At 48.2% G+C, this 109,584-nt stretch overlaps 4 protein-coding genes and 1 long non-coding RNA gene across 10 annotated transcripts; 3 read left to right on the top strand and 2 right to left on the bottom strand.

Annotated features, from left to right (window-relative positions):
- The first annotated feature begins 32,113 nt into the window (after positions 1-32,113).
- POGLUT1 (protein O-glucosyltransferase 1) lies at positions 32,114-47,871 on the top strand. The gene is made up of 11 exons (XM_037378019.1): positions 32,114-32,211; positions 32,675-32,765; positions 35,545-35,688; positions 36,132-36,267; positions 38,769-38,890; positions 40,425-40,484; positions 41,506-41,605; positions 42,357-42,415; positions 44,528-44,695; positions 45,231-45,287; positions 45,917-47,871. Exons 1-11 carry the CDS (start codon positions 32,133-32,135, stop codon positions 46,071-46,073), a joined length of 1,173 nt encoding a protein of 390 aa, XP_037233916.1. The 5' UTR covers positions 32,114-32,132; the 3' UTR covers positions 46,074-47,871.
- Positions 47,872-48,239: 368 nt separating this feature from the next.
- Positions 48,240-55,342, top strand: TIMMDC1 (translocase of inner mitochondrial membrane domain containing 1). Its single transcript, XM_037378025.1, has 7 exons — positions 48,240-48,376; positions 48,503-48,668; positions 49,727-49,815; positions 51,670-51,737; positions 52,605-52,683; positions 53,738-53,848; positions 54,373-55,342. The coding sequence occupies exons 1-7, from the start codon at positions 48,282-48,284 to the stop codon at positions 54,470-54,472; spliced, it is 708 nt and encodes a 235-aa protein (XP_037233922.1). The 5' UTR covers positions 48,240-48,281; the 3' UTR covers positions 54,473-55,342.
- A 1,768-nt stretch (positions 55,343-57,110) lies between these two features.
- On the bottom strand, positions 57,111-87,746 carry CD80 (CD80 molecule). 5 transcript variants are annotated; one of them, XM_037378023.1, is made up of 7 exons: positions 87,603-87,746; positions 83,185-83,279; positions 70,083-70,418; positions 66,817-67,098; positions 64,686-64,811; positions 61,589-61,712; positions 57,111-59,685 (listed from the first exon to the last, which is right to left on the bottom strand). In XM_037378023.1, the coding sequence occupies exons 2-6, from the start codon at positions 83,264-83,266 to the stop codon at positions 61,606-61,608; spliced, it is 933 nt and encodes a 310-aa protein (XP_037233920.1). In that variant the 5' UTR covers positions 83,267-83,279; positions 87,603-87,746; the 3' UTR covers positions 57,111-59,685; positions 61,589-61,605. The 5 variants fall into 5 exon arrangements, with proteins under 5 accessions (XP_037233920.1, XP_037233921.1, XP_037233919.1 ...); XM_037378024.1 differs by lacking the exon at positions 87,603-87,746 and adding an exon at positions 83,436-83,587; XM_037378022.1 differs by lacking the exon at positions 87,603-87,746 and having other exon boundaries at positions 83,185-83,587.
- Positions 87,747-99,080: 11,334 nt separating this feature from the next.
- LOC119143611 lies at positions 99,081-99,901 on the bottom strand. Its single transcript, XR_005102753.1, has 2 exons — positions 99,826-99,901; positions 99,081-99,583 (listed from the first exon to the last, which is right to left on the bottom strand). It is a non-coding gene; the product is annotated as an uncharacterized LOC119143611 (long non-coding RNA).
- ADPRH (ADP-ribosylarginine hydrolase) lies at positions 99,084-108,565 on the top strand. 2 transcript variants are annotated; one of them, XM_037378031.1, is made up of 4 exons: positions 99,084-99,493; positions 100,292-100,638; positions 106,958-107,318; positions 108,058-108,565. In XM_037378031.1, the coding sequence occupies exons 1-4, from the start codon at positions 99,426-99,428 to the stop codon at positions 108,443-108,445; spliced, it is 1,164 nt and encodes a 387-aa protein (XP_037233928.1). In that variant the 5' UTR covers positions 99,084-99,425; the 3' UTR covers positions 108,446-108,565. The 2 variants fall into 2 exon arrangements, with proteins under 2 accessions (XP_037233928.1, XP_037233929.1); XM_037378032.1 differs by lacking the exon at positions 99,084-99,493 and adding an exon at positions 99,852-99,934.
- Positions 108,566-109,584: the final 1,019 nt, after the last annotated feature.

A 109,584-nucleotide genomic window follows, 5' to 3' on the forward strand; every position in this document is an offset into this window, starting at 1 on the left:
GGGCTTGCAGAAATTCGGAGAAAGTTTTGTGGGTGGCTTCAGCTGAGAGGGTTCCCCGGACATTGGGGTTTGTACACCCTCCATCCAACAAAAGCTAAACCAAAACACAGCCGGCGTGAATCGTTAAACCCTGTGCTGCCTTACGTACGGGTTCAGCACGGTTCAGGCGGCCCAGAAAGCAAACCACGTGACCGACTGTCATACGTTTCATAACGAAACCACAAAACTCAATCTCAGAAAACACAGCCCTGTCCAGGGACAACAACAGTTTTTTTCTGTGAGTCTCAGCAGAAAAGGTCTGCGGAGCCCAGAAGAGTGTTGCACAAGCATCGGCTGGTTTCATTTAATAAAAATAATTATAATAATCATAATAATCACCACTTGGATGGCTCTTTTTTTGTCCAATGATCTCAAAGACACTTTACTAACCCAAGCAAGTATTTTTATCTAAATTTAACAAGAGGTAAAACAGACTCGGGCTGATGAAGTCACCTACCCAAGGTCATCTCCTGATCCTGCAGCAGAAGGGAGAACGCACGTTTTTGAACTCGAGCGCTGAAGAGAAAAGCCACTTCCCAAAACCAGAGCTCCTACAACCTCCCCAAAACTCAAAAGTTTTACACGAGTCAGGGCTTCACTGTGAGAAATTTTAACCAGGTCTAATTTGTAGCTTGGATACTAGGACAGATGCAAATGAGGTGCTTCCCAGGAAAGAGAAATAGAGGTCAAGCGGGGAAGGAAGACTGTGACCAAGAATGACTGGGGAGAAAGGAGAAGTGGAGGAGCAAAGCCAGGAGAGAAGGCTGGAAAATCAGAGACGCTCTTACAAATTTCCCAGCTGGAAGACCAGGGCTAGCGCCAAGAGATCTGGGTGAAACGACTGAAGGCAACGTGGAGAACATGGAAAAGGTGGAAGAACCTACAGTCTAGAATTTGACAGGCAGGAAAATTAAATCAAACCGTCTGCGGTCAGGCACTTGGGAGTTGGCAGAGCACGCTCTCACCAAAGCCTTGGGCAAAGGTGTCAGTCACTCCCCCTTGAGCAGGCTGCCCGAGTGCTCCCCTCAGCAGGACTCTCACCTGGGTGAGTGCTGGGAGCTGGCACTTGCAGGCCCTCAGAAGAGGATGGCTGCCACACTCGACCTGTTGGAAGCAAAGCCAGATTATGTGCAGGGTGGTCGTCGTGTCCGGCTTCATCTGCAGTTGCTGCAACGGGACACAGGGCAGCAGCTGTGCCTACTGGTGCACAGGGTTCTGCAGTAAGGCTCTGACCCCTCTCCTGAGCCTATCTATCATCCAGCTCAAGGTTTCTGAGACTTCTAAGAGAGAGGAAAAGCCTCTCTGTATTGTCACAGGTTGAAGCCTGATTGTTTCAAGTACCCACATTCTGCTAATGGAGAAAAACAACCCTGGGCTAAACTTACCTTCTCTGGGCACAGCTGTGCCCGATAACTAGCCTTTCTCTACTGCTCCAAGTATCACTCTTTCAGGTTGTTTTTGAACCTTGATGGAGATGACTTGGTCTTCTTTTCCAGTCCCTGGACTTCCTAATGCCTAATCAGCCCTGGGTGAGGCTGTATCTCCTTGCAACTGATGAGAGCTGCTGCTCTTGGCAGGGTAGATTTTCCCTCTTCCTTCATTTCCATAACGTTTCTCTTCTGTTTACTTTCCCATTGCTCTCCTCATGGCCCCAGTTCAGGACGGCATGTAAGCACATGTTTAATCTCATTGATCTCATGGCACTCCATGTACGAAGGAAAACATGGGTCCCTTTGCCCAGTGACTGTTTATGAATTTTATGTTGAAGGCACATGAGGTAAAAGTCAGAAGTGGTCACTCGAGAGTGGACTGGAGCGTGGGCTTCCCCCTCCTCTCTGCCAAAACTCCAAATAGCCAGGCTGGTGATTCCTGCAGATGCTTCCTCTCCGGGGTGTGTGTGTGCCCAGGGAAGCCACAACTCTTTAAGAAAATCATTAACGCCTTTGGCAGAAGAGGTGAGCATGCCCTCTCTCTCCAAAACAGCCTTCGGGAGCTGGAGCGCATCCATGGGAGATGCAGACAGGAAAGCCCTGGGGCAGAGGAGGCAGTGCAGGCTGGGTCTTCCATATCCTCCTTGGGTGCTTTAACCCCTTTGGACACTGCGCCTTAAAAAGAAGCGTCATCCTCTCTGGGGGCTTGCACAGAGCCCATCCTGGAGGTATGCTCCTTCAGGCAAGGAGGTGTTTCATGTCCAGCTTCTGCTGCTGCTGCTGTTGTGCTTAACCTTGTCAAGTGGGAGGCTTTCTCAGATCAGTGGGGAGCAGAGCTGCTGAAGCCATGGGGCCTTGCTGTCAAAGATGCTGGACCTGAGGGCTCTGGGCATCCCCAGCACCAGGCATGAGCTCAGCAAGGGGTTGCAGGATCATAATTTGCTTTCAGACATCTAAAATTCACCTGTCTCCTGCTTTAGGAGACTAAGAGCTTCCTTTTGTTTGGCTCATCATCTGTCAAGTAGGAATTACAATGCCTTTTTCTTGCACTTCTATTTATTTAGATTATATGGTGAGGGATTTTGGGGAGGAGCAGGGAAATAACACCTTTTCAATATGTGCATGTACAATGTCTTGTATCATAGGACCCCAACCCACAGTTACATTGTTTAGGTGGCTGCTGTAGAACAAGGAGCATGTAACAGGGTAGTCTAGCCTCCGTACATATGAATATACCTAAGTTTCCTTCTCTACTGCACTGAAGCATTCACCTGTTCCCTCCTCTATAAATACATGAAGAACGTGTAAAAAAAACCCTTATGTTTGTCCTGTTTCCCAAGCAGGAATGCATATACCTGCACCATATAGATATTCTGTGCATGCAGGGTAGACCAGACACCTTTAGAGTGCGCTGGGCATACTGTACATATGCAGATCACCTGCACAGCATATGCACAGCAGGTCTGACAATTTTTGGATTCGTTAGACACGGTGCATGCATGCATGCTATACAGTTCACCTCTCCAGTGTACATTCGACCTATCCTGAATTTCTGGATGTTCAGCAGCCCAGCTATCTGAAAGGCCTCATGGGCATGTGGAAATTCTGGATAAATGTGTGCAGGAAGTGAGATTTCTTCCCAGCAAAGTTCCCAGGTGGAGAAAGACAAGATGTCCAGGGAAATATGCACACGTGGAAGCTCACGATGCTGAAGAAGAGGGGGTGGTTCATCTGTACCTGTGCAGCAACCATCCATATCTCTTCTGATCTATGCTGCTCTGCCTTGCCTAGTACTTATTCTTCTCAGTTGAGTGCCCAGGCTGTTCTGAAAGCTGGGAGTTTCGTGTCTACTCTGCTACTCAGGATTCGCGTGGCTCTCTGTGGTTGCTCGTACACATGTATCCTGTCTCATAATGCATAAGCTGGCTGTGATTGCTGCCTGTCCCCCTGTCCCTTGCAGTAGATGCTCTGAAATGCTGTGCTTGGTCACATTTTGCAGCACTTCGGAGAATCTTCCACTCAGCCCCATTAGTTTTTCCCATTGTCAGTACAGCCCATCTAATTCCACTGCCATAGATGCTTCATTCCCGGTCAGACCTCAGATAAAACATCCTTAAGAAAATCTCAGGAATCCCATTATTGCCAATTTTCAAGCCATCTGTTACTTTTGTTGAAGTCCCTGATCTTGGATTCATGGGCTTATGCAAGAATTTCAGCCTTTGCTAAAAAAGGAAAAGTAACTTCCTTAGCTCATGCGGGGCTCCGACACTGGAATAGGAGACAAGGACCAACGAAGTGATCATGCATGTATTTTCATGCCAGGTTTCTGAGCTCATGCCCTGATTTGCAGGTCCTGCCTCTCAGTGTTGCTTTCTGGGGGTGACAGGGCATCGTTTGGCTGGTTTTAGACCTTCCTGCTGGAGGCAGAGGATGCGCCATGGTGTGTGGTGAGAGGAGATGGAGAGCTCTGGAGTGGTGCACTGGAGAGGTATCCTGAAGTCTTCTCAGCTGGAGGGGGGACTGTTCCTCTTGCAGTTGCCTTGGTTTATGGTGGGGTCACGCAATGAGGTGGTGCCGGCTGTGGTTGTAACCAGCAGGCGGAGCTGAGCTGAATAAACAAGAGCGAGCTATTCATAGCCATAAAGAGGGCAGAGCACTCCTCTCCTAGCAACACAACCAGAAGAAGAGCAGAAGAGCTCTGCCCAACTGGTGAAGAAATGTGTGTGCAAAATGTTGATGTTCCTCCCTTCCCGAGCAGTTCCCGCTCCATCGCTGTACGATGCCTGGAGACCTCTCACCTGACCCGCTCCCTGGCTCCAAAGCCTCTGTTTGATCTCAATGATGCACTCGTACAGGTGGTGGCAATGCCTGTTTTCTGGAGGTTGATCTGTAAAAACATCCTTTTCTGGTTTAAAAGACAAGCAGATCAGCAGTGAAAGGTGGGGTGCAAACCTGGGCAGTGGGCTGCGGCGGACGGGAGTTTCTCACAAGGGCAGGAGGAGCAGGGACGCTCCTGCCCTGCTGCCCATCCCAGGGTGAGTGCCGGACCAGCCTTGGTCCTGAGTAGCCACAACCAGCTGTAGGGCTGCAGCCTCATATCATCTCTCTGCTCACCTCTCCTTATCAGAAGGCCAATTACATCAACACCTGCACGTAGGGCTTGATTTTTTTTTTTATTTTTGGAGGGTGGAAGGAAGTCCTAGTGCATAGCTCTGGAAGCTTTGGGTGCAGGTATGTGATAAAGCCCAAAGCAGGGGAATAACACCAGGTAAATGTTCCATTTTGCAAAGGAAGCTAGTACACCCAGCCGTTTGAAAAATTAGGCATGTAGTAGCAAGGTACTGACAAGTGTTCCACACACCTGTAACACCGCCAGTAAATCAAGCGAAAGCATTTGTCAGCTCATCATTAGGAGAGTAATGAGGTAAGTACAACAGAATTTAGGGCAAGCAAAGAGGCCAGCATCTGTCTGCAGTAGATACCGCCGGAGACAAAGAAGAGTCAAAGTTTAAAAGAAAACGTGTCGAGTCCAAGCAGAGGGAACCCAGTCCCTAATGAAGAGCGTCCCTTGCTCTGATCTCTGCATGGTGCAGACGTACAGTCACACCTCTGGGAAGGACCCAGTCTGCCTTTGTCCTGCTACTGCCACATAAGGATAGACACAGACTCCTCAGCCCTCAGGACCACGTGCTTTTGGTTTTACTGGTCCGTATGCGTAACTGTCCCCAAACCAGCACACAGGTATTTTGATCTTTGGCACACCACGATGAGCAGATTGTTGACAGGCATCGCAGTTTTCCAGCAAGTTTTCAATGTGCAAATTTAATATATCATTGGGAACAAAAAAGGAGGGAGGGTAATCATAGGCACAATTACAACGTCTATCTGAAAACTGCATACTAGGCTTCCAGATCTCTCGCAAAACATGCCACCACTTGAACTCCAGGAGTAATTATCTTTTATGGAGTTTGGCGAGGAGAGAGGGCCTCGACTCATAGTTTGCCATTTGGTTACAAACTATTTGCTAAACAGCAGGAGAATGATCAAACCCGGGGATCCTGGGTTCTGCTGCTAGCTGTAGGACCTAGAGGTTAAAACAGTAGAGGGGCCAACTGGGTCACATAGATTTAGCCCACCTGGATGAAAGCTGAAGGGGTAAGAGAACTGTATTCTAGTCTCAGTGAATGCCATGCTGTGCAGCTTTATTCTTTATTTTTGCGTTGCAGGAGGGTTAGGCGTGCAAGGGGGCAGAGACCAATGCCTTGGCCAGCAAATAAGGTTAGGGGAGGGCCCTGAAACGTAAGTGAAATAGCAGCAGGGGAAAGGCAGTGATGCAAGGTGTGCTTCCTCAGCGCAGACTCCCTGAGTCTGCAGGAAATTTAGCCTGGGACTTGCACTTGGTGTACCTGATTCAGCTAAAAAAGCAAAAGCCCGGTAACAGCTAAGAGTACGTGATAGAAACAGCGATAAGACAAGAGAGAGTGAAGAGAAAGGAACAATTGATTTAATGCCTTCTTCATTTGTATTTAAATAAATAAAGATGCCAATAGAAGGCTCTAGGCACCTTACCACACAATTAACACAACCAAAGAGAAACCAAGTTACGCACCACTCCCACGCAGCATGAAATGATTATCCAGAATGTGCTCTGCCACCTCCCAGAGGAAAAAAAAATACTCGCTCCAGCCCTCCCAGCCTCTCCCTCCAAAGGGTGCCATTTGCAGCGCGCTTGCCCTGCAGACTTCTGCTGGGAAAGAGGGACAGCGTGCCCGTGGGACCTGCTGCCCTGCCCGGGACCCCCCTGCACCCTCTGCCTGCCCGCAGGCTAAGGAGGCAGGCGATGCTCCTAGTGACTAGCACATGGGAAGGGGATACAACATGCTGCTCTTCTTTCTCTGGTAGCGCTTAGCGGGAAAAATGCTGGCTCGCCCAAGACCCTGTAGACACTGAAGGATATTGTTGGCCCCAGTATAACAAGCTGGAAAACTTCTGTGTCCTAATGAAAAAAAAAAAAAAAAAAAAGAAAAGGAAAAAAGAAGTTATTTCACCAGCAGTTATTTCACTAGCAGGACTGTTATAAGCTCCAGGCTCATAACGTTGTTAGTGTTTCCCCCACCACCATGCAGTTTGAATTGTTTCTGTTTCCCATTAGCATCTCTTGCCCAACGCTGCAGCTGCACAACCCCCTGCTCTCCCCGCCGATGGGGCTGGAGCTGACAGTCCTCCCACTCCCAGCCCTCAGCTCAGCGGGGACAGCCGGCCACCTTCCCCCTGCCTGTACCCAGCACCTGCAGCGGGCAGCCAGCACCGACACTGCGCCCACGCTGGGCTCCGCAGGGCAGGGCTGCACTGGGGGTTCGGGCAGGGCTGTGTGCCTTTCAGAGGTGGTGCCCGGGCACTTGCAGCGTGCAGTCTGCTCATCCCGCATGGCAGCGGTTACAGGGCGGGCAGAGGCTGTGCTTGGGTTCAGGTGGATGAACCTAGATGACAGGTGGTAACCAGAGACCAGTTTTCCAACAATCGTGCTCAAGCGCTAAGCCAGTTGCTCTCAGAGCTGAGGCAGTGTGCTCTAAAGTCACCTGTGAGTGAGGGATTTGTGCTGTGGGAGGGTCTCTCATGTCCCCTCTCGCCAGCCCCTATGATCCCCAGCCCAGCCTTTCCCCCAGGAGCCCCTGAGATGGTACAGTGCTGCAGGGTGAGCTCAGGGACATGCATCAGGCCAGGACAACAGATCAGGGACTGGGATAAGGCACATGAGTGGCATCCACCTGTGTGGCTGATGGTCCAAAGAAACCTAGCAAAGCTGGGGCATACAGCTAGGACCCAGAGTAAGAGGGCACAGAGGCTGGATGCCATGAGTGGGAACAGTAAGGGAATTAAAACTTCAAACTGCTAACTGGTGTTATATTGATGATTTTTTCCTGGCCAAATATCTGTTGTTATTATCAGGCAAATTAACAACCACAGTTGCTGGAAAAACCCTCTGCTGCAGTAATGTCTCTCTGCTGTCGTTAGCCTGAGCTACCTGCTCCAGGTTCAACGTGAGCTGCTATCCAGACCATCTAGGTGACTGCAGAGGTGCCGGGGGTCAAGCCCAGACTGGCAAAATACAATGTGCTGAGCACTGTCAGGTCAAAAGAAAGAGCCTACCTGTGTGGGTGTAGTGAGGACCAGCGCAGCAGCTGGTTCTCCAGACCTCTGGCAGATCTGGTGTGAAAAGGAGTGCAGCCTCTAAGTCACGTGTGAGCCAGGTACAGGAGACTGACATCACCTCCAGCCATGGTAGCCTGGTGGAACTTGAAAGTGCAAGTGGTCTTGAACCACAGATAGTGGTTTTGCTAAGTTAATCCTTACATCACCTCAGCTCCAGCTCTGCCCTCGTAGTTGACCTCTGACCATCTGCTCCGACAAACACATAAAGTCCTGCAGGATGAAATCACAAAGAGAAGCCTTTCAACACTCCAGTTACTTCCATCTGCCTTTGGGTTCTCTACAGGTTCACAGTCACCAACCACAGCAATAACTGGAGTGATCCTTGCGAGGCAAGGCAGGGTTGCCAAACCAGCGGCAGGTCTGAAGGTACTGGGGAATCACCGCTGGATACATCTCTACAGTGATGGGGATGACACCTGATGACGAGGCAATCCTTATGAAAGCTACACCTCACACATCTGGGTCAGCCAATGCCCTGAAGAGCTAATCTGCATGGTCCAGCAGCATTTGTCACCTCGGTGACACTGACACCTATGCAGTACAGAGAGTTAGCTCTCTACCAGAGCATACAGGCACAGCAGAGCTGGTGGGACATGAATCGGCTTGGGTCCAGCACTAGTCCTGCTTCCTCAGTTCAGCAGTGTGCTTCTGCAACAGGCCTTGCCCTTATTACTTTGTGCACAGCTTCAAAAAGATACTGTGGCTCCATGGGATCAAGGTCAGAAGTCTACAGGGCTCCATGGCACCGCATGGGCATAGCAACTTGGGTCCTCACTGGCACAGATATCCTTGCACCAGCTTTTACATCACAGCGCCAAGATGTTGGCAATATGCAGGGGGAGAAAAAGGAGGAATGAGTGACATCAGGAGATTTGTTTCTGATGGGGGGGATCCAGAAGGCTCATCCCAAAGCGATCTCAGGTACTCTTTGTCACCTGCCCCAGTGCCAGCTATGCCTCAGCACGCGCACTTACATACTCCCAGCCTGGCAGTCATTGTCGTGTGTCCCCTCAGTGAGCACTGCCTGGCTCTGAGCCTTCTCCTCGGGTTTCCATCAACTGCCAGAAGAGCTCCCGCTCTGTTGTCCCTGGTGGCCAGAGCTCACATTCAGCAAGCACAGCCCAGCAGTCCTGCAGGAAGGCACGCTTAACTCAAGGAGCTGAATTTATCTCCTCCCTCATCCAGCAATTATTTAGCTTCCTCTCCTCATTCTAGGTCCCCAGCCTGAGTGCCTCTGCCTCCTCGCACGCTGGATGCAGTCCCAGCAGTGCTCAGCCCTGTGTGTCAGCTGGGAGTGCACGCAGCCGCAACATCAGGCATGATCCCTGATCCCAAACAACACCAGCTGTCACCACCTCGAACCGCTGGGACTCGGTGGAATGGGTTTTTTCTAGTTCATGCATTCTGGCTGCCCCGAGCCTCAGAAACCCATCCGAGCTGTGCATTACTCAGCAAGCCCCAATCCTAACCACTGTCCCAGCAAGGAAAAGCCAGAGTCACTGAGTCACTGTGCTGCCTGCTCGGGGGCAGGTGGCAGGCAGAAGGAGGGGGTGGCCCTCCCGTGGGTCAGGGAAGCTCCTGGCAGCCTCTCAGCAGGGCCCTGGGCAGCGGGCTCACCCCATCCACAGGTGCCCAGGTGCCCAGCAGAGCTCCCTGGGGTGCTCCAGTGGCATGCATGGAGGGGAGAGTGAGCCAGGGCAGGTAGCACAGACATACCAAACCTCTGCGGGAGGATGCATGGAGGGAATCCTCTCCTATCAAACATCGAACCTTGAAATAGTATGGGTGACCTCGTCTGGCTCCCAGTGCGCTCTGAACGCTGGTGGGTGGATGTCAAAACTGTGCTGCTTAAGGTGGAAGAGCCTGGTCCACTCTCAATATATTTCCACAGGAATCTCTCTTCACTGGCTCCAGGGAGGACTGGGTTTGGGCCTGAGGGAAGGAGAAGAGATGGGATGCGAGGAATCAACCTGCCCTTGTCAAAGCTGTGCGGCCATTCTCCTGGAGGCAGAGAGAGCAAAGGGAGAAAATCCAGAAAGGGACAAAGTGACATCTGGAGCTATCTAGCTCCATAATTCTTTGTCTCTCCAGTATTTATTGTTTCTGCAACAGCAGCGATTAGTGCCCCCGCCAATGTCAAGGCCTCCCTGTACAAGGCACTGAATAGGCATAATGAGAAACAGCTCCTGCTCTGAGCAGCTCCACTGGAGAAGAGAGCGAGGGCACAGGGAAGGGGGACAGGGATGGGAAATGACTTGCTTACAGTGGCAGAGGCTGGGGGAAGAGCTGGGATCCCAGGCACAGGTCTCTCCGCCTCCCTCCTCTCCCTCTCCCCCAGCCCAGCGCCCTTGGCAATGAAACCACACTGACACTCCTCCTCAGCTCCATGCGGCTGCAGAGTTAATTAGTTAGGTCTGTGAATTAGTTAATTTCCAGGAGCGGTTCTCTCATTACAAACACCACACAGCAGGCATTTTACATCTACAGCTACAAGAGCAGCCTCTAAGCCCACAACCCTTTGTCAAGAGTAAAAATAGAAAACAGTTAGAGTAGATGGGAAGAGAGTCAGGAATAAGGCGAGAGCAGGGAAAGATGGAAGCACTACAAGTTCTGCAGAAGAATGGAGACTTCAAAAATACCCAGTTATCTCCAGAGCCTGACAGCATGCTTGTCATGGTTGTGAAGAGGGTGGTTCAGGGCTACACAAAGCCACCTCTAACAGTTACTTAGATTCAAGCACCTTAGACTCATTATAAGTAATTAGGGAGCCCATCCTAGCCCAGAAGTCACATCTTTCCACGTTGACTTAAGCTGAACAAGGCCCTTGGCATTTCTGTCCCACAGGGGTGCAGAGCAGCAGCAGCATGGGAGCCCTAGCAGGGCCAGGTGGAGGAAGGCAGCTGCGGGCAGGGGCATGAAGAGGGGTAGAAGCTTCAGCCCCCAAGGGCCCGTATGGATGAGCAATGCGGAATACTGGGGCGAACACATCCCTCTGTGGAGTCCTCTGGGGGATGAGAGGCTGCAGGAGGGACACTTAGAGAAGAGGGCAGGAGCAGGAGCAGGAGATGCTGGAGGACAAGCAAGTGCAGCGTTGGGCGAGCAGCCTTCCCGCTGCCTGTGCTCCTAGCCAGAGCCACGGCAGCTCACCTGCACCAGGGACGGCAGTGGGTGTGCAGCCTGGTCATGCAGGGCGTCAAGTGAACACAGGCAGGGCTGAAGTGCTGCCAAAGGCACGTCGCTGCGCGGCCGTGGCATACAACAGGCACGGAGCAACTGCGAGTTCGGTGGGAGGGTGTCTCCAGGACGGGGAGCTGGGAAGGGATGGCTAAGGCACAGGCAAGTGCTGGGCAGTGGGAAAGAGGGAGACAGAGAGGATATTGGAGAAAATAATGGAAGGGAGAGGTTAGGAATGGAGAAAAAGGAGATCAATAGGTCTCTAGAAGATAACACAGTAGGGAAGGAAGGGGCTATGGTGGCAGGTGACAGTGGAAGAACAAAGCAGAACAAGAGAGGCAGTGTGAGAAAGAGCATGAACAGAGTCAGGCTGAAATGAGAGACTAAAATAATGTCAGGGAGAGCACCCCTCAGACATCCTTCAGAAAGGAAGTGACAAAGAGAAAAAAAGGAAAAAACCCATAAAACACAAGAGGAAGAAGTGGTTATCATTTTTTTTTTTTTTTATCCTCAAGTGTAAGGTGCAGGAACCCAGTGATTGGAAACCACAGGCAGAACAGTGAAACTCCCCAACATGTGCTTGCACACCACAGACACAAATAACCAGGGGATGTAAGGACTGCGTGTTTAATTGGGGTGGTCCCCAGCAGAATGGCCCACCACCTTTCCTACCATGGTTTTGTGCTGGGCACAGAGCTCAGGCACCATCCACCCCAGGCAAGAAACCCTGTCAGTGACCCCCTGGCTCTGCAGCCTAGTGGGGGGACACTGCTGCCTTGTGACTGAGGATGCCAGGTATCCTGCCCGCGGGGACCCAGGGCGCTGAAAACATCGGGCTGCTTGGAACAGTGAAGAGCTTCATCTCCTCACCTCGGGCGCTCTGCCTTTTGCGTATGCTGAAGGCTTAAAACAGCCGCAGGGAGACAATGTGAACAGCGTTGGGGTTTCCCTGGGCTCCCCAGGGTAAGTGCGAGGCTGGCCTCAACGCGCAGAGCAATCCAAACACCACATCTGTGGTCCCTGCTCCAATGCTCCTACAAGGGTATTACAATCAGTTTTTCCCTACAACTTTCTTTTTAATATTGCTAGCTGTTTGGGCTGGAAAATGTGACTTGGGAAGAGTCTGTGGACATCTTGCTGAACAGAGAGCAGCGAACACGAGAGAACAGAAATGACATCCCTTGTCGTCCAGGCACCACCCAGGAGGACCAGCCTGCTGCTGCTCTGGAGGAGGGCTTGGGAGAGGAGGCTTTGTATGCTCTGCCACATGCAGCAGGTTTCTCCACCGAGGGGATCAAACGCATCAGTTACAGCTGTGATTATCAAAGCCAGTCTTTTGGTTTCGTTGGTCAAACTGGGGAAATCTCCCAAGTGCTTGTACTGCTAAAATAAGATCTTGTTCACTGGAGATTATGCAGAGCCATCTCTTTCCAGGCATATTTTGTTAGCAAGGGATTAACTAGGAATGTTGACATTTAAGTTGTTGTCACTGCCTATTTGAGGCTGAGTGTAGATTAATTACAGGGCAGTACGGCTCCCAGTCTCAAAGCTCCTTTTTACCAGGAGGAGTGACACAGGGCTGTGTGTGTCCCTGTGTGAGGGAGGGGTCGGACCTACAGGGCACTCCAGCGGGGATTTCAAAGGGGCAGATCAGGGGACAAGAGCAGGATAGTCTTGTGCTACAGAGGCAGCCTCAGCTAACACCGCATTAAGGTGAATGGGGCAGTGTACACGTACACCGATCGCAGCTACCGTCATTTCAGCTACCCTGCAGATGAAGGCAGGCATCACCTTTGCATAATTAAGGAATTGGGTAATTACTAGAGGTTCTTTGATTGCAGAACCATATCTATCTCCAAAGGAAAAGGAGGGGAAAAAAAAGGGGGGGGAGGGGGTGCAGGGAAGGATGATGCCACTTTAGTGACTTGGCATGTCCTCTCGGTTCCCGAATGGCAGGTGACATTCAGGGCAGTGCTCTCCTTTCCTCCTGAAAGGTCCATCCGTCAGCCTCCGGCCCGGGCATCACAGATGACTCCGAACTAAACCAGCTCAAAATATCAGTACAACCATCCATCAAATCTCATTCACGCTGGATTTCAAACCTCATTATGATCCGAAAAGGCACAGGCAGAAATTCACAGTTTTATGACTGTCCTTGTATTTCCAGCACGAATGCATTCGAAATACCGCAAGAGAAGTGGTGCCTCGGCACACAGACATATGGCAGCGGCAGAAAAAGCTGCTCCGGTGCGATTGTTCAGCTCCATTTCATGGCGAGAGCTGCGCGGAGGGAGGGCTGCGCGCCGGGAGAGGAGCGGGGAAACACGCCAGGCCACGCAGAGCTGACAGCGGCAGCGGGTGCAAATGGGGGGGCAGGGAGAGGGGGCAGTGGGAGGCGAGAGCAACTTCAGGGGAGAGGCAGCGACAACACCAACACCAACACCCCCTCCCAACAAAAATATAATGCAAAAAGGGGAAAGACGGGAAGAAAAAAAAAAGAGAAAAAAAAAGGAAAAAACGGAGAGAAAGGGAGGAAAAAAAGAGGGGGAAGGGGGAAAGCCAGGTGCGTGCATTCCGCTTTCGAGGGCCGCCCACGAGCTGGCCCCGGCCCCGGCCCCGGCCCCGGCCCCGGCCCCGGCCCCGGCCCCGGCCCCGGCCCCGGCGCGGGAGGCGGGACCGCGCCTGCCCCCTGCCGGCCCCGCCGCGCCACGACAGGGCGCCCCCTGCAGGGCCGCACGGCGCGGCCAGGCAGCACCGCCGGGCCCCCCGCCCCGTTCCGGCCCGGAGCCCCCCCCACCGGGCGGGCCCGCCCCGCCGCCGGGTTACCCAGGGAGGGGACGGAATGGACACTTGGAGCCCTGGTCACCCAGGGAGGGGACGGGATGGACACGGGAGCCCTGGTCACCCAGGGAGGGGACGGGATGGACATGGGAGCCCTGGTCGCCCAGGTTGGGCATGGGATGATGTGGGAGCCCTGGTCACCCAGGGAGGGGATGGGATGGACACGGGAGCTCTGGTCGCCCAGAGAGGAGACAGGGTGGACATGGGAACCTTGGTCGCCCAGGGAGAGGATGGGGTGGACACAGGAGCCCTGGTCACCCAGGGAGAGGACGGGATGGACATGGGAGCCGTGGTCGCCCAGGGAGGGGATGGGATGGATGCAGGAGCTCTGGCTGCCCAGGGAGGGGACGGGATGGACACGGGAGCCCTGGTTTACTCAGTAAGGGGAACTGTTTGGACAGGTAAGACCCTCCTGAAGGGCAGTGAAATGGAAAAGCAGCTTTCCTGGAGAGGCTCAGAGCTAATGTGTGCCTTTCACTGTGCGAGCAGTGTAGCACCACCGCTAGAGAGTGAGGAAGGGGTTGCCTGGCAGACACAAGTTTGCCACCCACACCAGTGGCAGACCTCAGCCTGCCCAGTATCTTTGCTCTTAGAGCATGTAATGCAAGGACAGTCCATGGGATAAGGGCCACGAAGCCTCAGCAAGGGACTCAGGCACTGTGATGGGAAAGGCAACCCAAACTGAAAAGGTCTTATTCCTACCACAGTGGAGAAGGGGCTTCTTCACTTACAGGGATGACATAAAATGGCCAAGGTGTCGTCTTGAATCATTAACCAAGGAGCGCAAGATTTGTGCATTTATTTATTTTTTCCCTCTCTGTGCAAGGGACTCCCTCCCTCCTCCTCGGTCGCGCTTGGCCAGGTGCTGGGAACCCTTGTGCTGAGCACCCGGCGCAGCAGCAGCAGCAGCAGCAGCAGCAGCAGCAGCAGCAGCGTGCCTAACTGCCCCCCCAGGCCCTCCTGCCTGGGTGCAAAGCGAAGGCAGCAACTGCCTGTTTACAGTGGGAGGGTGCAAATTAGCCTTCTGGGAGAGCCCAGCCGCTAATTTCCCTGCAGCTCGGGGTTGGGCGCGGGGGAGATCTCCAGCTGAGGAAAACAACCGGGAAGGCAAGTTATCTGCCATTTCCTAGGGGGAAAGGATTCAGAGGAGAACTGTCTGAGCCTATTAACTGATGCTGGTTCCTGTGGAGAGATGGTGGCACACCGGTTTACGTCAAATAGTCTGTTTCCATCTCTAATACCACCTTCAAGCATTCAAAGCCAGCCACGTAGAACTTCCTTCCTGCTACCTTCTACAGCGCGTCTCTTGCCAATGATTTTATTTTCATAACAGGAGACCCGAAGCAGGGTTTGCAGTAAATGAAAAGAACCGTGTCCATTTGCATGGTTGCATAATCATGTTATACAGGGATCTTTCAGACGCTGGAGAGCAGAGCGAGAGAGAAAAGTGGGACGTCACGAGCGGGAGCTAAAAGCCAGATCTCTTGATGAGATCAAGGAATAGATGTGAAGTCAGTCAGATGGAGAAATGTCTGGATAGCTCTTCCAAACAGCCAGAGTCACAAGCTTAGCTCGGAACATAAACAAAGCGAGATGTTTCGGGGGGTTGGGCTAGGTTTTGTATAAACTCTGTTTCCTCTTCCATCATTGAAACCGGATGAGAAGAACAGCCTGTAGCCGGGATCCTTTGCCTCTCTGCTGAGGGCTTACACAGGGCTCAATGCCCGGAGCGGTCAGGCCAGGACTTTTCACCATCATCATATTCACTGCAGAGTGAAATTAAAATCGCTCACATTTGTGCTGTTGAATAAGAAGCCGAAGCTGAGCATCGCTGAGGAGTGGTATTATGCATTCCAGAACACACGTTTTCCTCTTACTAAAGAGTAATTTACCAGGACTGGCAATATTCCCTTTTGGATTCCCCGCGGACCTTTGCTTAGCCCAAGCCTCAGCCTGGGGTCACCAGGACCGCAGCTCTCTGAGATGGAAAGCATCACTCAAAAGATAAACATTATTAAACTGAAATGGCAAATTTTCACAGAAATGAAATATGCTCTGAAACAAAGGAAACCAAAACCAGGCAAGTGTAGCACGTCCTTTCTAAGGATGAGAAATGCATTTTAAAACCTAACATCACCCATTTTCTTCCTTATTACCCTAAAATTCCCACCTCCCCTCCCTTACTCCATTATTTGTTCTGGTGTCAGTAGTAGGAGGGTAAGAACATCTCCACAAACATTGCATGGTCCACTTTGTGACTCAAGTACTTCCGTGAAATTTTTAAAATCTAGGACATTTACCCATCCAAACCATTTAAAATGTTTAACCATCTGAAGGATTTCTCAGCTGCTTCCTCGAGTGTGAAGTCAAACATTGCCTATCCTGCAGAAAAGGGAGAGTGGGAGGACATGTTTTTTACATGTTGTGCCTCCTCGCTTCCTTTGCACAGTCTGATTTCTTGCTCACGGAGTAGGTAATGAGTACAGTGTTTAAAGGAGATGTATCCTCTGCCAGAAAGGACAAGGGAGCAACAAGTGCCCAATCTAAATTAACTGTCTTACCCCTAGATGCAGAGCTGTCATTGCCAGCCCCGAACTCGTTACAGGATTAAAAGGCTAGCGTGAGAGGCACAAGAGAGCCTTCCTTCCCCGAGCAACCTGCAGCATATGGCAGCGGGAGCCTGCAGGATTTCCAGTGGCATGAAGCACGACTGCCAGGGGCTGCCTTCCCTTTGATGCTTGGGCCTTTGTGCAGCATTCAGGAAGAGGCAACAGGTGACAAACAAACCTGGCCCGCTGTGCTCACATGGAATTCCTCGGCATGTGGTGTTTCGTGCGAGTGGGATAGCTGTCAGACATTGCCTCTTGAGGACATGTTCCTCAGTGGGCTCGGGCTGATCAGATAATCCTGGATTCCTCCCCCAAGCCAGGCAGCTCCGGGTTACCTGTCTCTGCACCACTGTGCCATGTTCTGCCGGCTGCAACTGCACCATGAGAACGGGGGCATTTATCTGTACCTCTTGTACCTCTTGTGCTCAGCATAGGCACAGCTTAGCTAAGCGCATCTCCTTTCACATCACTGCAAATTCCCAAGGGAAACATCTAAACCTCCCAGGGACTGTGAACCAGCCCCAAGAGTGGGACTGAGAAGCAAGCTGAGAGGGGTATGTCCGCAGCGCACACTGCCGTGGGGTGGGGGGATACCCGGGCTACCTGCACATGAGCTTGTTCAGGCTCTGGAAGCAGACTGGGAGATCTGGAAGCAGACTAGGAGATACACACAGATGCTGCTTGCAGCTGCAAACCACTTGACATGAAACATGATGCATTTAGCACTAGAAAGGATGGGTAACTCTTACAGATTTTGCAGGAACTGAGATATTGCAAGTCCATTGCATGAGCCTGTGAGGGGGCCAAGGTATCTGCAACATAAAGATGAACAGGACCTTTTCATCAAATTCCCTACTAGTGTTCTAGCTGGTATCTCAAGAGGAGGAACGAGGCAGTATTTTTTCATTATGAGAATGTTCCTTTTTGGCCTGGACTGTGCCACATACACCTTATATGCTGAAACAGACATCAGGTACTAAGCAGGGGAAAGCTCCAAGCAGGACTTGGTGAGTGATCTTTTGAAGCTGCTACAAAAAGCTAACAACTTGGCAAGCTCATACCATGCCCCAGGCAAAGGGGTTAGCCTGAAGTAGCAAAGGGACAAAAGTGGGGAGGGAAGGTGACTGACTTTGCCTCTGCGATGGCTCAGAGGCTTCTGCTCTACTTGTGGCTGAGCGTGTCTTCTGGATGGCAACCATGAAACCAATACAGAAGAGCCCAAGGAATAGGCTCACTGCGATTGAAGCATGATCCACGTGGAGAGCAGCTTTTCCTGCAGATGTCTGAGCTGGAGAGACACCCCAGAAGTGCTGAGCTGTTGGGAATTGCTGATGGCTAAGGCTGACATTAGGACATCACATACCAAGGAGCACACCAAGCCACACAGACAGAGAAATCCTTCCTGCTGCAAACTAGCCATGCTGTTCATGATATACAAGTAGTGTAAACACCAGCAGACAGCTACAAAATGGTCATAAAAGCCATGACAGCCAGCAGGACAGACCCCATGCCAGGATAGGTCACAGTGCATCACAGCTGCATGATGTGGCCAGTGTAGGATATGGTTTTCATGTTTCGAAAATGTTTGCCAGTGTAGCTGGAACAAAAGTAGGCAAATAGCAAATGTCTATGAGGCAAACTACCAAGGGAATAACACTTGAGTAACACTTGGGTGTGCTGGATCAGTTCTAAAATTGAGCACTTTCCTCATCAGTGTCACTGCAAAGATGAACAAAATCATCAGAAAGAGTAACACCTAGAGGGACAGGTGGCGTGGAAAGCCTAGAAAAAACAATACCATTGTTGAAGTTTGAGTTCCTATTTATACAAAGATTTTTTTTTAATCTACTGGAAAAAAGATGCAAAAAAATAATTTGTGTGGAGACAGTGAGAGTATCCCGTGGAAAAAATCTTAGCTTTTCTAAAGAAGTTTCCAAACAATGGGCCAGATCTCCTTCAAAGTGACATTTAATCAGAAGAAAGAAATGCTGCCACTCAGATTTAGTGAGGAAGTGATCCTATTGTTCTAATGTTATTTTGTTTTACTGATGTTATGAGAAATTGGCTCCCTCTGGTCCGGATTTTTCCAGACTGGCACAGGACAGATACAACAAACAAAGAATGCCAGTAGGACTATAAATGGAATAGAACTGTAGTTTCTACACTTAGTTATGCCTGTATCTCACATACCGGAACAAAAAAAAAAAAAATAAAGGCAAGGGGGGGAGCTATCTTGACATGGACTTAGGGCTGAGAGTAGGTGTTAGTAAATTTAGGGTAAGATAGATCCCAGAGCACTGTGAACTCTCAGAGTTTAGCATTAACTTGGAAAAAAACCAAACAAAAAAGAAAAGAAACAACATAGTTCTGCAAATGCAGAGCTAAGGGCACCCAAACAAATGTGATTTTGTTGTGCAGTGCCACTGTTGACCGAAAGCATTGTTACAGTCACATCATTTTGACGTTTGAAACCAAGCACCCTCCCGTCTTCTGCCAGCCACCATGGTAATTCCCCACGCAGTGGGACTCCATCTTTGCTTTTTCAGATATCTCCATTTTTGGTTTAACCTTCAGCCTGAATTGCAAAATTTCTATTTGTAGCACATCAAATAGTTACTTCCATCCACCCACAACAGTTTTCTGTGAAGTTTACATTTCCATCTTCATCAATATATTCTCCGCATCTCTTCCATAATTTAAGCATTTGAATATACCCAAAAATGTGCGTTTCATACGAGATGAGTTCTACCACATCAAAGATCTCATGCTCACTGATTCCAACCTGTCTAAATACTCACATGGGTATTTATTTTACTTAACCTTAAAGCAAAGCAGCTCAGCTTTGTTGTGTAGACGATCCTTATATTTTCTTGGTTTTGTGAATTTGTATACAGATAAACAACATTCAGGATCTGACATTTCACTTTGATTGCAAGTTGCTGTAATTAAGAACCAAAGCTTTATGAATTTTAATCATCAGCTGTAAGTGGTACATTATCTCTAGTTCACAATGAAAGCAATCAAGTGGACAAGATATTTTTAGAGACATTACTGTGGTAATATTACATTAAGTAGTGGTTAGTACACTATTTTCACACCCAGTGATTTCACACATTAATGCGGCTATAGATCAGTGTTAATGACAAGGAAAAGTTATTTTTCAAGTAGTATGTGAGGGGTGGTTAAAAGAGCTACTGGGGATTTACAGTTGAGCAGCAGGAGGGGCACCACAGCAGGGCTGCAGCTGAAGACGCTCCAGCAGCAGGGGCCGGTTCCACTTCTGGAGCCTGAGGCAGAAGCCCTGGTTGTCCCAAATGGATATGGGTTAATGACAGGGGCAACATTTTCTCCCTGTCTCTTGGGAGGGAATGAAGAACAGGAGGGGAGAGCAAGGCACAGTACCCCCGATGCTGGCGCTTTAACCTCAGAGCTGGTAAGATAAATCACATACCACATCTTGCCCAAGGCTGCCACTTCAGCAACACAACACTTCAAGGGGGGCACAGTAAAGAACAAATCAGAAACACCCTATAGCTTAGAGGAAAAAAAGGCAGGGAGTCTGGCACATTTTAAAGTTTTGGTTTATGCTACTTCATGTGGATATGACAACACTGTCTAGATAAACCTGTAAATACAGAAATCTCTTCTTTCAAGGCAGGAGGGACTAATGCACAAAGCACACAGCCCCGAAAGGAGTGCATTTAAGGTACTATTGTCCCACTGAAGGGTATCAGTTCATCCAAAAATTGTTTGCCTGAAACCAGGGCTAATGAGAAACACTGTTCTGGGAAGGAGAAATTCTTCCTCCTTCCTGGATTCTCAGACCTGAGAAAAGAGGAGCTCCAGCAGCCTCACCCTAGACCTGAAGAACATTTTATTTTACTGCAGAGGTCCTACGAGGATGTCAGGGCTGGGATTCAGAGAGCTCAGCAGCTAGTTGTACCAGGAAGAGAGTATGCTACATTGTTTGGATGTCACCGTGGCAGACAGCTGTTGTCACAGCACCTTGGATTCTGTTGGAAAAGCCCTCACAGAAAGCCAGTTCAGCTCCACAGAAGGTGGCACTCAGAGGCTAACGCTGCTGCAGCCAGAACTTTCTGATACCAGCTTCCTGGCAGCACTTTGCAATTCCAGTTCAAACCACCTAAGCAGGCCAGTTGTTGACGGCAGGTCGTTGAGAGAATTTAGGTGGCATCCAGATGCAGTGATATAATGACATACTTTGCTACTTTCCCTCACACAGCACCAGTTACATCCCAGTAACAGGCCAGCCCTCAAATTTGGTCCAGAATTGTTGGATGCTAGTGTACAAAGATTGCACCACTACTGCTCGGTGATATAGAGAAGCAGCATGGAAATACCAATCAGACTTTATGTACATGTTAAAATGTCTCTTACAATGTTTGCCTTCTTATTTTTTGTTATAGGGTAACCCAAGCAGCTCTGTCACAGAACAACTTGAAGTCGAAGCACAAGCAGAGCTCCAGGTTCTGCACCCCAAAGTAAGAGAGGAATCCTGCATCTGAGCAATGTATAATGCTCTTTGACCTCTTCATAAACTAAAGATTTATTTATTTCTCAGAATCCTGTAGATGCCTTCAGAAAGCAGCATTTAACTACATATCAGGGACCTATTGGACAGACCATATTCGCAGAAGTGTCTCTGCAGTGCACACAGACTGTACCACTTAGCAAAACAGGATGTTGAAATAAGAAAGGGACAGAACAGGAAAAGGTCTACCTGAGAAGCTGAGAGAAATACACGCTCTTAATATACCTTACAGAAAAAACCAATACGCTGTTTGCTCATTGCCTAGATTTTGAGGGTCTGCTGGGTTGTTTCTAGGTGGAGAAGAAATCATGTGCATCAGCAAAAGCGTTTCTTGATACACCTCTGTCTTTTGTTCCAGTCCCATTTGCCTACACACTGTGGAACTGCACAAAGACAGGGGGTCTCCCCGTAGAGAAATTGGAGTCTGCCTTTGGAGCAAGTGCTGTCTCTTGTCCCTTGCCAGGCAATGCTCCCAGCTCTTCCCATGGACCTTCCTGGCGGCAGCTCCACAGCTCTCCATCCCCTTTTTCAAACAAGTCATTTGAAAGCTAATGGTACCTTGTGTCAAGGCTGTGGCTTGGGGCACGGGCTTCTAGTCCTCTCCCACTACAGGAAAGAAAGTGTAATTCCTTCATCATTAGGTCAGACTGGGGATGATTTACGTATCCATCTATGCCTGTAATTAAAAACATAATGCTAGGAAAACATTAACTATAATAATAAAGTGTGTAATGAAGTAAGAGCATTCTTAATGATGTATCCATCCCTGTACGTACAGAAAGGTCTGCGCTTAGATCACACAGGGCTTTCTTCCCTGACTCCTTTTGCCTTTCCAGAGTTAGCTATGTGTAAAATGTTAATTTGGCATCAGTTGGCACAGGTAGAGGTCTCTATGCTAAGTGTGAAAGACACAGGGAACAGACACTTTTCTCTCATTCCTGACATCAAAATGCAAATTCCTCCTTTGGACTTCCGTGCAAACCGGAACTCGAGTCAGTGCCTTGTTTGTGATGGTGCCACATAGGGATGCTTCAGAGGAACATGTTAAGAACATCCCCAAGAATCACAAAATCTTTGAGGTGGGAAGGGACCTCTGAAAATTGCCTGGTCCAACCCTGGTCAAAGCAGGATCAGCTAGAGCAGGTTGCTTAGGGCTGTATCCAGTCAGACCTTTTAATATCTTATCTTCAAGGACAGAGACCCTGCAGCCTCTCTGGACAACCTGTTCCAGTGTTCAACCCCCTGACACAGTAAAAAAAAAAATATTTTCTTATGTTCAGACAGAATTTTTTGTGTTTCATCTTGTGCCTGCTGCCTCTTTTCCTTTCACTATATGCCATGGAGAAGTGTCTTCTTTACTGCCCCCCATCAGGCATTTATACACATTGATAAGGTTCCCCTGAACCTTCCCTTCTCCAGGCTGGACAGTCCCAGCCCTCTCAGCTTTTCCCCGTATAAGAAACACTCCAAGCACTTAATTCTTTTTCTGGCCCTTTGCTGGACTTGGTCCAATAGCCTGTGTCTGTCTTGTACTGGGGAACCCAGGACTGGACACCACTCCAGGTGTGGCCTCACCAGTGCTGAGCAGAGGGGAAGGATCATCTCCCTTGACCTGTTGGTGATGCTTTTCCTAATGCAGCCCAGGAGCTGTTGGCCTTCTTTGCCACAAGGCCACACTGCTAGCTCACGTCCAGCTTGGTGTCCACCAGGACACCCACAGGTCCTTCTCTGCAAAGCTGCTTTCCAGCCTCTCAGCCCCCAGCCTGTACTGGTGGCACGGGGTTATTCTTGCCGAGGGACAGAGCTTGGCATTTCCCTTTGTTGAACTTCAGGAGACTCCTGCTGGCCCATTTCTCCAGCCTGTTGAGGTCCCTTTGAATGGTAGCACAACCATTTGGAATAATCTGCCTTATGCAGAGGGCTTTTCCTGATACCAAAAAGTTAGAGGTTGACTTAAATCTTGAAGGTACAAGGCATCATTACCTTGAAAAATTCAAGCACCCCTCTTGGTCATATGAATGTCTAAGGATTCTGAGAAGTATTTAGCTACATGCGGATCAATGTACCACCAGTATGAGATCACTGCATCACTCAAAAGTCAAAACTAGCAAATCATGAGAGCTTTTTTCAAAGAAATAAAACCTTTAAGGAATTGCCACAATTTCTCTAGAGGTAATACCTTTTCCAAAACACTTAAATCCACAAGTTTTTTTCAACAATCTGCTGAGACTGCTTCTGTAACACTCCAGCTTTAAGGCCAGGAGGTGTCCTGGCCTGGTAGCTGTCTGGTAGGGTGCCATAAATACTTAAAGAATTTCCTTGAGCAGATCATCTCTCTCTAAATGTTTATAGATTTTACAGCTAGAGCATGGATCTTCAACAGTCTATGAGTAAATTCTGCTGTTAGGCATAATCTACGCTGTCCCAGCCTTTGGAGACTTTTCTTTCTAAAAGATTTTAAAATTGGAACAATTCACAATCTGTGAAAGCAAATTGTTCTTGATCTCAGTTGGGGGAGAGGGAAATTTTATACCCAGTGAAGTTACTGCTACTTCTCCATCAAACTAGGCAGAAGCTAGATTTTTTTAGGGAACTCTCCCAGAACTTGTATTATTCAATATTTTCGTTAATGACAAGAATGAAGGAACAGAGGCTGAGCTTATTAAACTTTTAGATGGCACCTTGCTGGGAAGGGCTGCAAATACTCTGGAAAACAGACTTAATACTCAAAACAGCTGTGGTTATCTGAGAAAGTCTGGAACTAAAAAAGATGTTTTTCAAAAAAGACATGCACAATTCTACAGTTACTTAGGAAAAATCAGCTATTAAAATGTAGTATACAAGGTTAGGACAAGCTACACAGGAGCTACAATGCTAGCATTGGAAGTCAGAATTTGGACTTACCATGGAAGCAAGCCCAAAATGAGCCCAAACTTCCTACAAGTCTGCAGGCTTCATCACACAGCATGTCTTTAAGAAACGGGCAATTGTTGGTCAAGAATGACAGAGACAGCTAACCATGCTGTCGGATAGAGGAATGGACTAGAAGGCATCCCAATGCATCTTTCAGTCCTGGTTTTTGAGTTTTCAGTGATGCTGTATTTGACAAGAAGAAAAGTTTCACTGTTTGTTTCAGACAGGTGGGCGGCTCTGAGCTATGCCCTATCATCACTGACAGTCTGTCTCAGTATCCCTTTTAAGACAGATCTAGTTGTCTGACAACAGGAGGTAACAAGAAAACCAACAACTACTGCTTTTGGAAGTCTCTTCCAGACGCTCTCCTCTCAGATCAGTAAAAGCCTTTCTCAAATTTTCTACCTAAATAGAGTCAAAATCAGTCTCTACCTTTTCTCTTTTACATCTCTTTAATTAGCCCTTTCTCCCGTGCTTCCTACTTCTCTTCTAGCCTTCACAATACATTTGAGTAACCAACAATGCTATCAGGAAAAGATTTATCTTGTTTTGAGGACTGAATAAGCCAAGTGCTTTTAGCCTTGTGGGTACTCTACACAACACAGCTGCTTGCAGCACATGGTCTAAGGACCTGGATTCCTAGCCCAAGGATATTCTTTCCAGTCCTGTTACAAGAAGATGTCCCAGGTTGCTGTAGAGTAGTACAAGCCGTCTATTGAACTCCGTGCCAACTGCTTCAAATCCCTTCTGGATACATGCATCTCTTGCTCCTCAGATCTTGAACGGTGGGTAATTATTCACCCTTTATAAACTGCAGGATTTACCTGACAGGTGAAGTAGAACTATTATTTTTGTAGCACGGGCAGTAACAGGAGGAACTCTGAGGTCATGTGTTTGAGTTGCTAGCTTAGTGCCCGCTACAACTTGGTGATTAGCAAAACAAAGACAATAAGGAATGTACGTTATGGTCTGCAATGGCCTTGAAAGCTTTTGAAGTCTCTGGTGTCCCTGACGACCCTTCTGTTATTTTCTTCTCTCTTCCCAGTCTCTCTCCATTTGTTTCACCTTTTATTTTTCCAAATGTATATAGAGACTGATCGACTTTTTCTACAAGCATCCCCTTTCCTGTTGGTGATAGCTCATTCAAGCTGCCCAAGTCCCTGAACTGCTCTCTAACCATCTGCTCTATGAGAACATCAGAGTAAGATGTGATGCTCTGACGTTACAGCCAATGTACTAGTCATTTAAATAGTGTAGTGGGATGCAAAGTTGCAGTGGAAGACTCAGTCTTTAAAAAAGAAGTTCAGCTCTGATAACTGTTCCAGTCAATGGAACTGCAATAGGGATTGTTAGCCTAAAGACTTTCCTCATGGCAAATTTGTCTCAGAAAGCAGGTTGTTCTCTCTCCTTAACTTATGTAGACACAGGTACTGAAGAATCCAGCTGGTTCATAGGCCAAAAGGTGTGCCAGACTGGAAAGAAGCCTACCACAAGCAAGAGGCTTAGTAAGAGAAAGGATTTTTTAAACCCCAGAGAAGTTCTGCTTTGAATTTGCTTCTCCCTGATTTTAATACAATCTTTAGCTGAACCAGAAAGAACTTTCTAGATGCCCAGCTAAGAGGGGTGTCACTGTGAAGGGAAGATCCTGCTCCTGGGAAGACATGAGCTAGTAATGCTTTGGAGACCTTCCTATCCTATTAAATATGGAATAAGAAGTTGTCCATCTTACTGCCACTTGAGACCCAGCTCTTACAAAGTTTGAAGAAACTAAACTAATCACCATTAGAAAACAAGGGTCAGTAAGTGATAATTAAGTAGCTTGGGGATCTATTAAAAAAGCCCGTACAAATCAATGTTTACACTATGTTGTTACAAATTAGCTGCGATGGGCATTGTTAAGAAACCATTTTTATAAGGCAAACACTGAATGTGTGCGCATTAGAAGAGTTCTCCCATGATTAGAAATCATAGCACAACTCATTTTATCCTGTCCCTAAATTAGAAACTTAATGCCTCAGTGTATTAGCAGAAGGAAATTCTATTACATTCAAGCAGTGTTAAGATACAGAAAGGCACAATTTTTGTGCAGCTCTGCAAAAATAAGTGGTTGGAACAAAGCTGCTCACAATTACGGTTCAATGCTTCAATGATTTAACAACTTGAATGAATTAACATCTGTGAAGTCACAAACCTCTAGGAATTCTCCAGTGATGATGGTCCACAGGAAACAAAGTAGCTGAAGCAATGACACTGGTAGTGACAAGTGCTGGGACTTTAGGAAGAACTAGAGTCCTCTCAACACTCAGCACTTCCTACATGAACACACCATTTGTTGCCAGTGAAACTAGCACCTAAGAGCTCCCGCATTCCACGTTGTTCAGGAAGCACTTCTAACCAGGAACCCCAAAGAGCTTTGCCTTAATTGCTGTCTGAGCTCTAGCTGGTTGGTGCTGTTCAGTGTGAGCCTCTGCACAATGGCACCTCCTCTGCGAGCTTCTGAAAGGTGCAGGTCCCCAGAGCTTCCCTGGGGAGCCAGGTGCAGCTGCGCCCAACTAATGGACAACAGCAAGCACATACAAAGTGTCTGCTCCCTCTAATAAAACATCCTGTTGCCCCAGATGTCCCCTGTTGTCACCTGTGCCCTCTGGAAAACCCGTACCGTGGTTAGTTAGCAAAAAGCCCACTACTTCTAACTGCTCGCCTTTCTGGACTACAGCCACTCTAACCTGACACCACCGCCGTGAAAGGCAGCAATTTACACTCTCCCACTCCCCTCTGGAATTTGGGAAACGTGAATCTATTTCTCCACAGCATGCACAACAACTTCACATGATCACAAACTCTCCACAGAGCACACCCCATCTGTAGTTGTTGTTTCTTGCTGTTACTATGCATCTATATGACTTGTGAAACACTGCCAGTCCCAGAGTACAAAATCATACCACATTTTTGTTCCGCTTTTTCTGTTTACTTATCTCATCCAACCCACCTGTACCATGGTATGAGTTTCTGCTAGCACAGATGTGACAATCCACTGCAACTGAACAGTGCCAGAAGTGCAACAGATTGACACTGCCCCCTTTCTGGCAGCGTTTCAACCTTGCCTTCCACCGGCGTGGTAGGTTTAGGCACTGGGGATTAGCTGCAATACACGTAGGCTTGTGCTGAGCTATAGTCCATTGACAGACATTATTGTTATGTATATGAAATCCACTGTTAGCAGATGCAAGCGACCTTCTCCCTTATAATGCTGTAGTGCTTTCCAGTAAAGACTGCCCAGCGATATGAAAATGGCTGCTCAGGACTCCCACATCAAGCTGATGCAAGCCTACTTTGTTAACTCCTTCTAGAGGGTGAGTGTTTTCCACCAGCATGCGCTCCTCCATTTAACATCACTTGTATTTCTGGCTATCGAGGGAGGCAGAGATGTCTCGCACTGCCTTCAGGCTCTAAATGGCTTTCTGTATCTTTATTTTCCTGCAACACTTCAAGGATCAGTTTTCTTCATGCCTCAGAGAAGTGGTATCTAAATCGTTTTAAACTGAAACAGGGACAGAATAAGCTGTGCAAATCATTTTCTAGTAGAACCTTAATTACATCCTGCAGTGTCTCATCCTCAGCAAACCACTAGCAATAAAATTCTGCATTTCATTTGAGAACCGACAGGGCTGGGTTTTTCTGTTTTGTTTTCCCCAATTGACATATACATAATCTAGCCTGGGACTTTGTTCCACAGCATTTTTGTCAAAGGCTCTAGAGAGTATGCCTGCAACTACTAAATCTTTCTCAGGTTCGCATTCAATTTGCAAGTTATACAACTGTAGCTAAAGAAAGAGACGTTCTGTTTGCAGGAAGGTGTTTGCCAGATCCCCACTGGCAATGGCAAGAAATGATTTATGATCAGTTTTAGTTAACATGGCCTCTCAAACAGATTTTTAAAAGTCTTTGCAGCCATGGCCTAATGCCAAGGCCTTTTCTGTAGGAATGTACGCAAATTTAGCTTGTGTTGGTGCCCTGTGACTCAAATGCAAAGGCAAGTGGGTACAAATATTGAATACATCCTGTTGATGAGACAAAGGACTTTTTACTTTCTGAATCTAACAGATCCCCCATGCTCCACCATTACAAATCCATGCCTTTCCCAGTTTGCTGTTTGTGCGGGGATGTGGATGACTTTTAATTCTTCACTGCATCCTTCTGTGCAACAGTCCTGCATTTTCTTAATTCCTCCGAGAAGGGTGGATCTGCCTGTTCCCTTTTTCAGGGGGTACAAATAATAGGACTTAATAGGACTAGTCCTAGGCTTAAATACCTTCCTGGCCCCATATTCATATGTGCACTTACACGTACAGTTCACACTAAACAGGTGTCCGTTTTCTCTTCTGGGGCTACTACACTCTGTTGCCATCATGAAAATTTCTTTATAATACTGTCATCAGTGTCATGAGCACAGGCATCCCCTGGCACATACAAATTCCTCAAGGGATGAAACCACTGCAGTTTTTGCATCTTCTCTCAAGCACCAGATGTGGTTGGTTGGTGTTGCTCTCACAGCACGCACGAGTACTTAAACTTTGACCTTGGGCTCGAGCTACAGATGCCTTGCCCACTTTTTCTTGGATCCTCCATTGTTTCCGTTGCCTTCACAAACCCTCGGGCTGGGCTGAGGGCTGGCTTGCTGACTTCCTGCACTGGCAGACTTGAATGGGGATTCATCAAGACTGAACCCTGGGATCTCCTTCACTTGTTTTGCCCAGTCCAACACAGCAGTTCCGCAGGCCCCGCAGAGTCCTAGTCTGAGCCTTACTTAGTTCATGACCCCAGCCCTTACTGGGTGTCGCATATTCTGGTCCTACACTTCTCATGCAGTGCTCCAGTCGCTGTAACAGTTTCATAATTAGCCTCCTTTACATAAAATAATCGCATATTCAATACCAAACAACCCCAAGCCACATACTGCAGATATGGCCAGCTTTCCTGAATCCCAACAGCCACAGACCAACACCTCCACAGGGCTGCGTGTTACAGGACAGAGCTTGGAGCCAAAGAGAAAAGAAGCTCCACGAGGAGCTCATCAACAGGAAAAAATCTTGACTCTCTAGAAGCCGTGTGGCTTCTGACGGAGAAGACTGGGCTCAGCCCCAGAAGCCTTGGTAACGCCAACCACGGGTTTTGAACCTCAGCAGCCTGTGTAGCTTCCTTTTTCCCTCCTCCAAGCTTTGAGACTGCCTAAGCCTTTTGCAGCAGCCTAGCTCCACTGACCGTCAGGTGTGAATGCTGTAAGAAGAGCCACACATCAGCTACCTCTGAACTATTGGAAGCTTCATTTATAATGTCTGGGTATTTCCCCTTCTACTAGCACCACGTTTTCCAGCTGCTCATAAACCTTCTCCAGTTGTCTGTACTTCTGGAAAACTCCAGTGCAGGTAGGGTGGCCATTCTCCATATGAAAAATTCACCATTATTTGAGGAGTTCAGAAAACCCAAGAATTCCATTTGGCACAAGAGGATGAATTAAAGGAGAAACGCCCCCACCATAAGCACCCCTGCACAAGCAGACAGTAGCAATTAGAAAAGCCAGACCACAGCTCTGAGAAAAAAATCAAGATGTAGGAAGCACGTTTTCTTTAGCTCAGTCTCATAACCAGCTTGGAGAGCCAAACTCTTTCGCAAGCACCCTTCTTCTAACCTATGTTGAATATGTAAAGCAAGGACACCAGACTTACAGCCAAGTGATTTTCCACTCCAGGCACATGGAACACGATGAAAGTAAATTTGTGGGTGTTTGTGCTTGATTTGGCAGAGAAAAAAAATGAAGGAGGGACTGTGTTTGAGGGAGGGTATCAAAGATCAGAGCCAGATGCTCCTGCACAGAGCTCTGGATTTGCAGGAAATTAAGAAGGTAGAAAAGGTGAGGCAAAGGCTGTGTTTGAAGTGAGAGTCAAGGGGTTCTGAAGCTTACAACCATCCAAGGTGCTTGGGGGGAACTACAGCACATGCCAAAACCACACCACAGTGGCCTGGGGTGCTTTCATTATACAAAGCCTGGGAGAGCAGAGGCTGTAAATGTAGCTTCAAAAGGAGCTTCATCTTAAAGTCTTAGCTCTCAGGGCCTATTAAACATTTATGCTGACTACCACTCCTACTCTTTGCTTCAGAGAAAGCACCCGAAATAACCTTTGCTACAGAGCGAACTACTACAGCTCTACCAGCTGTGTAGGAGACTAGCAGGGAGCTGTGAGAAACAACCAGAAACAGTGTTGGAACAGCATGCTGATGTCTTTATTCAGTCAGCCGGGAAAGAAGCAGGAAAATCTGGTCTGGAACCTGAAAGGGAAGACAGAAAACTGTGCTAGAAATAATGGGTGGATTAGCCATGCAGAGATGGCTAAGACTGAGTGAGGCCAGTGGAGGCAAATACAGATTGGCAATTTTTGCTTTTCTCTTACTTAAGGTTCACACTTTTGGGGGAGTCTTCAGACAAGTCTCCAGTTTTGGATCTACGACTACTGCAGCTGTGAGAGAGACCGTAGAGGAAAAGGAAGGAAGCAGACCCTACGCAGAAATCAAAAGGAAGACAGGAACTCTAGGAGAAGATGGAAAGAAGCTGTTAATTCCCCTGATTTGCTTAAAAAATCTTCAGCTGTGCAACAGGAGTTTAGGATGAGACAGCCAGAAGTACTCAAAATTTTCATTCTAGGAAGCTGTTACTACTAATAGCAGGTAATAATACACACAACATTCATTTATTCCCTTGTAGTTCACTCATACAGTCACTCAGTTACCCAGTTGGAGCAACAGTTTGGAGGGACAACCCCAGCTGCACACTCAGTAGAGGGTTGTGCTGACACACTAGCAGCTTCCAAGCAGGTGTTCAGAAAGTCCCTCAAAGTCATTTATTTCAACGGATGCACACACAACCCTGCAGTCCGTGTCCACACGTAGGAGCCCCTGCCCTCCAGTCACACAGCCTATGGTTGATACCAGCATTCACTTGTGGCCTTGCACAGATTGAGCAGACGCTTGGTGCCTGGAGTTTAGCAGCTCCAGGACTACCAGTCCCCAGAACTGATCAGTCCTTAGCGCACCTTCATGCTTCTTCTCAGCACGTGCTTTTCCTCTTCGGTCTGTTTTCTGGCAATTATTTCTCCACCCAAACCGACAGATACCTACAGGACCAACTCAATTTCAGACAAAAGAGGCCTTTATGACAAGTTGAGTTGGCAGCTTGTGTGGCTGATCACTCAGCGTTCGCTCTATAGGTAGAAACTCAACATAAATGTGGCTCCTTTCCATTAACAAGCAGCCACAGCACCTCCTCCTGGAATCCAAAACCACCAAGCTGGGTCTGGGCTGGGAAAGATGAAGGTTTAGTGTTGACATTTGAATACACAGACCCCACAAAGAGGGGACAGGCCTTCCCACATTCACCTTAGGGAAGAAACATCCATCGACCGGTCTGGATTTGTGTTAGGGTAGTGTCTGCTTAGCTCCAGCCCCTCTGCCCTACATTAATTTGGCTGCTTATCAGCCTGGTTATTAAATCCAGCACCGGGTTAATGAGCCTGACTGCTGAAGGCTGGTCAAATACGAGCTGACCCAAACACTAGGCAGAGGGAAGCTGTGAAGACTGTATTCTTAGAAACCATTTTGCAAAGAGAAGGCCCTACACGTTACAGCGATGGCACTCAACCACCTGTTCTCAATCCTGCTGTTTCTCTTTTTTCTTACAGTCCATGTCCCTGAAGCCGTAGAGAAGTTGATACAAATCAGTCTAAACCTTTATATTGTAGCGATGAGATTCACAGCTTAATCATAAACGATCAAATGGCAACAGCAGGCGGGCGTGCCTGGAGGAGGAGCCCTTACAGGCTGAACAAACTGCTTGGTGAATTCAGGTATCCAGGGAAGTTTCCCCCACTAAAAAAATGACAAATCACAAAGGGATTGAGGGCCACCAGGTACACAAGATCTGCATAAGACTCCTGGCATCCCTGAGGCTCACGCTGGCTGGTTACTCGGAGGGATGCAGGCTCAGCCCTTCTGCGGGCAGTGGGGCAGCACAGCCCCCACCAACTCTGGGCCCCCTACACCAGTGCCTTTATTTCTGTTAAGTTACAAGAGCCGTCTGCCCTCACACACACAGGGCCCTGGAGTAAGGCAGGGTCTCGCCGCCACTGAGGCGCGGCGGGAACTACAGCTCCCATCAAGCCCGCTGGTGCCGCCATCTTTGTGCGGGGCTGGAGGCGGCCGCCGCCATCTTTGTTGGGGGCGTGGCCGCCGCCATCTTTGTTGGGGGCACGGCCGCCCGCCCGCCGGCGGGTCGCGCATGCGCAGGGCGGTGCTGGCGGCGGCGGCGGCATGAGGCGGGCGGCGCTGGCTCTGTGGGCGCTGGCTGTCGTGTGGCGGCTGGAGCCCTTCGTGGCGGGTGGTTCATCAGGTGAGGGGTGCTCGGGGCTCCTGGCGTTAGCCTGGGGGTGAGGGTGTTGCGGGGGATGGCGCTTTGAGGCCGGCGGGGAGGGTTGGTGGCCTGGGCCGGAGCCCACGCATCCTGTGAGGGCCCTGAGGGACGCTCGCCGCCTCCTCTTCCTCGCCAGCAGCTCACCCGGCGCCCTGTGGTGGTCCCCAGGGCTTCTCCCGGCTTCCCTTTCAGCCCGGGGGCCACCACAGGGTGCCCGACCCGCTGTCCCTTCCCCAGCCCCCCTCAGCTCTGTGACCCCTTTGCCCAGCCCATGATGGCCCATCTTTCCCCCCGTTGCTTTAGGCATGCTGTCGTTGGGCTGGACTGGAGCAGCACTACTGGTGCGTTGCTGTTGCCAGCTGGACCAGAAATGCTGTTCGGGTAGCTGTTGTGGTAGTTTGATGGATTAATTCCTTTGGGTTTTCCTTGCTGTGTGTTTCAGGTGCTAAATGGAAAACAATAACTGACCAAATTAAGAAAGCTGTGGAAGTTTATAAGCCATGCGTAAAAGGGAATTGCAGCTGCCACCAAAGGTGAGAGACTGGTTTCCTTCTGACTGCACAGGCCTCTGACTACATGAGGGAATGCTTTTGCCGGCACTGATGGTTGGGAATTACCTTAGAGTCCAAATATTCTCTAGCAATCATATCTGCAACTATCATAGGTCATGGTGCTTGCAAGGAGGTTATTACTGGCATCATGTGAAACAGGTTGACCTCCATAGTTCCAGCAGAAAGCGTGTCCACCTGCAAACCGATCACACTCCTTGTTGTCTTCCATGATTGAACATACGCAATGTCAGCATTTCATATGTGATCATGCAATAAACTACACGCGTAGCTGGTGACATTTCTGTCTTAACAATCCACTTCTGCCTTCTCTCTCAGTCCAGTGTTGTTGCTAACAAGTCTTTCTCATGGGCTTTTAAAAGTGGAGGGAATCAAGTATCTGCGAAATATTCTAAATAGCAGGATTAAGGAAAGATTGTTACAGAGCACAGATTCATTTGGTGTGACAGTGTCGTACTTCTTAGCACTCTTTCTAGGCAGTTTGGTTCACTGCCTGTGAGAACTGGAGGGATGGTGGATGTTTAACTTGACTTTTACGTCACCAAAGCATGATCCAAGAGGCTCATTCAGGAAGACGCAAGTCCTGTTTTATTTTTTTTATAACTGTGGAGCATTATGTATAATGCCAGCATTCTGGCTTGAAATAGTGGCCTGTAGTGAATTTAATGCAGAGAGCTAGAGGCTTATATGTGATGCAAGAACACTGTAGGCAGTACAAGTGATGGCTGATCTCTCTTGTAGATGAAGCCAAATCAAGCTTCTTTTCTGTTTGTAATGACAGAGCATGGCTGCAGTGTGGTGAACATTACAGGTGCATAGGTCGTCATTGCCATTGGGGCAGGGATTGTAGGGCTGGGGCTTTTTGATACCTTTAAGCAGTATGTTTATTTAAAGGAGAAGAGGGAATTCAGGGAAGAGTCAACACCTTCTGCCTTTAGGATTCCAAATGCAGAAACACAGATGCTCAGCTTTAAGCCTCCTATTTAAAAGTACCAGATGTGCTCACACATTTTGGGAGTGAGATTGAGTGCTATACTGGCTTTTAGTATGAGGTGAGAGTCATATTGGGCAACTGTTTGTACACTCTGTTTGGAGGTTTTGGTCTTCATTGCTCTTGAAATACTGATGAGGAAAAGTCTCTTCTAGTTTAGCCTTCTGTTTTTTTTCCTGAGTGCCAATTCAGATACAGCCTAAAGACATTAAATAGTTAAACATACACTCCACCATCTCCTGCCCACCTTTGGATAAGAACACCTTCGCAGGTGTTTACAACTTCCAAATCTGCTTCAGAACATAATAGTTGATGGTAATACGAAGTTGTGGTTGCTGTGGGTCTCGAAACTTAGTTTTTACTAAAGCAGTATTTCATTTAAGGGTTATTAAGGAGTGCTGCTGTAGTGACAGGCATTACAAATGAATCCAGGAAGATAATACAGCACATACGCAGTGTGACACTTAACTTCGTTCATTTTGAGAGCTGGTTTGAAGGTATGTAAATATGCAGCAGAATGCTGAAAGCTGGTACTTTTCTCTATGTATCAGATTCTATTTATGTCTAGTCTTCTGTGACTCAGTGGCCAAGAACTGAAGGTTTTAACTTGTTTGTCACTACCTTTCAGTTGTCACGTAGGTTACAATGACATGGATGTGCCATAAAACTGCAACTTTCTTCCTGTTCTCAAGCTCATTGCATTTGCATCTCTGCAAGACTGCTTATCCTGTGGTCGGCCCATCTGCACAGTGGCAATTCTTTTTGTAGTTTTACTGTTTCCTACCTGATTATGAAATAGCAGAATCGTGGAGGTTGGACAGGAACTCCTGAGATCATCAAGTCCAATCCCTCTGCTCAGGCAGGTTGTCCAGGACTGTGTCTGATCAGGTTTTGAGTATCTCAAAGAACAGAAGCTCTACAGCCTCTCTAGGAAACCTGTACCAGTGTTTGACCACCCTCACAGTGGGATCGCTCCAGCAGTGTTGTATTAAACTAAGCCATTGATGCAGTGTCTACCAAAAGGTGGGGAGGATGGTACCAGTCTGTCAAATTTCATTAAATGCTCCAAGCAGCTAGATCTGAAGGCCTTTAGGCTAAATTTATATAAACTGCATCCTTCTCCTGCATTTTCTTAGATTCATTAGGCTTATGTTTTCATACTGCATTCCTGGAGCTCACTGGTCATGTGCAGATGTCACAGAACATGTGCTACATAGGCCTGTCCTCCTGGGCTGGCTTTCACTGCACCCAGCGTTATTGGGCAATGCTATTCCTTGCAACTAGACTCTTACCTTCTTTTTTAATGTCTAAATAGCATGATGTTGTGTGAGGAATTTGGTCTTGGTGTGGCTCATAATTTATGGAAGGCCAGAGCACAAGCTTCACAACTCAAAGGTTAAGTGAGCTGACGGCTTTTACCCATAACCTGCCAGGGTATGTAAGGCTCTTTCTGGGAGAGCAGCTGGAGTTGTCCATGTTGATTTAGCCTCAGAGTCCTGTGCTGGGCTTTCTGTTTGGGCAAGCAGTATGTAGATAGTCAAAAGAGTGAAGCTTGGACCTTTGAGTCTCTGAGTAACAGCTCTTCCAAGTGACTTAAGTTAAATTCCTCATTATTTAGCACAGCCATGTGTAGCAGAGCTCCTGGAAGCTACATGGAGCTTGTTCTAGCTAGAAGTCTGTTCTGTATACTGCGGTAATTTAATGCAGTATCCTCCCTGTTGTACATAATAACGGATGATTGTTTTGTTTCAGTGTCTGGAAGCAGGACCTGGCTCCTTTTCGAGGTGGCATTTCCAAAGAAATAATATCCGATGTGGTGAGCAGGAAGCTCGGGACGCACTACCAAATCATTAAGAACAAACTGTACCGTGAGCAGGACTGCTTGTTCCCTGCAAGGTAAGAGCTGCGCAGAAGATCTCATCTCCCCAGCCTGGGACACAGGGGTACTTCCAACACTGCCAAGCTGGAAGTCACTGAGCACAATGATATGTCAAGAGGTCTGAATTCCTTATCAGAGCAAGAGCCTAGAAAATTATGGTTGTGGCTTTAATATAGCAAGGCAAAAGTGTAATTATTGCATTTCAGTGTACAAAGGATTGGTTGGTTGTGGGATCCAAGAGAAAACTGCAGATCTGGCCAGATTGAACAGGATGGGTTGTTTCGTTGGTGTCTATGCTGCATTGGGGCTTGGAGACTGCTGTAGGCAGTTCCCAGCCTGCATCATCATATGTCTCTGATTCACCATCTCTTCCACTCCTGCACAGAGAGAAAGGCCTGCAGGAGACTTCAGGGTTCTGCCTTCTCCTTATAGCTCTTTGCCATATGTTGTTTCTCCACAGATGCAGTGGAGTTGAGCACTTCCTTATGGAGATCATCAGCCGCCTCCCTGACATGGAAATGGTGATCAATGTGAGAGACTACCCCCAGGTCCCCAGGTGGATGAAACCCGTTATCCCAGTCTTCTCCTTCAGTAAGGTGCACACACCTTTAGAAGCTGAGTGTTTCTGAGACATGCATGTCCTTTCTTTTGAGAACGTATTTTTAAGGATTGTTCCCCACAGATTTTCTGTGTCAGAATTGCTTGCTCTTTTTCGCTTTTTATTTCCTTTTACTTCCAGTTTTGTGGTGGACGGACTTGCAGATTTATTCAACAGAACACTTTTCCCCCTCATTAGCTCCTCTTCCAGGTCAAAAAATGTACTTCTGCCACAGTGAAATGGTGCACAGCGGGATGGGATATGTGCCAGCATCACTGTCATTTGCTACAGTGCTTCTGTTAAAGTCGTAGCAGTACTTTATCAGCATTGCTAAGGATTTTTGATTATCAGTCAGCTGTCACACAGTTAATCTCATTTAACGTGAATATATTAGTCCTCTTTTTTGGTACCACAGATAAGTGTTTCTTAATTTCTTTTTTGTGATACTGCTATCTCCTGTGAACCCTTTTCCCCTGGATTTCCTCTTCCATCCACAAACATGCACACACACACATAGACATTCGTTCTCTGTTCCTGACTCAAGAGCCTTCACATATGTTTTCCTTCCTCTCCCATTGTTAAACCTGACTGTAGTGTAGCTTCTTACCCTTTCCAACAAAATATCGTTACACCTCAAGCTTCACCTAATCTTGTTTTGCCTTAGTGTACACCCGACGTGCCCAAATACTGCACCGTTGCTACCTAACCTTAATCATGTCCTTGGCTGAAGCCCAGCAGAGAGTAAAATGCAAAAAGAAGCAAGAAACCATTTGCTCTTGCTAGTTCAGGCCCTATCCTGTTTCTGCTAACTTGTAGCATCTTACTCTGAACACAGGTGTTCAGCTCATGCAGTCTGAACCATGATAGGATCCATAACTATTGCCTAGTCCCCAGCCATCCTAGAGCTCTCTCTACTCAGTACAGCACTGCAGGCACTGTCACTCAACAGCCGTGTTCACTGCCAGATGTAGTAGCAAAGCAAGCTGTCTTGCCTCTTGACCATCGCACAGCCTTAACTCTAGCCCGCAGAATCCAAAATGATGCAGAGCACGTTGTAGGAGCTTAACTTTTGCAGCCATATTCATTGTCCTGCCCCCGGTGCCTTGCAAGACCCTGTAAGAAACTGAGTTCTCTGGTCACCGTTGTCCAATATCTGAACTGTAACCTCAGCCCTATCCTTAACTGAAACCCAGTGACCCAGTCACACCTCCCATGTAACCAGCCAGTGTTAGGAAGGCTCCAGGATGCTGGTCCAGGGTGATTTCTAGGGCTGAAAGCACAGGGGAGTGAAGGATTGTCCTATTCTGCATCTCAGAAGGCTGACCCTGGGGTTGCGGTGGAGCTGTCATGTTTTTTTATCAATGCCTGTTTCTAGCAAGACTGAGAGGGAGCAGATCATAAAGGCACATGCTCATTTAAGTTGGAAGAGACCTCAGGAGGTCACCCAGTCCAACGTCTCACTTGGAGCAGGACCGACTAGATCAGGGTGCTCCAGGCTGCGCCCTGCCCAGATCCAAGCGTCCGTGAGGACAGGGTGTCCACAGACAGTGTTTGACCTCTGTCAGAATGAAAACGTGTTTCCCAGTATCTAATGGGAATTTCCCTTGTAATCAAAGCCTGTTGCCTCTCATTCTGTCCCAGCGCTTATGAAAAGAGTGTGCCTCCATCTTCTCTGAACTCTCCTGTTAGGTAGTAGGAGACAGCATTTAGATTCCCCCAGGCTTCTTCTTTCCTGTGTGTGAACAAACCCATTCCTCAGCCCCTGTTTATACGTCATGTGCGCCAACCTCCTAACTACCTTGGTGGCCTTGGACTCTCTCCAGTATCTCCAGGTGACAGATAGGTGGATAATTGTATAGGTTTATTACTAGTGCAAGGAGTGGCCTATAGTCTGGTTTTGTGAAAGGGTTTAGTCTTAAGTGCTGGCCTTCCCTCTGATTATATGGGGATTTAAGCATCCGGATGGGAGCGAGGAGCTGAAATTCTTACATGATCTGGGTATTTATTATGGTGAGTTGTTACATGATCTCTAGGAAGGCTGGAATGAACTGAAGTGTTGGAAACCTTAATGTCAAAGCATCTCTAAGTGCCTCTATCTCTGAGGAGATAATGCTGCCTCTTAACTTACCATCAGTAAAAAACACTTGTAGCTATACATAGGCACAAACCTTTAGAAAGGTGAGTGGAGCTCAGGTCTTCTTTCTGGTTATGAATTGGCTATGTTGTGGACCTCTTTTTGTCATTTTGTGACATGAAAGTCCCATGTTGTCATGCAGCAGGACACAGCCTTTTTAAAACCATTGAAACATTTCAGTAATGGGTTGTCTTCATCCGAACCCCAGCAACACCATGGTGACCACAAAGCTCTCACGGCTGCTTGTGGAGCAGTAGCAGAGAAAGCTGACAGGACTCCCAGCAGGCCTGTTCATTACTGGTGGGCTGTCAGTAAACTGGATTAGACATGACTTGATTCTTAACATTACTCTCCTTTTTCTTAAGACACCTGAATACAATGATATTATGTATCCTGCCTGGACTTTTTGGGAAGGAGGACCAGCTGTCTGGCCAATTTACCCAACAGGTTTAGGGCGCTGGGACCTCATGAGGGAGGACCTCAGAAGGTATGTTTTGGAAATGGTTATGTGTGTGTGTGTGTAGGTTTAATGGAAGACAGACTCACAGTAAAAGCTGTCCAGCACTGAGCAGCATTGGGCTATTGGTCTGTTGGCCTGTGGTCTGTCCTGCTGCCTCTCATTAGCTACATACAGCCTGACTGCTTTATAAGAATTCTCCATGGAAACCTTGGATGATGTAACTAGAAGTTATAATTAGCTTCTCTGTTTCCAGCACTTTAGTGAGGAATACAGAGGACAAAATATACACATTCTTCATGCTGTCAGGGCTAGATTACTATCATTTTTGGTGGGATAGGGCTTGTCAATAAAAGTAGCAGTTATCTTTTGCCTGCAGAAATCTCCCTTGACACATGGAAATGTTTTCCTTTGTTTCCAACTACTTCGCTAGGAGCTGTGGTTTTTTCACTGCAGGGATGATCCAGGATGTTTGTATAAGCTTCTGGAAGGGTAAAGGAAAGCCATCTTTAGATATGCTTTTACTTGAGTATTATTGTGCAATAGAGAAACCTGGAATCGTTCCCAAAATCAAGAGTTGTTACTGGGCTCAGAGTAAGACAAAAGGCTCCCAGTCAGAAATGTCGTCTTTTTGGCAGGATCTTTTGCTGTTAGCAGAATGAGGGGCTGTTTCCCATGGAGAGTGACAAAGTGTGCAGCAGCAAGTGAACATAGAAACATAACAAGAAAAAACACCTTGGTGTCAATCACTTGGCATGAGAATGCAAGGTTGAATGTTTCCCCCTTCAAAATCTGAAGTTCGATGGGACTAGTCATAGCAGAAGCCTACGGTGATATAATACAATGAAGTTCCAAAACATTTACTTACCCTTGCTTTCTCAGTGAACCCCACTTGGGTCACTGCGTTATAAGCAGATGCAAAGCTTGACCTGTGCAGATCAGTTTGGGGATCAGGACCTACATGTCCAACCAGGTGCAACAGAAAAGTGCAACAAAGGGTTCCGCAGAGGGAGGTGGGTGACTCCACTGACAGAATTAAAACATGCACCTATTTTGAAGGACTTGCTTAGATTTAAAATGGAAGTTATTTGGGAAAACGGTGAACCCCTGTGTTTTAAATGCAAAACACCAGATGGGGGGTTTTTTGTTTGTTGTTGGTTGATTGCAGTTTTTTTAATGGGAAATGAGAGTGGTTAGAAACTCTCTAATAGTCTATCCATATTCAATGAAGTACAGAAAAATAAAGCAACAATACAAAAAGCGGATTCAAATTTTAGGTAAATTTTAATACCCTTAGAGGTTTGGTGAGGGGATCATATGTAATTCATCATTTTGACTGAAAGGTATTCTGAAAAGTAGCCTGTGTCATGTTGCCTTAAACACAATATTCACAGGAAAACCTGTTTCATTAAACCTGGCTGCGAGTTTTTTCTGCTATAATGAAGAAAGTGATTTCCATCAAAAATGAAGAATAATAAAAAGAGATCATGCTGTGAAAACTGATGAGAGTGCGTTTCATGGTTATATTAAGTCATTTATTGCCATTTATAAACAATATTTTCAGATCTGCAGAAAAATGGCCATGGACGAAAAAAATCTCTAAAGGCTATTTCCGAGGATCCAGGTGAGCATATTTTCCTGTAACAGGAGATTCTACCAACGTGCTGTGATAGCTGGCTGTATGCAGAAATTTCTGTATCTCCAAGACCTAAACAAGTGTAACCCAGAATGTATTTTTTAGATCAAAGGAAAGTGAGACATACTGTACAGCAGCGTTTCACCATTAGTGATTCTCCATAAGAATTGCAATTTGCAACTGTTTTATTATAGTAAGTCTAATATTGGAAATGGATGTTGTGATGGATTTGCTGTGTTGTTTATTAATAAGTAAACCTGTCACACTAGGAACCAGCTTGTTTTGTTCTGAGAAGGGAACTGCAGGTGCATGATACAAATGTAAAGATTTGATACTGATGTGCATGCTTTTTGCCAATGTGAATACTTTATTCTTCACTATGAAAGTGCTTGACACCGAACTGGAAGTATTCTTGCTTTCAGTTACCTGAGTGGCGGGGGATAAGAAAGATTATTTTTGCCCTCTTTCCAGTGACAGTTTGAAAACAGTGTTAAACCCAATACTTTGTTCTTCCCCCACCCCCAGTAGGGAAGGATTTGGTATCTTACTAGGTGGGCTGAGGAGATGAGGAGTGAGTCTCAGGGATGTCATAACCTTGTTTATCTGTAGTGTTTTAAATTGGCGTCAGAGGGATCAGCTCTGAAGATGCTTATTAGCATCTCTTAGGTCTCTCTGACTTAGAAGGTAGTTTAAGTATTTGGCACCCATCAGGATACAGCCTGAAGGAAACAACATATCTGCTGAGTTGTCCTGAGAATTGCTTAAATAATGCTATTGAATATTTATTAAGTGAAATAAAAATGGCCTCGGATAATTTCGGTACACGTAACTCATTCTCTTCTGCTCATATACCCTTGGACAAAAATATACTGCATGGTAGGTGCTTAATAATGTTTTTGGGGCACATAGGCAGGTCAGCGTCATAAAGAGGTAGGCTCTTGAGTCCTGTAGTTTGTTAGCTGCGTTGAGTCATGTGGATTGGCAATTACTGATAGCGTTTCTTCTGCAGAACGAGCCCTGAGAGAGATCCCCTCATTCTGCTGTCCCGAGAAAACCCAGAACTTGTTGATGCTGAGTACACTAAAAACCAGGCTTGGAAATCTGAAAAGGTGTGTGGGTGTTGTCTGTCTCCTGAGTGTCAAGGCCAGAAAGTGTAGCACTGCAAGATGGCTTTGATGAATGAGAAGCATCTTGTTGGAGAGTTGTGGGGGAGGTTTGTAGTTCCCTTGATGGCTGCACCTCTCTGATGGATGAAAGGAAGGAGTCTCTAGAGCCTGGCAGGCCAAACATTTTTCTTCCATCTACACTTTTTGTTCAAGGAAACCAGCACACATAAAAAAACGAATCTATGCCAATCCCCTCCTCTTCCATTACAGCAAAATTAGCCCTGAGCTGCCTATGTGTTGTCAGTCTCTTTAAACCTTTTTCTGCCATCTCCATTTCTTGATCTTGTTGGTAACTTTCTGATAACTGTTGCTGATAGCTCTTTAGTTCCATGCTTTAGCATACAGTGCAGCTCTCTCCAGATAGTCTTGGCTAATCCGGTTACACTTGGCTTCACATAGTCCATTGTCCCAAGCTGTTTTCCACTCTGTAGCTGCCAACTAAACATTATCATTTAATGTGTTTGTGCTGGCATTTGCTTTCAGGCAGTGTGTAATTTACTGAACTTTTTTTCTTGTTTGAAGGGCTAGGAATTCTTCGTAATACTTCTAAAAGCCCGCCAGTGAAGGTTTTTCTCAGAAGTAGGAATGGAGAGTTTTGAGACTTCAGCTTTGTTTCTAATTGAGAAGGAAAACAAATGTGAAATCACCGTGTAAAGCTTACTAATTCTTTTTGTTTAATCCTCTTTTTTTTAAGGACACCTTAGGAAAGCCTCCTGCAAAGGAAATTCCACTGGTTGATCACTGCAAATACAAGTAAGAGTTTTGATTACTAAAGCAGCTAAAGGTCTGTGGGTTATTTTTTGGTGTGGTGTAAGGTCTCATTTTGTTTTAAGGTTTTAATGCCAGCAACCAGCTCCATGTAGATAAACAAGCTCATGAACAGACGTAAGGCAGCTGAAAATCTGGAAGCTTAGGATGGCATCTTTCAGTGTCTGCTTTCCCCTGTCAGGTCAGGAGAAATAAAGTGCTTTGGGGAAAGTAAAGGTCTGAGATCACTAATAAACATATAGATAGAATTTTTTTTTTAATCAAAAAGGCTTTCTATCCATTTTTCTTTATATCCCTGTACCAAGCTGTGTATTCAAAATTATTTTTTCAGTGCTACAGTGATAGCATTACTGTCTTCAAAGACATAAGGAACTAAGGAATCATGTCTTCATATGCATACTGGGGCAAGTGTTGCCACTGGATGTATATAGTATAAAAGACAACCTGAAATATGACTGAGCAGATAGAGTATTAATTCATACTTTGTATGTTGTTTGGGAGAATGTGGTTTTGATTTACAAAGGTTTTTATTTTTTAACTACTTTAGGGAGGGGTTTTTGGTGTGATATTCTTGGGGGTTTCTCTGTAAAAACAAACTCTTAGTGTGTGTGCACTTCTGTGTCTGATGTTTTGCTTTTTCTTTTGCTTTAAAATTACCTAGTTATGATTCTGCCAGCTAGAATCTGCTGCTGTAAGAACGCAGTCATTTGGCTGGCTCTGTGTTTTTGTGCAAATGTGACTGACTTGTCTCATTTTATATTTCACTAGACTGTTGCCCAGATTTTTCCCTTCTGTTACACATAGACTTCCCAACTCTGCTGCCTCCTAAGCCCCTCGCGCAGTATAGGCTGAGACGTTCTCGTACGCTTTTGTCGTAGCTCAGGGTCTGGTAGGGTCAGCATGAGCTTCTTGCTGTTCCCTTCGGTGTAGGTGCTGTAGCAGGCTGTCCGAGAGCAGCGCTCAGCGACTTGGCTGAGGACACGGATGGTGGGAGCTGTGTCTGGAATTGGGCAAGAGGCATCTCCTCCCTTGCAGACCACTGTTCTTGTTACACCTCTGCGTGTATCTGTTAAGTTCCTAATACAACGAGCTCCTCATCCCTGGTTTGAGCTCCTAAATAATACAAAGAATGTAAAATAGTTTCACATTTACTCCTTGTCACTTAGCGCTGAACTAAGTTTAGCTATAATTCCCATCTCACTCCAAATATATATAATCCCCATCTCGCCCAAAATAGCTTCATTAAAGGAAGAACTCCCTTCCCCCAGCCCAAAACGTTTGACTTCAAAGATTAGTTCTGTGTACTGAGGGGTTTTACCCACAGGAAAAACAGCTTTCCATGTAATTGGAGAAATGTGGGTTTAAAAAAGAAAGCAAGTAAACAAACAAACATCCCTCTGAGATACAGTTTGCTAAGAGAAATGCCCCCCTCCCCCCAAGTCAAGCCCACTTCACTAACTTGGCAGAAAATACTGAAAACAAAATTTTGGATTCTTTGTTATCTGCAAAGTCCATCTGTTGTGTGCTAGCCTATTTAACCTCCTAGGGTTGCATTCCCAAGTTAATATGAAACAATTAGATTCAGATTAAAGCCGAATCCCAGAGGAAAAAACAACAACAAAAAACCACTGAGATACATGTGGCAAAGCAGAACAATGAACAGAAAAGCTCACTGCAAGAAGAGGGAGAATTGGGGAAAAATTCCTTGTGGTAACAGTCTCTGAAGGGTAGGGTCGAGTCACAGGATCGGCATCCCCGTTGTGACTTCCCGTGTCTTATGGGCAGTTGTCCGTGAGGCCTCCTTTGGTTTGTCACGGACAGGTGTCTGTATCAGAGGTAAAGCCTTGTGCCTTGCATTTTCTCCCTCGGTTCTCACAGGCAGCAGAGGGTCACCCAGCACATCCTTAACCTCAGCTCACCTTTTCTGTGAGGAACTTCCAAGAAATGTCTTCTCTTTGTTTCAGTGACTGGTGTGTAGCTCAGTGTAAGGGAAATGCCCCCCGGCTGCTGCCGGGCTGACTGCTGCTTGGAGCCTGGTTTCTTAGCGCCGTTTCCTTACAAAATGCCAGGTGTAACTCTTTCCTTGCCCTTTTAAAGGTACCTGTTTAATTTCCGAGGAGTGGCTGCCAGTTTCCGGTTGAAACACCTTTTCTTATGTGGTTCACTTGTCTTTCACGTCGGAGAAGAGTGGCTGGAGTTCTTCTACCCCCAGCTGAAGCCTTGGGTCCACTACATCCCAGTCCCATCAGACCTCTCCAACGTCAGGTGTGAGACCCCGAGCGTGCTCAGCGGAGCATTGCATGCCACAGGGAAACACTGCTGTGTTTGGGAGGGCACTTTGGTTTGTGTGACACGAAGGAGTGCCTCCACTCCTAGGCGTCGGCAGAAGCTCTTGGAGGTCATGTTCTTTTCTCTTTATTACTGCCCCCAAAGAATCAGTTGCTGGTGTTACGTGGTGCAGTTTCAGTGGAGTACGTAGGGCTGTCACTCTCACTGAGATCAGCAGGCAGTAAGCACTTAAATTTGCAAGTGGGCCCTGTGGCACATATAAGGGGGAGAAGAACTGACAACTGGGCCAAAACACGTGTTAGCTCCCAGATTTCAGCATGCTGTCCGGAACTGATACAGAACAAATGAGAAGGGCAAGTTTCTTCCATGCTCTGAAATGAGGAGGACCAGTCCCTCGCTCAGGTGTGGATCCTTGATCTCATCCTCCACAATGGTTTAGCTAAGGGACAGCATTCTCCATTGAACGAGTTGTTTTAAACCTTTTTTTTTTTTTTTCTAATGTTCATTTTAGGGAGCTGTTGCAGTTTGTAAAGGAAAATGATGCCATAGCACAAGAAATTTCAGAGAGGTAAGTTGTGTTCCTTTCTGGCTATCGGGTGGTCTTCTTCCAAAGCATTTTCTTACACAGCTTTTGAAGGGGTTGCCTATCAAAGATAACCCAGTGTTAAGAGGGTGCAGTAAAACTGATCTTCTGCCATAACAGCAGGAGGGTTGGAGGACTCCTAGCAGCAGGGGGAAACTGGAGGACAAAATCACACACTTAGGTCTTTGGTTCAGACGTGACCAGGTCAGGAACCCCACCGAAAGCTATCAGAAGTTGGGAGCTTTCGTCTCTGTGTGAGGTCACTTGGCCCCTGGGAGCTGTTCCTTACATTGTAAGTGTTATGCATCCAGGCTGGCAGCGGCCAGTTTCTGAAGCAGCGTGTGTCCATGCTGCTCAGGCTCCGTCTGATCCGTGAAATCTGATATTTATTATCCCAGGTAACAAATACCATCTTGAGGATAACGAAAGCACTGCAACCGTCGGAGCTGTGAGCATGAGTGACAATGGTGAAATTAAAATAGACGGTACAGAGCAGTGCGTGTCGTTTCTCTTTTGAAACACGGAAGAGTGAAAGTTGATATACATATGAAACAAAACCAGAGCCTCTGGTAGGAACTGGAGACTGGTTTTGACTGTGCCTTATGTGTCTCTAGGGGACGCCAGTTCATCACCGAGCACTTGCAGATGGAGGATGTCTCTTGCTACTGGGAGCATCTGCTGTCTGAATATTCCCAAGCCTTGACTTACAAAGTGAAAAGGAGGAAGAGCTACAGCGAGATCACTTCTGAATGGCTGAAAACAGAACTGTAGAGACTTCTCTGTTTTTCTCTTCAGCTCAAACTGATCTCTGTGGAAATCTGAAGATCAGTGTATCTTCTTGTTCTCTCAGACTTCTTATCCTTTACATTAGAACTACAGAGGACAGCAGCAGCCAACTTTGAGATTGCTCCCAGGCAGCAGGACCCGGTTAGACTGTCGTCGTAAGAATGTTTAGTAGAATGAGGGATTATGGTTACTGATCAGGGTGGTTACGGTCATGCCTGGAAGAGGGTTGTTGACATCTACGACATAGTTACCACCGGTTTCTGACCCTAAATCCCACTCACTCAGCGAGAAGCCTTTCTATTAATTTTACTGGACTTTTTTACCAAGTCCTCTGTACTTGGGGGCAAGGTACACAGACTGTCAGCTACGCTCAGCTGGGAAATACAGGCCCCCTTTTTCGGCAGTCACTGTTTTCTCACCTGTGTGATATTGGGTGTTCTCTGTCAGAAGCAGGTACTGGGATTTGGAGTAACCTTTCTCGATGGCTTAGAGCTTATATTTATGTCAGGTTTTAGAGGTGAGGGGAAGGCTTTGGTGTGCCACTGAAAGGACAAATGATCCTTCCACAGTTCAACTACCTACCTCATTGGGGAGCAGCCTGTGATGGTGGTGATGCCGGAGTGCTGAGCCTGAGCAGGAGTCGGGCAGTTGGCAACGGAGATAAAAGCGGTTCGTGCTCCGAGAGGTGAGCTGGGTGCCCATACAGCTGTGCAGGGTGAGCCCCTGGTGACGAGCTGCCACCGGTCGGCTGACCAGACATCCTTGGACCCTTCAGGAACCAGAGAAAGTATTGGCAGAGGTGGAGGCAGCTTTTCTTTTTTTTCTTTTTTTTTTTTTTCTCCAGATGTTCACAGATTCTCTGCTCTGATCCCCTTCTGTAGTCTTTCTAGGGATGTTTCTTTAGTTTGTTTTGGGGTTCTGTTTTTTTGGGGGTTTTGTTTTGGTTTTGAGGCTGGTGACATGTCTGTTCATTTCAGTATTCACTTTTCTTTCCCCCAGCTGTTGCACTCCTCATCTCCTGCAGTCTGGTTGAGGGAATGTCTTCAGTCACACAGTGGCAGCTCCTCCTCACGTTACTCATTTGGGGTTCAGTCGCAGGTTGCTTGCGCTCGCTGTGCTTGTGCCCGCTGCAGGCTGCTCAGCCTCGGGGGAGCGCAGCTTCTGAGCTGGCTCTGTGACCCCTGAGCTGAGGGGCCCGGTGGGGACCAGCATCTTCTCTGGCATCCAGAAGGGTGCTCAGAGGAGCGTGGGCAGCAGCATGGCATCGCAGGAGGGCTGCTGCCTGCCGGCTGAGCCCCCTTGATGGCAAAGCAGCCTCAAGGCTTAGGAAGAGCAGCACAGTAGTGGAAGGGAGCAACAGCAACAGCTGATGGTCCCCTCTGCAGTCAGCTGGGGTCACGGAAGGAGAAAACATGACAAGGAGCAGTGACACCACGTGCCCTCATACACGTACCGACCTGCAGGGAGGCCTTGCAGTGCTGGAGCCCCGTGTGGGGCTGTGGCTGCCCGTCAGCCGCGGGGTGCTGGGCCCGAGGGGTGCTGGGGCACGTGCCGCTATGGTGGTTGCATTACCCCAGCCTGCTGGGGATGGCGGTCGGGGCGTGAAAGTAGCCCGGCTCTGGGGGAAGGAGCGTGCGAGGGTGGGCAGGGTTTTCTGGTGTTTGTGGGTTTAGTCGGTGGAGGGAGAGCGAGCGCTCTGCGAAACCGGTACAGCCGTGTATAGCATTTTTAAACCGTTTTTAATGAAGTGCTTTTGGAATAAAACAAACGAAAACGAAGCTTTGCTGGCAGTGTCGTTGCTTAATAAAACACGCGGCAGCTGCTCTGCCGCAGCAAGCGAAGCGTGGCGCTCGGGTGGCGTTCCCCGGGACGGTCGCGGCCTGGAGGGAGGGACGCGCGGGGCCGGGGCCGGGCGGTGCGGGGCCGCCTCGGCTGGGGCCTTTCCCTCGCACCGGCAGCGCGGCGAGGAGCGAGGGGCCCGGGGGCGCAGTGCCGTGCCCCGCCGGGGCGCAGGGGGCGCTGCCGTGCCTTGCTGTGCCGTGCCCCGCCGGGGCGCAGGGGGCGCTGCCGTGCCGTTCCGTGCCGTGCCCCGCCGGGGCGCAGGGGGCGCTGCCGTGCCGTTCCGTGCCGTGCCCCGCCGGGGCGCAGGGGGCGCTGCAGCGCCCCCCAGCGCGGCCGCCGCCGAGCAGCGCCATGGCGGAGGGGGCGGGCGCCCAGCAGAGCTACGGCCTCCCCGCGCCGCCGCCGCAGACGGGCTGGGAGCGGCTCAGGGAGCTCTGGCGGCGGGAGTGAGCAGCGGGCCGGGCCGGGGCGGGCGGACGGGCGGTGGTCGCTGGGCCCGGTGGTGCTCGCGGGGGCCCCCCGCCCCCCGTGCAGCGCCGTGCCGAGCCCTGAGCCCTGCCCTTGCCTTGCAGCGAGCTGCAGCGGTACCCGGAGGAGACGGTGAACATCCTCAAGTCGGCCCTCACGGGGGCAGTGATCGGCTGGGCGTACGGCGGGGTGCCGGCCTTCCGCCGGGCGCGGCGGGCCTTCATCGAGCGGAGCCACGGGGAGCTCTTCCAGAACCGCGCCGATGCGGTGGTACGAGCCCCGCGCCCCGGCACAGTGCGGGGGGGGACGCGGGGGCGGGCCGGGGCGCCGCCGCCACGGGAACCGCGCGGGGGTGACCCCTGGGGACAAACCGAGTTGCCAGCAGCGTGTCCCGCTGTCGGACGGCGGGGTGACGTGGCCTGCAGCCCCCTGGCTTTAACCCCGATACACCGGGCAGAGACCCCGCTCCGCAGCGTGGGGCTGGGGGCGGCCTCACGTTAATGTCAGTTTTTCTAAAGCCTTGTAGCTGACCGCCGCGCCCCGCCACAAAGAGCGCTGGTGACATTTTATTGACGTGTCTGAGCTTCTAGGGGGTTGCCGGGTGGTTAAAGCGCTGCTTACCTGCACCGTTAGGAAGAAACCCCCTCTAAAAACCCACCTGCCCTTACACCGCTCGCTGCTCAGGTTTGGCCCCGTCGGGCAGTCTGGCTCCGCTCGTCCTGCTGGACCTTCCTGTGCCCCTGCACCCGGGCCAGGCACTCACCCCACAGGCTCTGGAAAAGAGAATTTATTTTCTTTCATGGTATGAACTGGAATATTCTTAATCTTTACGGAGCTGCTGTTGGCCACACCTTTTAAAAAGCTGCTTATGGCGAGACTTTTCAGCACCAGTGCTACACTGCGGGGTTGGGTGGTCTCTTAACATTTAAAGTAGGTGGCTGTTATTTACTTATTGTGGTCATTCTTTATTAATGGTTATTATTTATTAATACTTATGAACTCATAATAATGAGCTAGTTTCTAGTTTGTCCCCCCTTTCTCCTCTGCTGCTCTCCTGTACTTGGAAAGCTCTCCCCGTCCCCCCAGATGTGTTCCAGCACCAGGATTTGGAAGACTGGTTGATGTTACAAACTGGAATTAATTTTCAGTTTTCCTGTTGCTGTCTGGGGTAAACGTGAGCTGATTTTCCTCTGGAGGCAGCCAACGATCCCTGAGGGTCAGGGTGTCATTCCCAAGTGACACCGGTCCCGTGACCCATCACGGATACCCTGGATGCAGCGGGCTGGCGGTGCCAGCTCCGTAACTAACCGCTCTCCTCTCTCCCCCAGCAATCTGCGCATCGTGCTGGGCTCAGGGGCTTCCTCCGCTATGGCTGGCGCTGGAGCTGGAGAGTCGCTGCTTTTGTGGCAATATTCAAGTAAGTGTTCCCGGACGGCGGCGGGAGAAGAGCTGGCTTATGCTTAAGCACTGGTGACAAGGAGCCCTTCGTGCCGGCAGAGCTCGCAGCTCCTTGAGAGATGACTGATGGTTCATTGAGGCTTGGAGCGTTACCAGGGAGTCTGACTGATGAGGCATCAGCATGAAGCGGATTTAACCTTTTATAATTGCCCCCGAATGCAAATCTTCTAATGAACCAACAAAAAAACGAAAACTGGAAGAGCGCTGTTCCTTATATCTGTTCATCCCTGTACCTGACGGCTTCTTTCTGCTTTGGCTTCATCTCTTTTTTTTTTTTTTTTTTTTCCCTTTTCCCCTTGTGTTTTTCTCTCGAGGGTGTTGAAGTGTGTTGGCTGTTTCTGCTTTCCATCCCACACTAATTTTTCTCCTTTTTGTTATGTTTCATTATTCCTAATTTGCATACACTAGCATTACTCACAGTTCTTTGTTCTTGTCCTCAAACGCTTGCAGATGATCACCTTGCTCTAAGTGGGCACTGAACGTCAGACCTACCAGTTGTATGTAACTCTTCAGGTCTCCAAACTTTTCCTGCACACACAACCAATGCAGATAGTGTTCCTCTCGGATGTTTCAGTGCATTTCTGACAATATAGTATCAAACTAACCATGCTCTTTCTGAGTAAAGCCCTTTTGAGCTAGGAATATCTCTTTCCCTGACGTTCAAAATGGTAAATTTATGTGTAGTCCTAAACCTGCATTGACTGTATCTGCAGGTACATTCCATTTAAATTCCCCTTCTGCTTTTAAGGTACCAGCAGTATTGACTAGCTTTTATATTTGTCCCCCTATGGCTTTTTGTACCTTTCTGAATTTCTCCCTTGATCTCTCTTGGTTTCTTTGGCTCCTTTTGGTTTAGTGTATGTTCTTAGGTTCAGTTAGAGTACTGTCTGCTTTCTCTCCTGGAGCTCCTGATTTCTTTAGATTTTCCTGGGCTTGACTTGTAACCTCGTCGTCTTCCACGAGGTGTCTCCTCTGCAGGCAGATCATCGCCCTTTCCCACTGCCCTTTTGTTGAAGGCTTTGAAAGCAGATACTTGCCACTCAGCGTTAATTATTTCTGTAAAGTCCCAGTTGAAGATTTTGTCCTATGGTTGTGTGAATTCTGAGGTTTTCAGTTTAAACCCAAATTGTTTAGCTTTACCTCGTGCAAAGGCTAGGGTGACGTTGCAGTGTTGGGAAGGAAAGGAAGATTGCCGTCGGCTTGGGGGTGGCGTGCAGGTCACTCCAGGAGGCTCGCTGGAGTGCTGGTGAGGAGGTGGCTGCTGAACTGAGGACAAGTGCTTTGGGGCTTAACTGATGTCTTTGGAGGAGATGGTGTGGTGTACCTACCCTGGGAAGAAACCTTACACCACAAGAGTAGGTGACTCTGCTGATGTCGTGAGCGTGACTTCGCTGTAGTGGTGGAGACTGTCTGTCAGGCAAGATTGTACCGGCACACGGATTTGGCTTCTGGGATAAAGGTCCTCTATCGGGACGGACTGACTGACAGGGCCTTTTCATTGCTCAGTTCCTTTTGTCCTTTGACTAGATGATGGGGAAAAAAATAATCTTTGATTAAAAACCCAAAAAGAATTGATATCCCAGATCCAGGCCAGGAATCCTGGTATTCCGTGGCCTCTGACTGTGCAGCTGCCTGCAGTAAAGTCACAGGAATCCAGGCACTTGTGGCTGGCACGTGTGTGCTCTGGACAGATGGGCAACAGGGCAGCTAGAGGCAGCCTGAGGGTTGGCTTAATGAAATCCGTATTTCAGGCTGTTTTGCTACCTGTCCTTTTCCATGTGCAACTGCTGACTTCTGTGCCTTACCTTTGCAGCACGGTGAGCACCGGTCTGTCCGTGTACCGCAGTAAAACCACCATCGGTAATTTTGCTTCGGCAGGAGGTAAGACTGCTGCAACCTGCTGTACTTCATGAGCAAGGGTCATAAGTGCAAAAGCATAAGCAGAATTCCATCTCTCTTGGATTTGAGCAGGTCCCCAGCTCCTGTGCTGGGTTTTGTTTCCTGTTCTACCAACTGCCGTTGTAACTTTGCTCCGTTGTGCGCCGTTATTTGTAACAGAGATAATCGATGCACTTCTGAAACCATTGGGGAGTTGTGTGGTTATCGTCTTCAAAATACTTGCCAGAGATTTTGGGGTGAAAAATGCTTGTGCAGGGAAAAGGCAGCACCCTGTGCATGCCCCGCTCTCATAACCACCGATTTAGCAGGGAACACATTTCTCATTTCCACTCTTTGTAACAGTTCAGTGCGCTGTTTATAAACTACCCTTTTCATGCTAAGTTTTGCATGTCCGCTTTTGGCAGCAGGGCTCCGGATAAGTGATCAGCTGGTTCGGTTTTACAAGCTGTATTGCCCTTACGGTGGGATACACGTTTTGCTGATCTTTTCTGCTTTACATGGCAGCTACTATTATTAGCCGTTGTCAATTAGGGAAAAAAAGCGGGGGAGTGGGGTCATGCTCCAGCCTGGGGGAGAGCTCGGTTTTACTTTCATAGATACTTCTATTTAGCATTTCTTGGGGAGTTTTCCTGAAGCCGAAGGAGCTTTGTGTAACATTTTAGTGCAGAAACCATGGTGACTGTAGGGTGAGGGTCCCTCCCGCTGGCTGCGGCACTTGGTTTCTGCTCTGTTAAAGGTAGATGTCAGCTCGCGGAGAGGAGAGATGCGCCAAAGCAGCCCCCTCCGTCTGTAAGCGGTGGCTGGTGGGGGGCTGTTCGTGGTTTCAGTGGGTTTGTGGGGTTTTTTTAGCCTTCACAGGAGCCGTTTTCAGAATGCACTTGGGCCTGCAGGGACTGGCAGGTGGCTTCGTGTTGGGAACAGTGTTTGGGTAAGTTGTGACTGCTGCCGGTGAGTGACGGAGACACAGCTACTCTCTAAGGGTGTTTGTTAGATGGTGGCCGCACACACCAAGCCTTGAGTCATAGGTGGGGCTACCAAAGCTTCCCTTCCTGTCTTGCCTTGAGGAATTTTCTCTATCTCTCTTGGGACCTCACGATGATGACTTTTCTTCCAGGCTTCAAGCTGTTGGTTTAAATTCTTTTTTTCTAGATTTGTACTTTGCTGCTTCCTCAGGGAAGGAGCTCAGTGCTCTCAGTGGGAGCATCTTACTTGCTGCTATTTGCTTTAGAGGAGACACTAACTACTGTTAAATAGGAAATTGTGAGGATGCCTTATAGACGTGTCTCCTGTCCCCATTCCTTGGCGCGGTCGCTGCTGAGCGCAGTGGTTGTGCGGAGAACCGTTGGATGTCTGTTTTAAGGATGTGTGTTATCTGTGGGTAAAGGCAGGAGCGTAAGACACGGTTTCTGGGCTCCCTTCTCAGCTTCATCAGCCTGCTCCTGTAGCAGCTCAGAATCCAGACAGCGCACAAGAGGTGTTGGATGTCGTGATGGCACCTTTTGAAGAAGGGGGCTCCCTGGGGACTGCCAGCCCCTAGGTTAGGAATCTGTGTAAAAGTGATTTTTTTACAAAATAGGCTCCATCAAAGCCAAAACGTGGAGCTTCAGTGAAAACACAGGTACCACCAAGAGCTGGACAGAAGCTAAGCAGGCATGTGACTGTCTCAGTTATGGGTTAGGTGATCTACAGGGGGGTCGGGGACACCTTAAATCCTTCCACCTCCTTGCCCTATGGATGCCTGTCAGTGAGTAAATTAAAAATGTGCTATCAAAGGGGTTAGAGTGAGTCACAGCTGAAGACGGGCCATGTTTGGTGGCTGGCGGTAGGAGTACCTTAGTCTGTGGTGTGATGTGAGTATTGGGGAAGGTTATGCTCCACTGATCTGGTGGCTAGCTCCCACATGCTCCTCTTGCTGATGCAGGTAAGTTCTTACTCTTGAGTGTCCCCTGGGTGACTTGTGACTTTTCTGCTTCCTCCTCTAGGATCCCTGCAGGGGCCCTCTTAATGGTGATGCAGAAGTTTGCTGGTGAGACCTTGCAGGAGAGGAGAAACCGTGAGCGCAGGGAGCTGTATGAACAGAAGTTAGTGGAGTGGTAAGGAACAGCTCTGCCTGTTCGAGTCCTGACTAGAAGTGTGTCTAGGTCTGTGTGGTTCAAACATTTAAACCATGACACACTAGGTTTTCTAAACCTTGTTTCTTCTGCTCTTGGGTTTTGATGTGTTTCACGTACCAGTCCCAGAACTGCTGACGCAGTGTTGCCCGTGTTAGATGTTGCTGCTTATTTTGTAACAAGGTCTTTTGTTCAAAATTCATGCCCCGCCCCAGCCCAGTAACTGCATCAGTTTTTCACTTTTGCGGTGGCTGAGAAGATAAGCCGAGAGGCCAGGACTCTGGCTTTTCCTTCATTGCTGCCTTCTTTCCATCCCTGTGAAAAAGGAAGAAGGACAGCTGGAGGCTTTGGGGAGAAAAGGCTGTGACGCTGGTTGCATGACTTACTAACGGGCACAAATAATGCCAGTTCTAGAAGAAAAGTTTCAGGAGCAGGGATTCTGCAGTGATGCCTTTGTCAGGAGGAGACAGGCATAAATTATTTTGCGCTCTCTCTTCTCTCATTAGGCAATCCAGGCTCAATGTGACTGAAGTCTTAGGTCAAACAGAAGGCGACACCCAGGGAGGACTGGAGACAGAGGGAGGAAGAGAATCTAGGAGCTACTGAATCTTCCCCAGATGTCTGTTGCAAGCAGCTACAAAGTATTTTGATTCTGCTCCTAAAAGTCTTCAGTCAAGGGGTGGTGGAGATCATGAGTGAATGCAGTTATGTCCTGTGCACTTGTGAAAAAGCATTTTGCTGAAAGCATTGTTTGTGGATCCATATCACTGCACAAGAGCTTGGAAGGGCCAAACCTGTTTCAGCTGAGAAGGTGGGACTGCCACCTCTGCAGACTAGGAAGTGTCATCTAGGTTTGGCAGGGTGAGGGCAGCCGCAGAGCCTTGTCTAGAGCCCATTTCACTGCTGAAAATGTCCAGACCACCAGTGATGTAGAAGTGTTCAAGGTAAAGGAGACTGAATAGTTTAGATGCTAAAAGTACCCTGACTCCAAAAGCTAATTATGCTCTGGTGAAAGCTGCTGTTGAGACAGCGCCTGAAGAACTTGCTGTCACAGCGCAGTACAGGCAGCACCAGAGCTGGTGGTTCTCCTCCCCTCGTCGTCCCCCTCCCACCTGGCCTGGCCGGGACCAGGGCTGTTTTGCCAACAGTGGTTTCTTCAGGCTTTTGGCAGAAAACCACACTTGGTTCCTAGAGTACTTGGGATATTTTGCAGTCAGTGGTGAAGGGTGGAGGAGCTGGGAATGATACGGAAATACCCTGCAAAATACATGTTTTAGGTTCCTCAGTAGAAGTATGGCTGAGGGGGCCACAGAAAGGATGAATTGTTTCTGGTGAGATGGGGGAGGAACTGGCACTGTGGACAGTTGTAACAACAATAAAAAGGCGTCTAATGTCATTTGAAGGTTGGGAATTAGGGGATTACCTTTGCGGGAAATGTGGTTCAAGATGCTCAATAAAGCCATCTAGCAGTGGTGACTGTGTCCACAAGCTCTTTATGTTAGTACGGTATTTGCATCAGAGAAACATGCTGGAGTGATACCCTGTGAGAAGAGCTTTACCTGAGATCCCACCAGCTAGCAGTAAAGTCTGGTGGCGGAGTCAGACGTTCCTCTGCCCAGGCAGTAACAGAGACAAGCGCCAGGAGAGTGCCAACTCTGTTAATTATTTTGTACCAGAGATAACTGTTAAGTCACAGCTGTTACCTGTGGGTAGGGCTGCGGTTAATGTAGTGACGGTCTGAACCATCACCATCTCCTTCAAAGCAGAAGGTCAGAATTCTTGTCCCCTTTCTTTGTTGGAGCCTTTTCTCCTATTCAAGGGAGTTACATCCAGGCAGGGGGTTCGGGTCTCCTTCCCACGGGAAGGAGTAATCAGTCTGTTCTGGTTGAGCGCTTTTCTCTTTTACAGCTGATTTCTGTTGGATGAAATACGAACAGCTGATTCCACAGAGGGTCTTCCACCCACCCAAAGCAGATTTTTAGCACAGCTCGCTTCCAAGGTGGTGTTTTGTTTTCTGACTTCTGAAATCAGCATTTTGCTTTTTAAACACCTCAGTGTAGTTTACTTTTCCATTGAATAAACACATGCATTTCAGGGTCGTCATCAGCCAGCTCTGATGTTCCTATTTTATGTGTGAGGGATCTGAATAAGCAGAGGTACGGGTATGTCCCTTCCCCTTCCTGTTTGAAGCTCTGCATGCATTGGTGACAGTAGTGTTACTGTCCTCTGCCCCCTCAAAAAACAAAATAGGAGGCCATTCTGAGTCACATTTTTGCCATTGCGGTTACACAGCAATGTTTCATCTTTTTCTTTTTTGTTTTTCTTCTTTTTTTGCTCTTACATCCTCACCCAGTACCCCACACTTTTATCTGTACAGCACTTCTGATGACGCTTAGCTGTGTCACTGCTCAATCTTTCTCTATTCTTATTTAGTGGTATTTGATGTGCTGTTGAAAGGATACTAATTTTGTCATGTCTGACCGTTGATGCAGGGATGTTCTCCCATGGCAGAGCCAAGGTGGAGCAGCTGTGTGGATTTTCTCTCCATGTAAGGAAGGACGGGCCTGCTAGGTGCCCTTATGCTGCACTTAGCAAGCGGAAGCAGAGACTTCCATCTACACTCAAAATTAGTGGCCATTTTTTGCTCTATTTCCTGCTGAATTTAGTTCCCTGCACTTACACGTTTCTTGTTTTCAAAATCACTGTCCAAACGGGAGTGATGAGTTGGTTCAGAACTTATTTTTTAAATATAAATGTAAAGGATTCTTCACCCCCCTACACCCTTTCCCCCCAACCCTTCCTCCAGCACAGCACTGAGGTTACCGGTCCTCCACTTTGAGTAGGTTACCACAGGTAGCAGGGATGCACTGAGAACATCTTACACTGGATTTTGCTTTTGCAGAGAACCTCCCTTTTGGGGATGGGGAAGGCAGACGTGTTGCAAACTGAGCGTCGAGCACCGTAGCTACACTGACATTTGTTCATCCCTGACAAACTGACAGACACAAGATACGTGGAAGTTACAAACTGGGCACCTGGGTGCCGTTTTGTCACTGCTGTTGAGCACACCGAACAGAGCTGAGCCTTCATACCAGCTGTACCTGTTACAGCTTTGTCAACCAGCTGCATCACCTGCCTTGTTGCTACGGAGTTAGCTGCTGCAAAATGGTGGCTGGGGCTTATGTGAATAATTAAAGGCTCTGCCGTTTCCCAGCACATAGAACAGACATCTTGGATTACTGAGGAAATGAAACCAAGTTTACCATTTATTTTTTAATACAATTAAAGGAGGAACCCCGGGGAAAAAACGTTATAGACAAAATACTTGTGATAAACAGAGCAGCTCACCTAGGACAAAGACCCAGATATTAAGCTGAAAAGGTCTCACAGAAACCATTTGTGTGCAATTCACTCAATACAGCCTAAGGCAATAAAACCCACGATTCATAATGTAAGTGCTTAAGGAAAAAATAAATGAAATAACCCACCCATCAAGAATATTAAAAACTGATGCTAGACATATTTGTCAGTGAAACTTTTTTGTTTCCTTTAGAAGAAGTTACTTAAAGTGTCACAGGAGTCTGTGGTGATGTAGAAAGGTTTGGCGCGGTGCAAAAGACAAAGCCTTCTCCAGGAGGCTGTGCAATTGTCAGTCAGGAGCAGAAGCAGAGCACGAGACAGTCAGAGGGAAAATAAGCTGGTGCGTCTGGCAGAGTTGTGGTGTGGTTGACGAGGTGGAAATGTGTCGTGCTTATAGCAGGGAAGGAAGCCCAGTGTTGAAAACGAGCTGAGAAAATACAGAAAGAGGGTGTCCAGCGTGCAAGAAGGTAGCAGTTTGTGCTGGAAAGAACAAGCACAGACTGAAATAAAAGGAAACATGGAAAGTATGAGACATCATTGCCCGTACACCCAAGTCCTGCAATAAGGTCAGGCTACCTTTTGGAAACACTGCTTTCAGCGTCATCTATGTTCTGCTTGCAACCAGAATGCGCAAGCGCAAAGAGTGCGCTTTCCCCGCCACCCACCTTAGCTCCCATTCTCTGTCAAACCCCCCTGCATAAGGATGTTCTGAAGTTCCCGTTTTACCTCATACAATGGGAAAGCAGTAAAAAAGCTGATGGGGCAGCATGACTGCAGGAGAGGGAGCAGTGTCTTTATTTTTTATTGGAGACATGATCCCTTAGGCTGTCATAGTCCAATCCTCTATAAACTGCTTTTGGCCCTCCTATCTCCTCCAGCAATTTCTCTCTCAATATGTACCTGCTCGAGAAAAGTGAAGTGTACGGAGTATTTCTTTGCTGTGTCCTAGCAAGATAAATGGCTCAAGCAACAGAACATCTCACAAAGGGGACGACACGGTGCTTTCAGGCTTTGGTCTGCCCTGTTAACTACACACGTGGATAGAGCAGTCAGGGAATGGGCACAGCTGGCAGTGGAACAGAGCAAAAGGGGAGAAACAAACCTGTCAAACTCAGGGCAGGGTGGAGTTAGGTTAGTATGCAGAGTTGCTTGGGAAGCTTCTTGGGGCTTGGGGCTTTTTCCTCTTTTCCCGTCAAAATGAGAAACCACTTTTTCCTACACAGTAGGCAAGAATGTCACCCAGATCAGATGAGTCCTATCCAATGTCAGCATCCTGTAGGGAACTTCCCTCAAGTCCTGGCTGGGTAGAAACAATGCTGGCAGAAAGCAGCAACATTCAACGCAAAGTAAATCTCTACGTCACTGTGAGAAGCTCCCAAGAACCTGGAGAGCCTTACCTAGGCAAATGTACAAGCAAATGCAGACCTATTTTGAGGAAGCAAGGCCCTGAGTTGCATTTCATTACAACAGATACATGTGAGAGAACCACTGAGTGTTACAGAAATGTAAATGGGGCTTTACAAGGAATGCACGTAAAAGCTCGTACATGTGTATGCGCAAAGGTGTGCACATGTGTGCAGTCACACGCACCACCCGCAGCGAGCAGGCTGTGCTGTGTCAGACGTGCTCCTGTATCTCTGAGTAATTTAACGGAGGAGCTGTATCTTGGGACCTGGGTTGGCAAGACCGTCCTTTCAGGAGAAAAAGGTTATGAGAACTTCTGCCACTGCTGTAGATAAGCAATATTAGTTAGCTGTTAGGTGTGCCTTCAGTATGTATCATTCCCTAAGAAGTCTCATAGCACTGGAAATAAGCACGAGGCATCCAGTCCCACCTCAAGGTGCTGCCTCACGAGAAGTGTATGCGTTATTGCCTCTTCAGGGGAGAAGGGACATGTATCTGTAATGGTCAAGTTAAAATCCAGAGTCTTCCAGCACAAACAACAGTATTGGTACATATCCGTGTGAGGCTGAATATAAAAGAAGTTTTAGCTGCTCCCAGTCACAACACGGAGGCAGAGCCCGACTTGTGACTGTGTGTCAGGGCCTGGGCTCTCCCCAGGGCCAGCTCTGCATTACTGAAGGGGGTAGGGGGCATGGGCTACCTGCTAGAGCTCTGCAGGCCCCCTGATTTTCACAGAGGCAGCATCAAAGCCAGAGGATCCCAAACTCTTGAGCTGGTGTGACAATGCTGACGATGCTCTTCTCCTGCCCCATTGCAGGAACACGGAGGGTCCTCCCAGGTGGAATTCCAGTGACCCCATCGTAATGTGACCGCCCCCCAGCTTCTGTGCTGTAGGTGGGGGTTTGTATTCATTCACACAAGATTATGTTGTCAGTCTTCTTGAGCAGTTTTCTCCTGCTGTCATCCCCTTTCAGAGAGCCAAAGGGTCAACGCAATAAGCATTGCTGTACAACAAACAGTGGGGACTGCAGTGCGCAATACACAGGGTAAGAAACCTGAGGGACACAAAGAAAAGATTTTAATGATTTTTTTTCCCCCTCTTCTCCTTAATCCTAAATGTCAGCCAGAAACAGGGATCACCTGCGATAGCCCTCCACGAGAGGGCTCCTATTGCAGTGAAGACAGAGCTGTTTCAGAGCCAGACAGCTCAAGACAGGCCCTACAGTGAGCGACAGACTGGCTCAAGGCTTACTGTGAAAACCTTTGGGCCATACGGAGGTGCTACCCCTCTGCGAAGTGAGGATGACGAGTGAACGCACTACCCTATTTAAGCAGCAGTAGGACGTGGCTCAGCACATCACAAAGTTCCGAGATGACGGCCACTAAGGAAGCACAGCTTCTTCCATCCCTGTCCACAGACAGCAGCCCTTCCAGGCACTGCAGCTGGGAAACACCAGCCACTTACAGAAGAAGCCTGGCAAGCTTTTTTAACAAAAGAGTAATGTGGCAGAAGGGATTTATTCGGTAGGTGAACTCCCGTCAGTCCCCTCACAACCTGCCCCCCACCAAATTCATGCCAACCAAGGCTCTCATATCTGTTCCAGAGAGGGCCTTCCCCCGAGGAAAACATGAGTGGGTGGTCAGGTTTGGAAATGAGACAAGTGTCCTGAATGATACGTTTCTCCTCTTTTCCATCTCAGAAACATTAAGCTTTTAGATTACTGCAACGCACAGTGTGACAAATTCATGACTTCTAGGACTCTGCAGCTGTTGCTCTGCTGCATTACCCTGGCAATGCAGCATGCTGAGGTGAGAGCAGGAAACGCAGTCACCTGGATAATGATGTGAATAAGAACAGAGTTAACTGCTAATCTTGCCTAAGTCTCTTGGCTTGAAAAATGTCTTCTTGGAAGACATAGCCCTAAACACAGCGGCGCTTTCAAGCCAAAACGAATATAATGCTTTGGAGTCATAAAACCCTGGTAAGCCCCAGCCTTCCCCAGCCCATCCTTCACAACACCTCATTATCAAAAGTAACTCCTTTTAAAATATGAGTGTTTCCTGGGCAAGTCTTAGAGGGAAAACTTTTCCTTCTCCATTCCTCCAGCTGCTGAAAGAAAGGGAGATATCTCAGTAGACTGGCATTGCTAATCTTACTGGGATAGCTGGAGTTCTTCTCTTCTTGTTCACCTCTCCCTCATCACCATTTGGCCAATCCTTCATTTCCATCATCAGTGATGGTCCCCTGTTTATGCATCAGATCAGGCACACGCCTCACAGGGCATCAGCCAGAAATAACCTCTAGGGGCTGAAGCCACATGTGTGACCCACAGTAGTGATGAGCTACTCACGAATGAGTCCAACTAAAAGACTGCCCAGTTCTTAGTTGGGAGGCCCATAAAATGAGCACAAGGGCAGTAGCAGGGGATGTCACTGCAGATCCTGATAGATGGATGAATGGGCTACAAACCCACCTCTCAGATATTAACGAGCTTCCTTACACAGGTTCAGAGGAGGCACTGGCAGTCAAAGTTGTCAAATGTTCCTTCTCCTTCATCTCTCTCTCTTTTCATCCCCTTTTAGTCCCTAAAAATTTATGTTAATTAAGGAAATAAACGCCACAACACCTTGCAAGTCATCCGTGCAGGGTCCACTCTGTGGAGAAAGCAGCTTAGCAGCCCAGGAAATTCAATTCTCCAACATTTTTCACTAGATTCGTTTCTAGACACTTGAGATAACTCAAAGCAAGCCATACACCACAAGCAACAGGAGCATCATTCCTCTGGTTACCTGACTGGGAAACACCATGTGTTTGAGTTGGCAACAGCACTCTAGTGCTTTTCTTTATCTTAAAGGACTGCACACACTCGTGTTAAAAGCCACATGTGGTTTTGTGAGCTAAATCTAACAGTATTTGAGAAGCTATTTTGCCAAGAGAAGAATGGTGAAGAAAACTACCTGCAAATGCAATCTGATCATACAGATGATGTTTCAGATGTCACTTTAGAGCTCATGGGTGGCTTCGTATATTCTTTCACACGCTCTTCCACTGAATCCTGAGGCTTACAACAGTGAGAACAGACTGAAAAAGAAGATCCCTCATTAGTATTTGGAGTTCCAGAAGATATGAAAGCACTGAATCCAAATGTCTTTTTCAACAAAGTATAACTGAGAATGGAAAGAAAGAATAGAAGAAATCTTTCAGGTCTGGTTACTTCTATTTTTCATTGGCAGCACTTAACCCTGCCATACATCTGAATACGGCTGGCCCATAGTCTGATCTGGTAGAAAGCTCTGTTTTATATAAATGTGACCTATATAGTGTCATATGGATAAAACAGTTCTCGTTGGCACAGGGCTAGGACCTCAGCCTGGCACAAAGACAGGTTGCTACATGCTAATATAAGGCCAGAAGGGAAATAATGGTAAAATTTACATGTCACTAGATGCAGTTTACCCAAGCAAGTGAAAGAACGCCAGTGTTAAGAACCAGCCAACAAACTCTTTCAGTGCTTTAAAAGGAGTTCAGATTAAATAGATCCCCTTAGTATCTCAGCACCTACGAATGATTGTTTTAATAATTCAAGATGACTCTCTCTGTACTATTACAACAAATTGTATTTGCACAAATTTTACAACATGGATCCTAAGCTATCCTTCAAGTGACCTCTAATCTTGGTCTAATCTTGGTACTTGCTGTTAAATTAATTGAAGAACTCCCCCCAAAAAACAATCTCAAGAGTTTCCATTCTTAAATTACTACAAAGATAGGCTATGAGGTCCTCCAAGTAGGGAGTTGTGAACCTCAACAAAGCATCTAGATGTTTTGGTCACCACCACAATTACACATCTGAGAACCCTTATTTCCGTTTTGCTCTATCTTTCTATTTTCCCCTCCCACACTTCAGCTCTTTGAAGCATGGCTTTTTGAGCTCAGAAACCACTCTTAGCATCAAGGCAGCTTCCAGCTCAGCTTTCCATATGCCAGAACAACAGAGGTACTCTCAGACCTGTTTTGAGCTCCCACAGTAGCTCTTGAAAGGTGGCAACACCAGCTGAAAGCACTCTTAGGACAGGTATTTCCCTTCCCAGACGGGTGGCAACGCACAGCAGCACTGAAATGTGACAACCGTACAAACTGGGAAGTTGGATTGAAGCTCTTATCTTCAGTTTCTTCCAACAAAGGCCTGGTCTGAAAAGTGGTTGTACAAAACAGCACCACTTGACTCGGCAAATCTACTCCCTGTGCATATTAGGAAAACGGGACTGAAAGGGAAATTCCAGTTTATGCAGCCATGTCCCGTGCTGTTGCAGGTGATCACATTCGACCACGCTGGTACGCTTTTTACATCTACTTTAAAAGCAATCTGCTTTCAATATAAAAGGCTATCTCAGAATGCTCCAGAATACTACTGATACTAATTAAGGAACCTTTTAATTTCCAGCTATATTTGTTTAGAGCCAAATCTTCCGATTCCAGTTAATTTTCTCCTATAACCAGAGGTTCATTATCCACGCAGCTAACAGCACAGGCTGTGATCAGCTGTGATTTTTCTTGGTTTCAACCTGCTTGCTGCTTTCCCATTCACACAGCCCCAGGGAACAGCAGGAGAGAACCAGCACTGGTGTCATAGGGGCACGAGTGGAAAATGAGGAGGTGCAGAGGTGTAGCCAAGAGTCACTGCCTTCCAGAAGCTTCCTTTCTTTGTGATAAAACACCAAAAAGAGAATTAGCTCAGCCTGACTCAGTGGTCACATGGGTTTTTGAAGGGATGTGGTTGCTGAGGAGGGAAAGAGAAAAATATTAATGCTACCTCCACACCTCTGACTTGGGAGTGAACTTGTCTGAAGTTGAAACGGAGGCAGCAGAGGACACAAGCACAACAAACTTACAAGCGTCCCTAAGTGAACTGAGTCCCTGCTGCTTAGCAAATAACCTCTTTCCAACCAGAGGTACCACTGCAACTGTGATGAGCTAAGATGCTCAGGCTGGTGGCTTCTGGTTTAAGTGGGCTGAACCTAGAGCACCCTCAGTGTGGGATACTTGTCTCCAGACTCGACTTCCCCAGCGACCAGAACTTGATTGGGTGATATTTATAACGTGTTGCTATCTTTCTCCAGGACTGCTTTTCAAAGCTGCTAACAGGGTGTGGATAGGGCATCTGCTGCGGTTGACTTTCAGTACTGACTGGATGCCTAACTGCCTTTATAGATCCATTAGATGTCTACCCACATTTTCAGGGGCTTTTTGGCTAGGTCAGCTTAGACATGATTAGGAGTGACAGCTAACAGATGAGATTTTTTTTTGAGCCACCAAAAAAAAGGAAAAAAAAAAAAAGAAAAAAAAAAAGAATCTACTCAGCTGCCAGCTAACCCTGAGATGCTTGAGGTCCCCTTTGCCACTGAAAAGCTCCTGGAGACATGCCTGGAGTTACAGAATACTTCATAGGTTGGGAGAGGGCACATCACCTGTGGTGGTTTTGGCCACAAAAAGATGGCAAATCCATGTCTCCCAGTTGGGGTTCTCCTAAAAGTGGGGCATTGCTATGCTTCAGTCTTTTCTGTGGCCCTAGCACTATGTATTTTTGTAACTTTGGCTCCGTGACTTTTCTGAGGGATTGTCTGAGTAGGGTGAGTAGAGAGACCCCGTTTTGAAACCGTCAGTGCTCAGTTGTGTCTATAATGATGACCAAGATTCTTGGCATTGATTCTTGGCATACATAAAAATGGACCTCTGTGAATCTCTTCAGTCCTGTATACCCCTGATTTTGGAAATATTCTGATCTGCTTTCAAAACTCCCCATCAACCCTTCACTCTTAAACCTGAACCCTAGTGCTGCCTGCACACAAAAACGTAGGAAAGTCCTGAGCTGGACTTAGATTTTGTGACAGTAGATGCTGCATTTTAATTAAAAAAAAAAAAAAAAAAAAAAAAGGGGAAATGAGAAGGTACAAAAATACCTAGTGTGTCAGTTTATTTTCTATAAATGTATATCTTACATGGAAACTCCATAAGCAGGAAAAGACACTTTCTTGAAAAAGGAGCTACACTTACCATGCCTTGGGAGGTATCTTGCTGCTAGGGTGATAGCCAAAAGGAAGATGATAATGATGATACTTGAGGCAGTAATGACATTATAAGATGGAGGCACAGTAGGGTCAATGCAGTAATTTGTTTTTTCTGAGACAGAAGAAATAAAACATAAATAAAAGACCCAACAACACATTGGCATTTTCATGTAAGAGCAGGTATGTGAATTTTGGTGGTTCTGGCAAAATACTAATTTAGATACTCAGCCTGAAAACTCACCTATTCAATAAACAAATAGATGAAGCTAGTACCTGAACTTCTTCCATTTCCCCACAATTTGCTATGTTCTGAAACTTTTAACATATCCACAGAATCTGAAATGTTGGGTCTTTGTCCAGAACAGGGTCGAGACAGGCAATACTTAAAAACATTAAATCTTTTTTTAAAGAAACTGGTTAGGCTTGGTGGAAAAGTCTGAGTCCATATCTAGAAAACTTGCACTCTCAAAGGTACTCTGCATTTTTTCTTAATGTTTTCACCCAATTTATGCCTATTTTTGTCCCCTCTGCATTCAAAAGTTATGGAGAATGATGCATTAGATTAGAATAGACTTTTTCTGCACGGCAGGAAAGTGTTGTGGCAAAGTTCAGTTTTAGTGGATCTGGAGCCTTAGCTTTTCACCACTGGAGATGACCATCCTGCCGCCTGGACATTAGAATAGATAAGAACAGGTCATTCTTGTACAGTACAGCTCTAATTCAACAGGAGGGACAGAGCTGGTGCCTGTTCACGGGTCTTCAGATCTTCATTGTCTGCATCTGGCACAACTAAGCATCATTCAACTTCTAAGGCACTAGCCTGATCCACTGTGCAACCTTCCCCCCCACAGCAGGGTTGGTCTCCTATGTTTGCCAGGGGCTATATTCTGTCTGGAACTCCATGTTCAGGAAAGATTTGATTCAAGGACCCTTTCCATCATACCAAAATGGGAGCGGTTCCACATCTTAAAAATCAACAAGTGGAGGTTTTGTGACTGCCCTTGCCACTCTTGATTGCCCCCTCCTCTGAGAATCTGTGACAACAGTGTATTACTATTATTACTTTTTTTGTTACTCTCCTTTTCTACGTAGTATGATACTCATAACCTTCTCCCATTACCATCTCTAGGGACATTGTGCACTACATCCAGCAATAACCGATATTCATAAAGCACTAGTTTCTGGCATTTGTTCTGAAGCTGAATGGCACCTCTCCTCATGAGCCCCTTTGATTTTAGTAAGATTGATGAATGAGGCACCTTGATGAATAAGATACAATTCCCCAGGAAAAATAGCACTTCTCTAGCTTCCCTTGAAGATGCCCTTATCTCTACAATGAAAGCTTCAGACCCAGAGACATTTCGGAATACTTTTTTAGTAACGACATTAAAAAAAAAAAAAAGGTCTTTTGGCTTTAAGGATTTTCTTGCAAATCCCGTTCTACTGTAAAACATCTGGACTGTAGTGTGCTGCCTTCCCTGTTTTCACTTGTACCTCAAGCTTTTCAAAGCACAGACTTATCTACTACATTATCACTTTCAAGCCACACACAGTGATGGAATTTTTCTTATGAATTAACCCTTTATTAAATATGTGCAGGAAAGCAGAATTTTTTCTTGATTCCAGCTGACAGCTTCTGAAGCGGGAACAAACATGCTTGTTAAATGAGGAAATTATTTTTCAGCGCAACACGTAGCTGTTAAGGCACACAAATTTCTCAGGCTCCTCCATTCAAATGCCAGGTCTGTGTCACGCAACTGGCTACAAGACCATGCTGGTGCAGAGGGGCACTGGGTGGTGGCAACCCCAGTCTGTGGGAGCTACTGAGGCTGACATCACCAGATCACAATGGGATCCAGCTGCCCCCTCAGCCCAGCTGTGACTTGCGGTAGAGCAGCAGGAAGACAGAGCCATCTTGGCTTGTCAGTACTGTTGTAACTCTCTTTTCCCACCCTGCTGTCTTACAGCCTTTGAAATATTTTGGTGTGCAGCTCACAGGTGCCATCATTGGGTCATCCCTGCATGAACAGATACACAAAATCTATTGCTTTCTCAGAGAGGCAACTCAGCAGATTCAACAAAATGGTTTTGTAACACAAACTATTAATAAAACCTACTCAGAATCAAACTGGTGGTCTTGGCAAGGCCACCATATTCAACAGAGCAAGTGATGTTGGTGTCCTTGGTCACGTTGAGCGACTGTTTGCCAGTGACGTTGTATGGGCTGAAGCTGGACTCAGACACCCAGATGGCATTCCACACCACAGACATGTTGTTGAGGGTTCCAGAGATTCTGGGTTTGGGGAAACCTCCGTGAGAAGAACATGTTACCACCATCTCAGTTGATTCACAAGAAGTAGCTGATACTTCTGTTGTTATGTTTGGCTCACTGAAGTCAGCTGAAGCAAGAAAGATTTAGTTACCATTCTGTCAGATTACAATGAGGGCTGCAGTCCTGATCACCCATGGTCAAAGCAAAGACTCCCCCACAGGGCATTCTTCCTCTATAATAATCTGTTTGGCCTTTCTCGTGCCTTAGCACTCTCCCCACAGCCTTGACTGGATATGGCCTAAGCCTTTGCTTCTTCTCCTTCCTGTGCTGTACACAGCCCTCCTGACCCCACCTCTCCAATGCCACCATTTCTCTCTACATACAGCAGTCTGTGGAACAACAGAAGGAATCCTAAAACAGGTAGGAAAAATACAGCATTGAATAAAAATCCATATTACAGGCAATGGCAGACCGTTTCATTTTCCCTCCCTCATTAGTCCCTTCCTAGCCGAAAGCTCACACAGGGTCCACCTCTGCTAGGAGAGGAGCTGAGTCACATGTTGGACTTTCAGCCAGGATAACCAGCAAAAGACTGAATTATATTTTCTGCATGGGAGCCCCTCCAGAAGGCCCAGCTGAGAGCAAGACCAAGTCATACATTGCAAAAATGCCTAGCAATGCACGGGTCCTCTCAGACCACATTCTCACTGGACTTTTTTCTCATTGACAAAAACAATTTTCAGAGGTTTCCCACTCACACAGCTTGTTCCATGCCTTCTCTCCTAGTCAGGTGTATTGCTGTAAGTGTTTGTGGGGCTGCATGGTGGAATGGATGAGAAGACTAACATGAGTGAAGAAGGAGAAGAAGGGTGGTGCCCTTTTTACTCTGCCCCACTTTGCCAGTCTGGTTCACCACGTTACTGTAAATTGTTGCATTGGTACAACTAAGGATGCCCACAGGTTGCAACAAACAGTCCAGGGTGAGGAGGAGGCGGCGGCAAGGGGTGGCAAAGGAGCTATTTCAGGCAACTTTCACACTGGAAAAATCCACAGGACTACATCTTTAGCAAGAGAGGCACCAGTCAGAAAAAGACTCAGCACATGGCTTCCTGGTGGGCGAAAGTCACACCAACACCACCGCTGCCAAAGGGACCACATTGTCCCTCCCACCCCTGCCAGCTGTAGGTCTGGAGCCTGCACACCCCTCAGGCGCCAGCCCCAGCCATGGCAAGGTCAGGCAGAGAGCTGCAGAAAGTTGCTCAGCTCACTGCAAAATGGCCCTTTTTGGAGCATTTAAGGTTTTGTCTGCAATCGCTCCCTGCCTGACTTGCCATTTGACCACATGACTGCTGGGATCTGCACAAGGCAGAAGGGCCTGCAGCCGTAGCGTGTCTTCCACAGCTTCTGCTGGCCACAAACCCATAGTTTAGGCTACTGAGGAACCAGTAACTAATGAAAGAAACTTGCTCAACATTGCATGGCCAAGCAGTGGCAGACAAGGAGAGACCCAGATTTCATTCCAGGCTCACTATCTCTTGATCAGTATGGCACTGACATCCAGTCTGGAAAGTCCCTTCAACCATCCCAGTCAGCTTCACCAAGCCTCCCTGGTCTGTCACCAGGGAGTAACACCTTTCTGACTCTCCCAGGTTAGCCTGATTCCAGCAGGGCTGAGGGGAGCTTTCCCTTTCCCGATCCCCACAATAACTGATCCCACTTTACCAAAGGGAGCAGAAGTCCACAATTATCACAACCGGTCTGTTAAGACAGCAAAGATACTTCTAGAAGGAAAGAAACTGGAGTATTTGCAAGGAGGAAAAGGCATCATAGTTTCACATTTTTCATGCAGTTAATTCCAGAGCCCTCATGGCTAGAGAGGGTGCTGGCAGTGCACTTCCCTTTTTTCATATCAGGTTCCAGAAAGATCACTAAATTTGTCTCCTTGCACATATGCCTACCATGCCCTCAAAAAAAAACCGGACAATGGCCAGACCTCAGGAACCTGTTGTGTTGTGGGTTTTTTGCTGATGAATCTCATTCAACATGGGGAACACTCATTCACTGACTTGTCTGAAGGATTCCTGGAACTCTCTGCTGGTAAAGGTATTCAAATGTATGTAAATATTTATATCTGTTACCAGTATCTCTGCCTTTGGTGGAAACCAACTGCCAAAATAACAGTGGTGGAAATGGAAAATAATGTCAATGGAACTTTTTGTAACCTCCAAGAAAAGATTCAGGTTCATTTTGAGCAAAGGAGCTCAGGTTGTTTCTTCAAGGTAAAAAACCTCAAATCTGCAGCTGGGTTTAGCCTTAGGCTGTGGAGCTGCAGTGCAGCTGGCGAGCTGGCCAGCCTGGGCTCCCCAGGGGTGGGCTGCAGGGCTGGGCTGCTGCCGTGGCCACAGAGGAGCAATGCCACCCTATTCCTCTTTTGGCCCGAATGCTTCCAGTGCACCAAGGACTTAGTTTCTGCTTTGGCCAAAAGATAGCAAGGGGAAGAGGTGGCCTAGGGCACCCACCAGCAGTGGTACCTGGGGATCTGTCCTGGGAAACGTCCTTTCCCAAGAGGGGGGTATCAAAGGGAGGATGGTGGGAAAGACAAATTTTCTGTACCTGGGGTAGTTTTAGAAAGGTAAGGAAGGAGGCTGCTACAATGGAAATAGGTAAAGCACCTTCCTGTCACAGCACTCCCCAAACTAGCCAGCTGCAGCAAGGTCTTCTACCATCTCATACCAGCATACTCGTCATGCCAGTCCCTCTGCTGCCTTCCTGTCTCACCTCATCCAGGGCACGTGTTCTCTCTCTGCTTCTTCCTCTCTCACCTTCTCTTCCTCGGCTGCTCTCTTTCCATTGGCTGCCCAACATCTTAACTTAACCAGCCACACCTGCACCTTATCTACATCTGCCAACCCTCCACCTCTGAAGCCAACCCACATTGTATATTATCAATGCTAATTAACCCAGCTTCATTCCACTACACCTTCCAGCATTCTTTTAGGTTTCCTGATGAACGTCTTATCTGCTGCACTATGACTAAAGCTTAGAGCAGTGTCCTTTACCCCCAGAGGCTGACACCAGAAAGCCTCAGGTGTCAGGAGGCAATCCACCTACCTGTAACAATGAGGGAGACAGCCTCATCACACACAACAACTGAGTTCTGTGAAATTCTGCGCTGAACTACACATTGGTAAGGGCCATTGTCTAGGATTTCCATGTGGGAGATCCACAGGGTGAGGTTCCTTGGGTCCATCTCTGTCCGGTTCTCGTACCGGTCATGCTTGGAGATCTTCTTTCCCTCTGCGTAGGCAAGCACTACTTCTGTAGTATTCTTCTGCCAGTAGACCCGGTAATTATGTAGGCTTTCCCAGCTGGGAATTTCATGACAACAAGGCAGGCCAACTTTTTCCCCCACTTTGCTCTTGACTACTTTCTTCTCCAGTGTGTAGCCTGTAGGTGGGGGGCAAACAAAAGTCAGTGAGGCAGTGATATAGCCTTGTGGCAGGGTCTTCTGCATAAAGCTCACCTCTTTCATCTCTGTCTGCACCCACTAATGCACCTCATCACCCACCGAGCTGTTTACAACTTCAGCTCTGCACTGAGGGGAGCTCTTCCTTGGCATTGCCTTTTACATGATGCTCCAGTCCTGCTTAGGATCCTGCGCTAGCAGGCATGCAGTGATTTCTGCATGAATTACAGAAGGCGAAGACAGGAGAACTACCTGCCTGGACAGAAATTTTTCTGCTCGCTTAAAAATCACACACCTGAGATGAAAAAATTGCCACTATTCATGTAAAGGGATAAAACCACATGTGCCAAACTACTGTCTCCTCTGCTCTCCCTTCGCAAAGATCAGTGTTTGGAAAGTCTGTGTCACCCTCTGATGGGTTCCCTGCGTGCCAAACAGAAGCACAGTGGACTATTAGTTTGGGGGTTTGGGGTTTTCTTTGGAAGGTTTTCTTCTGTAAAAGAAAAAAACCCAAAACTTTCAAGATCCCAGAAGCTAGAAGCAGCCCTACAATGATAAAACAAAGGTTACGGCTACATTGTCATCAGCAAATACATTACTAGCACATGAACATTTTTGCCTAGTCTAGCTAAAACAAATTTATATTTGTGAAGCCCCGTGTGCCTGCCTTGCAAACCAGCATAGGCATTCCTCAACTCCTGCCCAGCGACCACACATGTCAGTGCCATACCTAGTATGCAGGCATGTGCTTCCAATAAAGAGCTGAAATCCATGCAGGGGGAAATCAGGTACAACTTTGACCATGCCAACAGTAACCCCAACCCTTCGCACTACGACTTCTATGCACTCCACTCCCGTGATCAGCCCTGCTTTCCCTTTCCAGTGGGTAGGTGCTTGCAGGGGGCAGGACCTGACACACGAGGGAGCAGCCTAGCAAGTTGTTCCTGCTGTTGCTGGAAGAGCGCCCCAGCACCGATGCGCGATCCTGTGCTGCACCAAGGCCAAGGCAGATGGTTGGGCTTTTGGCTGGGTTTGTGCAGCCTTCAGGATGATGCTTATCCCTGCACACCCTGCTTTGTTAGTCCAGGAAGTCGCGCTGCAATAGGTTTGCCCTGCTTGCCTCAGCCTCACTACCTTAGCACCCATCTCCGGTAGTGGGAGATACCCATCTACTGCACTCCATTGACTGAGAGCAGAAAAACAAGGAAATAGCCAGCCTCAGGACAGACGAAATTTAAATTCCTTCTGCCATCCCTGAAGAACAGATCTCAGTAAACATGTCTGAGAAAGAAAGCAGGGATGTCCTGGCCAGGCGCAGCATCACCCATCCGTGGAGGTAAGACCCCATGTGCAAAGCCTCTGCCTGACTGCTTGAAAAAGCTGAGTCTAAGAACTGCCACCCACCCCAGAAAAGTCTGGCTGATGCTGGCTCACACATTATTGTCACAGCTAATGCCTAACCACAGCCATGCTGTCCACAGGCACAGAGTGCATCGCTCAGGGTGCGCCTGGGGCGCTGTGACATTCGGATTCAGCTGAAACATCCAAAACTGACATAAGCTTGCTGCCAGCCAGGGCTCATTTGCTTAGCAGTGACTCCCAGATCCCTGGGACACTGTCACACAGCTGACAGTGAGACCCCTGTGGCATGCTGACCTGTGCCCAGCAGCACACCCTGATGATGTGCTTTGCAATGCTCCAGCTGCTGGTGCAGGAGGGAGACAAGCAGATGCTCAGCCAGTGCCCTGGCACAGCTGGGTCTTGGGGCAGCACAGAGAGAAGCCTGCTGAAGTTAAGCCCAGACAGCAAGCCTGGGATACAATATAAAATAAGCTTTTACCTCCTTCTCCCATGGCTCGCCTACCCTGTCCTGCTTGCACGCCCCTCTCCGAGCAATTTCACAATGCTTTACGTTAGATCTGTAGGAAACACATTGAAAAATGCTGGGGAGGTCCTGGCAACACTATGGAATGTTTTAATATGAATTAAATAGAATGGAATATGTAATTAAATGAGTAACTTCTCATTTAACTGGTTTCCCTCCACTCAGTCACTTCATTGGCCTTCCAAAGGGAAAGATTCAAACACAGTTTTTTCCCCCCACCACTTGTACTTCCCCTTATCATGCACTGCAGACTCTGAGCAACCAAACTGGGGCAGACCAGGAGCCCACTCAGCCTGCTGGCTTGTGTCAGCCAGCAACTGGTAGCAAAATGGCAGAAAAAATAGTTCTTCCACGCCACACGGGATAAGAACCACCATGCCCTGCCAACCTTTGGCAGTCAGGAAGTTTGGGATTTCTTGGCATCGGCAGTTTAATCACTACTGCTAGACCTACCCTTCAGGAAGAGCTCTTGCCCCTTCAGGAATGCACATACACTTTTGGCTTCCACAACATCCTGTGATGATGAGTTGCACAGTTTGATTACATGCTGTGTGAAAAAACATTTCCTTCTGTTCCCCTTAAAGCAGCCTACTTTAGGCTGTGATTCTTGAAGTTCCTCCTCCCACATGTCTGCATGCATTTGTGTGTGTACATGTTTTTTTTCCCCTTGACCACATCACTGCTTATTCTCACAGTTCAGCTCTTACTATTGCTGGAGACACTCACAAAAGGAGCCAGTCAAACTTTGGGACTGTGGAGCCTCATAAAGACAATTTTCTATTTTCTTTTGCAGCAATAAGGGAAGAGTAGGCGTACAGTAAATGTCAGGGTGACATCGCATCATGAGTTGCATGAGGTTGTCCACGCCTTGCCCCTAAGAGTCTCCTTTGCAACCAAAAGGAGAACAAAAACCTTCTTGGCAGTACATGTGCAGGGGCTGGAAACTCCTACTGATGTCACATCTACCCTTAAAAGGCTCTGCACTTTTGAAACTGCAACCTGTATGCTGCAAACCTGAAGGAACCAAAGTCCACGAAGAGTCATTCAGGCCCACAAAAGTCCCCTTTCACTTTAAAGGTGAACTGCAAAGCAAAAATGAAAATTCAGTTCTGTCCCATTTCTGTGCTGAATACTCTCTGTAGCCAGGCTGTGGGGGAGGTATCCACCATGGAAATAATTTTTAATGACTTTTCTAGAAAAAAAGATCCCTCCTCTTCCCACCCCCTGAAGCCCAGCTGCTCCCTTGCTGTGCATGCACATCACTCTGTCACTGGAAGCTCGCAGTGCTGAACCGATGAAAGGGGCTGACTTTCTGTTCCCAGGGCAGAAAAACACGTTTTATCCAAACCATGTCTGTGCTGCAGATGCCCCATATGGAAGGGCTAATTAGAACAGAAAGGTGAGTGCAGAGAAAAACAGTCCTTTCTTTGTTCCAAGAGTCAGCAAGCAGGAAAGCTGCTGAGCCTGTATCCCTATTTCTTTCACTCCTTGCCCAAGTCCATGTTTCAGAAATTCCCCAGCTACAGAAAGCTTAGTTATCCTGACCACACATACAGTCAGGCGGTACAGGAGAGCAAATTGCTTCTGGGACAGAAGTCCTGCAGAGATGTTTGTCTGTAAGAGGCAGTAAAAGACCATGCAGTGCTTTAGAGAAGCAGCGTTGAACTGTTGGAAACCTGCAGATAATTCCCGGTGAACAGAAATTTCAAAACCATTCTCTTTTCCCTCTTTTCCCCTTTTCTCTGCCCTTCTGAACTGCTTTGCCTTTTTTTGGTCTTACCTCGTGTCACCTCACTTTGCACACAACCCAGAAAGCAACACACATGAAAAGAAAGGTCCTTCTTGGTGAGCCTGGAGTCCTTTGCCCCTGTGTAAGCAGCAGGTAAGACAGTGCAACTGCACAGTTTTTCAACCAACAGTGCTGCAAAAACCTCTGAGGCAAATTGTTGGTGGCCCTCCCAAACCAGGAGGGTCAAACCAGCCTTGCATTGCTTTTTTCCCATAGGGCTCCCTAGTTCTCTTTGCAGCGGCAGCTGGTCTCCCTACTCTTAAATTACTGGCATCACTGAACTTTGCCTAGGACCATGCACCTGGGACTCCCGCTCTGCTGGGGCGCTGACATCTTTCTTGCCCTCCACCCGTGCATGGGTTGGAAAAAGGGACTCGGGCCAGCTCTGGGAAGAGGTGCACATCACGTTGTGGTGAGTCAAGGGCATTTCTCATAACAGGGGCTGGGCCAGCTGAGGAAACCCATCTTGTGGGGCTGTGGCTTTCTCCTGGGCAGCCATCCCCTGGGGTCAGTGCGGGAATCATACCTAACAGTCCCCAGGTAATTCTGCAGCTCAGGACCCTCATTTTCTGCGAAAAGCACATTCACCCCAAGCTTGCAGGATTTACCATTTGAGGACAACACAGTATTTTACAGGGATTTCCAAGCAAGACAGATCATCAGTTGAAAAACTGAGGAATTTTGAAAAGCTGTCTTCAAAGGACCAGACACTGCCCCTCAGTCTTTTCTTTATCCCAGGTGATTTTACCAGTGAGGAATCAGATTCTCCTAAAGCTTTCCATGGAGTAAAAATTCAGCAAACATCCTGTGCTACCCTGGAATATGTGAAGAAATGCTTTGTATTTAAATCAGTGTTGTGACAGACCCTGTGAATACACTGATCACAGAAAGACCCCATCAGATGCCCAGATACCTTCTATGGGGAGATATCATTTCATAATAAATGCATAAAAACACTGCTTTGCTCTGTGTGTCACTGTAAGAACCCTGTGCCATGAGGAAGATGGGATGAAAACAGAGAAAAGCAGGTGCTGGTAGGCCCTGTTGGCTGTCTTCTTTAAGGAGTCCATGACTGCATATTAACCCGGTCATGAGTGCCTGGCAAACCTCCTAGGCTCCTTCTACCCAGACTCCGCTCCAGCAAGCAGAAGCACGCAAAGGGAGGTCTCAGCATGCAGAGAAAGGAGGAGCAGCCCTTTCCCCTTGCACAACCCCAAGCCCAACCTTGCGGTCATGAACCATGGGTCTGCTGCTGCTCTAATCTTCTCTGGCAAAGCAAAGCAACTGCAAACCTGGCTTTGCTGATGCCACATTGATCTCTTGCGAAGTCCATGTTCCCTTACTCATCCCAAATGCAGCGAGAGAGAGGAGCAGAAGAGAAGGCAGCCTGAAGAAAAGCAGCGATGCACTTCATTCGGCAGCAGCTCCACTCAGTCTCGCTTCCCCATACCCGCTCATGCTAGTCAAGCGTGTGCCTGCAGCACTTAAGTGACCGGATTAATCCTAGTTTACGATGATGTCATGGCAGGCCTGAGGTAGGGAAATGGTTTGAAAAGGGTTTTCTAAAAGTTCATCTCTGCTTGCTTCTGCACTGTAACCTCAGGGCGCCCTGCTGGAGCAGTACAGCAAGAGCACGGCACCCCTTATGGGGCTTTATGCACTTCCCATCTTCACATTGCCACACTCTCAAACAGAACAGTAACCTTGCTTTGCCCGGCTCTACACTGCTTGATTTGGCAGTGATAATAATACCGCCATGGTGTTTTGGTTTCAGCAGCCTTCATTCCATTTTAATGCTGCTTTGTTTCGTGTACAAAGCCTTTAGTGAAGAATTCCTTGAAGTCGTGAAGCAGCTGTGAAAACCAAAGGACACCTTCCTGCATCTGTAGGCAGAAAGACAACCCATCTTTGGAGGAGGTGCACTAATCCCGTTTGTTTTTTTTTCCAGCACCATGCTGACTCAGGGCCCTATTGATGACAAAGGGAATGATCAATTGCTTTTGTCTCCCTAAGCATACTTTGATAAGCAGTAATGTACTGTAGGTAACACTCATTTTAGAGTGGCTCACATGGCACTGTCAACACATGGTGGTGTCCGACGTGGGCTCAGTTTCTTAGACTTGCAGTGCTCCCACTGAAGCCCTCTGACTGCAGTCTCCTCTGCACGTTGCAGAACGAATGCTCTGCTTTCTCCAGTCTTAATTGCTGCTCACCAGAATGCAGATTTCACACCACACTGTTTGTCTTTTGCCACAAAATCCAGCAAGGCAACCCAGCCAGACAGGTAATGAAAAGCAGTGCTGTTACTGAGTCACAATTGTCAAAAACCTGGCTTCAAAGGGAAGGGAACTCTATTAATCATGAAAAAGTTCCATGATCTGCAATTAGCAACTGAGAAGACAAAAGGGAATCTGAAATACTTTGGTAAAGCGGCTTGCTACAGCCCTGGGGCAGCTCCAGCCAGCCGGTACCACTCCCCCTTGCTCCAGCTCATGTTTCAGTACTTCTTGAGACAGAAGATCTACTGCTTTCTGAGTCACCAGTGCCCTGGCTGGGACAAGCCCACTGCCCTGGGTATGTCCAGTCTACTTTGTTTTTAACTTGAGTAAGATCGTAACTCTTCACAAGTCGGTTGGCAAATTTCTAATCTCGGCACTATCTGGGAGGTCAGATGCAAGCAAGGGGCTGGAAATGAGACGCCCAAGTATCTGGGGCTGGGAAGGGGATGATAGAATGTCTTGAGATCTTCCCCTTCGCTGTACAGCCTTCCACGTGGGTGTTGCTTGAGGGGAGGAGAGGAAAGAGGGTTTGCTTATCTCCATATTCATATCTCATACCAGCAGGGACATCGGCAATGGGGACGGAAGGATGTCTTTGCATTGGGGAAAGGAGCAAAGGGAAGAGTCCTTCTGAACCTTCTCCCTTTCTCCGTTCCCAGCATGCGGAGTGGGTGACCCTGCTACAACAAAAAAAGGCAGGGGGGTCACTAAATCTGGATGTCCTCAGAAGATTTGCATATCTTAGGTCTTTTCAAGATCAAATTCCTGCAACTGGCTCAGCACTCCTAGGATTTCCCAGTTTGGGGGCAGAAACTAGATGTGGCGGTTGTGTAAGACAGGCCTTTGGGGGAGATTTGTCGCACACAAAGACAAAAATAATTTTTTCCCCTGCAGACTCTGTCTCTCGCTGACTGGATCACTTTGTACTTCCTCTATATTTATCTCCCAGCTGAAGATGTTTTCAGATAATTTTCCTAATTCCTCCAGTACCACTGCCATGCATACTGCTGTCCTCGCAGCACAGCTTTTTGAAGTTGAGGTCCTTCCCACTGCTTAAAGCCACGGTTTTTCTTCAGTGCTTGCTAAATCTCACTGTCTCATGTGCTCCCCAAGTAGCCAGCCCTCTCTTGAAACTAACAGAAGGTGAAAGTGCCCAGTAAGCAGGAAAATGAAGTATGATACCTCTTGCATAAGCCCACTCAAAATTAGAATTTATTTATTTATTTATTTATTTATTCTAAAGTACTTGCCCACAGCCATAGCAATATTCACCAGTGCAGCTCACAACGCTACAGGCCTGCCAGCCATTATCTTATTACAAAAACCTGGTCCCTGCTCAGGCAGTAACTCACTAACGCTGTGCAGATGATAACCTTGCCAACAGCCCCACAGCTGGAGGACTGGCTGGAGGAGAGGTTAAACAGCCCTATATGACTGCAGCATGGTGGCTGGTAATTAACTGAAGGATGACTAAGGAAATGAGACCAAAGCAGTCTAGAGGTGTCTGAAGCTACAAAAGCCGCAGAGGGAGTGAAATGAGGGACTTGGGCAGGGACCACTGGAGGCACTGGCTGGGAACATCTCAGGGCAGGGTGGCGTGGGGCAGGGGCTCTCTCGGCTGGTGGGAAGCAGCGTCTGACGGCGAGGTCTGTTCAGACTGAAGGACTTTCCCTGGCACAGGGATAAAATCCTTGTCTGCCAGGCATTTAGGACTACACCTGCTATGGTGAGAGCAGCAGTGCACAGACTTGCCTCAGTGGTCTTTTCTAACAACTTTTTATATGGACCAGTAGCATTCTGGGCTCTCCAAAAGGTGAATGTCTTTTGAGCACAGTATCACTCGAGATGCCACCATTAGCCAGCAGTCAGCACTTTTGTTTTCAGCCAGGGAGTCCCCTGGGACCAATGATATTTTAAAAGCATAATAGTGAAAAAGCAGAAGCAAAGCCTGTGGCATTTCCTCATTGGGAAAGATTTACATTTTCTCAAATGACCTCCTGAGACTCCCAATGGTGAAGTCCCTCCAAGGGGACAGAACAGCTACAATGAAACACAAAGTTCATCTATTTGGAAACAAAACCTACATCCTTTTGCCAAGCACAGACTTCACTGTGTTCAGCACACTTAGCTTTCCACCTCATGAAAAACACCGCATCCACATGTGCGCAGCGTTTATAGTAGGAAACACATGTTTAAAAGGAAGGAGAGCTCCTCTGAACATGGAAATTCTCCTCCAGCCTGGCACAACCTCGGCGTGCAGCCAAACAACAAACTGCCACAGATCTCATGCCTTCTCCCCACAAGCAGAGGGGATCTTGCTCCCCTTTCCCTTTCAATCCCATGTACTCCCAGTACTTCCCTTGCAGGGCTCTCCAGAGGCTGGCTCAGTATGCCGCATTGGTATAAACAAGGGAAAAAAAAGAAACTAAGCTGGAAGGCAAATTAGATCATCCAAGGATCAGACATGTACCAGAACTAGTGCAAAGGAAAGGAGAATCGCATAGCCCGAAGCAGCAGAAAAAGGAGCAGAATTACACCTTTTGGTGGCAGTGACCTATTTGGGTCCCTCAGCTGTGCAGTCTGTCTGCATCCCCCTCCAGGGTACACAGCATCAGGTGTAAAAGCAAACTGAAAAGAGCGGGCTGACCTCTGCAGAAAACTAACTCATCACAAGTGAGGCAGGGGGATAACTCTGTCAGTGGCAGCTTTCATCTGTGTCAGATTAATTACATCTATTAAACCATGCTTGTAAGCCAGGATGGAGGCAGCAATGAGCAGGAAAGGTGTGAGGGCGTACAGGGTGCCAGCTTCTGCTGGTAACCTACCGCAGCGTGTAAAAGCTTCAGCCCCAAACTTTGCATGCTTAAATACAGGAATGTCTGACACTCACATTGCAAAAAGGATACAAATGTCTCAGCGATCCAAGAAATGCAAAAAAGCTGTTGCCCTCAGAGTAATGTGAGCTCACTGGAGTTACCTGGGTTCATTCTGATCTAACCGGAGAAAGGAAACAATGTGGGTGAAAAGAATGTTCGACTGGTAGCTTCACAAACTCTGTATGCAGGTGTATAACTGTATTTTGGCTGTGTAAGAATGTAGCTTGTCTATGCTTAATTTTCTGGGTTTTTTTTTTTTCTAAAGTTTTACTTAAAAAAACACAACAGAAGAAGTAAAACAGAGTCTATATGCAAAAGCAGGAGCCTTTAGTTGGGTTTCTTTTTCTCCAAACAAGCTGTTACAGCAGTTTCACTCTGGATAGACAGACAGACAAAGGCGTTCCTTAGTTCCACCACTCTTATTTTTGAACCAAAGATACTTCTTTTCTGCATGTCTGGAACAGGAGGAGACAGAAACTCATCCAAAAAAAAGAAATTAAAAACCAGCTGAAGGCAGCAAGAGCAATAAGACAGAAACTCAATTTGCATCCAGTGATCAAGTGGGCAAATCCGGTATGTGAAGAAAAATTTCTGCCATCTCCACCATGAAATCTGCCCTAGGGGCAACCCATACCAGAGCTGGCATGGAAACCAGATGCCATGCACCTAAAGCTCATTGCTAGACCCTTCATTATTTGGGAGTGGCCACAAAACAGGGAATCTTTCTCGTTCTCAACCCACTTCATCCCTCTGAAACCAAGCTCCGCTCCGAACTCTTTATTGGCAGCAGCATGCAAGAGGGGATTCCCAGAGCAAGTTACTTGTGAGCCAGTGCTCACTGACAAGGTGGAGGGAAGTGGATATTCCCCCCTCCCTCCACTCTCCAATAACTCAGAAAAGCTGCAGGGATTTTCCTCAAAACTTCCCAAAAAATTTCACCACTGGGAAGAAACCAAGAACTAGGTGGGTCCCCAGTCAGAATAAATGACTCCAGGGAAGGTTAAAAGGAATACTCCATGGACACAAAGCCAGGCTCACTGGGTTCCTGCAATCAGTGCCTATGCCGTGTTTGCACCGGGGCAGGGAAAGGGCATACTGAGTGACTTCTAGCAACATTTTCCTAGTATAATAAACTGGGACTGAGAACATCCTACAATTTGTAGGTAGGTGTGAAGGTGCAATGGCAGGAGAAAAAAAAAAGCCTATGGGGATACCGACAATACGCTCAGACTGTAAATAAATAAGTTTGTCCTGTAATCAGGGCTGTTCTGCCACTTTTCCGCTGTGCTAAGGCAGCAGGGTGTTCACACACATCAGCGTCTCTAGCAGCAGATAACATCTCAGAAGCAGCTCTAAATTACACTGGCATTTCAGTGGGTCACCTCAGGTGGACCCCAGAGTAGCAAAATTCAATTCAAGGGGAAAGAAATGTATCTACCTAGCTTGGGCATACACCATTTCCTATGAAATACAACCTTCAAATCATTCTTTTTAATTAAGCCCCCCATTAATGCCTTCTACTGCTATGATGTAAAAATTCAGCCTGACATTCCCCATATTAGTATTTTACTCGCACAGGGTAGGCAGAGAGCACCTGCTTTCATCCTAGCATGCTGCCTGACCTTTTGGAGCACTACGGCACCAAGGTGTGCAAGGACCAGGACATCTGGGCTAAATCCAAGGCTGCAAGATGTAGCCGCAGGCTCTGGGTGCTGGCCTTGCCAATGCCTTGACGGGGTTATGAGCACCCTCATGAGCAGAGTGGTGTCAGTTCTGTAAATGCTGGCCTTGGTGACTCGCTTAACAAGGCGTGGGAAGTCACTGGCAGGGCAATGGCAGACTCCTAGGGCTTCACCATTTTGTTACGGCAAGGTCAGAAGTTGGTCCTTGTGGTCCCTGTGGGCGACCTAGGGAAGGCATCACCCACGAGTCCCAGTAAGGCTTTTAAAACCACTCCTTTGTGGGTACTGTACCATGTATTTTCAAGGGTCACTAACATAGGAATACCTCTTTTTGGAGAGAAAGGTGGCAGGGTGTGTGTGCGTACATGCTGAGAGAGAAAGAAAGTGCATCAGCTGTGCTGTTCTTACCAGTCTGCCAAGCAACCTGCTCCTGAGGCACCGGGACTTCCACAGACTCATTGCATGGGAAGCATCTAACAATTATGCCCCTAAAGCTGATACAATGCTTTTAAAATAGTATTTTTTTCCCCACTCCACCTCGCACAGAATCAAACCCCAGAATTTTGTGATTGATCAGATTTGGAGAAGTAAGTCTTCTCAGCCACAGGATGACCAGATCCTGCTGGCCTATGGATTTGTGTTTTGTGTTCCCTACCCCAGGCACCTCTCCCCACATCTCCCAGCCCATTCCCAAGCCCTTGGAACCACCATGCTCCTTACAGGCTTCTCGCAGCTGCCTTCTGCCCTTCCTGTTGGCTACGCATGAGGAGGGGCAGTGCGGGTTTTGGCTGTTTGGGTGCTGCTCACTGGCACTGCTAGCCAGTGACTTCCACATAGCGGACAAGGACACCACATCTCTGCTAGCTCTGCCCTCCTGTCAAATTCGGTGGAAACTGGGCAGGGGATTTGAAAGTCACGAGCAGGGAACTAAGACACAGATGGAGAGATGGAAAGCATGATAAACTATCATTCCCTTAGTAAACCATACAGAAAAAGGTACAACCATCAGAACACCTAGTTTCCTATTATCAAACTCCTATGTCTACTACTGGATATTAGCATGTATCAGACTGTATATCCAAGTATTGCACATCTTTAGCCTTGGAATCAGCATCCTTTTCAGGGAAATAACATGACTGGTGAATTACCACATGCTCGTAATTACAATAACATATCACCAGCTCTGAAATTATGGAGAGAGAAAGAGTTCTGCACGTGATAGATTGTTTGCCCGTTGCAGCATGGGCAAAATACATCCATACTTCTCAAACACAGAGGTAGGGGAAGGAATGCAGGGGAAAACAGGAGAGCAGAGATCTCACAAGCGGTATTTGAGGTGGTTGCTTTCTTTACAAGTGAGCTTTGTGATTCAATCTCTGTTAAATTCTCTGAGTTTTGTTTTAAGATTCTGAGACGGAAACTCAAAATGAAACTCAGCATCAAATATCTCCCAGTTTCACAACATCAGCATGAAAACCTACTAATTTTACATCACTTGATTTTTAATCAAAGCCTCAGTTCAGCCCAGGTTTGCTCTAGAGTATCATTAGCTGCAATGAAACACTGAAATTGCCAATAAGCACAACCTATTTTGCATCCACAATGAACCCCGGCTCAGAAGCGAGTTTTGTGTGGTTTCAAGGTTAACATTTCACACAGCTGAGAAGACTCATCCCAAGCCTCTTGAGGTAAGGAAGGACCTGTGGACTTTAGTGAGCTTTGCAGCAGGTCCTTAGAGGATGGGGGACAACCCTTGCAGTCCTCCAACTGGGACTTGTGTCATTGGAGAAAACATCCACTGTGTGCTGCACTGCCCATGTGGCAGAGACCCCTCCGACCCACCACCCTGCCCTGTCTTCCCCACCACACACTTACTTTTAGCCCTCCAAAAACCTATAGAAACGTCCCCACCACTGAAGCTGAAGCCCAGGGAGCCATGTGCTCCCTGAAGAGGTCATCTGCCCCAAAAACACCCACCTTCCCCTCACCCCCGCTGGGACGGGTGAACGCCTGGCCCCTCTGGGGCTGGCAGCCTGGCCATGGGTCCCTCAGTGCTTGCTGCCACGGTTAGCAGAGCCATCCACCCCAAACCTCGGCCCAGCCTCAGGCCCAGTAGAAGACACCAGAACGAGTGCCCTGGGGGCCGCCATCGCTGCCGGCTGGCACACGGGTGCCGCTGCCCACCCGGCCCCAGCGTGCCCACTCCCGCACTCCCACACCGGCTGCCCCTGCTTACCTGAACTGAGGCAGAGCAGCACGAAGAGCCCAAGCCCCAGCCACCTCCTCAACGCCAGCGAGGCAGCGGGCAGGCACGCCATCTTCCTTTAGCTCCTGGGCCGTGGGGAGAGGGGGACAGTTAGGGAAATGGTGCCTGAGGAGCCACAGCACCCGCCGCCACTCCCCTCTCCTTCCTGCCTGCTGCCGCCTCCAAAAAACGCAAGCACAATCCCCGTCAGCCCCGTTTGCCTCCCCGGTGCCCTGGGGTACCTGGGCCAGCAGCCCTGAGGCAGGGAGGAGGCTGGGGGCTCAGCGGTGGCCCATGGGCACCCGGCTCCTGCTGCAGGGCCGCCGAGATGTTGGTTGCCCGTGGGGGAAGGCCAGGCAGCTGGCGGGCGCTCGGCATAAGTCACCTCACGCCCGCCCACGGCTTCCTCACGGGGCGTCCGTAAGGCTGCATGCTCCCCGCCCCCGCTGCCCTGGGATGGGCACCATGCTGCCCTCGCCCCTCGGTGCCCGCCAGGACGTGCCTTTCGTGAGCGTGTCGGGCTGAGGGGACGGGAAGATGTCAGGCTGAGGGGACAGGCAGGTGTTGGGCTGAGGGGACAGGAGGGTGTCCGGCTGAGGGGACGGGAAGATGGTGGGCTGAGGGGACAGGTGGGTGTCGAGCTGAGGGGACGGAAAGGTGTCGAGCTGAGGGGACAGTCGAGCTGAGGGGACAGTCAAGCTGAGGGGACAGTCAAGCTGAGGGGACGAGAGGGTGTCAGGCTGAGGGGACAGGCAGGTGTTGGTCTGACAGAACAGGACAGGGCCCTGCCCACGGCCAGCAGGGGTGAACCTCAGTGTCTGGCACCACTGGGGAGTCTCAGGTTGGAGTTTAAAATGCGACCAAGTGAAACACCTGACACTGGGAATAATCCTGTAAGATTGTATTTGAAATTAAAATAATGAAAATCATGAATGAAAAGGAAATTAAAATAGCATTCCAACATCATTTCAGGCCCAGCTGGATGTAATCCATCAAGTTCAGCTACATAAAGAAAATTTAAAACAGATGTCCCGAGCTGCGCGTGTTGGCCATCACGGCTGAGCACCCACACGGGGAGTGGCTGCTGGGACCAGACGGGCTCCAGCAAGCACCCACCAGCGCTGGTGGGCCAGGCAGGGGGAGCGCCTGCCTTCCCAGCACCAGGCCCCCTCCTCCAGCAGGCACCCACCACTCACCCATGGCACCCACCACTCACCCATGGCACCCACTGCTCACCCACGGCACCCACCGCTCACCCACGGCACCCATTGCTCATCCATGGCACACACTGCTCGCCCATAGCACCTATGGCTCACCCATGGCACCCACCACTCACCCACAGAACCCATGGCACCCACCACTCACCCACAGCACCCATGGCTACCCATGGCACCCACTGCTCACTCATGGCACCCACCGCTTGCACATGACACCCATTCATGGCACCCACAGCTCACCCATGGCACCCACCACTCTCCCACACAGCACCCATGGCTCACCCACAGCACCCACCACTTGCCCACAGCACCCATGGCTCACCTGTGGCACCCACGGCTCACCCACGACACCCACCACCAGCCCCCTCCCCCTGCTCCCCAGCTCGCCCAGGCTGCGGACAAGGCAGGGGAGAGGCACGGGCCATCCCTGCTCTAAAGCCTGGAAGGGCAGAGCCCTCACAAACCTGAGCAGCCAAACAAAACCAGTCTGAAGCAAATCCTAGGTACAAAAACAAACCACGTATTTACTAAGAGCCCGAGGGAGTAAATACATGCTAAGTGATGTAGATATGTACAGATACTGCACACCCTCCTGCAAAAATAAAACAAACCCCGGTACAATGTAAGGGGTTATATTTAGCTGTAATAATCACAACGAGAGAGTTACACACCAATGAAACCCTGATCTTCCTCAAGGAAAAAAATAAAGTGCAAATGCAAACTGAGATTAAAATCATTGATTTCCATGCAGATTTCTGGCTTGCTGATTTAAATTACTTTGATTTAAAGCAAATGCCTCCTTTTTATCAGAAATGATTTGCCGCTATGTTGCTCCAGTTTTTTCTCAGTATAGCTTCCTTGAATTAGATAGATTAGATGGACTGATTCAGAAGTGAATTAGGCTTATTGGATCGTAATATAAATCAGAGATTTATTTTGACATAATTAACTGGGTGTATTCTATAGAGAAATCAAACACCAGAACAAGAACAGGTTACAACTTTTCTGTAGAGAATAAATTATCATTGTGTATGAAACGGCAGAGAGGAGGTTGCTGCTGAATCAGACTGGGGCTCTGTGTCTCTCCATTGCGAGGTTTCCAGAGCACGTGTTTTGTGATTTGGGTTCTGATTGAAATCCTGTACGCTCGTACTCTACCTGTGCATTTTCTAACAGGACCATGGGCACCATTTGCAAATGCAGATGATACTAGGACCGTGTGTTTACATGCAAGTGTTTCCATGGTACTCAGAGAAGAAGAAAAAATATCATTAATATAGTCTTTCATACATTGTTTTCTAAGCCCTAGGGACTGCCTCTCTGCGAGTCAGATGGGCCCATGCACTTTCTACTCCTAATCTAATCATGTATCCTGCATCATTATAGTTACTGGCAACCCTGTTATAGCTGTACAGTTTATCATCTCACTTTCATTTTAAATTCAAGCCCCTTTTTTTTTTTTTTTTTCTAATATTTCTTCCATTAGCATATTACAACTAGAATGAAACTCCAGCCTATTACATCCTCATCTGCATTTCTTCCTCAGGGTTCAACCCTGCTCCTCAGATGAGCAGTCCCAGGGAAAGCGATAGAGCTCATCAGCTGCCAGTCTGGAGCAGGGAGGCATCATAACCCCTTCTTACCCACAGAGGAACCCAGAGCAGCTAATTGCTTCATTAAGGCTGCCTAGATTTTAAATAGGCAGCTGAACTCACAGATGTTATTCTCAGTCAGAGCTCCCTCTCTTTTTCTAGGTATCATGGCTCTTGATATCTTCTATGAAGAGCTCCCTGACTGCATTAACAGAGAGAATGTAGCGGTCAGGTGCTTTGCTCTGCTTTCATCAAAGGCAGAAGTCATAATTTTTCCATCACTTAAAGCTTCCCTAAGCCCATAGCCCTGATTATTAGAAGGCAACTCCTCAAGGGAGGAGGTATTATGCATCCTTAGGATGCTAACAAAATTGAAGGACTCGTACATATTGAAGTCCAGTTCAGAGAAGACTCCTTTCTATGAGCACTGCAGTGGGAAATATAAGCCCACTAATTCACAGCAAAATCACCACAGGAATAATCTTTCTTGTGCGCTTTAATAGGCCTTCAGCAGTTCACCTATATGTGCTCAAGAAACAGGTTGAAACGGGTAGAAGCAGCACTGCAGCCTGAAAAGGGAAGCTTGGATTTAATGAGAATGGGCCTTTAAATTCTGCTAAAAACAATTACTGTGGAAAAGAGGAAGATGTGAGAGTATCACACACACCGCATCTTTCCTCTGCTTTCACACAAAACCGTTAGGAAAGAAGCAGAAAAGACAAGTGAAATTTTGCAACATGTGTGCTATGTAGAGGAAATTAACTTCAATAATCAGCACTTGTGGTAGAAATCTTCTGCACTCGAAGGGAAGGCTGTTCAAATATACTGCTTCTAGATTTCTCCTGCAGACCCACTGACATCACCAACTTTTTCCGAATGGCAGAGCCACCGCTGCAGAAACATACTTCCAGCACACTCAAACATCATTATTTTCAACATCTGGAGACTGGTAAAAAGAACAACAAAAAAAAAGCAAAACAACCTCCCCCTGTTTCTCAGTTGACATCTCAGAGAAATATCAGAAAGGGCAGAACTGGGTAAATACTGAAAACCAAAACACAACACCTACTCTCTGGTGAAGATTCATAACCACATTCCCTCCTACAGAACTGGCATCCCTTTTATTGTTTTTAATGTGAACGGACGTTCCCATCTGTGTTAATCTGAACTAAAAGCACATCCCCATGATTTTAACACAAGAATGTCCGTGTTGAATGGGAAGTATCCAAGATGTGTTTCCAGAGAAGTACATTACCAAAAAAAATGGTAGTGCAAGTGCCCCAAAATCATGTCCCACTCTGGACCCAAGGAAGTCCTCTCTGGACCTGTGAAAGTCATTTTAAAGCTGGGAGATGAGCTCAGAGCCAGTGTTTACCCCTGTACAGTGCCCTGGGCTTGGTGCACCATCGTTCTGCAGCCTGTCTGGTGTGATGTACACTCCCGAGATCAGCGGTCCTCTGGCCTTCCAGAGTGGTTTGTATGCCGTGGCAGGCCTTTCAGAGGGCTGACATGACAGCTTTGCACTCAGATCACATCCAAGCTAGCAGGGAGACTCTGTTTCCCCTTAGCACTCAGCTAGTCAAGTCCACAGATTCCTTACCTCAGTACTCCAAAGGGTGCTTCACGAGACCAAGGCAGTCACTGCTATCAGAGTCCGCTGGACAAGTATCGCAAGCGCAGTGCTGGGGCCAGAGTCCAGCGATGGCCAGGGCAGGCAGCACTGCCTGGCACTGGACCGGCCATGCACAAACAGATAACGTGCTTTGGCAGCGTGGTGCATTAGAAAGCACAGGCAGTATATATGTCTGCTCTGCCATGGGAAGTCAGGAGTGACCAATGCAGTTAAAAAAAGTCTTCTTATGTCAGAATTCAGAGAGGGGGGAAATGTGGGAAATTCATTTAAGTAAGGTAAATGCAAAATGCGCCCACATTGTTTGGCAAGTGTTACTTTCATCCGACTACTGCGTGGATATTTGAATTTTTACTGCTGAAAGCACCAGGGCTTTTTGCCAAACCCAAAGTTGCCTTAACAATCTTGGATTGACCTTCTTGAATTACCCTCACAGCCAGCTGCTGTATGGGACCCACTCAACTGCTGTACTTGGCTGTTGTGAGGCATCACTGTGAGTGTAACCACCATGCAGAAGAACCCAGTGTGCTCACAGGGTCCACGCAGGAAGGAGTGTGCGGGTCTCTGCCCTGCCGCACGCAAGCTGGCACTCACAGTTGCCCTCATCCACACACCCTCCCCTAAGGCTGGTTCCTACAAAGCTCTTCCCTTGCAGCAGGAGTGGTTCATCTGCTCCTAAAAGAGAACCTGATCTTGCACAGTTTCCACCTGAGCGTGTGAAGATAACGCAGCAGATATGCTGGCTCTCCTGAATAAAGCAGGCTGTGCTGCCTGCAACGGCAGTGCCAGCTCTCCCTGCCAGGGAGTCACAGCCTTTGGCAGCAGCAGGCTGTGAAGACGACATGGGCTGATTATTTTTATTTTAACAGTCGCACCAGCTATTTCAGCACAAGTGGCTCAAACTTAGTTGCTGGCTCTGAGTTACTATTTGTGCTGGTTGCGTAGTAGGCCTCTGCTCACTCATAAGGGGCTTGTTCCTGTTTCCACAAGCAGCTTAGGCTGGCAGGGCACGGCAGCTCTGCGGGAGCTGATGTGGCTGAGATGGCCTCATCCTGACTACCTTCACTGTGGCCCTGGGGCAGAGGGGACAACACGGCACCATGTGCAGCAGCACTGGCTGCCACACCAGGCGAGCAGTCAGGTAGACACAGCTGAAATGCAGCCCCTGGTAGTACACGCTGGGCTGTATTTTCCTTTTTGTGTGCTGTTACACACAAGAGATTTAAGTGCAGCAATAAGCAAGCATTGAAGAGGGACCTGCCTGACCTCAGAGGGCTGCTGCATGATACATCAGGGTGCACGTTTACAGCACGCTCCCTGCCCTGTTCTCCTGCCCCAGAGGACTGCTGGAACCCTGCCTCCCCCCACAGGCAGGGCATCTGCGCTCCCTGCTCTGGGCATCAGCAGTGCCGGAGCGCAGCTGAGGACAGCGGGTCCCTGGAAAGCCTGCCTAATCAGGCATTTTACTATTTGGCACAAGTGACTGCATCATGGAGAAGATGATTTTCTATCTGGTTCTTCTCCAGACAGGACAGTGTTGCTCCATGTTACCTGGGGAGCAGCGCCTGCCCTTGCATTCACTGGGGTGAAAAGTGTAAGGCTCTGAGTCAGCTTCAGAGTGGACCACGTGGAGGTGAGGTCTGAGGACTCTGATCCTAGAGGTTTTGCTGAGGTCCATGGAAATTCAAGCCGTCCTAATAATAAAACCACAGTGCCAATGACAAATATGATGACGTGCAGATCTGAAAACGCATGTGTAAAATGAATGAATCATGGTATGAAGTAGCATGTTTGAGAAGTAGCTCTTTAAATCTGTCTTCTTACATGAGGTCTGCTGGGCATTTGTCCAGCTAGCTTGAGGAATCTGTCAATAAGACTAAAGGCTGACAATCTGTAAGTGGCTTTTGTGTGTCAGAATGTTGTTTTGATTTTAGTAATCCACTGTTGATTCACATGGTGCTTGGTTCCTAAGATGCAGGCTTACAAAAATCCCAAGAATTACTTCCATATGGTTGATTAGAGAGAGGGACAAATCTCACCCTGGAACATTTGTCCCTCAGTGCCCCCTTGGAATCTGGTTCAACATGCTAGCCCAACAAAAAAAAAAAATAATTAAACAAACTTGTTTTTCTTGGCCATCATTATGAATTGCATCAATTTGCTGGAATATCAGATGAGTCCAAGAACCAGAGTCAGCAGTGGGATCTGGTGGACTGAAGGCAGAGAGGAGGGACAGGTCCCTGTTGGCAAAAGTCAGGCATTAAATCAGCTCTGACTGTCATATATAATCTCACCCAAACCATTGTGTTTGGACCTCTCTTCTCAGATTGGAGTAAGGCAAATCATACCCGGTGCCCACTAACAGCATGTAAATAAGGAGTTAATTAGAATTAATGAGCATGCTGTATCTTGCAGCCCAGCTTCCTACCTGCAATTTCCCCATATGGATGAGCACAGTGTCTGTAAGTGTGAATATCATTCTGACACAGATCTGTATATATAACGCAACACTGATTTCAACGGGAGTCACACCCAAAGAGCGGAATTATACCCTCTATTAAAAACAGAGCTGAAAGCACTACCTGTAATCAGCGCTGCTTGGCATTGTTGTCCTCTGCTTTCCTTATGGTTAGGCTTCATTTTAAAGGCATTAGTTCTGCTGGGATGAAATGTTATACACCAGATATGGTTTAGACTGAGCTACTAAAAAAATCCACCAAAAAAAAAAATATATAAAAAAAATAAATATCTATTTCTGAGACTAGCTGTAAGAACATAAGAAGCTTTTTTCCCTTGTGCTGAGGTTGTGCCTGTATATCCTTACCAGGCTCTGGCTCATTTCTGCGCTGGAACAAGAAACTCAACCTCCATCTGCAGCAAGGTTGTGCTGGCAACCTGCAGATCGACCACTCCTCGCATCAGAGTAGTTTTCTTGCCAAACACATTTTTTGGCAAATTTGATTATTTAGAGACAGCTATGTATCTGTCCTTGCTGATGCATCTGCAGACGTAGCTCACTCTAGGGTACACACAAATCAGATGGCAACATGGGAAGTGCAAATTCGGGGCTTTCAGGAAGAAAGGCTCAATTCCAGAAACCTGCCAGGTTGACATTTGAAGGTGGGAGGGGGAGTTCAGGAGGAAACAAACAAAAACAAAAGCCCTCAAAGCCTAAAACAAGAACCAAACCTGAAAACATTTGAACCTCAAACCTAAACGTGGTGGTGTCCAACTGTTTTTTTCCTTTTCCCTTTGAACCTAAAGAAGACTGATTTTCTGTAAGTGTGAGCCATGGGACTTCCCCCTTTACATGGGTATCACACTTTCTTGATGGAAACCCTTGGACTTCTGGGGCATGGGTGCCTTTTACTTGGTTGTGCCTTCCTTCAGAGGCACCATCCACTAGCTGGAAGGCTCAGGTGAGGGTGTCTGTTGAATTCAGCTCCTCCATCAATAGATCATCTTTCCACTTAGGGCACTGGGAGAGGGTGAAGACTGAGGGGAGACCCAAGGTCTAAACATGCTCATGAAAAGCCGTGAGAAGAGACAAAGCACTCCCATAGCACAGATGCTGTGTTTGGCCTGTTTGGCAGTTGTGCTGCCCGTGCCCATGTACACACGGGTTCCCTGTCTGGTATCCCACAGCTGGCCCCTGGTTTTCAGAAGTTTTCAACTTTTGAAAGAAGGCTGCACCATGATGAGGGCCTTTAGAAGGTTGCAAGCATCACCAGCAACCCTAGGATCACCTTTGGAAATAAGTTTGAAGCAAACACATCTGGAAGAGCTCTCCCAAAGCACGTAACCCTGTCACTGCTACCATGGGAAAGATGTACCCCAGGGTAAGGTGGCCCACTGAGGAATGGACACCTGGCATTGCCAGCCCCGTTGGGTGAGTGTGGCTTTGCAGTGGGCTCGCGGAGAGGTGCAGGCTTGGACTTGCTGCCCCCATGCCCTGGTGAGACACTGGCGCCGTGCATTTTCCAGCATCGGCGCCCTGCTGTCACTTCCACCCTGAAGCCATGCCCCTGCACACCTCTGTGCGCTGGCCATGCTGGTTTTGTCTCTCCCCACACGGAGGGCTTTCCCCCCAGCCTGGTCCTCTGTCAGCCTGGCAGGGCTGCCCAGCCACCCTGCATGCCCACTGCAGGGGCCCCGCGCCTCCATAGCCGCCCAAAAGTGCCTTTAAACCAGCTGGGGACATCTCCTCTGTGCTCACCTTCTTTTTCTTGGCTACACTATGGTGAGAACTCATCATGAATCAATAAAAAACACCCCTTCCTTTGTAATTTCTGAATGGCAGGGGATAAGCTGGGAGCCAGCTTCCAGTTCCTCTGCGTGCACAGGCTTGCACTCCATGCTGCTGACTTTAATCCTGTTTCCCCTATTCCAGCCCTCGCTGCCATCAGCTCTTCCTGTGCTGTACCCTGCACAATCTCTGCAATGACTAGCCCTTCAAATCTGACTGAATCTGATTAGAACTTGTTTTCCTGCTGGATAAACAAGATCACCACTTTGAGGAGCATCGTTAATAACCCCTTTCCACCCTGCTCACTTCCCTTCAGGCACAACCTCCTAACGTCCTTTCTTTAGGTAAATCCTTACAACACTCACATTAATCCCCTGTTTCTCCAGCTTAATGGCTTTGCCTGTAGCGCTGTAAGGACTGCCTTTCTGAAGTCGTCTGTCTACAGAGTCAATTATTTTATCAAAATGAACCCACTACGATAGCCTGGCATGAGATAGCCTTGGTAAACTGATTTTGTACTTTATCTCATTTCCCATTTACTGAGCTCAGGCTAGTTGGCTGCTTGGAGGTCCCAGCTCACATACCGCTCCAGCCTTGGTTTCTTAATGACAGCAATGACCTTTGCTATGCTCCTCTCTGCTGGTAGAAATTCTTACCACCGAACTGTGTTTTCACATGCCAGTTCCTGAACTTGGGGAGGACACTGCCCCTCGTTTCCCCCTACCACCACCCACAAGTACAACCACCCCCCTTCCAGCAAGGAGTGCTATCAGCTCTTCTGGTTTCCTTCCTCCTGGCCACAGGACAAGGTGCCTATGGGCGCCTCATGCCAGCCTCCTTTATGGCCGGACACATTTGTGTTAGTCCAAGCATGGCCTCACAGGTTTCGTTATTGCAGCCAAGACAACTTAAGCCATGCATGGCTAGGTTACATCAAAGCAGCTGGCATGTCAGGGATATTCAGTGGAAAAAATGAGAAGGCTCTGGAGACCAAGGATGGGATAAGCAACATTTCACATCCCAAGCACCAGTCCCAGTGCAAGCAGATGACTGAACAGCATGCAAAAAGATCTCACACTTCTCTGCCTCTTACAGCTCCTCAGCCACTCCAGCACAATGGCAGCTTTGACAGACTGGAGACCAACACATTTCCCACATCCAGCAAATGCCTGGTCTGACACGAAGCCTGACCCCTGAGCTCATGCTCTTGTCACATCCATGTCAAATATGAAGATGCCCTGCGCTCCCGCTGCTGAAGGTTTGGGGTAGAGCACAGGGAAGGGGTCTTCGATACAGAATGAAAGCACAAGTGTTCTTTTCTCCTCTGCTGCCAGCAAAGTGGCTGCTTGGAGACAGCACAGAGCCACTGTCATTGCGGGGTATGGACTGCAGCAACGACATACAAGAGGGGCAGCATCTTTACTCCCACTTTACTCCCACAACTGGAGTTGTGATTTTCTTAGCTTTCAACTGACTTATGACAACACGTGGTCTGACACGTATCAGCAATCAAGTATGTTTGGTTTTTTTCCCCAAACCAAATCCTCTCACACTGTTTTGCAGCTTTGTGCAGCCACATACCTGACAGATCAGTGGCAGACCATCTCCTCCCAGATCTCAAATGCTATCTCAGTTTTAAGAGCAAGAGGTTTCACAGTTAGCAGCTTCCTTTGCCTAGCAATTGCTGTCAAGATTAGGCCCGTCCCTTCTGCCAGAGCAGGGCCATTGCAGGACCACACCAGAGGGCTACCCACAGCACAGCGGCGTCTTTGGTGGCCTCAGAAGGCTTCATTCCCATGCAAGTTTGGGTACGTGCGTGGGGTGAGGGTGAAATAGGAAGAGGGGAGGCCAGCAGTCGACGTCCTTTGCAACACATCCCCGCTCCTCCTTCCAGGAGGACTTCTCCATGCATCAAGGCAACGTCACCATCTAAGTGCATCATGCAAAGTGCATAAGTACAGAAAGGAAACAGGCAGATATTTTTAAGCCTTGTCAGACCAATGGATAAAACAGAACATTCGGTGATCTTGTTCATATGTTCCTCTTCTGTCACACACTAGCACTTCCCAATTCTCTGAAATCCAATTCATGAAGAATCAAATGCAGAAGTAACCTTTCAAATGTCATGTTATGCTGTCCCTAAGCTTTTTTCCACTAATTCTCATGCCCCTTTGTTCTTTTGGTATATGGCTAAAAGTGGGTGTCATTCCCAGGAATGGCAGTGTTTTGGAGGGAGCTGGTGAAGAAATAGCCAGGAGAGAAAAGCAGGAGAAGGCTCAGGTCACAACCTGGCATCAGAGAAATCCCTGTGGTGGAAAATAACCACCCAATCAAATAACTCAAAGCCACCAGAGGGCTTTTCCTAACCTAGGAAATCATACCTAGGATTTTGCCTAGTCTCAGTTTAAGTCATTCAAGCTGAGGAAAGTCATCCTTCAGCTTGGCAGGTCCTGGTGCTGTAAGCACTCCCCGATAAGCTAACGGGAATATCTATGCACCATTCCCATCAGCCTGCTTCCCCAGACCTCAGCTAGTGCCTCCAGCTCTTCCTCCTTCAAGTTTAGCTCTCATGCCTGCACGGTGTCTGAGATTTCCTTAGACTGCTTGAACACACTTGCAACTTGCATGCAGAAGAAAGAGGAGACCCTACTCCCCAGCCTAGTTCCTTTCCCACCCTTATTTCTACACACCTTCTGACCTTCCCTTAGCTCTGTTTTGGCAGGATCAAGGGCCAAAAGGGCTTTACGTTGCAGGTGGATGACCCTTGTGGCAGGAGGTAGATGCATGCAGCTGGGATGATGGAAAGCTGGAGGGAAAAGGAGGTGCGGTAGTTTTTGGAGGAGACTGGTAGTTAATTTGCCTTTGCTGCAGCGTGGAAGGACGTCGCCTGTGTGAACCACATGTGCTTGGCCGCATCTGCTGCTGTTCCAACACCAGGATCCTCAGCAGAGATACAGCCAAGATGGTGAGAGACGCTGTGCTTTCTGTTCCAGAAGGCTAAACCCCCTCTCCTGTAGCTGTTCTTCACATTCCTCACACCTGACACATCTTTCTGCAGTGTAGACTGCCATTATGTTCCCCAGACTGTACCTTTTCACACAGAAAGGAGAAACCTGTTCTCCAAGCAGAAAGCACATTTAACACTCTAAACATTGCTGCTTCTGCAATGCAGGAAGAGCATCACAGTTTTAAAACATATAGCATGATGAAATCTCCTCCCTTCCCATTGCCAGGCAGCTGGCTGCATTTAACCCGCCACATCTTGCTAGGGCTTATCTTCATTGGCAAGTTCCAAGAACCTCCACATTTAGCCTGCCAGTGGCTGTGAGTTGACAGTGGTTGTAAGGCAGGCTTGATGTGCCTCTTTGCTTGCAGGCATGACACCCCTCTGACGGGCACCCCTGGTCCCCCTGCCCCAATGTGCTCAGAAGTGACAGAGGCGCAACTGCCAGCAGCTTGTGGAAAGAAAGTGGCAGAAAGGACAGCGACGCAGGGCCACAGATGCCATCACCCTGCAGGTGGGGAGCACAGTGCCAGCACTGGCACACAACTGAAAATGAAAATGTCACTTGATGTACATCAAGGAGCCTCAGATCCAGTGCTCGAGCCAAACTCCAGACCCACAGGAGCTGGCTGGGATTGCTTCACTGGCACCCCCAGGCTCGAAAGCAGGACTTGCAGCCTGCTGGGGAGGTCCCTGTCCTCACATACTCCCACTTACCAACACGCCAGCTATAAACCTAATGCAGGGCCAGTGAAGGTCAGTTTGCAGTTCTTTTTGCCAGATACGGACATGAGAGTGATGATCACAGGCCTCAGCTCACCCAGGAGATGTTCCCTGTGTCACTGACCTTGCTGATTGTCCCAAGCTGGCATTGCAGTGCTTCTCTCTGTTGTAAATCATTTACCTTGCTTATCTTCTACCCTGCAGAATTATGGTTATTTGAAACAGTTATACTTGTGTGTGTGTATGTGTGAGGGGGTGTGTGTTTTAAAATTTTTCTTTTTAAATCTGTGTTAAAGAGGGCTTTTGGAAGCATCCTGAGGAGAGTGGTAGGTGCCACACAGTAATTTTCCACCATTTTCCTTTTGCCCTGGGCAGCAAGCCAGGCCTGCTCTTGGACAGTTTGTTGAAGGACGCAAGTCTGGAAAGAAAGAGGCAGATATTTCTGCAGTGAAGTCTGGTTTCTTGAATAAGAGGCTGAAGCCCAGTATTCTCTGAAACCAAGCTGGTTGCCCAAAGGCACCTCTTCTGCTGCCATATTGAAAACTTGCTTCAGCCAAGCCCTTCAAAACCACTCTTGCTGTTCCTCACATGATCCCATGTCTAGGCGAAGGCATCCCTGCAACTGGCTTTGCCCCAGACACAGTCTGTGTTTGCAGCCAAGGCGCTTGCCACCTTTTTCAGGTCTGCGTCCCTGGACAGGACAGATAGACGAGAGGGACCCCCCTGTCACTACCGTGGGAAGTCAGGCAACAAGTGAGGGTGACCGCCCCACCAGGATTAGCTGGAGGAGGCAAGGTCCTGCCATGCCCAGGGCGAAGGAAGTGCAGAGCCAGAACCTGCTGCTGCTGCTGGGTGCCCATCCCCTGCTGCAAACATGCAGCCAGAACGAGCACAGCAGCCCCGAGCATCCTACAACGGCGAGCGTTTCCCTCATGGGTGCATGTGGGGTCATGCATCGCTGCCTCACCAGCGATTGTGGCCCAGGCTCGCCGCAGTGAGCTGGTCAGGTCCCATGCAGACCTCACGTGGCATTTGCAGCCCCTGTTTTGAATGCCCCTGTTATAGCGTATTATTATTGACTGGCCAGTGACAAAGACTGACATGCACCTGGGGACTCAGAATTAGGGTAAGCCCAGAAATATTCCCCACTCAAAACACATGCCTGCTGTCATTACAGAGAAAAAAGGGCTATTAATAGAATGAGAGACTGTTAAGAGGTTGGCATTGGTCCAAAATGAACATGGTTGAGGGCCCCAGAAGATCCTGTGGAAGGTCACCTTTGAACCTGGGGGGCAAAGAGAAGATGAATAGGATGGGTGAAAAATGAGAATCCCAGATGTTCCCTTGCAGTCCCATTTTGGGGACAGCTGTAGGATGCAGAACAGGGGCAGTGCCATGTTTAAGGGGGTGCACCATGCCAGTTTAATGTTCACTTTCTTCCAGCTTTTGGCCTGAAGGCCACATGTAGTTCTGAGGAAACGTCCCACATAGTCTAAACCAGTACATAGCTCCAGCGCTGCAATGCTGTCCTTCACAGCCCCTCCAAACAGGAGCCCTCAACCCTGGGTTCATCTAGAAAGGCACATTTTTTTTAGTCAGAAAGAATTACCCTTTTTTTCCAGATGAATATGAAGGAAAATTCTGAGTCTAAGTGAGTACTAACCACAGTGTCCAACACATGGCAGGGGCATGTCAGCGAGCTGCTCCAAGGTGGTACTTTCCAGAAGGCATATCCTGGCCATTGGTCCACCGCAGCCTAAATTTTCATTAAAGAAAAAATACAACAAAAAACCCAGAAAGGTGAAACATGGTAAATTTTTAACTCGTTGCGTGGCTCAGCACCAGAAGGCCATCCTTGCAAAGAGGAGTGATTCTGCCCACCTCTCCACACCATGGGGTTAGTCAGGGCAATGCTGCGCTGCACCATCTTGGACCTGGAGGTGCTCCCTGGTGGAGAGTGCTCTCATCACCCACCTCATGGGCATCCCATGGGACTCGCACGAGGAGATAGATCCCTTCAGGATCAATGCATGCATTCAAGCCTGAAGACTGCTGCTCTCCCCACCGCAAATTTGCAGGCTCCTGCTGACGGGTCATTGTCTTCTGTTTGTCAATGAGGAGCCCTTGAAATTTTTCTATGACATATCTCAGATGTCACTTAACTGCGTTGTGCATCCTGGTTTTGGTTTTTAGGAAGTTGAAAGAGCTCAGGAAGCAGGAAACAATGACAAGAACCAAAGACCTCAGTGCCGCAGTTACTTTGTGCTGATGCGGAGGCATTCGCCCATCTTCCTGCCCATTGGGGGAAGGCTGCAACTTTTCCCTCCGCTCCTCTGCCCTTCAGGCCACCACAGAAGCTGTTCCTCACACCAGCCAGCCAAAAGTGGGCCCGAACATTAAGAGAGAAAACTCCTGCTTTGCTTTTAAACACTGCTCCAACCTGATTAAATTCAGAGCCGTTCTATATAAAACAACAAGATGCAGAGAAGCAGAAAAGGTCAGCAGGCACCGCTGGCAGTGCTGAGACACTGGCAGCTTCTGTCCCCACTTCCTTTTCTGTTATTATTTTCTCTACCAGATGCTCCTCAAACTCCACATTTGCAGCAGGGTGTGGACGAGCAGCAGCTCTCCGCATGGGCACGGTGTACAGAACGCCCAGCCGCTGGGGCAAGCACTGCTGGCCAGCCCCGTGCCCTCAGCTACCTGAAATCCCCCAGGGCCCCCCTCCAGCCCCCCACTCTTGCTTGCCCCCAAATTCCCCAGGGACTCTGCTCTGACCCAGCGCTACATTTGCGATTGCCCTGAAATCCCCCAGGGCTGCAGCTCAGAAACTACCACCACTATCTCTCATAAGCATGGGGAGGGGGATTTTTTTTTTTCTTCCCTGCATATAGGAGGTTTTGGTACCTCCTGGTATGAACTGGGGCTCTGGAGAGAGCTGGTGTGACCACCAGTGGGTAAAAATTTTCGTCCTCCGCAAAATGCAACCCTGGCCGTGCTCAATCCTGTTTCTTACTCCAGCTCCCTGCTGCTGTCCCTTCCTCGCCTGCTCGCTGATGCCCTCAGCCACCTAACCACCACCATGAAAAAGAAAGGATAAAGCAAAGCAACAGGGTCACCAAGCGCCTCGGGAGGCACCGTAAGGCAGCAGCACGGGACGTGGCAAGGACTGGCCCTGGTTTGGGTGAGGCTGGGGTCACCAGGGAGCTGAGCTGGGCCATGCTGGGGGCTGGGGGGGGGGACGCTGCCCCCAGGACACCCAATGGCGAGGCAGGCGCATAGGTAACGACCCCCAGTGAAGGCTGGGGGGTCCGCACAGGCTGCGGTGAACGCAAGGTGAGAAAAGAGGGGGAAGGCTAGGCAAAGCTGGAAAGCCCCCGGGGTCTGCCCCCAGCGCAGCGGCTGAGCGGGGCACAGGGCTGGGGCTGGGCCAGGGGCTGCTGGCCCGACCAGCGAGCAGTTTTGGAGGAAATGCTGAGCGCGCCTTTCATTTTTATTTTTATTAAATAAACTAGTTCGCTTCCATGCGTGACTTCATTTCCATGCGGCAGCTTGTTTCCCGGGTCGGCTGTCGTGCTTTTAAGCGCCGAGAAAGAGACAATCCGGAGAATGGAAGGACACACGGGGCTCCCTGCCGAGCTACCAGCCCCGCGGCTCGGGGGCCGCCCCCCGGCCGGCACAAGGCGGCAGCGGCCCGGGGGGAGCCGGGCCCGCCAGCCCCGGTCGCGCCGCCCCGGCAGGCCGCGGAGGGGAAGGGCCGGGCGGAGCCGCCTCAGGCAGCCGCGGGCAGCCGAGTCCTGCGGGCGCTCCGCCACGTCGGATGTCCCCGGGGAGGTGGCCGCTGCTCCCGGCCGGGAGCAGGCGGGCGTTGCTCGCGGGGCTGGCTGCGTAAGTACCCGCTGGGGCCGGGCAGGGCTGATCCTTCCTCGCCTGCGCCTCTCCCGAGCGGAGGGGCCGGGCCGTGAGGCGCTGCAAACCCTGAGGAGGAGCGTCGGCTTTTCTGGGGGTCGTCGCTGAAGCTACCCCCTGGCACGGCCAGCTCGGCCCGGGCCCCCCCGCAGCCAGGCCCGGCCACCCCCGCAGCCAGGCCCGGCCACCCCCGCAGCCAGGCCCGGGCACCCCGGCAGCCAGGCCCGAGGCCCCCCCGCAGCCAGGCCCGAGGCCCCCCCGCAGCCAGGCCCGGGCTCCCCCGCAGCCAGGCCCAGGGCCCCTGCGCTTACTGCCTCTGCCAGGCCCCTCATCCCCACCCAGGCTGCAGGAGCTGCCGGCAGCACAGCTAACCTCCTTGCCCCGTGCTGTGGGCTGCACTGAAAACAGGGGTGAACGCAGGTGTGGTGACATAACCCGCCCATGTTTCTGCAGTCCTGCCCTTGCTTTTGGTCTTTGACCCGGCTGGGACCTGCTGTTGCCCTGGGCTGCTGCCACTGCCCTGGGAGGACATGGGGACGTGGCCGGCTTCCCCTGGCCCAGGGCTGGGCTGCCCGGGGGGGGGGGGGGGCACAACATCCCCACTGATGGGGGCCGGTGGGCAGAGGTCCACGGGGAAGCATGTACTTTGAAGAAATGCATCCTCTGAGGGAGATGGAAGTACTGGGCCAGGTGTCGATCTGCCGAAGCTTAGCAGTAGAGGCCTGAACTGGGAAAGATTTTATTATCAATCTCCTTCTCTTTTTGTTTCCCCCATAGTATTTTCTGCATTGAAGCAATCCTGGGGCAAAAAGTGTGTCCTAAGGCAATGGAAAACTATGTGGCGTCGATGGTGCTGAGTGCAGTTGGTGACACGCTGGGCTATTACAATGGGCGGTGGGAGTTCCTGCAGAGTGGCCCAGCCATCCACAAGGAGCTGGCAGAGATGGGGGGACTCGGTAACTTCAGCATCCAAGGTTGGAAAGTCAGTGATGATACAGTGATGCACTTGGCCACGGCCGAAGCCCTGGTAGCTGCTGGGAAAAACCCCAGTTTAGCGCATCTCTATTCCCTGATTGCCAAGAACTACAAGGAGTGCATGAATGACATGAAGGGCAGAGCTCCAGGTAATCCCTCCATAGTAGTGTCTAGGCAGGGCTGTCCTCTTGCTAACGTGTTTCCCTTTCCTGCAGCTTGGAGCTGAGGCTGGCCTTGGCTCTACTTTTGGCTGTTGATAGCATTAACTGTATTTCGTGTAAAGTCAGAAGTTTTCCACACTCGTTACCTGTTTCAGCATGAGCTAAAGAGAACAGAGTAAGGCAAGCTGAAGTGGTTTGGGCTTCTCTGAACTAGATGAAAAAGATAACGTTTTCTGATGAAAATGCCCGTGTTTACAAAACATTCTTATAGGCATGTTTGAGGGCTGGCCTTGAACTCAGGGAAAGGACGCTGGCTTTTGTGCTGGGGATGTGTCTTTTCCTACACTCAGTGGTTGAAAAATGCAAATTCAGTGATGTATAATGCACAGCCTGAGATGCTGCTGTGTTTGGTTTTTATTATTTATGTAGTATTACACATAAAATATATTTAAAGGCAAAAAGATCCTTGCTTGGAATAATGAAGTTTATTAAACCCAAAGTCTGCTTTGAGATAGCTCTGCGTGTCTGCTTTCTGTGGTAGGATGGTTGAGCTGCAATGGTCTTTTCTGAACTGTGTACTTCCATCGCCTCTCTTTTGTCTGCATAGACACAGTGGTGCTGAGTTTGGGTCGCAGGCAGTAGGCAGTGGGGACTGGCAGTGTGTGGCATTATTCAGGAAGGGTGCCTTGACAGACTGCAGTAACTAAGCTGTATGCAACATTCCTCTAGTTCCTAGTTCACCCAGGGCTGCTGACCCAGCGCCTTCCTGAGCACCCATCTGTCTCTGTGTTTATGGCCTGGCCTTGAATTAAACTTAAATTGGAGCTACTGATCCTAGGCCTCTGATTGGACTAGGGCAGGCAGTGTAAAGTATTCAGGAAACACTCAAATTCAGCTATCCCGCGGAATGTTTATCCATTGAAAAATTGCCTAGACATGCCTATTTGGAGTGGTCAGAATAGATCAAGAATGTTCTGGATTGACATTTAACATGGGAAAGGCCAAATCCTGCATTGCTTTCTTAGAGCCACTGAGCACAGTGTGATAGAGCTGTGCATTTCCAAGATAAACCAAGTTGGAAACTTGAGCAGGAATTTATTCTGCTTATCCTTTCCACAGTGACCTCCTACCCTTGTGTAAAGACTAGAACTATCAGTATTCTTAAACACAGATAGTCTCAGTTGTTGGAGTAGCCTAGTTAATAAAATATTTAGGAAGGGGTAACGATGCTCACTAGGATAGCGGGAGTCAGCAGGTTAAACTTCCAAGAGATTCACTGCTGTTTTGGCAAAAGACCATCTTGTAGTTTCCCCAGCTGATGGAGTCTGCCAAGGTGGACTAACCACAGCTGGCAGTGAGACAGCACCTGGAAGGTACTTTTGCCTCCATTATCTTTGTGACTAAAACCTGAGATTAAGAGGAAAAGAACCTAAAATTTAAATGTTAGTAATTAATAGCTAAGGTTAATAGCACACCTGCTGCAGTCCTGTGAGTAACTGAGCTACCACGTGCCAAAAAGCAGTTCCCATTTGGAAGTGAAGGATTTTAAAAGTAAATTTGCTGTGGATACTAATCAGAGTGACAAGGAAAGGTCAGGTAATCTAGCTAAACAGAGAAATGCAACATCTTTAGTGGGTCAGTAGACACTTAACCTTGTAAAATTTTGGGGAAAGTAGGGAAAGTAACCTGGAAAAAAATGGAAGTCAGTTGGGCATGTTCTTGTAACAGCGTTCTGGAGTGCTCCTGCTGCAGCCACAGGAAAGACAGTCTGCTCTGGGAGCTTAAATCCTGATACTTAATAGTTCAATGCCCACTGAAACACTGCCAAAGGGAATACCTAATGCATATCCTGAAAAGCTGTCTGCAGCCTGGAGTCTCTATGCCATATTGATAAATCCTAATGACAGAAGTTGCATGTTGATAACTTCTTTTGGCAGTTCCGAGTAAATGGATCTAAACTCAGAATATAACCCAAGGTGATGCTGTTCTGGGCAAAGTAAATACTCCCTGGGGAATTGCAGTCCTTCAGGCTGAGAACGGAAAGTTGCTGCTGCAACTTTCACCCAACAGAGAAGAGATTGCCCCAGACCAGTGGGGGAAAGTCACATTGCTCGCCCACACAAAGGAGTCCAGACCTAAAAACCAAAACCCACAGTAACAAAGGGATTCCCACAACGTTATGAATCATCAGAGGGCCATGGAAGGGTCCCTCAAGTATGCTGCCCCAGGAGAGAACTCATTGTCTTAATTCTATGGCAGGTTAATTCCCTACATCTGTTAGTGCTATTTGTGATGGGCCACAGCCCCAAATTCATTGTTCTTTGCAGATAACGAAGCCAATGAATTAAACGCCACAAGCACAGAAGTACTTTTTTCATGGTACAACTACATCTGCTTCCACAGCTCTCCAGGAGACCTTCTGCCGCTAAACTCTTTTCTTTGGTCCAAGTCTTCTCCCTGTGGAATTATTTACCACTGTGTGGTTGTTTTAACTCACCTTTTTTAATGTGTATTGATCGATCCCAAAGAACTGTTACTGTCTTTCCTCATGAAGAGTCTAAAGTGGAATGGAAGTCTGTTCCAGAAATAGCATCCAGTTCTACTGGAAACTTGTTGAGGTCTTTTTTTCACAAAACTTTATTCACATGCTACTTTTTGCTTGTATTTCTTCTTTCTTTAGACCAGTACCCTCAACATTCTTTTAGTTTCTTATTGTTAGTACAAAGGATTCCTAACAAGGATTTGGTGGATTTCCAAAACAGGATTTCCTGATTTGAAAACTCCTACAGCAGTTTTTTTTTAAACCTGTTCTTAAAAAAAGACCTGACGTGATTTCAGCTTAGTCTTCCTAAATCAGCTTTTAACTGTTTAAAAGCATGAGGATAATACTTGTAATACTTCATAAATCACAAGAGTCTTAGTTGTTGTATACTGGTTTGTTTTATACAATTTTTTCCATTTGCAGGTTATCAGTAGTCATCTCTTAGAATAATATGCACAGGCTTAAAGCTGCAAGCAAATTGTATTGCACAATAACCAGTCTTTCTTTACAGTTTAAGCCTTGTCATCTTCCTCATTTTCTTTTGACTACAGTTAATGCCAGAACAATCTCACTTTTTATCAAGGACAGAGTTGTCTGGTCTCAATCTGCCCAAACATGTCCTGAAGAAATGTCTTTCTCACAGTTCCAGCAAGATTACAGAGTTCATTTTGCTTTTGTTAAGCAGATTTTGATTTTAAGCTACCTAGTCCTTTTGCTCTCTCCATTTCCCCTTGTCTTCCTGGCAGAAGGTTTGTTTTACCAGTAACATATGAATAGGGTACTTGGCACAGCTTTTTAAAAATGTGGCTTTGTTTGACAGGTTCTTTTAAATGTCATGTCACAGGTTATAAGTCATAAGTGCAATGCTTAGTATAGTTAGATTTTTGAAAAATGCACCGATTTTCTGTTAAAAAGCTGGAAATTATACTGACTCCCCCTTAATGACTTTGATACATAGCGGCCAGCTATGAATTAATAAACTACATGAAAAGCAGGTTTAGAAGCCTGAACACATTCCCACTTTGAGACAACACGAAAACAAACTCCCAGGCAGCTCAGAGGTTGGTGACGATCAGTCCTGGCAGAGCCCAGCGCTACCCACACCACATGCTCTGCCTACCGCTTCTTCCAGCTGAGAAACACGGCCCTGCAATTTTCACTCCGTAAATCACCAGGAAGAAGGATGTGTAAGGAACATCTGGACTGATTCAGGGGTTGGCTGGCCATATGGCACCACAAAACCAGCAGATCTCATCTACTGGGAGGAGTGTGGTGGTGGCATGACGTGAGAGGCTGGTGTGGTGGCGTAGCAGGCAGGGATGAGGCTGGTGAAATGGCAGGTCAGGTTCATGCCTGGATCAGGCTGCGGGGAATTCCTGGGAGCTAAAGTGGCCTGACATGGGCTGTGCTGATCGGCAACCTGTTTTTTTCCTATGGGGGGGACTGGCATAGGCTGTTCCCATTCCCAAAGTTGATTTTGGTTGACAGGCTTGTGGGGCAAATAGCCCAACAGCCGCAGGACCGAGCTGCTTTTTCAGTTTCAGACAACCATTCATGGGGAGCTGGTCTGCCTGTTCACACCGCACAGAGGGCTGTGCTTATCTAATAAGCCTACAATGCAACAACACTGTTGGAAAAGACAGATGCTAAAGACATTTAGACCAGCACATGACCTTATTCCTGACAACAGCCAGCCATTATTTATTTTATAGCATGTCCAGAAGCCAATCTTAAAGGTATGCTTGGATATGGAGGTATTTTAGTTACAAGGGTGCTGTAAATGCCACGTGCAGGAAAAATAGACTGCCATATTCCAAATCCTACTGTCAGGTGTGTAAATGGAAGTGCAGAAGAGCTCTCTGCAGAATGCTTAGTGCAGTACCTAGCTGCAATTAGCTGGGTCCCAGGTCGTGGTGATTGAATTGCACCAAAGGTAATTGAATTTTAGAGTTAGATTAAGTTTTTTGACCAGGCTTCTTCCTTGCCATTCTGTTCTATTTAACTTTCAAAGTAACAGAACACCTCCAAGTTTTATCAGCTACCTATCCTAGTTAGGCAGCAAAGTATAGAAGCAACAGTCAAATTTTAGGGGCGTGAGCACGTCAACTGCTGCTGTTACCCTGTGTGTCTGAGAGAGGACTGGGCGTGCTGTGGGTAGGAGAAGAAAGCCTTAGTCTTTTGAGTCCGTGTCTGCCATTGTCCAACACATTAAAACTTAAATGAAGTGGCTTGAAATCTGCCCTTGATTTACCCTTCTACTGGAAAAGAAGTATTTCAGGTTTGGCGAGACGACTAGGAGAAAAGGAAGAAGAGAATCAAAGGTAATTTAATGTTTCAAACCTGTTTCTCCTTCCTTGCACACAAATGTTTGGCTTAGCTCTCAAACCGTGTTTCACGGTCTTGACTGGGGAAGCTGGCTAGGCTCTGAAATTTGGATGGTTTGTGCAGATGGCTTTGCCTGTTAATGTGCTGGACTAACAAGTGAGTTTCTGAAGCAGCACCACTGGAAGAAATAAATTTCTTTAAAAGTAAATAGAACTATGAACGAGATGGAGGTGAGGAAGGAGGAGTTACGGTGGGGCTTCCCACCAGAAGAGAGGTCAAGTTGGGCTAGGGTGTCAGCTCAGCAAGGGAAAACTAAGGAAGAGGGAGAAAGTATATACAATCTCAAGTAGTATGCAGCTTGACAAGATGTTATTTCTTGTACTAGAAGAACTAGAGGGGAGTTTAAGGAAATTGTCAAACGGCAGTTTAAAACAGAAGGAAATGCTTTGCATAACAAAATCGTGGCTCTTGTTAGCATGGGATGTTAAAGGAGTCTGAGGGCACGCATGGGTTCAAGTTAAGGAGACCAGTTCATGGTGGCTACGTCCACTGGGGGTTATTGAACATACCACTTCGGATCCATCTTCTGACTTAAGCAGGCTGTGCTCTGCTGGAAGCCAGGCTGGCCTTCTTGGGGAACCATTGTACTTGCCTCATTTTTTTATAGCCTTTCTGTAGCTATCTGTGACAGTGGGTGTGTTTGGAGACGAGCTAGTGGGCTGGACAAACCTTTGGTCTCGCCTAGTACAGTTGTTCTTCAGCTTGCTGAAGAAGAGTACAGTGAAGCCAGTTAGGCAGAGCCGCGTTGCAGTGAGGGAGTTACTACACTCATCGCTTTCTGACAAACTGAACTGCAGCAGGGGTGCTCTGGGAAACGTTTCCTATCAGTGAGGCAATGGAAAAGATTCCTGGGGAGCTTGTGGGGTTGCCTTTAAAAGGCCCTGTAAAGAGGCTAAACTAAAAAAGCAGAGGGACTTAGCTTTGCCTGGGGTCAGGGATCCTCCAAACCTCCTTTGTTTCTATTTATATATATCGATCTAGATATCTAGATATATATGTACTTAATATACCTAATGTATAGATTATGTATGTTTTATAGAGAAGTTATTAAATAACATGAAATGGAAATACAAACAATGCAAATAAATTGTCAGTGGACTTTCTTACCTCCCTAGACTTTTAAAATTATTTTCACAAACAGGAATTATCAGGTCTGCTTGGGAGTATGCAGGATGCACCAGCAATTTAAGGCAGGATACTTATGTGAGCAGACAACTGATGTTTTTAAAGGGAAGCTCAAATTCCTTACACAGACTAATGCTTCCTTCCCCACTACCTTGCCTGTCTTCCCTCTGTTCCCCAGCTACGTGACCCTGACTCCTGCTGATGCATGTTTCTGTTTCTTTCTTTTCTTTCTCGGGCTCTGCCACTCCTGTCCAGGTGCCACGTGTACGGAAAACGCACTGAAGCTGGATCCAGGGCGGGCGGATGGCTGGAGGATCCCATTCAGCCCCCGGGAGGGAGGCTGCGGGGCTGCCATGCGCTCCATGTGCATTGGGCTACGTTTCTGCCACCCTGCTGAGCTGGACACCCTGGTACAAGTCAGCATCGAAAGCGGCCGAATGACTCACCACCATCCCACTGGCTACCTCGGGTCCCTGGCATCAGCCCTCTTCACGGCTTTTGCAGTGAACAGCGTGCCCCCCCCGGCCTGGGGGAAGGGGCTGCTGGAGGTGCTGCCACGGGCGAAAGCCTATGTGCGGGACACTGGCTTCTTCGTGGAGGAGAACATGGGGCAATGGTGAGCTGCGCTGCCAGCACCGGGTTGTGTTAAAATGAAAATGAACCTCACGTATGAGACGCGAGTTCTGTTTATACTTAAGCTTCAATAATCGCATTACGGTAAATTCCTAGAGCAGCACATGCCTGCCATGGGATCAAATCCATTCAGAATACCTCTAACTTACTAAAAAAACAAAAAAAGAAAGAAACAAAAAAAAAAGGCAGATTGGGTTTGGGTCATGTAGCTGTGCCATTTTTTTGGCTAGACTCGTCATCTCAAGCAGCTGTGAGCTGATGAAAGCTGGGAAGCAGGGCTGGGGAGCAGCACCAGGCTTAGGGCTGAGCTCAGTTTGAAAGTTATAACCAAATCTGGCTGCAGATTCGGTGTGGCTCCGTGCACAGGGGCACAGACACACAGGGGCAGAGGTACTCGGAACCTGGGAGGATGACTCAGTTCTCGCTCTGAGCCTTTGAATCCTGTGCAGCGCGACAGCAGCAGGTGCTGGGCTGCATTCTCCCATGTGGCTGGAGGGAGGGGAAATCTTAACTCACTGAAACATGTCCTTGTGCCTCTTACTGTAAATCATCTTCCTAGTTTGACAAATGGGGGACGCCTACCATTTTGCCGAGCCATCGCTCCGGGCTCATGATGTGGCTAGTTTTCAGCTGCTGCCGGGCGCGCCTGTGGGGAGCTTCAGTATATGCTTCTGCTGTGGGATGTCTCTTACAGCCCCTCCATCCCGTCTCCTGTTTTGCAGGCATTACTTCGAAGAGCAATGGAAAAAATACCTGGCAGGGCGAGGCATATCGGATGGGGTCTCGCCGCCCACCTTCCCTCCCAAGTATGGTGTGGAAGAGAGAGACTCATTCTACACTTCCCTCAGCTATGATGGCTGGGGGGGCAGCAGCGGGCACGATGCCCCCATGATCGCTTACGACGCGCTGCTGGGTGCAGGGGACTCCTGGACAGAGCTGGCTCACCGGGCATTCTTCCACGGGGGAGACAGTGACTCCACTGCTGCCATTGCAGCCTGCTGGTGGGGGGCCATGCACGGCTTCCAGGGGGTCCACGCCTCCCTCTATGCCCACCTGGAGTACAGAGACCGTCTGGAGCAGGTGGCCAAGGACTTGTACCACATTGCCTAGGCAGGGGGTGGCAGGCCCCCCCTGGGGCGTGCTTACCCCACCTGCCACCCCTCACTTCCTCAAGGTTTTGCAGATTTGGTTTGCAAACCTGCTGGATTAAAGTGTGCAAGCGTAGCCAGAGCCAGGCCTCCTTTTTCTGTTTGTGTGTGCTGCCTGCAGCAGGGAGGCCATTTCGGAGCTAGCAGTTTGTGACTTGGGGGTGGGGGGAGCTGTCACAAGGTGGTTTGATGGGAGCACACAACAGGCCCTCGAGCAGCCAAGCCCTGAGACACTCCTCCTCGGATACACATTGTTTGGTCCTCAAGGGGAGCAGGACCACCTGCGGCAGCATCGCCAGCCATGCTCCAGCAGCAAGGGCATGCAGCAAAACCCACTCAAGCTACCCCAGAGCAGGGTCCTGCCCACATGAGCATGCCAGAGGGGGTCAGGGACGCACGCCTGGCCGCACAGAGCCTACGTGGGCTGGCAGAGATGCCTCCTGGCAAACCGGTGACGGCTAGCCCAAGCTTGCTGCCTGGTACTGTCAACGGGGAGTGCTAGGGACACCGCTTGCCATCTCGCATGGAGCATCTGCAGAGCTAAAACCTCTGCTCCTTAACACAGGGACTACAGCAGATGTAGCCCAAGACAAACCTACAGGGGGGGTGCAGCGGCACAAACAGCCAGTTGTGTCCGAGGACAGCAGCGTCTTCTCATGCAATTATTTTAGCAGAGGGTATTTTTTGTTTTAAACGAATGTGGAAAAAACCCCAAACCCAACCTTACAGGTGCATTAGCAGTGCGTTTTGCACAAGTTCACAGCAGTTTTGCTGTACAGGTAAGAATGTATCACGCTACTTCCCTATTTCAGTTACTGTGGGAGTTCTAGGCTACTGACCAAACCCTTATTCAAGGTAAAGGTGGGTAAAGAGAAGTAACAGGTTGCATTTTTATATCGACTTAAGCAACTTCTGCAGTGAACTATATTATTCTGCTTACATCAAAGTTACTAAAGATGATTTGCTTAGTATTCGCTATGGATAATTCTATTTAAAAAAAAAGTGTTTTCTTCAAATCCAGACTATGACACAGCAAAGTACTACTTTCAGAGCAATTTCAAAAGCAGTGTATCCCATTCAATAAATAGACCTGGCATCACA

The sequence above is a fragment of the Falco rusticolus genome, chromosome 2, assembly GCF_015220075.1.
Source record: "Falco rusticolus isolate bFalRus1 chromosome 2, bFalRus1.pri, whole genome shotgun sequence".
Lineage (NCBI taxonomy): Eukaryota > Metazoa > Chordata > Aves > Falconiformes > Falconidae > Falco > Falco rusticolus.

Coding starts and splice junctions, on each gene's coding strand:
- ADPRH (XM_037378031.1), top strand. CDS start 99,426: ATGTCCCCGGGGAGGTGGCCGCTGCTCCCGGCCGGGAGCAGGCGGGCG. Junction 99,494..100,291: donor TTGCTCGCGGGGCTGGCTGC/GTAAGTACCCGC, acceptor TTTCCCCCATAG/TATTTTCTGCATTGAAGCAA. Junction 100,639..106,957: donor CATGAAGGGCAGAGCTCCAG/GTAATCCCTCCA, acceptor ACTCCTGTCCAG/GTGCCACGTGTACGGAAAAC.
- TIMMDC1 (XM_037378025.1), top strand. CDS start 48,282: ATGGCGGAGGGGGCGGGCGCCCAGCAGAGCTACGGCCTCCCCGCGCCG. Junction 48,377..48,502: donor AGGGAGCTCTGGCGGCGGGA/GTGAGCAGCGGG, acceptor CTTGCCTTGCAG/CGAGCTGCAGCGGTACCCGG. Junction 49,816..51,669: donor GCTTTTGTGGCAATATTCAA/GTAAGTGTTCCC, acceptor TTACCTTTGCAG/CACGGTGAGCACCGGTCTGT.
- POGLUT1 (XM_037378019.1), top strand. CDS start 32,133: ATGAGGCGGGCGGCGCTGGCTCTGTGGGCGCTGGCTGTCGTGTGGCGG. Junction 32,766..35,544: donor AATTGCAGCTGCCACCAAAG/GTGAGAGACTGG, acceptor GTTTTGTTTCAG/TGTCTGGAAGCAGGACCTGG. Junction 42,416..44,527: donor GTTGATCACTGCAAATACAA/GTAAGAGTTTTG, acceptor GCCCTTTTAAAG/GTACCTGTTTAATTTCCGAG.
- CD80 (XM_037378020.1), bottom strand. CDS start 74,325: ATGGGAAAAAAGCAATGCAAGGCTGGTTTGACCCTCCTGGTTTGGGAG. Junction 70,419..74,102: donor GCAAAGTGAGGTGACACGAG/GTAAGACCAAAA, acceptor CCCCACCTACAG/GCTACACACTGGAGAAGAAA. Junction 61,713..64,685: donor AAGATACCTCCCAAGGCATG/GTAAGTGTAGCT, acceptor CTTCTTTTTCAG/TCTGTTCTCACTGTTGTAAG.